At 45.5% G+C, this 123,192-nt stretch overlaps 1 protein-coding gene across 3 annotated transcripts; it reads right to left on the reverse strand.

Moving 5' to 3' along the window:
• Positions 1-30,095: 30,095 nt before the first annotated feature.
• LOC120919544 (zinc finger protein 37-like) lies at positions 30,096-99,346 on the reverse strand. 3 transcript variants are annotated; one of them, XM_040331747.1, is made up of 4 exons: positions 99,112-99,346; positions 67,586-67,701; positions 54,907-54,976; positions 30,096-30,796 (listed from the first exon to the last, which is right to left on the reverse strand). In XM_040331747.1, the coding sequence occupies exons 2-4, from the start codon at positions 67,688-67,690 to the stop codon at positions 30,129-30,131; spliced, it is 843 nt and encodes a 280-aa protein (XP_040187681.1). In that variant the 5' UTR covers positions 67,691-67,701; positions 99,112-99,346; the 3' UTR covers positions 30,096-30,128. The 3 variants fall into 3 exon arrangements, with proteins under 3 accessions (XP_040187681.1, XP_040187684.1, XP_040187683.1); XM_040331750.1 differs by lacking the exon at positions 99,112-99,346 and adding an exon at positions 83,899-84,201; XM_040331749.1 differs by lacking the exon at positions 99,112-99,346 and adding an exon at positions 77,837-77,937.
• Between the last annotated feature and the right edge of the window lie 23,846 nt (positions 99,347-123,192).

Consider the following 123,192-nt stretch of genomic DNA (forward strand, 5'->3'; position numbering starts at 1 on the left):
TCCCTTTAAGATGTTCCTCAGCAAACAACCATAGACACAACAGTCAGTCCCAAGTAGTATGTTAATAACTACAAGCCATAGTTAACAACAGCAATTGTTTTTAGGAGCAATATATGCAGCAGATCTTTCTATAGCACTACAAGTGAAACAATTGCTACTTATCCGTTTGCAGGGCTTGAGTGTAGCAGCAAGGGATTCCGTAGTGTAGGGTGTCAGCAAGGAAGATCTCTTAGGTTGTCCCCGGCAATGGCAGTCTGATGCAGTCAAGGTAACAGCAGACAACGCTGGAGTTGCAGCCTGGATTAGTTTGCAGCATGGGGAACAATGGCACCGGTATCTGTAGCGTGGCCGGGCTACGGCTGACAATAATAGAATGGCGTATATAATACACGCCACTCTGTTTATACTAAAGCAGCATGTGTGCCGAATGCAAGGCTAATTGCACTTGACACTTCCGCGTTCCAGCACGTTGCGCTGCGTTCCAGCATGGAATGCATTACGGTGCCAGGTGCCGATTACACACTGCCAAAATTTTTGTGGGCAATGTCTGGTGTTGGCGCTTCAATAATCATGGCACCATGGTTAATATGGTGTCAGGATGATTGAAGCACATTTTTTCTATTATTACAGGGTGGGAACAGCCAGGTGGAAGGAAGGACAGGGTGGATGCAGCCAGGTGGAGGGGAGGACAGGGTGGTTGTAGCCAGGAGGAGGGGAGGACAGGGTGGTTGTAGCCAGGTGGAGGGGAGGACATGGTGGTTGAAGCCAGGTGGAGGGGAGGACAGGGTGGTTGCAGCCAGGTGGAGGGGAGGACAGGGTGGTTGCAGCCAGGTGGAGGGAAGATAAGTTATTACCTTGGACGATAATAGAATCTCTGGCTCCCTTCACCCGACAGCCTCATGGTTCCTCTTCTTCTCTCTTCCTCTCCTCCTGCTAGGCATGTTGGGGGGCTGCAGTCCTCTCAGGGAATCATCCTGGGGCCTGCTGGTATCCGGGACTACATGCCCCATAATCCTCTAGCTTCTAGTTTACCAGCCATTGGCTCTGAATGTAGCTAATAGGAGCAGGCATTGCCAGGTGAATGCTCGGCTCAAGGAGGAGAAGAAGGGGTGGAAATCCCCCGCAGCTGCAGCTCTGCCTGTGTCCCTTCACAGAGAGCCTGTCAGCAACGATCGATGGGGGGTCGGCATCAGCACAGCCTGCTCACCATTTTCTGGGGGGGGGGATTGACCCGTTGCCCCTCCCCTGGATACGCCCTTGGTGGACAGGGGGAAGAAGAGGTGAGCTGTGGATGAGGGGAGGAAGAGGTGAATTGTGGCATAGCTAAGCTGTGGACAAGGGTTGCAGAGCGGAGGTGTGAATGGGGGGCACAGAGGTAAGCAATAGATGGTCACATTGGGGGGAGATATGTACGTACTGTCCCTTGTACTGATATGTACGTACTGTCCCTTGTACTGATTTTTCTTCTGTGCCCTGTGTGATACACACCCATTATCACTGTAGATTACACTTTGCTGAGACCTATTTGTTATGTGCTCCTAAGCAGGGCCGGATTTCCCAGAAGGCCACTGAGGCCAGGCCTCGGGGTGGCAGTGGGTGAAGGGGCGGCGCTCTTTTCTCTCTTTGCGTTCCCTGTCTGCTCGCCGATTTTTGCTTGCAGAGTGGGTGTTTCCTTTCACGAGAATCATTGCTGTTGTCTTGTAAACATACGGCCCCACCCCCGTCACTCTCGCAGGAAGGATCCCAGCAAAAGTCTGGCCGCTGGATGGGTGTGGGCGGGGTATCAGGAAGGGGCGGGACCGTGTGGCAGTGCGGGCTGCTCAATGCCGGCTGACTGGGATCAAGATGACAGCAGCTGGAGGGGGGCAGAAGACGAGCTGCCGGGTGAGTGTGTGTTCACCTGTTATCGGTGACAGCGAAGATCAGACCATGTGTGTGCTGCCTGCTAGAGATCCGCCTATATACAGCCCCACATATCATCCTACACATCACGCTGTATAGACTTTCTCATGTCCTCTATAGAGTACTGCATACACCGACCTGTAGAGTGTTCCCGATTATCCCCCATGGAGCTCTGTGACATCTATATATTCTATATGTAACAGAACTATATAATACCTCAGATCATCCCACTATCCCCCCTATATACATTCATGTGTCATCCTATACATTGTATGTTCTATACAGGACATCATACTTCCCACTATACTCTATATATATTTCTGTGTCATCCTATACATTCTATCTATCACCCCTCATAGAGTACTGTCACCCTATACATTACCCCATTATACTTCCCACTATCATATATATATATATATATATATAGAGAGAGAGCTCTGGGCGATCTATACACTGTCCTGAATAACTCTTCCTTTACTACCATTACTCTGTATAATACTTCCCTTTATCCTGTTTGATCCTATACATTACTACTATACTATAAAAATACTTTTTGATTTGACCTGTACAATGTTGTACAATACTGAACATTATTCTATAATAATAATCACCGAGGGCCATATTCTGAGTAAAGTTACGATGGAGTATCTCAGGATACTCCATCGTATCTCTCTTTTTTGGCCAGTGTATCTATGCGAGTGATTCTTAGAATCATTTTCGCATAGATACACTGAAGATCCGACATGCGCAAGTCACTTACACTGTCGGATCTTAAATGTAATTACTCCGCCGGCCGCTAGGTGGCGTTTACGTTCAGGTCTCATTTGTTTATGCAAATGAGCCTGATACGCAGATTCCCGAACGAATTTGCGTCGCGGAACCGTCGCTTACGTCGTTTGCGTAGGCGTAAGGTTACCCCATGCTATATGAGGGGTAACCTTACGCCAGTCCCACGTAGGCCATGTTAAGTATGGCGTTGGGTCCGCGTCGTGTTTTGCCGTCGGGTACGTCGTTTTACTAAGTCGTTCTTGAATACGACTTTACGTCAATGACGCACACGTCGGCGTCATTGACGTTTTACGCCGAGAACTGGAGCATGCAAACTGGGCTATTTTACGCCCGACGCATGCGCAGTTCGTTAGAATCGGAGGCGCGCTTAATTTAAATAGAAGCCGCCCCCTTGGAGATACGCGGGGATACGCCGGGCCAAATACACTCCGCCGCCCCAAACTACGGAGCAAGTGTTTGGGGAATATAGCACTTGCTCCTGTAGGTTGGGGCGGCGGAGTGTAAATGGCTTACGCGCCGCCCGCCGGAAATCTACGAGAATATGGCCCCATGATCTTTAGATTGTTCCATATGTGAAGGACCGGCCCTTGAGGGGGGGGTGAAGGACACGGCCTTGGGGCGGCAAAGGGAGTAAATCCGGGTCCTGCTCCTAAGTGCAGTACTCTGTGCCTCTTGGGCCTTGAGCAAAACTCAGATTTGGTGCTGCTTTACTTCTCTCCCCGTGGAAAGGCAGGGTTGGGGAAGGTGAGTTCCTGCACCTATTCTCTGAGAAAAAAAGCCCTGCCTAAAACAATTAAAAAATAGAAAACTCACATAAAAACGGTGCACCTTTATTATTTTAATACATCATCTCAGTTCTGCCAGTTACGGGAAATGCATGACATAGTTTAAAAAATTTGCTGACATTTAATAATCATGTAGATATAATCCAAGACTTTATAAATGAACAGCAGTGTCAATTCATAATCTTTGCTTAATGTGGTTTAGAACAATCCAAACCTGTAAATAAATGAGGGCTTGCAGGCTTTTGATCCAAGGACAGCTTTATATTTCCAATGCTGAACTAATCATTAGACAAAGACATGAAAACCAGCAGTCTGTAGTCAGTGAGGTGGTATCCAGGAACACTGATTTTGATATGAAGTCTGAAGAAAATAAATTAAATATTCAATTGCAAGAATGTTCAACCAATAGTAAAACAAAGTATAATCAAGGGATATTTTACTACTACACTATATAATATGGGTGCTTTGCTAATATCAAAGGAAGCAATTTGAGCAAACGCTTTGTAAGATAATATACCATTAACCTAAAAATACAAGTAAGGCAAGAATAAAAAAGTGTCTGTTATATCAGCATGTTCTGTTGTGTAAATCTACTACTTTTAATTTGTGCACAGGGCACTTTTCCCACCTAATTGGTCTCCCAAGCTACTATCCTTCTAAAGGAGCAATTTTATGACACCTTTTCTGTATATGAAAATAGCTCAAAACTGTAAGTCATGATGCATAAGAAATATTTTCAGTTTCTAATCAAACAGCCCCCCTCCCCCTACCTATATGGGCATATACTTTAATGATAAGAGAGATAAAACACACAGGAAAAACCACATCATGAAATTCTATACGAGGCTAAAATAGTTCAAACTAAAATAAGGGAGAGTATATAATTATTAGAAATAACAAGAATAATACAACTATAAATATTAGTGGTTTAGGATGTATGTATAAAAAAAAAATGATAAACAAATTCTGGCCTAATGGAAAGACTACTTTGCAAAAACGAAACAGTCATACTACTGCTTTAGTCCTGATTCTTATAAAAAAAAGTCTAAAAGCTTATTGTTTACAACTATTTCACAGCCTTTTCCTTTATTTTTTGTATTTTAGAGTACAAGTGTGTCAGCAATTTATATTTGTGTATATATATATACACACACACACACACAGTATCTCACAAACGTGAGAACGCCCCACACATGTTTTGTAGTGAGTGTGCAGCTTGTATAACAGTGTAAATTTGCTGTCCCCTCAAAATTACTCAACAAACAGCAATTAATGTCTAAACCGCTAGCAAAAAAAGTGAATAAACCTCTAAGTGAAAATGTCCAAATTGGGCCCAAATTATCAATATTTTGTGTGACCACCGTTATTTTCCAGCACTGCCTTAACCCGCTTGGGCATGGCGTTCACCAGTGCTTCACAGGTTGCCACTGGAGTCCTCTTCCACTCTTCCATGACGACATCACAGAGCTGGTGGATGTTAGAGACCTTGCGCTCTTGCACCTTCCGTTTGAGGATGCTCAATAGGGTTTAGGTCTGGAGATATGCTTGGCCAGTCCATTACCTTTACCCTCAGCTTCTTTAGCAAGGCAGTGGTCACCTTGAAGGTGTGTTTGGGGTGGTTATCATGTTAGAATACTGCCCTGCAGCCCAGTCTCCAAAGGGAGGGGATTATGCTCTGCTTCATTATGTCACAGTACATGTTGGCAGTCATGGTTCCCTCAATGAACTGTAGCTCCCCAGTACCGGCAGCACTCGTGCAGCCCCAGACCATGACACTCCCACCACCATGATTGACTGTAGGCAAGACACACTTGCAGAGCAGGACTTAGGGTGGTGGGGGCCCCTGGGCTTGAGTGTTGAAGGGGCCCCCTGGAGCCCCTTCAACACTCAAGGAGCATTAAAGTTGTTGAGCGGGGGGGGGGGGGGGGGTGCCTCTCTCACCTGTGCACGGAATGTGTCGGCTCTCTTCCCTTAAGCAGACATCCACACACCGCTCCGGTTCCTCCTGGGGGGGTTTTGCAGTTGTTGAGCGGGGGGGAGTGCCTCTCACCTGTGCCGACAGCCGGGCCACAGACTGTCATTAGCCCGGCTGTCGGCTTTCTTCCCTTTAGCAGCCACAGTCCTCCACACACCGCTCCGGTTCCTCCTGCTTCCGTGCTGCCTCCTCCTATTGAAAATTAACCCTTTTGCGGGACTGCGGGAAGAAACTGTCTGTGCGGGAAAGTCCCGCAGAATCCGTGCGTGTTGGGAGGTATGCGCAGGGCCGCCATCAGGAATTTTGGGGCCCCTTACTAGGGTTGCCACCTGTCCAGGAATCACCCGGACAGTTCGGGTTTGGGATCTTGTGTCCGGGTTTCAGTCTGCCTGAAACCCGGACACATTATTTAGACTGGGCTGTGGCTCCCCAAGTAACTGAGGTAGTCACACAAAAATCTGTTGCCATTCGGGAGATGCGGGCCGCTGTCTGGGGGCAGGTTTGGCATCACTGAGGGGGAGCCATGATGTCAGCAAGAGCAGTTTGGCCACACCCACTGTTTGCCGCAGCGCGCTGCATTACCACTCTCCTTGAGGCACCCAAAGGTGCCCCAGGTCTTTTATAATTCTATTGTGTATACTACGAAAAAAATGTGCCCTGTGCCGCTAAAGTGTTCGGGTTTGGCTTGAAGAAAAGGTGGCAACTCTACCCCTTACACAGCTTAAGGCATGGGCCCCCTGGAGCAGAGAACCGAGGAGGGGGGTGCTGCCGCCTGAAATTGAGAAGGGGGGGCTGCCGCAAATTGAGAAGCGGGGGGGGCCTTTACAAAAAAAATAAGAAATAATGAAAAATATATATACAGTACAGACCAAAAGTTTGGACACCCCTTCTCATTCAAAGAGGTTTTCTTTATTTTCATGACTATGAAAATTGTAGATTCACACTGAAGGCTTCAAAACTATGAATTAACACATGTGGAATTATACATAACAAAAAAGTGTGAAACAACTGAAAATATATTTCATATTCTTGGTTCTTCAAAGTAGCCACCTTTTGCAGCAGACACATCTCTAGGACTGGTAAGAGGAGACTGTGTGAATCAGGCCTTCATGGTAGAATATCTGCTAGGAAACCACTGCTAAAGAAAGGCAACAAGCAGAAGAGACTTGTTTGGGTAAAGAACACAAGGAATGGACATTAGACCAGTGGAAATCTGTGCTTTGGTCTGATGAGTTCAAACTTGAGATCTTTGGTTCCAACCCCCATGTCTTTGTGCGACGCAGAAAAGGTGAACGGATGGACTCTACATGCCTGGTTCCCACTGTGAAGCATGGAGGAGGAGGTGTGATGGTGTGGGGGTGCTTTGCTGGTGACACTCTTGGGGATTTAATCAAAATTGAAGGCATACTGAACCAGCATGGCTACCACAGCATCTTGCAGCGGCATGCTATTCCATCCGGTTTGCGTTTAGTTGGACCATCATATATTTTTCAACAGGACAATGACCCCAAACACACCTCCAGGCTGTGTAAGGGCTATTTGACCAAGAAGGAGAGTGATGGGGTGCTGCGCCAGGTGACTACCTCTTGAAGCTCATCAAGAGAATGCCAAGAGTGTGCCATGCAGTAATCAAAGCAAAAGGTGGCTACTTTGAAGAACCTAGAATATGAAATATATTTTCAGTTGTTTCACACTTTTTTGTTCTGTATAATTCCACATGTGTTCATTCATAGTTTTGATGCCTTCAGTGTGAATCTACAATTTTCATAGTCATGAAAATAAAGAAAACTCTTTGAATGAGAAGGTGTGTCCAAACTTTTGGTCTGTACTGTGTATATATATAAAAAAGGGGGGTAGCCATCCGGGGCCCTGGGTACCTCCTGGGCCCTTCAATAAAAAGAAAAAAGAAACCTCTGGGCCCTTTAATAAAAAAAAATAAACATTTATAAAAAATACATAAAAAAATGGAGGTTGCCATCTGGGGCCTCTGGGCCTCCTAATAAAAAATAAAAAAATATATATATAAAAAAAAAGGGGGGGTTGCCATCCAGGGGCCCTGGAGACCTCTGGGGCCTTTAATAATAATAATAATAATAAAAAAAGAAAAAAGAAAAAAAATAATATATATATATATATATATATATATATATATATATATATATATATATATATATATATATATATATATTAAAAAAAAACATCTTTTTTAAATAAAAAATAAATAAAAAAAGGGGGTTGCCATCCAGGGGCCCTGGAGACCTCTGGGCCCTTTAATAATAGTAATATTAATAATAATAATTATATATATATATATATATATATATATATATATATATATAAACATTTTTTTTAATAAAAAAGAAATAAAAAAAGGGGAGTTGCCGTCCGGGGCACGGGGGGCCTCCGGGCCCCTGGGGACCCCTAAAAAAAAAAAGGGGGGGTTGCCAGGAGACCTCTGGGCCCTTTAATAATAAAATATATATATATATTATTAATAATATATTAATAAAAAAAGAAGGGGGTTGCCGTCTGTGGCCCGGGGGGCCTCCGGGCCCCTGGGGACCTCCGGACCCCTTTAAAGGGGGCCCCCTATTGGGTAGGGCCCATGGGCTTAAGCCCAGTCAAGCCCAATGGTAAGTCCGGCCCTGCACACTTGTCTTTGTACTCCTCACCTGGTTGCCGCCACACACGCTTGACACCATCTGAACCAAATAAATCTGGTCGACCATGGTGAGGCCTGTTCTGATTGGAACCTGTGGCTGTGTGTTGAGTCATTTTGAGGGGACAGCAAATGTACACTGTTATACAAGCTGTATACTCACTACTTTACATTGTAGCAAAGTGTCATTTCTTTAGTGTTGTCACATAAAAAGATATAATAAAATATTTACAAAAATTTGAGGGGTACACAGCTTCAGGCATGGCCCCCTGGGGCAGAGAACCGGGGGGGGGTGGGGGTGCTGCCGCCTGAAAAATGGGGGGGCTGCCGCGAATTGAGAAGCGGGGGGGGGGGCCTTTACAAACAAAGAAGAAATAAAGAAAAATATATAAAAAAAAAAAGGGGGTAGCCATCCGGGGGCCTGGGGACCTCTGGGCCCTTTAATAAAAAGAAAAAAGAAATAAAAAATATATATATTTGTTTTTTAAAGGGGGGTTGCCATCTGGGCCCTTTAATATATATATATTTTTTTTATGAAAATAAATTACAAAAAAAGGGGGGGTTGCCATCTGGGACCGCTGGGCCCTTTAATAAAAATTAAAAAATAATCCTCTGGGTCCTTTAATAAAAAATAAATAAAAAATTTAACATTTATATATAAAAAAAGGGGGTTGCCATCCAGGGCCCTGGGCCCTTTAATAAAAAATAAAAAATAAATAAATAAATATATATATATATATATATATATATATATATATATATATATATATATATATATATATATATATATATATATATATATATATATATATATATATATATATATATATATATATATATATATATACACAGTATATAAACAAAAAAAAAAATAAACATTTATAAAAAAAAGGGGGTTTGCTACATGGGGCCCTGGGGACCTCTGAGCCCATATATATGTAAAAAAAAAAAATTTTTTTATAAAAAAAATATGAAAAAAAGGGGGGTTGTCATCTGGGGCCCTGGGGATCTCCGGTCCCCTGGGGACCTCCAGACCGCAAAAAAAAAAAAAAAAAAAAAAATGATGGCGGCCCTGGTACACTCACTTTTGTGAGATACTGCATATATAAAGAAACAAATAGTGACATGTTACAAAGGGAATCAAGAAAATTTTCTTCTGAAAAGGAAGTTGGCGAGTTAAGAGCTGCAGCTTCGGGTTATACCCCATTACAAGGAATGTTTTAAGTGGAGAAAATTTTCATAAAGAGATTATATTAAAACATATTTAAACCTTTTTTCAGAAAACCTGAAATTTTGAAATGAAAACCATGCCAAATTTAAAAGCTGTGAATAAGTGAAATAGAAAAAAGCTGAAGTACATAGAAGGTCAATACATTTGTTCTGTGCCAAAAACAAATACAAAAATCTGCAGCTACCCTACAGTTAAGAATAAATAAATAATTCCTTACACTAAAGACACCTCCCACACAAGATTTATTCAGCCCATACCTGAATGTTTAACCTTTAAGCAGGGAATATGCGCAAAGTTTTCTTTCCTTCAACCAGTAGGTTGAAGGAAAAAAAACAAACTAAAAGATTCCTGAATCCACATACTGTAAGACCCCCATTCACTTACCGGGAATGTGATTTTTTTTAAACTGTTAAATTGATGGGTTTAGTTCCATTGTAACACTTTCCCTGTGACTCGCCTTGCCATATGTCAAAGATTGTTCAATTAAGTTTGTGAAAAAATTATTTCAGACTTTATCTATTTCCCCTCCGGACTATAGCAGAATGATGGCCGGGAAGTGGTTCAGTTGTCCCGACTGGGTGTCATATGACGTCCAGCAGGATAACAAGCCAGTGCACACCTGCAGCATGGCGATTTATGGTGTGGTGTTTCTGTGTCACCTACTAGTGCCAATCAGTGCCGCTTATGAGTACCCATCAGTGCAACCTATCAGTGTCCATCAGTGCCACCTATGAGTGCCCATCAGTGCAACCTATCAGTGTCCATCAGTGCCACCTATGAGTGCCCATCAGTGCTGCCTATCAGCGCCCATTAGTGCTGCATATCAGTGCCACCTATCAGTGCCCATCAGTGCTGCATATCAATGCAGCCTATCAGTGCCCATCAGTGCTGCATATAACTGCCTCATCAGTGCCGCCTCATCAGTGCCAATCAGTACTACCTCATCAGTGCACATCAGAGAACGAGAAATCGTACTTATTTACACAGTTTTGTAACAGAAACAAAGAAAGAAAGTTCAAAATTGTCAGTCTTTTTTTTATTTGTAGTGCAAAAAATAAAAAACTCCAATGGTGATCAAAATATCACCAAAGGAAAGCTCTATTTGCATCAAACTTTTCTCTTGGTTCAGTAATAATCTGATAAAAAACAATAATTTCGCTGGTATATTTCAGCAAGATATTATTAAAAAAACATGATTGCTTTCCTGTAAATTAAACCACAGTACTTCCTCCTAGACAGTTGACGTAATTAGAGGGAGGAAATGTCCCAATATTCATCTCTTTATTTCTTTGCAATGAATCACACGGGTTCAACTGTAAACACAGAGACCTTTGCATGCAATTTTCTAAACATTATCCTGGATGGTATTAGAAAAGGCCAATGATACACAGAATATATCATCCAGCCACTATGTGGTGAAATGCGTAAGTAGGAGATGGTTTGCCTGGGTGGAAACAGTATGGCTGTGAATCAATTGTGGATGACCCAAGAAGCTTGGAGGAATGCAGACTGGAGTGCTGTTCTTTATAATGCATCTTTGTGTAATGACAAGCTTTCCCTTAGCCTGCATCTAGAGTCTGGAGAATAAATTAGGAGCTGGTCTAGAGCAGTCTCTTGGATCTAGGCCTGACATTCAAAATGAGCTATTCAAGAAATGGGTACACTGTGCTAGCATATAAAGAAAGTGCATCTAATGCCGCGTACACACGATCAGAATTTCCGACAACAAATGTTTGATGCAAGTATTTGGTCGGATATTCCGACCGTGTGTAGGCTCCATCGGACATTTGCTGTCAGAATTTCTGACAAAAAATGTTTGAGAGCTGGTCCTCAATTTTTCCGACAACAAAAGTTCTTGTCGGAAATTCCGATTGTCTGTATGCAATTCCGACTCGCAAAAATCCTACTCATGCTCGGAATCAATTTGACGCATGCTCCGATCCATTAAACTTAATTTTTCTCGGCTCGTTGTAGTGTACGTCACCGCGTTCTTGACGTTCGGAATTTCCAACAACATTTGTGTGACAGTGTGTGTGCAACAAAAGTTTAAGCCAACATTCCATCGGAAAAAAATCCACGGTTTTGTTGTCGGAAATTCCGCTCATGTGTACGCGGCATCACTCTAAAAGGGTTAGTTCTCAGCAACAGGGTACATAAAGAACATCTCACTCTAAAATGGTTAGTTCTCAGCAACTGTCAGTGTGTGTTGGAGTAGTTCAGGGAAATGTGGTATATTGTGCTATGTTGTCCTAAATTGTATACCCTTATGTAACCCCACCCGTGTACACAATTCAGGGACTATTAGTAGTAGTAGTTACAGGTTATAGTAGTTACTGTTTGCTGGGCCCCTTGCAGTCTTAACTTGTTTTTTTTTTAATCAGGTTTTATATATTACCATACCTGTCATTAACCACTTGCTGCCCAGGGCAATTACATTTTTTTTACATACTGTATTTTTTGCTCCATAAAACGCACCGTGGTTTTAGAGGAGGAGAAATAGGAAAAAAATATTCTGAACCAAATGGCTGTGGGTCCTGCTAGGAGCTGGCTGTGGATCTGTGAGTCCTGCTGGCCTGTAGGTCCTGCTGGGAGCTGGCCATGGCCTGTGGGTTATTGGGTGGACACAGGGGCAGAGTAAATGGGGTGTATGGGGGGGGGGGGGGTATATGGGATGTGGGGGTCAGCTGGCCCTGGGGGTGTCAGGGTCTCTCACCTCAGTGATAGCAGCTGCTAGTGCCAGGTTAGCAGGTTCTTGCACAGCCTCCTCCAGTCCTGGGGCAGGTGGTCCTAGGGTCAAACAAAGTTGCAGCCCGAGCCAGTCGCGTTGGTCCCAAGTCCAGACTCCCTGGCGTGCCCTGCCTCCAAGACCCTGGGAGTTGTAGTTCCCTGGTTGTGCTGCGTTGCTTCTCCACCCACCGAGAGCTTGAGTGGACTACAACTCCCAGAATGCAACAGTGTCAGCGTGCATCAGCTAGTTGGTGGCCGGCTGCTGCACCTGTGCCCCCAGCCCGACTATTCCAACATGGCGACGGGTGAATATTAGCTCCATAAGGCCCCTTTCACACTGGAGCGTTTTTCAACCGTTATTACTGGGGCTGCAACTAACGATTATTTTCATAATCGATTAGTTGCCCGATTATTGTTTCGATTAATTGGATAATAGCCTTAAAAAAAGAAAAATTTGCATTTAAAAAAAAATTTGGGCCAGTTTGTTGTTGGGCAGATTACAAAACACAAATTGCCGCAAAAACACATTGCATGTTTTCCTGCAGCTTCTCCATTGAAGTATATTGAACAAAAAAAAAAACATAATAGCACCGTTTTGCGTTAAAAAGTCCTTGCCCTTTCCAAATACGCAGCAGCTAAAAAAAAATCATGGATGTGAATGTGTCCCATAGGAAAACGAACTGTAGTGTGTTTCTGCAAAAAGCACCAAAAAACACAGAGGTGTGACCCAGGCCTGAGATGTTTAGTAACATAATGGGGTTGAAAAAACAAAAATAAGTACAAAAAGAGCAAATAATCGCTACTGTAAGGGGTTAATTTTTTTACTGTGGGACAGTGAAAGTAAAATTTACAGTAGCGATTTGCTTTTTTGTACTATAAAGGGCTAATTTTAGTTTTTTAACCCCATTACGTTTCTGGCCGATTAATCGATTATAAAAATTGTAATCGATTAATTTCATAATCGTTTAGTTGTCGATTAATCGATTAGTTGTTTCGGCCCTAGTTATTACAGCGTTATTCGAGTGTTTTTCGAGCGTTATTACAGCGTTATTCGAACATTATTCGAGTGAAGCCTCATCTGCAATCCCAATGTGCTGGTAAAGTACCACTAAGGCTGGCTTCACACTGAAGCGTCAGCCGCGGTGACGGTATAGCCGCGCTATTTTTAGCGAGGCTATACCATCGTTTTTACCGCGATATTCGGCCGCTAGCGGTGAGGTTTTAACCCCCGCTAGCGGCCGAAAAAGGGTTAATACCGCCCGCGTTGCGGCGGTATTACCGCGGTATTACCGCGCTTTCCCATTGATTTCAATGGGAAGGCGCGGTATAGGAGCGGTGAACACACCGCTCCTATACCGCGGTAAAGAAGCGGCTAGCAGGACTTTTGGAGCGTTCCTGCTAGCGCGCCGCTTCAGTGTGAAAGCCTTCGGGCTTTCACATTGAAGAGTACAGGGCATGATTTTTCATGCGGTATAGCAGCGCTATTTTTAGCGCTGTACCGCATGAAAAACGTCCCAATGTGAAAGGGGCCTTAGACTCTAACGTTTTAGGGCGTTTTTGCAGTGCCTTGGTGTGAAAGGGTAAGGCGTTTTTACAGCGCTTTTCAATTCATTTCAATGGAGAGGGGCATTTTTGGAGCGTTTTTTTTAAAGCTCAAAAGATGCTGCTTGCAGGACTTTTCTCATTCGCCCCGCCAGTTCAACGCCTCAGTGTGAAAGGGTAAGGCGTTTTTACAGTGCTTTCAATTCATTTCAATGGAGAGGGGCGTTTTTGGAGCGTTTTTTTCAGCGCTCAAAAGCTGCTCCAAAGATGCTGCTTGCAGAACTCCGTGTGAAAGGGTCAATTGAGATGCATGGAGTGCGTTTTATGAGCATTTTAAGAGCGCTATTTTTAACGCTAAAACGCTGTAAAAACACTTCAGTGTGAAAGGGGTCTAAGATGCACAGACATTTCCCCCCATATTATGGAATGAAAAATACAGTATATATTCTAAAATCTGCTTTCTTTTGCTAGAAAATTATTTAGAACCCTTAGGCCCCTCTCACACCATAAGGCCACTTGGATTCGCCTGTCAGTTTTTTCAGGCGGATCCAAGCGGGCCATCCACTGCATGCCCATCCTATGGGCATGCAGATGACAACATATGTGCCCGCTTATACCCGTCTGCCATCCGATCTGCTCAAGACAGATGTATGGCAATACGTCTGCATCCGTTGGCGGATTGGATCGGATGAGATCTGATGAAAATTGACATGCTGTCTGTTTTCGTTCGATCCCTATATAGATCAGCTGGGGTCTGACCAAGGGCGGATCCAGAGTCTAGTCTCGGGAGGGGCACTGCCAGAAAATAAGGTGTTGCTTACAGAACTCAATTAGGTGTCCGGTGTGTCCGCTGCAATGTTGCAGTACCACTAAAAAAATCAATGATCGCCGCCATTACTAGTAAAAAATATTTAAATATAAATGCCATAAATCTATCACATAGTTTGTAGATGATTGTCAGGGACTGCAGACATGGTACAAGAGATGGTCAGAGACTGCAGACGTGGTACAAGAGATGGTGAGAGACTGCAGACGTGGTACAAGAGATGGTCAGAGAATGCAGACATGATACAGGAGATGGTCAGAGACTGCAGACGTGGTACAAGGGATGGTCAGACACTGCAGACATGGTACAAGAGATCAATGCAGCCTCATCAGTGCCCATCATTGCAGCCTCACTGTATATATGAACGCAGTCCCACTTTTGTATATAAATGCAGTCCCACTTTTGTATATAAATGCAGCCCCACTTTTGTATATAAATGCAGCCCCACTTTTGTATATAAATTCAGTCCCACTTTTGTATATAAACGCAGTCCCACTTTTGTATATGAATGCAGCCCCACTTTGTATATGAATGCAGCCCCACTTTGTATATGAATGCAGCCCCAGTTTTGTATATGAATGAAGCCCCACTGCGCATGGCACTCACCATGGCATTGCCTCAATCACACACAGCAGGTATCTCCTCTCCCGACGTGTGTCATGGAACAAACAGAAGCTGTAGGTCTGTGTTCGGCAGGGCAGTGTGCTCTAGCAAGGTCCCCCCCCTAGATGGGCTTGTTTGATAGACAAAACACTGATTAAATCAGTGTTCCATCTCCATCTACTATCACACAAGCAGGTCTAGCACAGACAGCACAGCCGAACACAGACCCAGCTCTCACACACAGCGAGAGATGCCTGGTGTCATACACGCAGGAGAGAGGGGGAGCGCTGCAGTCAGCTACAGCTCAAAGCAGCCTCAAAGCAGCCTCAGGACAGGCAGCCTACCGGGCTGGGCCAGTCCAGCCCTGGTGATGAGAGAGAGAGTGAGAGACTCGGCAGCGGTAGCATTCTTTTTTTGTTTAATAAAAGCCAATGTGACATGATTGTCTTGGGGGGGGGGGGCAATTGCCCCCCTGGATCCGCCATTGGTTCTGACAGTTCCATCTCTGCACAGTGAGCAGCTCAGCGGAGATCAATGGAGAGATCCCCCGCTGAGCTGGTGGACTCCTCTAAATGGATCTGCCCTGTGTGAAAGGGGCTATAGACATTATATATGTTCCAAAAGCAGAATCCCTGGAGAATATGGTTTTATGTTGTACAATATTTGCACAGCCGTTTCTCAAATGCAACTTTTTAGGAAAAAATACACCTAAATGCAATGTTTTGGTAAAATATAAAAGATTATGTTGTGCCAAGTAAATATATACCAAATATATGAAGATTTAAAATTTTACATGCCTGTGAAAATGCAACAAACTACTGTACCTAAAAATCTCTATAGGCAACGCTTTAAAGAGGAAGTACAGCACCATTTTTTTTCTGACCTGCAAAAATAAGAGCATAATGTGCTAGTATGCATCAAATTGTATAAGCTAGGCTTCAGCAGCATGTGAACCGAGAGCTACCACAAGTACAAGCTGGATTTCGAAGTGGCAGAGCAACTGGAAATCAAATTGCCAACATTCGCTGGATCATGAAGAAAGCAAGGGATTTCCAGAAGAATGTCTACCTTTTCTTTATTGACTACAGTAAATCCTTCAATTGTGTGGATCACAACAAGATGTGGAAAATACTGAAAGTAATGGGAATACCAGACCATCTCACCTGTCTTCTGAGAAACCTGTATGCAAGTCAAGAAGCAACAGTTAGAACTGGACATGGAACAACTGATTGGTTCAAAGTTGAGAAAGGAGTGCAGAAAGAATGTATATTGTCACCCTACTTGTTTAACTTATATGCAGGGTACATAATGTGAAATGCCAGGATCAACAAATCACAATCCAAAATTAAGATCGCCGGGAGAAATATCAACAAGCTGAGATGTGCAGATGATACCACACTAATGGCAAAAAGTAAAGATCTATAGAGTCCCTTAATGAAGGTGAAAGAGGAGAGGTCAAAAGTGGGCCTGAAATTGAACATTAAGAAAACTAAGATCGTGGTAACTGGTTCCATCACTCCTTGGCAAATAGAAGGAGAAGAAATGGAAACAGTGACAGATTTTATATTCCTAGGCTGCAAGATCATTGCAGACAGTTACTGTAGTCATAAAATTAAGAAACGCTTGCTTCTTGAAAGAAAAGCAATGGCAAACCTAGACAACATTATAAAAAGCAGAGACAATACCCTACCGACAAAGTGCCATATAGTCAAAGCTATGGTATTCCCCGTAGTAACCTATGGCTGTGAAAGTTGGACCATAAGGAGGGCTGAACCCGGAAGAATTGATGCTTTGGAACTATGGTGTTGGAGAATTCTCTTGAAAGTCCCTTGGACAGCAAGAGGATCAAACCAGTCAATCTTGAAGGAAATAAACCCTGAATATTCACTGGAAGGCAGTGGCGTACTAAGTGGGGGTGCACCGGGGTGCCACACACCAGGCCGGCTCCCCCCTCCGTGATTGAAGCAGTGACAGCGGCAGTGCCGCAAAGTGACTTTAGGTAGCGGCAGTTGGCAATACCGCGATACAAAGAGGGGGGTGCAGGATGCACCATCTATCCCCTCCACTTATGGCCACGGGCTGTCTGAGCAGTCCCAGTTAGTGGTGTTTGGCACTTCTCATAGAACACCTAAAGTCACACAGGCACAGCCGAGTGAAGCCGTCTCCCCCTCCTCTCTGTTTATGTGTACAGAGGGGGAGGGGACCTTCTGTGCATGTGCCGATGCCGCGCTGATCTAAGGTACTGAATGGGGAGGGGGTTTGCACGGGGGGGGGTTTGCACTGAGGGGGTTCTGCACTGGGGGGGGGGGTTTGCACTGAGGGGGGTCTGCACTGGGAGGTTTGCACTGAGGTTGGTCTGCACTGAGGGGGGTTTGCACTGAGGGGGGGTTTGCACTGAGGGGGGTCTGCACTGGGAGGGTTTGGACTGAGGGATGTCTGCACTAAAGGGGGGTGTGAACTGAAAGGGGGTCTCCACTGAAGTGGGTCTGTGTAACATGCAGGGGGTCCAGAGCTGAGGGGGCTGTATATTGTAAAGGGGTCCAGAGGTGCAGGGGGCTGTGTAATGTAAAGGGGTGCAGTGATGCAGGGTGCTGTGTAATGTAAAAGGATCTAGAGGTGCAGGGGGCTGTGTAATGTAAAGGGGTCCAGAGGTGCAGGGGGCTGTGTAATGTAAAGGGGTCCATTGATGCAGGGTGCTGTGTAATGTAAAGGGGTCCAGTGATGCAGAGTGCTGTATAATGTAAAGGGGTCCAGAGGTGCAGGGTGCTGTGTAATGTAAAGGAGTGCAGGGGGCTGTGTAATGTAAAGGGGTCCAGAGGTGCAGGGGGCTGTGTGATGTAAAGGGGTCCAGAGGTGCATGGGGCTGTGTGATGTAAAGGGGTCCAGAGGTGCAGAGTGCAGTGTAATGTAAAGGGTTGCAGAGGTGCAGGGTGCTGTGTAATGTAAAGGGGTGCAGAGGTGCAGGGTGCTGTGTAATGTAAAGAGGTGCAGGGTGCTGTGTAATGTAAAGGGGTGCAGAGGGCTGTGTGATGTAAAGGGGTCCAGAGGTGCAGGGTGCTGTGTAATGTAAAGGGGTCCAGAGGTTCCAGAGGTGCAGGGTGCTGTGTAATGTAAAGGGGTCCAGTGATGCAGGGTGCTGTGTAATGTAAAGGGGTCCAGAGTTGCAGGGGGCTGTGTAATGTAAATGGGTGCAGGGGGCTGTGTAATGTAAAGGGGTGCAGGGGGCTGTGTAATGTAAAGGAGTCCAGAGGTGCAGGGGGCTGCTTGATGTAAAGGGGTGCAGAGGCTGCTATACAGGTGTACGTACGAAAGCAGGAATTGCCCGACAAAGTTCGCCAAAATTTGGTCCAGCTGGGTTGATGCCTCCAGTTAGGTCCCCCCCTGATGTTGCCCCCCCCCCCCCGGTGTGTGTTATCTCTCTTTCTTTGATTCCCCCCCCCCCCTCACTGTGTGGTCACTCTCCTGTCCAGCCCCCCCCCCCCGGGGGATGAGGGCTCATATGATTATAGGATGCTATTCGTGTTGACCTGACAACCTGATCCCCCTACTAGGTCTTATTGTCTCACTAGTTTAGGATCTGCTCACCTATCCATCTTATTTTGTGCCCTCTTACTGGTACTGCTTTAGTTCTCCTCACCGACTTGCGATTGCAACTTGTGATTAAGTGTAAACAATATGTCTTTTGACTGTCATTGTTTTGTAACTTGTCATTATGTCAATAAAAAGAAAAATGTTACTGTTAAAAAAAGAAGGGGTGCAGAGGTGCAGGGAGCTGTGTAATGTAAAGTGGTGCAGAGGTGCAAGGGGCTGTGTAATGTAAAGGGGTGCAGGGACTGTGTAATGTAAAGGGGTGTAGGGGGCTGGTTAATGTAAAGGGGTCCAGAGGTGCAGGGGGCTGTGTGATGTAAAGGGGTCCAGAGATGCAGAGTGCTGTGTAATGTAAAGGGGTGCAGAGGTGCAGGGAGCTGTGTGATGTAAAGGGGTCCAGATGTGCAGAGTGCTGTGTAATGTAAAGGGGTGCAGAGGTGCAGGGTGCTGTGTAATGTAAAGGGGTGCAGGGGGCTGTGTAATGTAAAGGGGTCCAGAGGTGCAGTTGTGGAGAGGGGGTACACAATAGTAACAAATAGATATTGAAGGATGCAGAGGTATGCAGGGGGCACAGCGGGGTGTTTTTACATATTAATGTGGGGGGTGCCAGATATAGGATCCGCCCCGGGTGCCAAATGCTCTAGGTACGCCCCTGCTGGAAGGACAGATACTGAAGCTGAAACTCAAATACTTTGGCCATCTAATGCGAAGAGAGGACTCATTGGAAGATACCCTGATGCTGGGAAACATGGAAGGAAAAAAGGAGTAAAGGATGACAGAAAACAAGATGGATAGATAGCATCATTGAAACAAAGAACATGAAGTTAAGCAAGCTCCGCGAGGCAGTGGAGGACAGAAAAGCCTGACGCTGATGGTCCATGAGGTAATGAAGAGTCGGACACGACTGATCACACACCATCATGTGATCTATTTTACATTTGAATATATAACAATTTAATAGGTTTTAATGTTTAGATTATTATGGTTCTTATACCCACCCTGCATCCATATTCCACCACATAAAGTGCTTTGCCAAAGTATTCACCCCCTTGGCATTTTTCGTGTTTTGTTGCCTCACAACCTGGAATTAACATGGATTGTTTGAGGATGTGCATCGTTTAATTTACAGAACAACTTTTTTTTTTTTTATTGTGAAGCAAACAACACATAGGACAACATAACAGAAAAAGTAATTGTGCATAACTATTCACCCCCCTAAAGTCAATACTTTGTAGTGCCACCTTTTGCAGCTATCACAGCTTCAAGTTGCTTTGGATAAGTCTCTATGAGCTTGCCACATCTTACCACTGGGGTTTTTGACCATCCCTCCTTACAAAACTGCTCCAGCTCCTTCAAGTTGGATGGTTTGCACTTGTGAACAGCAATCTTTAAGTCTGACCACAAATTTTCTATTGGATTGAGGTCTGGGCTTTGATTAGGCCATTCCAACACATTTACATGTTTCCCCTTAAACCACTCAAGTGTTGCTTTAGCAGTGTGTTTGAGGTCATTGTCCTGCTGGAAGGTGAACCTCCGTCCTAGCCTCAAATCACACAGAGTGGTACAGGTTTTGCTCAAGAATATCCCTGTATTTAGCACCATCCATCTTTCCTTCAACAGCATCCCCACCAGTGGCGGCTGGTGCTCCAATTTTTTTTTGGGGGGGGGGGGGGGGCGCAAACAAACAAAAAAAACAAAAAAACAATTGCAGCCTCACAGTGCTCATCATACACAGCTACTGTGCCCATCAATTGCAGTGACTGTGCCCATCAAAGGCAGCCACTGTGCCCATCATAAACAGCTACTGTGCCCATCAATTGCAGCCACTGTGCCATGCCATCAATTGTCACCACTGTGCCATCAATTGTCGCCACTGTGCCATGCCATCAAACGCAGCCACTGTGCCAATCAACTGTCACCACTGTGCCATGCCATTACACGCAGTCACTGTGCTATCAATTGTCACCACTGTGCCCATCAATTGTTGTCACCACTGTGCCATGCCAAACACAGCCACTGTGCCATGCCATCAAACGTTACCACTGTGCCCATCAATTGTAGTCACCACTGTGCCCATCAATTGTTGTCACCACTGTGCCCATCAATTGTTGTCACCACTGTGCCCATCAATTGTACTCGCCACTGTGCCCATCAATTGTACTCGCCACTGTGCCCATCAATTGTACTCACCACTGTGCCCTGTTAAATTCTGCCACTGTGCCCTGTAAAATGCCCCCTCCCCATTTCAGCCCGGCACTTACCTTTTTGGGGTCAGCCATCCTGCTTCCACTGTCCCTCAATGTCTTCTCCCGCCCTCGATGACGCTTCAGCCAATCAGGTTACCAGGTTACCAGAACCGGTGAACCTGATTGGCTGAGACACCTGTCAGTCTTATACAAGGAGCGCATCCCTAGTGCGTTCCTTGTATAAGCTTCCGGGACCCGAGGGCTGCTCGGAAAAGCCTATCAGAGCCGTTGGCTCTGATAGGCACTTCCGTACAGCCAACCAGCTGCCGTTATTCAGATGGCCGGACATGAGCGCCGACCATCTGAATAGAACAGCGGCAGCGGCGATAATAACATAGATTCGTGCAATGCATGAATCTATGTTATTAGACTCAGTGGCGGTGAGAGCCAGAGGGGGTGAACCGCCACTGATCCCCACAGCATGATTCTGCCGCCACCATGTTTCACTGTGGGGATGGTGTTCTTTGGGTGATGTGATGTGTTGGGTTTGCGCCAGACATAGAGTTTTCTTTGATGGCCAAAAAGTTCATTTTTAGTCTCATCAGACCAGAGCATCTTCCTCCATACATTTTGGGAGCCATGTTCTTTCCATTTAATTATGATAGATTTGATGGTGCTCCTAGGGATCATCAAAGATTTGGATATTTTATTTTATAACCTAACCCTGACTTGTTACTTCACAACAACATTGTCCCTTACATGTTTGGAGAGTTCCTTGGTCTTCATAGCCGTGATTGGTTAGTGGTGCCTCTTGCTTAGGTGTTGCAGCCTCTGGGGCCTTTCAATAAGGTGTGTATATGTAATGACAGATCATGTGACACTTAGATTGCACACAGGTGGACATCATTTCACTAATTAATTGGTACACCAGAGCTTTTTATGGGCTTCATAACAAAGGGGGTGAATACATACGCACATGCTAATTATCAGTTTTTTATTTCTGAAAAATTGTTTTATGTATATATTTTTCTAACTTTACTTTACCAACTTAGATTCATCACATATAATTCAGATTTAAAAAAAACTAAAGGCTGTAATATAACAAAATAGGTAAAAAGCCAAGGTGGGTGAATACTTTTGCAAGGCACTGTATCTGAGTTGTTTCAAGTTAGTGGCAAAATTTTTAGTAACAATTGAGTCATCTGCAGTCACTTAGGGCCAGATCCACGTACCTCTGCGCATTTTTACGGCCGGCGTAGCGTATCTCAGATACACTATGCCGCCGTAACTTACAGCGTATTTTCCGTATCCTGAAAGAATTTGCGCTGTAAGTTGCGGCGTAGTGTAACTGTGTCGGCGTAAGGGCGCGCAATTCAAATGGATGAGATGGGGGTGTGTTTTATGGTAATTCCTATTGACCCCACGTAATTGACGTTTTTTTTTAATGGCGCATGCGCTGTCCGTGGGGGTATTCCAGTGCGCATGCTCGAAATTAACCCACAACAAGCCAATGCTTTCGACGTGAACGTAATTCTACGCAAAGCCCTATTCGCGAACGTTTTACGCAAACAACGTAAACGACAGAAAATTCGACACTGGCCCGACGTCCATACATAACATTGGCTACGCTTCATATAGCAGCGGTAACTATGCGCCGAAAAAAGCCTTACGGAAATTACGTAAAAAAAATGCGCTGGCCAGACGTACGTTTGTGGATTGGCGTATCTAGCTAATTTGCATACTCAACGAGGAAATTGACGGAAGCACCACCTAGCGGCCAGCGTAAATATGCACCTTATATCCGACGGCGTACTAAGACAGTCGGATCTAGCCCAGCTTCAGGCGTATCTTGTTTTGTGGATACAAAACAAAGATACGCCGGAGCAACCTAGAAGTTACATGGCGTATCAATAGATATGCCAGCGTAACTGCTTCGTGGATCTGGCTCTTAGTATCTAGTTTACGAACACATGGATGTTTGCTCCACCTAGTGGTATTATAGCATTATACACTAAGAATTTCAAGATCAGTTATCAATTCATTACTTTTTGTGTTTATTTTTTTATGTAACAACCAGTTTTCATGAAATATATTTTTTTTATTCATAAGGTTTTTTTAATGTTAATTGTAGTGTTTTATTAAGCATTTTCTTACTGATTTAGGAATACATACTTCAATAGAATATACTGTATATATATATTTTTTTTAACTACAATCTTGTTTCACTTTAACCTATGGATTTTTAGCAATTTTATAATTTTTCTTATATACATACAGTTTGACATGTATATAGCTGATCATGCTTGCTTTTGTGATTCTTTGTGGTCAACACAAAATCTTGCATTTTATTGGTTTTAGTAATTATTACAAGAGCCTATTTTATGTTTTTATCTTCTGTACAGTCTATTACCATGTTTAAGCTTTCTAAACCATGTATTCCCTTCCTGTAAAACATTTTGTTCGAAAATATTGTATTTTTGAAGTCATTCATCATTTAGACCAGGGGTGTCCAAACTTTTTTCAAAGAGGGCTAGATTTGATGAAGTGAACATGGTTGAGGGCCAACCATTTTGCCTGGCATTCTTTTAACCATTAAAATGAGGTCTAAATGCGTTCGTTCGAGCACTAATACACTGCCCAACAAGAATTCTCTTGCCTTTGTTGCGCTCGTTCCTGACACACAGACGAATGCTCTGCTCTTTAGGGAGTACCCTTAATTCTTAATGGTACCCCACACATTGGAAAACGTGCCGATGTATAGTTCAGCAGGGGGTTGGGCTCATCTGACAGCTCTTCTCAACCCCTGTTCCTGTGGCACACTGGTTGAGAAAGGCTGGTTTCGATAACTAGGCCGGTTGGCCATTCAAAACCGTGGGCCAGACTTTGGACATGCCTTATTGAAATTAACAACAGGTGCACTAGATGGGCAACAATGAGAAGACCTCCAAAACAGGAATGTTTTTTCAGGTGGAGGTGTCTGACATTTTTTTCCCCCACTCATCTTTTCTGACCGTTTTTCACTAGTTTTGCATTTGGCTAGTGTCAGTGTCACTACTGGTAGCACGAGGCGATACTTGGACCCTATAAAGTTTGCACAGGCAGTCCAAGTCCTCCAGGATGGCACATCAATACGTGCCATTGCCAGAAGGTTTGCCGTGTCTCCCAGCACAGTCTCAAGAGCATGGAGGAGATTCTAGGAGACAGGCAGTTACTCTCGGAGAGCTGGACAGAGCCATAGAAGGTCCCTAACCCATCAGCAGGACCGGTATCTTCTCCTTTGTGCAAGGAGGAACAGGATGAGCACTGCCAGAGCCCTACAAAATGACCTCCAGCAGGCCACTGGTGTGAATGTCTTTGACCAATCAGAAACAGACTTCATGGGGGGTGGCCTGAGGGCCGACATCCTCTAGTGTGCTCTGTGATCACTGCCAGACACTGTGGAGCTCGATTAGCTTTTTCTATTGAACACCAGAATTGGCAGGTCTGCCACTGGTGCACCATGCTTTTCACAAATGAGAGAAGGTTCCTGAGCATATGTGACAGATGTGAAAGGGTCTGGAGAAGCCGCAGAGAACTTTATGCTGCCTTTAACATTGTTCAGCATGACCGGTTTGGTGGTGGGTCAGTGATGGTCTGGGGAGGCATATCCATAAAATGACGCACAGACCTCTACAGGCTACACAATGGCACCCTGACTGCCATTAGGTATTGGGATGAAATCCTTGGACCCATTGTCAGACCCTATGCTGGGTCCTGGGTTCCTCCTGGTGCACGACAATGCCCAGCCTCATGTGACGAGAGCATGCAGCCAGTTCCTGGAGGATGAAGAAATTTATACCATTGAATGACCCCCATGCTCACCTGACCTAAATCCAAAAGAACACCTTTGGGACATGTTTCGGTCCATCCGGTGCCGCCAGGTTGCACCTCAGTCTGTTCAGGAGCTCAGTGATGCTCTGGTCCAGATCTGGGAGGAAATACTCCAGGACACCATCCGTCGTCTCATTAGGAGCATGCCCCGATGTTGTCAGGCATGCATTCAAGCACTTGGGGGCCATACAAACTACTGAGCACCATTTTGAGTTGTTGCAATGAAATTTTAGCAAAATGGACTAGCTTGCTGCATAATTTTTTCACTTTGATTTTTGGGGTGTCTTTGAATTCAGCCCTCTGTAGGTGGATAATTTTCATTTCCATCAAATTATGTGCCATCCTTTCATTCCTAACACATTACCCAGTCCATATCAGTTGTGGCAGAGCGAGGCTCTGTCCCAGTAGAAATAGGGCTAGATAGGGCGCATTCACCGTCCGTGAAAGTATCCCAGTGCGCATGCTCGAAATCACGCCGCAAATAGTCAATGCTTTCGACTTGAACGTAACTTACACACAGCCCTATTCGCGTACGAGTTACGCAAACAACGTAAACAACGCAAAATTCGACGCTGTCCCGACATCCATACTTAACATTGGCTATGCCTCATATAGCATGGGTAACTTTACGCCGGAAAAAACCTTACGTAAACAACGTAAAACAATGCGCCAGGCGCGCGTACGTTTCAGAATCAGCGTATCTAGCTCATTTGCATATTCTACATGCAAATCAATGGAAGCGCCACCTAGCGACCAGCGTAAATATGCACCCTAAGATACGACGGCGTAGGAGACTTACGGCGCTCATATCTAGGCAACATTGAGGCGTATCTGATTCTATGAATCAGGCGCCGAGATGCGACGGCCCGCATTCGGAGTTACGACGGCGTATCTGGAGATACTCCGACGTAACTCCTTTATGAATCTAGCCCATAGTGTTAAAATGGACACATGGTATGCACATTTGCTGGGTGCAACTCTACAGAGCGTAGATGTGGACTGGAGAAGACTGCTTGTGCAGCTTTCTCCAGGTTTTGGTATTTTGAAATGGGGCTCTGTAGTTTGGAGATTTCACAGTGTCTGGGGTGGGACGGAATCTCCAACCCTGTTTCCAGACTTTGTTCATTACCAGCAGGGTGTGTGCTCAGGTGAGCACAGCCCTTTATAATGAGAGAGTAAGAAGATCTCAGGGCTCCCAGTTGGAGACAGCTTCTGTAAGAGACAGGAGGTCTCCAGAAAGCAGAGAGGCTGTAGGAGACAGACAGAAAATTGGTAACTGCAAGAGGCACAGCTATAGACGCTGAAGGGAAGCCGCCTATGTTGAGGAGTCTGCTGGTCTGGGTGACCAGGATAACGTACAAAAGTACTGCTACAGAGAGCCAGGTGGGCTATCATTTTCTGTTTGCATTTGATGGGGAAGAACCCCCTGCGTGGGAAACCTTTGATTGAACTTTTTATTTTTGCCTTTTTAATAAAAATAGGCTACCATGCCCTTAAAACGCATACCACGAGAGTCAACAACCCCCAACCTTACACAGTATAGATATCCAGCATGAGATTTTTGCCCGTTGAGATCTGATATGTTTTCAAAGTGTTCCTTTAATTTTTTTGAGCAGTGTATTTAAATTAGACTTGTCACTGATGACATTCTAAAGAAGGAAAAGGGGAAGGAAAATGACTCAGCCTATCTTGACAAGTTGTGTCACCATGTTTTTACCGCTGGTCTATTTTCTGGTCTTATTAATATTTGAATATGTTCTTTGCTAGTGTCCAAGATCTAAGGGGAAACCTGGTATAAAATCTAACAAGCTAAATCATTTTGTTTTCCTTTATTAAAAGCCGTAAAGATGTTGCTGCCGCAAGTGAAAATATATTATATCATTGTAGTGGGTGTGCTGCAATTAGGAAAACAAAAGGATCAAGGCACCATTTGGTGTCTGGTCCCTTAAAAGTATGCGTGATAAGTGAATTGCGCTCCCCTACTTATCCTTTAATTATCACCACCTATTGCTAGGTTCGGATTAGATTATTAATGATCAATATGTAACACCTCTATTTAAATACACAAAAGTGCTAATGTTCTTCCCATGGGTGATATAAGTGCACCCCACAAAAACATAGACCTATATGCAACTTGCATGAGTCTATCTATACCTTTATAACAAAGTGCTCATAAAGTGCTTAAGTGCCATTATTCAATATTTTAAAAGTGACTGCCCATCCTAGGCAAACAAGTTTACACGAAAACCAAAAAAAATAAAAATAAAAATAATATTATAGAACAATATATGAAAAAAATAGCATATATGTAAAACAATTCAGTTCATTAAAGTCCTGATGTGCTAGTTAAATGTTCCTTTAAAGTGCTTTTCCTGTGGATTTATATAATGCAGCAATGATAGCGACACTTTCTGTGATATGACAGCACTTTCTGTGATATTGACACTACGCTCTGTGATATTCCCGTCACCGCTAGAAATGGCCACTCACCAGATCTCAATCAATCAAAATGCCTTTGGTTCATTCCCAGGATAACCACTCCTTTTACACGTCTGTTCACCAATCGCCAGATGCCTTGAATGTGCCAATGGGGTCTATATCTCTCCTATAATGGCTCATAAAAAAGGAGTGCCCCTCATGGTGCAGTATGTAAAAAAATTTATTGACTATTTAAAAACAAATAGATATTGCACTCACATTTAAATGCAGCCTATACGCGTTTCGCAATCAAAGTTGCATCCTCAGTAAGCCTTACTGAGGATGCAACTTTGATTGCGAAACGTGTATAGGCTGCTGATACCCACAGAACTGCGCACTGATCGCGAGGTAGGCGCTGGGAGAACCTGAGAGGAACAATCTTTACCTTCCACCTTGGATTGGCTTTGCATAATCTATTTGTTTTTAAATAGTCAATACATTTTTTTACGTACTACACCATGAGGGGCACTCCTCTTTTTTATGAGCCATTATAGGAGAGATATAGACCCCATTGGCACATTCAAGGCATCTGGCGATTGGTGAACAGACGTGTAAAAGGAGTGGTTATCCTGCGAATGAACCAAAGGCATTTTGATTGATTGAGATCTGGTGAGTGGCCATGTCTAGCGGTGACGAGAATATCACAGAACGTAGTGTAAATATCACAGAAAGTGGTGTCATTATCACAGAAAGTGTCGCTATCATTGTTGCATTATATAAATCCACGGGAAAAGCACTTTAAAGGAACATTTAACTAGCACATCAGGACTTTAATGAACTGAATTGTTATACATATATGCTATTTTTTTCATATATTGTTCTATAATATTATTTTATTTTTTTGGTTTTCGTGTAAACTTGTTTGCCTAGGATGGGCAGTCACTTTTAAAATATTGAATAATGGCACTTAAGCACTTTATGAGCACTTTGTTATAAAGGTATAGATAGACTCACGCAAGTTGCATATAGGTCTATGTTTTTGTGGGGTGTACTTATATCACCCATGAGAAGAACATTAGCACTTTTGTGTATTTAGATATAGGTGTTACATATTGATCATTAATAATCTAATCCGAACCTAGCAATAGGTGGTGATAATTCAAGGATAAGTAGGGGAGCGCAATTCACTTATCACGCATGTTTTCCTTTATTAACTGGTGGAATGGATGAAGATATCAGAAAAATACAGACAACGTATTATAAGCTATTCATCTATGAACTTTTTGAACTTATAACCTTAGTTTGTCATCTGTATTTGTGTGTAAAGCCCGAATGATACAAGCAAAATGTTATTACTATACATAATTATTAAAGCAACATACCTCCACAGTGAGGTGCCAGTGATTTCTATAGAAAGGTTAATACCTATTCTGAAGGGCTATTACAGGTCATGAGAATTTTTTTTAACAGTGTCATTACCATACTAAAATTATTTTTTCTATTTATTAATTACAGTGATATATGGCTCTACCATGTATTACAGCAACTGAAGAATTATCTCAACCCCAATGTAACAGACTCAATCTCACATTTTCATTGTACCTTTTTCATCATACCTTGTATATACAAAACTGTCTGTTTGTTGGGGGGAGGAGTGCATGCCATGGCCCGAATCCTCACAGCAATCTCCTCTGAGGCTTTATAACATCATTGTAGGCTTTTTGTGGGTTCCTGTGCGGCCTGGATGGTGATATAGCCCTGTTTGATGTAATGCCCCTCTATATTTGTGCCTTCCTCTGTTGACGATTTTGCAGTTTGAACCTGGCTTACCTGACCCTTTCCTTTTTTTTGTTGACCACATGCCCATGCCCTTGTACACATATACCAGCTCACAATAAGCAGTCTCCTGATGAAGCTTTTTGAAGTGAAACGCGTAGAGATAACACATTGTAATCATTATAAAGTGTTCCATTATCACATGGATAATGTAATCAGAGCTGTTATTGGCATCCTATGCCACTGTTTGGACTAAAGGCATTTGCATCTTGTATAGTTGCCTTTAAATGGATGTTACATTCTGTAATATTCTTTAAGATCTTGTATGGAATTAAAATGCGATGTAAAGCAGTGATGGACAGCATTATGTGTAGGTGTAGATTGTGGAGGTTATGACAGACACAATATGCAGACTGGGTGTGTAGGACGTGCCAGAAGGTATGGTGGTGATTGTGCAGGGTATGACAGCACACATAACATGTCGAAGGGGTGACAGGAGAGGTTATTACAGCATACACAATACGTAGGCAAGATGTGTAAGATATACTGTGCATAAGTGCCAGAAAGTATGGCTGCTTCCGGTATGTATAGAACAGTGTAGAAAGATATGACAGTGGGTACTATGTGCAGAACAGGAGCGTAATGGTTAGTCAAACCCTTCATGATCAGAACAATTTTTTTGCATAGCAAAATGATGTTCATGCTGTTTATTAGAAGATCAGTCTTTGTACTGGAAACCCACAGGAAACACTGGCACAATATCAGCTTTTGTACTGAGCCCTGAGAACTGAGCGATCGGCAGTGTTTGATGTCTTGGTTCTCAATGTTAGAGTCGGCGGGGGACAGATGCTGTATCAACTAGGCCCCTAATCTACATGCAGAGCACCGTACGCATGGATTGCATTGTGTTTTTTTTTTAATGAAGCACACGATTAGAGCCTGAAGCTCTAATTGGCTTAAAAAAAGGTGGGTTTAGGGTGCAGAGCACTGCGCCCGAAGCCCACCCAGTTGTGACATTAGCTAATACAAATTTGCTAATGTCTTCCTGTTTCTCCTCCCAGGCAATCAGGAAGCGGGTCCTGAGACCCTATGAGTCCGAAGTCCTGATTGGCCAGGAGGAGAAGTGACTGCCGGGACTCAGGAGGAGAAGCAGGGGAAAGCCGCAACCTGGATGGGGTAAGTGCTAGGCTGGTGAGAGAAACACAAAAAAAACACTAATAATTGGCACACATGCTTTATTTCTGAACAATCTCAAGAGTATGGCACAGAAGCTCTTTCCATTTGTTGGTGCTTGACAAGAAAGTAGTAGTCAGTATAAGTCTTTCCACAATGAGAGCAAATATATAATTTCTCTTGGCTGTGGATTTTCAAATGTTGGTCAAGACCAAATTTGCGTGTAAACCTCTTCCCGCAATCGCTACACTCATAGGGCTTTAGCCCAGTGTGAATTCTGGAATGGACATTAAGATTTGAGGCACTGGTAAATGCTTTATTACACAGGATACATTTAAAAAGCTTAATTTCCATGTGGCTTTTTTGATGCCGGTAAAGACTTGAGCTATGGGCAAACCTACGAACGCAATACTTGCACCCATATGGTTTATCTTCCATGACTCTTCTCTCGGTACTGTCCAAGGTTGGTGGATAAGTTACATTTTCAAGTTCAGGGCTAGGGTTTGCCTCTGTATCACGCAGTGGTAGGTCTGACCTATTACAGATGAATGCATTGAGGTCAGTGCTTTCTGTACCAGTTGTAGCAGCACTGGCATAGACTACATTGCTGAGGTCCTGTGAACTATACACTGGTATTTTGATTGTTTCCTTGGCTGGATGAGATATCTTTCCTACAGATTCTTGTTCTGGTGGTAAAGGTTTGTTCACAATGGAGTGATCTGTGTTCTCTTTGCCAAGTATTTCTCCTGAAAATTAAAAGCGGGACAATCAGGACCGTTAAATATAATAAATTACAATAACCATATTACTTGCATATTTTTTTCAGACCTTAGTGTGCAATACATTGTACAGGTCACCACCTGCACACAGTCTCCATGGAAAAACAAAACACTATCAGATTTGTCACACTGCTTGGCACACTGAAACTGGACTACTGCAATACACTGGCTTTTGATCATTAATTATCGTTAGAAGGCTGTATTTTACAGTTAAACCAGATTTCACCAGCAGGTGACACAGCAAAATAACTATCAGGCCCCGTACACACGTCCGAGAAACTCGACGGGCAAAACACATCGTTTTGCTCGTCGAGTTCCTTGTGAAGCCGCTGAGGATCTCGGTGAGCCAAGTTTCCCCATTGACTAACGAGGAAATAGAGAACATGTTCTCTATTTGGCCCGACGAGATCCACACGACCGGGTTTCTCGGCAGAATACGGCTCAGATCGAGTTTCTGGCTGAAGTCGTGTGTACGGGGCATAACTGATTCCCAGAAAAAAAGGGTGAAGCAAGGGTAAGAGGACATAAACAAAAGGTTTTAAATGTACTAGCGTTTTTTATTTTTATAGCAGTTCTTGGTTTCTACCAATGAGGGGAATATACTTTTTTACTTACTGTAAGTCTATTGAGGGACAGACAAATTTAAGAGTTTCTTAAATAGTTGGGTTATACGGTTGCATATGGATGGTTGGCACATTGGCAAACATAAAAGTTGAAGCCAGCCCCTCTCCAACTGTCTTATTTACCTACAAATATGTGTGGAGGAAGTTACAGATCTTATCTTAAGGCACAAGCAACCTGATACTAAGGGTTCATCAACCCAAGAGACCAATAGGAAAAATATATGCAAAAGAAAAAAAAAGGGTGTTCAAGGATGGCCCATCAGTATACCAATGTACAAACCACATATCCTAAAAACATTATATTTTATTACAAAACATTATTGGAATTAAACATACAAAAAGTGGAGATAAGAATCTGTTATACTTCTGTACACAAGCACATAAAACCCCTCTCTAACCCTACCTCAATTTGTAATGCTTTAGTTTTCTGAGCAAGCAGTGTAAACAGTCAAATACACAGAGGCGGGACCTGCTGTGCCAATCAATGGACTTCAAGAAAAAGATTTTAATTTTCTTTATTGTTCATTGCGGGACAAATGAATTTTGGAAACTCTTAAACAGTTAAGGCATCCAAAAGCATTTTAACTGAGGGGTGGACAACAGCTACAAAAATAAATCATCACCTGAATCAAGGCTAGCTGAAGAAAGCGCCAAACCAATTATGGCAATTGCCGTGACAAAGGGAGGACACTATGGATAAACCTGGTGCTCCAGACCAGGACAGATAAACACAGCAAAAGGGGATATCTATAAAAAAAATAAAGAGACGTCTTTTGTTACACTTTACATAGTTTATCTGGGCCAAGCTGGCCCAAATGAACTATGCCCTTTACCAACATGTGAGGCCATTAGGTAGGTGTGCAGTATATGAGGCTACATACAGCATACAGGACTGTGTTCCAGGTTCAAGCTGAGACCTTCCCGTCTCATACTGGAACACAATAAAGTCTTTCTGAGTGGAGCTCAGCAATTTATTCTAACAATGACTACAAAGCTTTCTTGGTCCATCGGTCTGTTTTCATCAGACAAACTGATCGTGTGTACAGGGCTTATCACTGTTTGTTACGGACATGTTCAGGAGGACGAATAATTGCCCCTCCGTTGCCCTTTCCTCTCTGTTCCCAGGGTTTTGGACTTCCAGCGGACTTTTCCATGGATTTTGCTCCGAACAAAACTTAAATATGATTTTTTTTCTGCTCTTTAGCGCCACCATTTGGGCAACTTCTGCTAATGTTGTCTTAATGTTTAACATTGGTTCTGAGCATGCGTGTTTGTACTTTGGATTTTAGTTGGACGGATTTGTGTACACACGATTGGATAAACCAACGTAACATATTTATTGTCAGACAGTTGGTGAGCATGAACAGCCAACATTTGTTGTCGTTAATTCAGCTAATTATTGTCTGATGGAGCATACACACAGTCGGATTATCCGACACAACACGTCCATCAGACAATTATGGCCATAAAATAGGATCGTGTGTACGGGCCTTCAGTGTCAAGGGCCAAACCGATACAGTTGCAATACCTGAAAAAGATAAAGGTCACTACACTATCAAAGGCTTTACAAGTGTCTAGTGACACAATCACATGGGTAGGAGGTACAGTCATGGGGATAGGTCAAATTGTGAAATCATCTTTGAATATTTATCCTGGTAGAACAGCCTGGTATAAAGCCCTCTTGATCACTCCCAACCAATTTCGCAACAACCCCATTCAGATGATTGACCAGGATCTTGGCCAGAATTTTAACATCCACAGTAATTAGAGATATAGGTCTATAAGTCACATTTGAGCGTATCTTTCCGTGGTTTCAGTATAAAAATAATTAAAGCCTCTCTCATAGAAGGAGGGAGCACTCCATCTTTTAGGGCCTCATATGTACTGAGTAAGATGGGACTCAAGGTGTCAAAATTGTGCATACCATTCAGCTGGAAAGCCATCCAAGCCCGGTGTCTTATGAGTCGGGAGCTGCGAAATTGCTAGGGAGAGCTCCTCAACAGAGAGAGGTTCGTCCAATTCAGTCCGGTCTTGGTCAGAAAGTCGGGAAAGCACCGTCTGGATCAAGTAGTCGTCCAGTTGGGCATCGGAGTAGTCAGAAGAAAGTAGTGTATAAATCATGATAGAAGGCGAGGAAGGTGTCTGTTATCTCCTGAGGGACATCACTAACCCTATCCTGAGAAGTTCACCTTATTGCCGTGCTCGAACGACTTCTGAGTGACATACGTTTTTTAGTAAGATCAAAGAGGCAGAGCTCATCGCCAGATGCCGCATATGCAGAGGGATCGCCAGGGAGATGTTCTTTCAGCCACACCTGGTGCACAGGTGATCGGTTGGGCTCATCAGTATGATGGACTCTCCGATCACCTGACACCTACTGGTCCCATCCATAGGACACTTGTCCATATCGATGGGCGGTCACTTCTTTAAATGCTGGTCTACCTCTTTTGCTCGCACTATCCCTGGGGTACTCCTCTTTGCAATTTCTTAGAATGGGGGTGGGAGCAGATTTAAGCTTAGATAGGTTTTGATAAGACTTCCACTTCCACTAATAATCCTCACTCTCCTTCTCATAAGAATCACTTCCCTCCAGCTTTCAATATAGGCATCTAGTCTCAGATGGAGTTAAATAAAAAAGATAAAGAAGAATCTAAAAAAGAAGAAGGAGTTGGAGCCTTGTATTCACTCACAAAAAATACAAAGCTTCCTCTGAGTTGCTGAGCAGCACTCAGCCTGACTCAATTTTGTTATGGGAATGGGATAGGAAATCCCTGTACTGTGTACATGTAAACAATATATTCAAAGAATAACAGCTTGCGGACCACCTACCACATATTTACTGTGGCAGAACGGCTCCACTGTGCGAGTTCACCTACATTTAAGTGATCCAACACTTGTGGGTAAAGCGTGCATGTGTGGCCCCCCTGTCTGTGCTGTAATTCGCTACAGCAAAAGTCAATCAGTGGGTTTTGGTCAACGATTTATGGCCAGAACCCGCTGATGAGCTGAGTGCTGGTAAACAACACAGAGCTCTCTACAGACAGCAGCGACATGCTGTTTTTTTCCTTCTCTGCAAAGTAGGGAGTAAAAACCTGCACACCGCTCAGTAAAAATTCTAGATACACAGTAAATATTGTAGGCACACTGTAACCCCTTTATTGCCCCTAAATGTTAACCCCCTCCTAGCCAGGTGTCATTACAGTGTATACTATATAATTGGCACGGATCACTGAATTAGTGTCAGTGTCAGACGCACGATCGCAGCCCCACGAAGTTGCTGATCGTTTTTTTTTTTATTAAACTAATTAACTTTCACAAAAAAAAAAAAACCCACAATACACACGTTTCATTTTTTTATGTTTTACCGCAAAAACTAAAAAAAACACACACATTTTTTTTTTATAAACAACATTTTAAAAAAACAAACGTGGTGATCAAATACCACCAAAATACTGATTGTTTTTTGTGAAAAAAAAAAAAGATAGAAGTTTTGTTTGGTACGGTGTTGCATAACCACGCAACTGCCAGTTAAAGTAGGGCAGGGCTGAATAACAAAAAATGGCCTGGTCATGAAGGGGGTAATAATCGTCTGGAGCTGAAATGGTTAAACAGTTTAAAAAGCACTGATGCTCAATGGCTATACAACATTGTTAGAGATCACTCATATCTATACTGCTTATAGTCAATTCAGGTAAAATGCATAGAGTGGGAGGGAGCTTTTGCCATCATCAAGTTACCAAGAAGGTATCAGCTGCTGCTTATGCTGAGCAGAACCAGAACCAGTACCAGTAGGAGAATATGGGCTGAATCCACCTGATGCAGCAGGACTGTCCTCCTCAGTGTTTCTTTGAGAGGACCTGTTGCACTGGGTAGTGGAAAAAAAACTAGGCCCAAAGTGAGGTACTCAACGTGCATATGACCAGAGGCAACCAAGTCACTGTATAAGGGGCGGTGGAACAAGACAGGTGGTTGGTTGATACACAGGGTGCTGCAGGAGTGGCAGCCAGATGCTGTGTTTTCTAGACTGTAATGGCAAGAGAAAGATTGTGGAGCAATACTCCACTAAGTGCATGGTGTCGGCACTGAATTCTCTCAGTCACAACCCTTAACAAGAGAAAAAACTGTTGCAGGAAATTTAAAAAGACACCCAAACAGTACCAGTTGTGATGTAACTCCTAATGTTTTAGCCCAACTGTCTTTAAAACACACACAAGAGGCTGTGCAACGCCCCTAGACTAAGAAAACACTCTTTAGAAAACAGTAGACAGGTCTGGAAAGTGCCCCAATTCTGGAGGACCAGTGCCTGAAAGGCAAATTGCAGGCAAATTACCCAGTCCAATAGGGTCTGGGTACAGCCTTCAAAGAGGCAGGCGTTCTTCACGATCTGGGGACATTATATGGCGGCATTTTTGCAATAGGCTTCCAAGGACCTCCTTATTTTTGAAACCACTCTTAAGTGGTCTAAAAGCTTCAAGTCAGTGTTCTGTTACTCAGGGTACCTCCTTGTTTACTGCTGCTTGGTTTAATATTCTAGCCATTGCTTCTTGACCAACCTTCTGCCCCCTGATGACCGTTCCTTTTCAGCATCTGACCGCCCTGTCATTTGTTACTATAACTTTGTTTTTATGATAATATCTCCCTAACTGCATGGGGGGGGCGCATCATGTGGCGCTTCAGCCCGAGGCCGGCACCGGGGGGGGGCTTGGCGGCTTCAAGATTTTGGATCCAGGATGGTCATGGCGCGAGTTTTTTTGGCTGGGTGGTGGGGGGGGGGGGGGTAAGCTCACTTGCTGGTTGCTACCTGGCTTACCATTGCCCATCAATTTTGAACACTAAACTCACCTACCTGACACACTGACCATTACACTGACTACCTGACATACATATACACCACCTACCTGACATACATACGCCTACCTGACATACATACACCACCTACCTGACATACATACACCACCTACCATACATACACTGACATACATACATACACCTGACATACATACACCACCTACCTGACATACATACACCACCTACCTGACATACATACACCACCTACCTGACATACATACACCTACCTGACATACATACACCTGATATACATACACCTACCTGACATACATACATACACCTACCTGACATACATACACCTACCTCACCTACCTGACCTACATACACTCACCTACCTACCTGACATATATACACCTACCTGACTTTGCATTTTGCATTTACATTTACTTTACTGCCTGTTGGACCTAGAGGCCTTTTTACCTTGCTATCACACGATCGCTCCTCCGCTGGCCTGATCTCTCCTGATCGATCCGAGAGCCGACCGCCCAAGCTCTGAGTGGGGATCATCTCAGTGATGTGGCGCGGCGCCGCGGTATTGTAATTCCCACCATCTGGAGCTTTGGGCGCCTATGATGGACGTCACAGGTCCCGCATTGGATCACAGGTCCCGCATAGGCGTTGGGCTCCAGAAGGCAGGACCAGCCTGCTATCCCACTCGGCAGGACTCAGCCACAATCGGTTTGGCGGCACTCGGCAGGACTCGGTCTCTGCGTGGCGGCAATCGGGATCAGAATGGTCCCGGTGCTCGGGGCCAACAACGACCCATTCGGGGCTCCAGCACCCTAAGCCCGGGCCTTTCATATTTCTCACACTTAAATGATTCAGTTCAAATAAACTTTAATATATTACACAAAAGATAACCCGAGTAAATCCAAGATGCAGTTTTTAAATTATTATTTAATTTATTAACCCCTTCCCGACCAGCCGCCACAGTTATAATGTGTCAGGTTGGCTCCCCTGGGCGAACCATCGTAGCTGTACGTCGGTTCACCTTTTGACAACTAGGGGGCGCGCCGGAGCACCAGTGATCGCTCCACACAGAGACAGAGCGGGCATCTGTCAATGTAAACAGACAGATCTTCGTGCTGTCAGGGGTGAGGAGAGAGATCTGCTGTTCATACCAAGTATGAACGACAGATCGTTCTCTTCATTCCATGCCCAGTTATAATCACTCCCTAGGTAACAGTTAACCCCTTGACCGCCTCCTACTGTTAACCCCTTCCCTCCCGGTGACATTTACACAGAAGATAATAGTAATAGTAATTATGCACTGGGTTCAGACTTTTTATTCTAAATATAATCCAATAGGAGTTTTACTTAAGTTCATAACCTTTTAACGCATAAAAAAATAAAAAATAAAGTGGATATTTCAGTTGTAAGTGAATGCAGATGGGTCAATCACAGTTTTTTAAAACCTCTGGGAATTCAGCAGCAATATCTTTCTTTCTGCAGTTCCATTACAAAGATAAAGAGATTTTCTGCATTGGGGAAAAATGAAAATCAGCTGTTTTAAGTCCCTGCGAGATTTGAGAAGCCGTTTCAACCACCAGATTCCCTCTAAATGTGAAATGGCACTTAAAAAAGAACTAGAAAGCCTAAACATCTCAGAAGCTAGCGCAAGTTACTAGCACAGAAACAACCAGCACAGGAAGTGGCAATTCTCAGTGACTTACAAAATTCACTGTGTTGGGCTTAAAGAAGTAGAAGATCAGGGCCAGCTTTTGGGGTGCAAGACCTGTCAATGTGTAGAAGACATGACCAGTGCATCACCCCTACAATGTGAGGAGAGTGTTGTTATCATATCACCCCTGCTCCACGATTGGCCATCCCCCGACTCTGTGGACACATATCTTGCACATTACCACTATGCGGGCGGTCTTTGCAAAGCCAGAGTTGTGCTGCCCATTGCTCTGCAGAACCACCTGTATATAGGGTTGCCACCTGTCCAGGATTCACCTGGACACTTTGGGTTTGGAATCATGTGTCCGGGTTTCAGACTGTCTAAAACCCGGACACATAATTTAGATTGGACTATGGTTTCCCAACAGGGTTTCTGGCTGCAGTTGTCTACGCTGAGTGTGTCTGTTGCTCTTTCACACTGCTTAAAGCCAACATTAACAAATACCGCCCCCCCAAACACACCCCTTCTTACTCCTGCCTCTGAGTAAGTACAATAAGGCAAATTAGGGTTCTCAGAGCACCCCTTACATCAGAGTTCCCCTTTACACCAAAGGCCACAGTGTTTCCCTTTACATCAGAGTCCTCTCCTTACATCAGAGTTCTCAGTGTCCCCCCTTAAATCAGGGTTCCAAGAGCATCCCTATATCAGAGTCCCCAGAGTTCTCCCTTACATCCGAGTCTGCAGAGTGCCCCCCCCCCCCCTTACAATGAAAGGGAACTCTGCAAGGTCAGATGTAAAATGGGACTCTGTGGATCCAGATGTAAAATGGGACTCTGTGGCTTCAGATGTAAAGGGGGACTCTGTGGATCCAGATGTAAAGGGGGACTCTTGTTATTAACTTCATAAGATTAGAAATGTTATTTAATAGCAAAAGATATGTATAGTTTATACTATAAAAAAATTGCTGTGCGCCGCTAAAGTGTTTAGGTTTGACTTGAAGAAAAGGTGGCAACCCTACCTGTATAGCTGTAATGTGCTTGCAAGAACCCAGATGTAGAGCAGTGTGGAGGGAACAGAAGCTCTCCAGGATTTCTCCTTGGCTTTGATGTGTCTCATGACACAAAGCCAAGAAGGATGCCAGGGAGGACTTACCTTCAATCTAATTTGGATGGGGCTTTACATCTGAGGTCTAGTAATTATATATATATATATATACACATATACATACATACATACATACATACACATGTAAGCAGCTGTCAGTGATAGGGCAGTCTAGTGCTGCAAGAGCAAGTGGTAAAGTAATCATATGTGTTCATACTGCAGTCAAATTGTTATGTTTTTTTGTATGTATTTATGTTAACACTTCTGCCTCTATAGTGTCTCCAACACCATTTTGGAGGAGCCCTGTGTTCTGATAGGCCGCACGAGATCTCAAGAGATTTGGGCGACCATCTTTGTGTGGTTTCTTTTTATAGTAAAGCTCAGGCTGGTTTTAGGCAGAACAGGTGTGGATGTAGATAGGGACAGAGACCCTGCTTGTGAGGGAGAGACAGGAGAAGCCAGGGAGAGTGTTCCGGCCTGTGAGGGATAGTTTAGGGGTCCTACGGAGTCCTGCAGTGGTAACCTTGGTCGGATGAAAGACTCCCAGCTGCTACGGGTAACGTGTTTCCAGCCTCTTCCAATAAGCATTGTGAACTGGGGTATATAATATACCATTAAGTGGGAAGTGCCTGTGATACTCAGAAAGCCACATCGCTTAGAACTACAGTATCTGTACTGCATATCTGTGCCTCCATGCCTGGAGAGGAATCATTTGCCGTTTGATTGTAAAGACTGTTACTACTACCGCCTCTCGGTAATAAACGTTACCTTGTTCAAAGAACTTTACGTGTGTCTCCCTCAGTGAATCGCCGCACCCCTCACCCCGCTTACACACATACACATACACACACACACACATACATATATATATATATATCAGTGGCGGCTGGTGCTCAAAATTTTTGGGGGGGCGCAAAGGAAAAAAAAAAATTGCAGTCTCACTGTGCCCAAACGCAGCCACTGTTACATGCCATCAAATGCAGCAACTGTGCCATCAATTCGCACCACTGTGCCATGCCATTAAACGCAGTCACTGTGCCATGCCATCAAATGCAGTCACTGTGCCATCAATTCGCACCACTGTGCCATCAATTCGCACCACTGTGCCATGCCATTAAACGCAGTCACTGTGCCATGCCATCAAATGCAGTCACTGTGCCATCAATTCGCACCACTGTGCCATCAATTCGCACCACTGTGCCATGCCATTAAACGCAGTCACTGTGCCATCCATTGTCACCACTGTGCCATCCATTGTCACCACTGTGCCATGCCATTAAACGCAGCCACTGTGCCATACATTGTCACCACTGTGCCATGCCATTAAACGCAGCCCCTGTGCCATACATTGTCACCACTGTGCCATGCCATTAAACGCAGCCACTGTGCCATACATTGTCACCACTGTGCCATGCCATTAAACGCAGCCACTGTGCCATCCATTGTCACCACTGTGCCATCCATTGTCACCACTGTGCCATCCATTGTCACCACTGTGCCATGCCATTAAACGCAGCCCCTGTGCCATACATTGTCACCACTGTGCCATGCCATTAAACGCAGCCACTGTGCCATCCATTGTCACCACTATGCCATCCATTGTCGCCACTGTGCCATGCCATTAAACGCAGCCACTGTGCCCTTTAATGGTCGCCGCTGTGCCAATTGTCCCCACTGTGCCCTGTAAATTGCGTTCCCCCCCCGGCACTTACCTTTACTGGAGTCAGGCATCCACGTCCCACGATGTCTTCTCCCGCCCTCGATGACTGACAGGCGTCTCAGCCAATCAGGTTACAGGTAGCCAGAACCGGCCAACGTGATTGGCTGAGACGCCTGTCATCTTATTCAAGGGGCGTACAGTCTGTGCGCTCCGAGAATAAGCTTCAGGGACCATAGGGCTGTATTGGGAAAGCCTATCGGAGCCGTTGGCTTTGATAGACATTTCCCTACAGCCAACCAGCTGGCGTTATTCAGATGGCCGGACATTGAGCGCCGACCATCTGAATAACAGCGGCAGCGGCGAAAATAACATAGATTCGTGCAATGCATGAATCTATGTTATTTACTCAGTGGCGGTGAGAGCCAGAGGGGGCGGCGCTTCAGCGCCCTCTATGGACGAACCGCCACTGATATATATATATATATATATATATATATATATATATATATATATTATATATATATATATTACATACATACACACACACACACACACACACACACACACACACACACACACACACACACACACACACACACACGGCTCAAAATTTCAAGTCCTGAGCTACTAGCCAGGCCTTAAGAGTCACTCGCCACCAGTTTCCCCACCCTGCCCCGCCCCTAATTCCACCACTAAATACGCCCTCATAAATGATCTCATGAAATTATACTGTTAAATGTTATTTGCAGAATTAAGTTCCAAAAATACATTTTAACAATATTATCATATAGAATCAGACTACAGAGTTCCCTTTACATCACAGTCCAGTCCACAAAGTTGTCCCTTATATCAGAGTCTGCAGCTTTCCCCCCAACATATGGTCTGCGTTTCCCTTATTAGAGTTTCCACTTACATCAGAGTCTACTCTCTGCAGTATTGTCCTTTACATCCGAGTTCCCCTTTATGTCGGTGTCGGCAGAGTTCCCCCTTATGCCCGAATCTTTTCCAGTCCTTGTGTGTGGGCAGTTGTGCCAACTGGTTCTTTCATCGACACATCTACTTCGACACCAGGGGGCAGGGGCAGAAGACTGTCCAGAGCGGGACTGAAGATTCACTTTAAAAGAGATTTACAGTGTATGGCCATCTTACAGGAGATTATACAATCTCCTGTAAGATGGCTATACACTGTACAACCTGATTATACAATCTCCTGTAAGATGGCTATACACTGTACAACCTGATTATACAATCTCCTGTAAGATGGCTATACACTGTACAATCTGATTATACAATCTCCTGTAAGATGGCCATACACTGTACAATCTGATTATACAATCTCCTGTAAGATGGCCATACACTGTACAATCCGATTGTACAGTGCATGGCCAACTTACAGGAGATTGTACAATCTAATTGTACAGTTTATGGTCATCTGCAATCAGATTGGACAGTGTACGACAATCTGCAATCAGACTGGACAGTGTACGGCCATCTGGTCTCTCCTCCTGTCAGCATGCAGCTCTGCAGATGTGGAACTACAAGTCCCAGCACTTTATAGGCAGGTAGTGGGTAGAAGCACAGCTCCTGTACACTCTGGACATTATTAGTAGTGAGCTTCAATTCCCACCATACCTTAGCACGGCTCTGCACGCATTGCTGTCTGGGACTTGCATTCCTCCCTCTCCCCGGCTTGTCTTACCTTCTAGTGGGGAGGAAAACTACACCATCCCCGCCCGGTCTCTGCTCCCCGCCTCTGCTGTACTCGGCCTCCTCCGGACACACCATCCAGGGCTCTGAGGTGGCAGCCGGAACTAATGCGATACCTCCTAATGCGAGGCCGCCGCGTTCCCAGGCCGGTCCAGCTACCCTTGCGGCGGCCTGTAATTCATAAAAGGCGGAGCGGCTGTGATGTCACCAACTATACGCCTGGCTGTCTGCCCCCTGCCTGAGCCTGGGCCGGCCTCAGCACAGTGCTTGCACAGTTATAAAAACCTGCCTGCGTCCATATATTTTATGGGCAGCAGTTGTCCGTAACAGACAGTTGGCAACCCTGCTCTATGCTCGCCCTCAATTATATATATATATATATATATATATATATATATATAAATAAAATCTCTGTGTGTGTGTGTGTGTGTGTGTGTGTATGTATATGTAACGCCCCCTTACTTTCAGTATGGGCACTACGCTAAAGTTAGTGGGGAATGGGAGAGTTATTTTGCTCCCATTCACAATTTGTCAAATTTGGGCTGCTGTCATTCCTGAACTGTCCTGTGGGTCAGTCTGCGCTCCAGGGGTGTTTTCCCACCCCTGGGTGACAGGTGGCACTAGAGGGGTTCTGGCAGAACCACTTTTCCCCAGCAGCCAATTAGAGGAGTTTTTCCCTCGCTGGGCATGCTGAGGAGGGTATATCTGTGGCAGACGCCATTCTTTTGAGGGTCCGCCTTCTTCTTCCCGCGGGGTCCATGTTCCAGGTGCGGCATCCACCTTCAGGGTGCGCGCATCCACCGGACCCCAGGGATGGCCCTTTGGACCGAGGGCGCATTCTACACGGAGTTCCATGTTCCTGAGAGGGGCCCCAGTGACTTACTGGGTCCCCAGTTCCATTGAAAGGATCCCAGGCTGGGTGCCGTTCGATTGGGAGGTCGGCTTGAGGAGAATCCGGAGGCAGGTTATCCAACAGGGCTTGAACGAACCAATCAGGGATCTGGTGACTGGAATGCTGACAGGTATGCTTTGCTCTAATCCGGTGACCTATGCTTCAATCTACAGGGAGGATTTGCTCAATTCATTCATCTAGCTTATCCAAAGTAATAGGCCTGTGGCAGAGGCCCTAGAGCCAGGTCTGTGAGAGAGATCTGTTCCTCCCAGCAATCTAAGTGACACTTCGGCTACCAGGCTTGTGACAGGAGTCTGTCCGGGGGCACCTCACCCACTCTGGCTAGAGTGGCGACGAACTGCAATTGATAATATTGAGAGCATGGGGATTGCTCGGTTCCTATCCAGGCCTAATACTGCAAAGTTCCTTCTCTTGCTTCATCAACCTTTTTTTTCCTACTTGATGTTGGTCTGGAAATAAAGCATTGGAAAACCTTTATTCATTGTCTGGACATTCGCTCACTACTCTGTTCTTCACCTGCACCCTCGACAACACTAAGGTAACTTAATACGCCGATCCCAACAACAAATCAGTGGCTCCTGCGGGGGTAGCGCTACACGTGGGGGCTCGTCCGGGATTATCGGCTGTTGCCATCGACAAAGGAGATTGTGAGTATGAATTTATCAAAGAGCAAAGAGTGTTCAGTGTCGTGATTTTGAACTGTCCGGCTACGAGGAGTTAACCTCGCATCCCTAAGCCTGGGCGTACGTGCGGCCTAGCACGCACCTGCAGCGTGCCTGGACAAGTTCTTCAAGTGGGACGTATAATAGAATTTCGCGCCAAGCCAGTAGAGCACCGCCCATCAGCAAGGAAGAACCGCATGGTGATGTCTACCTTCCTACAACCGGGTGTTGCCGCTCCGCGACTGAGGCCCCCAACTACTTCACCGAGGGTCCTCAGCATGTTTGCACCACCGGGAGTGTCTGCCGCTGACACCGGCGTCCGTTTGGCCGCAGAAGGATGGTTCATGTTGTTGTCCAGCGGAGGAACGGAGATGCTTGGACTGACCTGTCCTCAGTGCGAGGAACTATCCGTCAAGATTCAACCTTTCGCCCGATGCCAGAGATGTCGGGCCTATTTGTTCATCGCCACATCCCCCGTAAAGATTCCAAGGGAGTACAGGGTGAATTTTGTCACAGCTGCTGTCCCCGCGGAGGAAGAACCCACAAGACCGGAGCCATCCCCATCGGTGGAGCTCGTAGAGCAAGAGGCTTCCAACATAGAGGTCATCTCGGTCTCATCAACCCTGACCTTGCCATTGGCTACCTCGTCATCCTGCTCACCGGAGGTAAGCCCCATGACCGAAGATGACCCAACCAGTGTGACCAGCTTATCAGACGTGACCAGTTTACCGGACGTGACAAGACTACAGGCCGATACCACTTCGGAGATTGTCCCCTCCACGGCGATCTTTGTGTGGCGTACCTCCATCGAAGTGGGGTCTGTTCCAGCCTCCTGCGGCTGCGGTCGAGGCCTACCCTCATGCCATTACACACTGGATCGGGTTAAAGATCCTACCGCCAAACCCAACGGCTATGTGCTTGCGGAGAAGCTGCACTCCTCCAAGCTTGATTTTGTGTTTGAAGACAGGGACACTTTGGGAAGTTTATTCGAACCAGGGTTCCCAGAATCGCAAGGTCCGAGCATATCCAGTGGGTCCCAGCCGCCGTCTGCGAATGTCCCGCAGCTGACCTGAGGAGTCGGTGAGTCCATTTCTGTTTCCCCCTACCTTGCTCACCACCCCTGTGCCCCTTGTTGCTCCCGTATTGAGAAGGGCCCCAGATGCTGTAGTGCTGCCGGGACGAGGAGACCCGCGGAACCTGCCCACTTTGGCTCATTTGCAGTATGTGGTAATCCGAAGGGTTGCCACAGAATTTGGATATGAATACCCATATGTGCCACCTTCCATTCTGTCACGGATTGACCAGGAGCAGGAAGCCTGGTGGCAGGAGGCCATTTGGTCATATTTGAGAGTACCTCGTATCCTTGTGGGAGCAGATCCAAGGCTGCCCCATCTGAGAAACAGGTTTGAGAGATGCCACCGTGATTGGAGCTGGGGCCGGCATATTTACGGAGATCGGGTTGTGCTGAGGTTTCCTGGGAGAGAGGATCAGGTGTTTTCGGTCACCAAGTCCACGGAAAGTGGTGACGTTGTCATTTTGCCTGACCCCCGGTTCTATAAGTAAAGCACATGTGGGCTTTGCCTGACCCACTTACCTTGACAGAAGTTACGGACAAGGATTTTTGCCCCGTTCAGTTTTCTCCAAGTTTTCCCTTTCCCCCCTGCTCCTCCAGATCCACATGACATTTTTGTGAAGAACTCTTGGGAGGGGTTTGGATTCAGTCAGTTAGAGGGGGTCCTTGCCGGCTTCTCCACAGCAGTCCAGGAAGAAACGGCAAGAAAAGTACTGTTCTACTTTTTTTTTTTTTTACTTCCCTTTCACTGCTACTTCTTAAAAAAAATAAAAGAACTGCCGCAGTACCAGCGCACTGACCGCTAGGGGCAGTGTTCTGCAACGTTACGATGCAGGACAGATATGTATATACAGTTTTATATTCTTGCAAACAGAGTAATATGCTCAAGCACTTACATTAGGATTTTCTTTGGGAGGACTGGAAATTTTGCGCTAGGGCCCGAGTGTACAGTTTCAATTCCGACCTTGGAGGTTGTATATAGAAAATTATATTGGTGACATCAGGATGTATATTGTGTATTTTGTAGGCTTCTTTATCTTTCCTATACAGGTTTTTCTGGACCCACCTACTATCAACACTGCGGAGAATGGGAAGCTAGATAGATAGGGTTGTGTATGTTTGGGTGTCTCCTGTTAAGTGATGTCAATATTGTAATGCAATGTGTGAATTCTGTCCTTCCTTCTTTTTTTTTTTCCTGTCTGGTTTAGCAGGTATCAGGCTAGCATTCAGGCTTGAATGCTTTGGACACTGGGGACAGTGTCATTTCAAGTGGGGGGAGTATGTAGCGCCCCCTTACTTTCAGTATGGGCACTACGCTAAAGTTAGTGGGGAATGGGAGAGTTATTTTGCTCCCATTCACAATTTATCAAATTTGGGCTGCTGTCATTCCTGAACTGTCCTGTGGGTCAGTCTGCGCTCCAGGGGTGTTTTCCCACCCCTGGGTGACAGGTGGCGCTAGAGGGGTTCTGGCAGAACCACTTTTCCCCAGCCGCCAATTAGAGGAGTTTTTCCCTCGCTGGGCATGCTGGGGGAGGGTATATCTGTGGCAGACGCCATTCTTTCGGGGGTCCTCCTTCTTCTTCCCGCGGGGTCCATGTTCCAGGTGCGGCATCCACCTTCAGGGTGCGCGCATCCACCGGACCCCAGCGATGGCCCTTTGGACCGAGGGCGCATTCTACACGGAGTTCCATGTTCCTGAGAGGGGCCCCAGTGACTTACTGGGTCCCCAGTTCCATTGAAAGGATCCCAGGCTGGGTACTGTTTGATTGGGGGTCGGCTTGAGGAGAACCGGAGGCAGGTTATCCAACAGGGCTTGAATGAACCAATCTGGGATCTGGTGAACGGAATGCTGACAGGTATGCTTTGCTGTCATCTGGTGACCTATGCTTAAATCTACTGGGAGGATTTGCTCAATTCATTCATCTAGCTTATCCAAAGTAATAGGCCTGTGGCAGAGGCCCTAGAGCCAGGTCTGTGAGAGATCTGTTCCTCCCAGCAACCTAAGTGACATTTCGGCTGCCAGGCTTGTGACAGGAGTCTGTCCGGGGGCACTTCACCCACTCTGGCTAGAGTGACGACGAACTGCAATTGATAATACTGAGAGCAGGATTGCTCGGTTCATATCCAGGCCTGATACTGCAAAGTTCCCTCTCTTGCTTCATCAACCTTTTTCTTCCTACTTGATGTTGATGTTGGCCTTGTTGGTCTGGAAATAAAGCATTGGAAAACCTTTATTCATTGTCTGGACATTCGCTCACTACTCTGTTCTCTTCTCCACCTGCACCCTAGACAACACTAAGGTAACTTAATACGCCGAACCCAACAACAAATCAGCGGCTCCTGCAGGGGTAGCGCTATATATATATATATATATATATATATATATATATATATATATATATATATATATATATATATAGTGACTTTCATTTTTTTGTTTATTGAGGGGTATAACTTGGATTGGGACGACTATGGGATGCCCAGCATAGATCAGTATAAACAGCGATTGGTTTTGGGACAACTATGTACCCCGTTGGGGTCAGGGATGCACCACAGGGTAGTGAACCCTATAGCCGACTGCTGCAATCAGAGCCTCTAGTGGTGAGGATGGCCTTCGCTGCAGCTGGATCCAGGTCGCGACCCCTGGGATCCCCTAGGTCACGCTCCGCAGGGAGAGAAGAGAAGCAGCAACCAGGACAAGCGATAGTGATGGGTAAGCCGAGGTCAGGGCAACAGGCAGACGAGGGTAACCGAGGGACAGGCAAAAGGTCAGGGTCACAGGCAAACAGGAGAAGTCAGGGACAAGCCAAATCGGTACACAGGAAGGTAAACGTAGCACACTGCAGACAGGAACTTAAGCTAACAACAAGGTTGAACAGCAAAGCAGACCTGCAGTGCAACAGTTAATATAGACTTCCTGGGATGGCCTGGGGTGGGGCCATACAGGAAGGAGAGATGATAAAAAGGCAGCCAGAAGAGGGTCAGGCCTCTAATGGACACATGAGGAGAAGGTAAGCTGCCAAACATTATTGCATGTCCACACACTCCCTGTACATACTCCTTCAGCTTCCTCCTGCTCAAACTTGCTTGAAGCTCATCACTCCTCACTCCACCAGCACATCACTTCATTCCCCAGGAACAGCTAGCACTATTTGTTAGTTAGGCCTGACACTGGCTCAGCCAGGCCTCAGCAAATACCCTTTGCAGGCTGGAACCCTGGGCCCCAATGGTGTAGCAGAATAGCCTTTGTGCTAGCTGCCCTATCTATGGCTTTTGATCCCAGTTAGCCCTCTTCAAGCCCTGCTAGACTTCCTGGCTGCAGCTGCCCTTACCACTGCCCCCACTTTTGATTCTCTACCCATCTCAGACTGCAAGGTCCCAGTCCTCTCAGGCGTGCCTCCCCAGTCCTCCTGAATGTGCCTCACTCACCAGCTCTCTTGGCTGCGACCAGTTGTCCTCCCTAGAGTCTCTTAGCAGTGCTCATGCTTGTGTTTCTGGTCCAGGACCTCTTCATGTGTTCCTAAAAGTGGTCCCAACTGCACCTGGCCCAAGGTCTGGGGAGCTACCTCAAAAGGCCCAGACATCCTTTGCATCCTCTCATTCCAGCTTTTTCACCCGTCAACTACACCCCAGCTGGGCTGACCCCGGCTATTTAAGGAGACCTGCTCCTTGCAAATCCAGAAGGGGATTGGTCAGGGCTCCTTAAAAAAAAAAAAATAGGTGGCTCCACCTCCCCTCCCACCACTCTTTCCAGAAAGCACTAGAAACCTCTGGAAAGATATGGGAGGTCCTGATGACACCACCTGTGAATCACCCAGCCGAGAGAGAGAGAGATGCATAATGTCACATTTGTTGCCAATATATTGCCACAATTGCCTTATTACCATTCCATCAGTATTCCTGTTTGTTGCCTCTCTATTACAGTGGCTACCCATCTGTCTTGTTGTCCATCTATTGTCTATTAACAGTGACTGTTTGTTACCTGAGTATTGTACACAATTGTCCATTTGTAGTCTATGTATTGTCTCAGTATGATCACTTTTTCCTACATATTGTCAAATCACTGCTGCTGAGACAATATTTCAATAATTTAAAGTGGAGGTTCCACCTAAAAAAAAATGCGACTGGGGCGCGCTGCATTCTGGGAACTGTGTGTGTCCCAGAAAGCAGCCGGCCCATTCACAAAGCGCCGCGCTGCTCGCGCATGCGCAGTAGGAAACAGGCAGTGAAGCCGTACGGCTTCACTGCCTGTTTCCCTTACTGTGGATGGCGGCGCTTGGAGCTGCCAGGATAGAGGATCGGGCCCGGGCGGGGGCCGACATAGCTGGTGGCTAGGACAGGTAAGTGTCCTTATTAAAAGTCAGCAGCTCCAGTGTTAGTAGCTGCTGACTTTTAATTTTTTTTTTTTTTGTAATGGAACCTCCACTTTAAGCCCCTAAGCCTATCACTATGAAAAAACAAAATGGCATAACATTTTCAAGTTCCATTTATTGATTTTAACAGGCAAGATTCAAAGATTGGGTCATAAAAAAACAGTCACGTCTTCGATTCTTTATTTGCCAATTAGTGAAAATAATTTTGACACATGGGTAAAATGTATTAAAAATATTTGCCCTGGTCGTCAAATACATTAGGTTTGCCACGGCCTACAGGTTATATGTTGATCATACTAGGTCATTGGTTATACTGTTTGATGTATCAGATATCGCAGTATGTGAAATTAGTGCTGCACATTTTTTTTTACTATAGGTGTTTTAACCACTTGCTTACTGGGCACATATACCCCCTTCCTGACCAGAAGACTTTTTGTGATTCGGCACTGCGTCTCTTTAACTGACAATTGCGCGGTCCTGCGATGTGGCTCCCAAACAAAATTGACGTCCTTTTTTTCCCACAAATAGAGCTTTCTTTTGGTGGTATTTGATCACCTCTGCGGTTTTTATTTTTTGCGCTATAAACAAAAATAGAGCGACAATTTTTGAAAAAAAAAATTATATTTTACTATAATAAATAGTTCAAATTTTTAAAAAAAAAAAATTTTCTCAGTCTAGGCCGATACGTATTCTACATATTTTTGGTAAAAGAAAAAAAAAATCGCAATAAGCGACTGGTTTGCGCAAAAGTTATAGCGCCTACAAAATAGGGGACAGAATTATTATTTTTTATTATTATTTTTTTTTTACTAGTAATGGCGGCGATCTGCGATTTTTATTGGGACTGCGACATTATGGCGGACACATCGGACACTTTTGACATATTTTTGGCACCATTCACATTTATACTGCTATCAGTGCTATAAATATGCACTAATTACTGCATAAATTTGACTGGCATTGAAGGGGTTAACACTAGGGGGTGAGGGAGGGGTTAAATGTGTACGCTGCCTAGTGTTACTAACTGTGGGGGAAGGGGACTGACTGGGGGAGGTGACCGATCTGTGTCCCTATGTACAAGAGACACAGATCGGTCTCCTCTCTCCCTGACAGGACGTGGATCTGTGTGTTTACACACACAGATCCACGTCCTTGTCTCTGTAACCGACGATCGCGGGAGCCTGGCGGACATCGCGGCCGCTAGGCACGCGCATCGGCATCTCAGTGATGCAGCGGGCACGCGCCCCCCAGTGGCCAGGAGGAGCGGAGGCCGTAAAAACACGGTGAGTCAGAGAATTACAACCACCCTGCGGCCGTATAAAGTCGTACGGCCGTCGGGAAGTGGTTAATAGTGCGGTCAAGCTATGCAGTGCTTTACATATATACCATAAATCCACATCAGTCCCTGCTCTCAAGGACCTTACAAGCTAACGTCCCTAACTCAAATTCATACATTGTAAGGCCAATTTATCCAGGAGCCAATTAACCTACCAGTATGTCTTTGGAGTGTGGGAGAAAACCAGAGTACCTGGAGGAAACCCACACAGGCACAGGGAGAACATGTAAAGTCTGTGCAGCTAGTGCCGTGGTTGGGATTCGAACCAATGGCCCTAGTGCTGCTAGGCAGAAGTTCTGGGTATTGCTATATGGATTATGTTGGCTGTTCCTGAATATAAAATAATGGGTGTAGTGTACCAGTGGTTGTTCATTATATTACAGCCTCAGGAAATATTTGATAACTAGTTTCAAGATTCAACACACTGGCAACTATTCTAACTTTAAATGGATAAATACGCTCTAAGTTGCTATAGCCTTTAAACCCAAAAATCTATTTTTTAACATACTTGGCAGGATTCCTCATTATATACAGATTTCTTAAGCAAATATTTTTTTGCAAACCTGTTGCTATTTTCTTACCTGAAGATTCTGCCAATAACACTTCCTGTTATAGGCTGACAACATTAATAAGCTATATCACCATGAGCAGCAGCATTGTCAGCTTGTCATGTGTGTTCCATTATTTGGCTTTGCTTTGTGCTTCTTTAGTTGGGTTGGCTGCCTATCAGGTCTGAAGGAGGTATGTGTAGATCTGATAGGCAGTCCAAAGGCCTATTGTATGCTTATTTCCCTTTGTGCTGCATCATTTTCTGCATGAATATTTAATTTAATCGATTTTTTTTGTATATTATCACATATGATTTTATGTAATAACTATACACCGAATGATTTTTAAAGCTTTGTTGTCTGAATAAAAGATTACACGTTAATATGTTTTACTGTGCTGAGCCTATTTATCACACAACATGGGATTTTTTGGGGGAGTATGTGTTTGTGGGAAGATTTTGAAATGTATCTAAGATTATCTTGCACCAGTCTGTGGTGTCTTCTTTTGAGAAAATGTCCTTAGAATAATATGTGTAGAACTAGTCTTAACTACTTTATGAAAAGGTATACATATACCTTACATATACCTATTCAAATGTATGTAGGCAACTATTCTTCCACCACAAGACAAATTGTTACAAATTTCCACAATAACAGAAAACACAAAATATTAAGACAGACTGGGTTCAGACAGTGGTGTTGGAATGTTGGTCTCCTTACCAAATGTGTTATGTAACTTAATATTATCCTTATAAACCCAAGGCTGGGGCAAAAAGAACACACACAACAGTTCTAGATGCTGTGACAGGAAGTCAGGTAAATCTGTGGCTGTTGTCACAAACGGGACATACATTTCTGCCTTGCTTAGACAATACACTAATCATTATTAGGCGTCGGCTGCGAGAAATAGCCAGACAAGGTCTAAGGGCGTTGAAAGACTCCAGCTGTTCAGAATGAGGCAATTAAGGCCTCTATAAGTAGCCCAGAGGATTACCACTAATTGGCTGCATCACTCCTAAGGATGTGTGAGTAGGAGAGCAGTGCCAGAAGGTCTTCTGTGGAGGTGAGGAGAGGATTGTTTTTTTCTGTGTGAAACAAAATCAAGACTATTGTTTTGTGCTGTATGACCAGCACTGTCTACCCAGCAGTAGGCTGTGTTAGACTTCATAGATAGATTCCTGTGTGGAAGGTGGACGCCCAGAGTGGCTAGGATTTATTTTATGTTTGATTTTGTTTATGCTGTTTGGATGCTTGCAATTGTTTTCCAGCAAGATGGAAAAATAAACCAGAAACTTTGTTTTCAACCGTCTTTGACTGCCAGTCTGTAGAAATTCAGTGTGTGGTGAACCCATCCAAGGGGTCACACACCCCGCTACCGAGCTAAACCCTCACAATGCTCTATGTTATCTATGGCAATTAAAATACGGCAGTTCCAGGATATGGTTTACTCATCTGGGCAGATTTTGACCTCCCTCCCCCCAACTCTCATTTAAAAAAAGATAGAACAAAGTTGTCTTGTGACCACCTACAACATCCACTGCATGAGTTTTGTTGCTGCCTCCTTGACATGATGTAATACCACTGCCACAGAGGTCTTCAAGATCATGACATTGACCCTATAAGAAGTGGCCACTTCAGTAGGCAGTGAAAAGGTACCCTCCCACTTTGCAGTCTAAAATAAAAGATTTGGCATGACACAACTTCTGCTAAGAATGTTTTATGAGTTTGTGTTGGCCAGTGTTCTCTTCTATGCAGTGGTATGCTGGGGAAGTAGGTTGAGGGTGGCAGACACAAACAGACTCAATAGGCTGGAATGGAGATTGATTCAGTGGCAGAGAGGAGAATGCTATCCAATGCATGTTCCATCTTTGACAACTCCTCCTATCTGCTCCACAATACACTGGTCAGTCTTTCAGTAGTAGATTGTTACAACCTTGATGCACCAATGAGTGCCACAGGAGATAATTTCTGCCTATGGCTATTAAACTATATAAATTCTTCCCTTGAGTGAAGACACTAGGAGTAATAAACTGGTCTTTGGATTTCATTTGGATTGTTATATTTATATTATGTTAAGAATGGGTAACGTGGGTGTAATCATTTCAGCAATAAAAAGTGTTCTGATCCATCTACACTCTGTCTGAAACTGAAAAAATAAAGGTTTTGCCATTAGTTATACTTTCATTTGTTTTTGTACTGAGAACAACTGTAACTTCATAATTTCTCTAGGGGAGCGTTAGGCTGCATTCACACCTAGTCGATTTGCGGCGTTTTTTGCCGCGACAAATTGCTGCGTTTTTTGCCGCGACAAAACGCGTGTTTTTTTACCGCGATTTTCGCTGGAGGGGTGATTACACATTGTGTAATATGGCCGAACGCCGAAGACGCCTGAAAAAAAGGGTCAGGGACTTGTTTTGAGCTTCAGGCGTTTCGGCGTTCAGCGTGGAGATGTGAACCATCTCCATAGCCGACAATGTTAAATCACCCCTCCAGCGTATTGCAGGCTGCAATAGCGGCGGGCGTGAAAACGCCTAGGTGTGAATGGAGCCTTAGCCCCCGTTCACACCTAGGCGTATATACGCCTGTAGTGCGACGCCGCTGCAGCCCCGAGACGCCAGAGGGATGATTTAACATGCACCTCTATGGAGATGGTTCACATCTCCACGCCGAACGCCGTACGCCTGCCGCCTGAAAAAAAGTCCCGGACCTTTTTTTCAGGCGGCTTTCGGCGTTCGGCATAGGAGATGTGAACCATCTCCATAGAGGGGGTGAAGGCTGCATTCACAATCGCGGCGTTTTGTCGCCGCAAATCGCGGTACAAAACGCCACTATTTTTCGCCGCGATTTTGTACGCTGAGGTGTGAATGCAGCCTTAAAGTATTCTGATTGATTCAGGTAAGAATTTGAGCCATATTTACAGATTAAAGGGTCACTAAAGGAATTTTTTTTTTTTAGCTAAATAGCTTCCTTTACCTTATTGCAGTACTGGTTTCATGTCCTCATTGTTCGTTTTTGCTTTGACGTAGCTGTAATTCTGCTGTGATCTCCACACTTCCTGGTTGCCTGTTTCCTTATAACCATCATACTGGGAGATTTTCACTGTGGTCTAAGCTGTCATTACTGTGTGTCTAAAACTCCTCAGAACCAATCAGATTCATTTTAAAAACAAAACACTGCCCTGGATTTGTTTGTTTTTGTTCTGTGAGTCTTCCCGACTCACCTCTCACCCGGAACTTCATGTATGTCCTTTAAAATCAAAAGTGAAACTAGAGGCACATTATATGATAGATTAAATTCAATTTTTAATCATTTTTAAAAGCAATCAGTTAACTTTTATGTCTCTATACCCAATAAACAGTCATTTCAGCAACAAAAAAAAAAATTCCTTTAGTGACCCTTTAATGTCTTTATGAAATGATCATCTTTGAGAAGGATTACACACAGAATTTTGGATCGCAGAACTACAAGCATCTGAAAAAAGTGTCATTAGAAAAAGGTTTATACCAAGAGCTTCTTTTACAGCATTGCTTCTGAGATTTTTAAATATGTTTTTTTTTTTAAATATAATCTTAAAACTGGCAGCGTTGACTATATTGATAAAACTACACACCTTTCTCCTGCTTCTTTTCAATCCACAAAGCATTTTCTTCCTCATTCTTGAAATTACAGGATACCAAATGCTGTTTCAAAAGAAAAGGAGATTCAGGAGACAGACATATATGAGAGTTTACACACTCTAATAGGCCATAAAAAACGTTGTTACATTGAATGCATGACTTGTAAGTCTAGACCAGTAGTACATAAACTCTGGGTAACAAATTAGAAAAGTAGTAAGAATCCACTTAGCCCTACTTTATAGATCTCCTTAACACCTCACAGCGCAGAAAGTGTTTGACAGGTAGAAGGACCATCGGCAGTTGAAGGTCCCTACTCTCAGAGCCCTTTCACACAGCCAGCGCGGGGGCGTCGGCGGTAAAGCGCCGCTAGTTTTTGCAACGCTTTACTGTTGTTTTTGCAGCACTTTTAACCCCTGCTAGTGGCCGTATAAAGTGTTAAAAGCGCCCGCCAAACACCACTGACCATTGATTTCAATAGGCATGGGCACTCTAGGAGTCGCCCCTAAAGAGCCTCAAAGAAGCTGCTTGCAGGACTTTTTTGACACACTCTAACTTTCACACTGGGATTGCAGATGAGGCTTTTTTCAAGCGCTAAAGCGCCCAAAAAATGACTCCAGTGTGAAAGGGGTCTCAAGATCAAGCCACATCATCATAAGAAGCAGGATCAGATTATACACCTCATACAGAAAAAAAAAGTCTAATAAAAATATTCAACTTGGGTGAAGATTGTGGAAAGGATACCCAATGAGGGTACTTTTTTTATCTGTACAAGCAAAACTCTTGGTTGTCAGGCTTATAGCTATCCTTTTTCATGTACATTTTGAAGACTGTGGTAATGAGATAGACCTAAAAATAATAATAATAAATAATAACTAATGTGACATGGGCCTTAGGGTTGTTTTGGTAGTGCAATAAATAATTTTTCTTTCCTCCAGCTGGCTGCTAAAACAAATACTATTTGCTTTTAGAAGTTTCAGCAGAATTTAGTAATGTACCAGATTTGGAGATGGATCCTCTGTTTAGAACGTTGTACAGGTCGCATGTACAAAGAACTGGAAGTAGGCATAGTACACAAAACATAAATAAATACCAGAGCTAAGGAATTCTAAGCACTTTATTTTTCTCAGGAATCTGACTGGTTCTTTTTTATATTAGGGTGACCAGACATCCCCGGTTTCTAGGGACAGTCCCCGGATTGAGGACGCTGTCCCGGGACCAACTCTGTCCCCAGATTGGATTTGAACAGAGGCCTGGGTAATTTCAAAGACAGTCAGTGCAGAATTAAAGAAAAAAATTCTGAATTATACCCCCGCTCTGCCGCTCCTACTAGCTTAGGGGGGGTCTATTTCTTTCCATTATCTGTACCCCTTTCTGATGATCATGTGCTGGTCGGAGTGGAGGGAATATTTCTTCAGTTTCCGGTGCATACCCATTCAGCTCCGCTTGCATGTTCTTCTGCCTTGGCTCAAATCCTGGCCAGCCACCTGCCTGCTTATCTCCTTGCCTTCCCTGGTGGAGTGATCTTCCTCCGCTCCCCACCCAGTAGTAGCTGGGGCCCGAAGAGTAAGACCTGACAGGCTGTGAGGCGGGTAGCGGTGGCGATGGGCACAGAGTCCCTGATTGCCGCCATTACTAGTAAAAAAAAAATAAATAAATATGTCCCCGGATTTCATTTAAAAAATCTGGTCACTTTACCTTATATGCCATTTCAACAGAGAAAATTTGAGTACTGTCCTTGACACTTTTTTTATTTGCACGAACATACAATTTTTCAGGACAAGCTTTCAGGGTGTTACCCCTTCTTCAAGGTCATCACGGACAGTACTCAAATTTTCTCTGTCACAATTGCACTAATACGGCTACAATCATGTCAAGTATGCCATTTCGAGAAATTTTTCACAGGTGCACGAGAGGTTCTTGGCATTGTTCTACTAATATAGACCACAATACATCACAAGCTCACATCTTTGAAACACTTGAGGTGTGAATCAGTAAGAATAGGCAGCACAGGAAGAGGAAGTTCTCGATGAGGTCACTGACACAGCTGTAGACACAAAAAAGATGTTTCATGCACGCTGCTAGAGTAAAGAGCAAAATTGAATACAAAAGGAGCCCGGAAAGCCCCAGTGACTGTGGGTCAGACCAATTGGGACTGACCTATCACAATAGACCCTCTTAGGACCCCTTGGTTTTTTGATAAATCTGAGCCATCCAGCAGCGTGTAAGCCCATCTTGAAGACCCAAAAATAATGCTGCTCAGATTAATATCCTTTTCAGGACAAACAATTTTAGAAATCTGAAGTCAAGAATTTGCTGCACTATGTACTCATCCACCACATCCATGAAAAAGAACAAATGAGGGGGAAATGTGTGGCAATACTGATTCCGGCCGGGTTCACACTGGTACGACAAATGCTCCCACATTGGGAGCTCATGTCGCATGACGTGTAAAAATCAATGTTTCCCTATGGAAGCCATCTTAACTGGTCCAACACAAGTCTCCTTTGATCCTTCTTCAACACATCAAATATCACTGAAGTCAGACCGACGTCTTGACTGATTCAACTTTGGCATGTGTCTTGTGCTCTGATGATCTTGAAGGGGAACTCCACGCAAATTATTTTTTTTAAAACGGCATGGGTTCCCCCTCCAAGAGCATACCAGGCCCTTTGGTCTGGTATGGATTTTAAGGGGAACCCTTATGCCAAAAAAATGAGCACGCAGCCCAATAGGTCAGGAAAGGGGGTGGGGATGAGTGAGGGCCCCCCTCCTGAATCGTACCAGGCAGCATGCCCTCAACACAGGCGGGGTTGGTGCCATGTTGATGAGGACAAGGGCCTCTTCCCGACAACCCTGGCAGTTGGTTGTCAGGGTCTGCGGAGGGGGGGCTTATCAGAATCTGGAAGTCTCCTTTAACAAGTGGGCCCCCAGATTCTGGCCCCCCACCCTATGTGAATGAGTATGGGGTACATTGTACCCCTACCCATTCACCTAAAAAAAAAAGTGTAAAAAATGAAACACAGTACAAAGGTTTTTAAAGTAATTTATTAAGCAGCTCCAGCATCTCTCCCGACTTCTCCCCTCTCCGGCTTTTCTCCACTCTCTCTCAGGTTCTTCGCCCTCTGTCCACTGTCTTCTGCTGGGTCTCCTCTGCTGTCGTCTTGTTATTTTACTTGCTCTTTTGCCTGGTCTTCTCCCTCTGTTCTTCTTCCGATGTTGAGTCAACGCTCTCTCCTGCTCTAATGCCGGGTGCGTGGTGTGCCTCTACATATATTGGCAGGGGGCATGGTCACCATATGACATCATCCAGAGGCCCCGCCCCTTACGATGTCACTGTCCAGGGCATGCACTGATGATGTTGGCAGTGGCGTATATAGTAAATTTTTCCTAAACAGTGCACAAGATATTTAAAGTTGCTACAGGTAAAGGTGACAAACATATGTCCATTAACAATTCTATGAAAGTGGGTTTGTTGTTAATGATGACAAGAAATGGGTGGACATTTATTTATTGGTTTAATGTTGTAAACATTACCCGGTTATATTCTGGTAATATACTGCATTTAAGATACTGAACCTGGAAATAAATTGTGTGATGCATTATTCAATCTGTCATTGTTCCAACAGGGCTCTGTGTGTGTGTGTGTGTGTGTGTGTGTGTCTAAGTGTGTGCAATAGAGAGTGCCGGCAGAGGTTAGTATTGGTTGAGGTATTAATGCCCTGTACACACGAGCGGAAATCCCGTCGGAAAAAAGTTGGATGTTTTTTCCGACGGAATTCCACCCGGCTTGCATACACACAGTCACACAAAAGTTTGGTGAACTTTTGAGTGCCAAGAACACAGTGACGTAAAAGACTACAATGAGCCGAGAAAATTAAGTTCTATGCTTCTGAGCATACATCGATTTGTTTCCGAGCATGCGTTGGAATTTTGCGCGTCGCAATTTGTACACACAATAGGAAATTCCTATTGTATTTTTTCCTGACGGAAAAATAGAGAACCTGACCAAAAGCTCTCATCAGACTTTTTCCAGCAGGAAAACCGATCGTGTATAGAGGCCATTATTCCTCCCATATTACCAGATAGATGGGTATTGTTAACTTGTTACAAATCCGGAATAACCTTTCAGTTAGTATAGAAATAATATATAGGGGGTACACCCTTGAGATGGATAGGTTCTATTAACTTGTTGTTTGATTGTAGTTTTCTTTCAAGTAGATTTCCTCTCAACTCCTGTTGTCTCCCTCAGTTTGAAAATATGAGTCGTACGCAAGTTGGATGTTTGTAACTTGGCGAGTGCCTGTGCTGTTTAAATAATTTAATAGAACACCAAAGTAATAAAGAAACAAAGAAGATACAACCTCTAGAGCAGGGGTGCCCAACCAGTGGCCCATGGGCTACATGTGGCCTGCGGAGCCTTCCTGCTTTGGGATAGCAGGTTCTCAAGCCCAGATCGTGGGTTGCCACCCCGCCATCCCAGAGCATCAGTGTTTTGAATGAAGCCAGCAGTAGAGGAAACAAGCGACTGCAGAGGGAGCAGAGCCGCATATGACGATGCTTTCTGTATAGTGCCAGCTCCTGTCACAAGCAGAGTGATACCAAATGCATTTTGCCTGGGACAGCAACAGCCAGCAATAATTGAATGTATAACTGTTATTAAAATTCAAGTTTATTACTAAAAGCAGTGCATATATGGACAAATCTGTTCTGCAATGGTTATTGGGCTACTTTCAAACCGATCCGCAGGTGCATCGCAGTTCACCTTCAGGTTACCTGCACTGAGCCATAGACTTCTGTTATTATCTGTGGGTTTGGTGTGCTTTCAGAAAGTGTGCCACACCTGCAGGATATAATAGACATCGATGGCAAAGTAAAGTTAACCTGCAGGAAGGCCACAGGTGCACTGTGCTGCACTCGGAGTGCAGGTAAACTGCCGCACATCAGTGTGAAAGCAGCCTTAGGCCCCTTTCATATGATTGGTTCAACCCACGCAGACCCTTCATTCACCTCTATGAAGCGGCAGATCTAAAACGGACTTGTGTCCATTTGCACCCACCTACCTCCAATCCGATCCACAAAAAAAAAAAAACAAACATAAGGGGGATCCGTCCCCTTCCATCTGGTTGGATCGGAGGGGGGGGGCCCACAGGGTAGAGTGGGCTGTGTCCATGTCCGCTCTGCATATACAGAGCGGATAATGGATCTGTCTTCCGTCCGCTCCACTTATTGTGGCCCATGACCAGCTACCAAGTCACTTAAGTGGACCTCGCTCTTTAAAAGGTTGCGCTAGAGTCTTATTAGCCATAGTGTCTGCTTAGTGATGAATAGGAGCTTTGAAAATACTCATGATTATTATTATTTAAAATAAATACATATTTCTTTATATAGTGTTGACATGCAGTATTTCACAGAGTACACAGGCCATTTTCATCAGTCTCTCTGCTCTGAAGGATCTCACAATTGAATGCCCTTAAACTCACATACATTAGAAACAATTTGGGTGGAAAACAATTAAACTAGCACGATGGTTTTGGATCCTGGGCGGAAACTAAAGCACCCATCTAAAGCCAATGCAAATATATAGAGAACCTCCATGCTGATTATGTCCCAAGTCAGATTTAAAATGGTTGTAAACCCTTTACAACCACTTTTCCCTACAGGTAAGCCTAGATTAAGGCTTACCTCTAGGTGCTTTAAATATCTCTTGAACCTCCACAGTTTAGGAAATATTTACAAAAATGACGGGAGCCGATGTCTACTTTAGCAACGCCTATCGTGCTGTTCCTAAAGGAGGCAGTGCCGTGACTGGCAGCTCATTGCGACTCTGGCTAATCACAGCGCAGAACCCAGAAGTAACTCCCGGGAGAGATGTCGGCCGCCCAAGCGGTGTACAAGGACAGCTGCGGGGGCTTCGATCTGAGGTGCTATGCATACGGGCTCATTATGCCTTTGTCTTGCAGGTGGTGTTTTTTTTTTTGTTGTAAAAGTGGGTTTACTTCCTTTTTAAGAGTTATTCTGACCAAACACACCCTGGGAGCAAAAAGATTTAAGGTTTTCATTTTAACTCTTCTCAATTCTTACCATTTTATAAAATTATAAGCTTAAAGCGGTGGTTCCCCCTAAAACAAATTTCTAACAATAGATTCGTAAGACCCGTTACACTGCGGGTAGGCTGGCTTTTTTTTTTTTTTTTCGTACATACCGAGATCTCCCCGTCTCGTCCCTTGGCGGTGGGCGTTCCTAGTTGATTGACGTTCCTCGGACGGGCGCGTACGTGACGTCACGACTTTCCGACAGAAGCCGAACGTCATTGCGCAGGCGCCGTATAGAGTCGGATCTATACGGCGCATGCGCAGCGACGTTCGGCTTCTTTCGGAAAGTCGTGACGTCACGTACGCGCCCGTCCGAGGAACGTCAATCAACTAGGAACGCCCACCGACAAGGGACGAGACGGGGAGATCTCGGTATGTACTAAAAAAAAAGCCAGCCTACCCGCAGTGTAACGGGTCTTACGAATCTATTGTTAGCAATGTGTTTTAGGGGGAACCACCCCTTTAAGGAAAATGTAACCTCTCACAGTAATGTGCTAGACCAGCTTTTTTCAACCAGGGTGCCTTGAGGTTTCTTCAGGGGTGCCTTGGCAAAATGCCTATAAATTGCCCAAAAATTGTATACAAGCCGGCGTCTGGTGGACTGTTTTCATCGGTCCAAACCGATCGTGTGTGGGCTCCATCGGTTATTTATCCATAGGTTAAAAAAAAAAAAGCAATCTTGTTTTAAATTTAACCGATGGATACCTAACCGATAGAAAAAAAAACGATTGTTTGTAGGCACGTCCATCGGTTAAAAATCCACGCATGCTCAGAATCAAGTCGACGCATGCTTAGAAGCATTGAACTTCGTTTTTTTCAGCACGTCGCTGAGTTTTACTTTACCGCGTTCTGACACGATCGTTTTTTTAACCGATGGTGTGTAGGCACGACTGACCATCAGTCAGCTTCATCGGTTAACCGATGAAAACGGTCCATCAGACCGTTTTCATCGGATGGAATGATCGTGTGTACAGGGCTTTAGACTCGTTTTTACATTTTAGAATAGGATGCCTCAAGACTGTCTATAGTTTTTTAAAGGGTGCCTTTAAAGAGAAAACCCCTAACCCAATGTGCACTTTCTAAACAGTATATAATGATTAAGACAGCAGATATACATGTAAAACTTATGTAAGGGAGATTTGTTTCATGTCTGTATCATCTGAGGCTGTTCACTTCACTGGATATATGTGAGGGTTTACATCTACTTTAAATTGACCAGAGCTGGTCCCTGCCCCTCAGGTTCAGAGCAGAGAATGAAATACTTGATATAGCAGGTTGCGGCATTTATATATGTCAGGACTAAGGTAGAAACTAGCAGAAGAGATCATTCACACAGAATGCAGATGGCTAAAACTCTAGAATCTGTGGCAAAAAAAAATGGTAAACTCTATGTAGGTGGATTCCTGGATTTTTCTATGTCCCCTGGTACTAATAGCAGGAACACCAACCCAGAAAACAGAACATGCTATATGCATATGCTGAGAAAAAGTTTGGGAGCAACTGCACTAATAAACTAAAAATGGACAAATGAATGCTCCTAAATAGTGCTCATGTGTGAACAAATAAAGCTGCACCTTACTGTGAATAATAGAACATGTCAGGGCATGTCAGTTTGGAGCTCCGGCCGGAAGCAACCCAAAACGCCCCGTCCAATAGGTATGGAAGTAGTGCAAATAAACTGGGGGTGATCCGCGGAACGTGTGCTGCATCGGATCACCCCCGTTTATTTGCACTACTTCCATACCTATTGGACGGGTCGTTTTGGGTTGCTTCCGGCCGGAGCTCCAAACTGACATGCCTTTTAACACTGCTATCATGTAAGTGTGTTTTTGACTTTTTAAATACATTTTATCTATGGTTTTACACTATTGCGGCCCTTTATGTGTTTTCCATGGTACTCGGTAATCAAGCTTTTCATACACTGGAACAGTGGCGGCCCGTCCATAGGGGGCGCCCGGGCGCCGCCCCCCCTCCCCCAGCCAGTAAAAAAAAAAAAAAAAAAACTTTTTTTTTTTTTAAACATGTCCCTTTAAAAAAACGAAAAATTAAAAAAAAAAAAAAATCCTTATGTGCACTGTGTCCCGGCACCGGGCGCCGGGCATAGTGTGGTTTGGGTAGAGCTACGTCTGTGCAATCATAAGATTGCAGACGCGGCGCTACATTGGCAGCTAAAATATGCCTTTGTGGCGCAAACCGACGCGCCACTATTTCCGGCGCAATGGCCTGTATTATGGCCGGGCGGGTGCAGTGAGTGCACACAGTGCATAGAACTATTTCACTGCCCCAGTGGGCGGTGCTTTCTTTCACAGTCTCCAAGCACAGGAAGTGACCTCAGCGCTGCAGCTCAATAGAACACGCACGGCCTGAGTGAGAGGATCTGCTGCAAAGAGGTAGGGAACTAACTGAAGCCATGCCTTTCCCCCCAGTCCCCCATGTGAGAAATATATTTTTGGGCAAAATCGCGGCACCCTCTAGCACTAACCCCCTCACTTATTAAAACTTTTTTAATGTACCATCTGGATGAATAGGCGGCCGTCAGGACCCCTAGCCCCCCCCCCCGCTTATTGAAAGTTTCCGGGCGGCCGTCACTGATAATGATTTTTAATGTTCAATGCAATGCATATTATGGGTGAAATGCCAGCCGTCAGCAGCCTGAGCCCAGGAGAAGATGGGGAACTACAAGTCCCAGCAGGTTATAATATAAGGCTCCTAGGTGGATGGGTGTCTTATATTATAACCTGCTGGGACTTGTAGTTCCCCATCTTCTCCTGGGCTCAGGTGCATGCAATCCACCATCTATGGGACTACAAGTCCCAGCAGTGAGAAAAACTGGACAAAGATGGTGGATTGCATGCACCTGAGCCCCAGGAGACTATGGAGAACTACAAGTCCCAGCAGGTTATAATATAAATCTCCGAGGTGGATGGATGACTGGACAGTGACACAGTGGGGACAATTGGCACAGCGACAATTAAAGGGCACAGTGGTGACAATTGGCACAGTGGCTGTGTTTGATGGCATGGCACAGTGGCTGCGTTTGGTAGCATGGCACAGTGGCTGTATTTGATGGCATGGTACAGTGGCTGCATTTGATGGCATGGTACAGTGGCTGCATTTGATGGCATGGCACAGTGGTGACAATTGATGGCACAGTGACAACTTTTGATGACATGGCACAGTGGTGACAATTGATGGCACAGTGGCTGCGTTTGATGGCATGGCACAGTGGTGACAATTGATGGCACAGTGACTGCGTTTGATGGCATGGCACAGTGGCTGCGTTTGATGGCATGGCACAGTGGTGCGAATTGATGGAACAGTGACTGCGTTTGATGGCATGGCACAGTGGCTGCATTTGATGGCATGGCACAGTGGCTGCGTTTGATGGCATGGTACAGTGGTGACAATTGATGGCACAGTGACTGCGTTTGATGGCATGGCACAGTGGCTGCATTTGATGGCATAGCACAGTGGCTGCATTTGATGGCATGGTACAGTGGCTGCATTTGATGGCATGGCACAGTGGCTGCATTTGATGGCATGGCACAGTGGTGACAATTGATGGCACAGTGACCACTTTTGATGGCATGGCACAGTGGCTGCATTTGATGGCATGGCACAGTGGCTGCATTTGATGGCATGGCACAGTGGTGACAATTGATGGCACAGTGACTGCGTTTGATGGCATGGCACAGTGGCTGCGTTTGATGGCATGGTACAGTGGTGACAATTGATGGCACAGTGACTGCGTTTGATGGCATGGCACAGTGGCTGCGTTTGATGGCATGACACAGTGACTGCGTTTGATGGCATGGCACAGTGGTGACAATTGATGGCACAGTGACCACAATTGATGGCATGGCACAGTGGCTGCATTTGATGGCATGGCACAGTGGTGACAATTGATGGCACAGTGACCACAATTGATGGCATGGCACAGTGACGACAATTGATGGCACAGTGACTGCGTTTGATGGCATGGCACAGTGGCTGCGTTTGATGGCATGGCACAGTGGCTGCGTTTGATGGCATGGTACAGTGGTGACAATTGATGGCACAGTGACTGCGTTTGATGGCATGGCACAGTGGCTGCGTTTGATGGCATGGCACAGTGGCTGCGTTTGATGGCATGGCACAGTGGTGCGAATTGATGGAACAGTGACTGCGTTTGATGGCATGGCACAGTGGTGACAATTGATGGCACAGTGACCACAATTGATGGCATGGCACAGTGGCTGCATTTGATGGCATGTCACAGTGGTGACAATTGATGGCACAGTGACCACAATTGATGGCATGGCACAGTGGCTGCATTTGATGGCATGGCACAGTGGCTGCGTTTGATGGCATGGCACAGTGGCTGCGTTTGATGGCATGGCACAGTGGTGACAATTGATGGCACAGTGACTGCGTTTGATGGCATGGCACAGTGGCTGCGGTTGATGGCATGGCACAGTGGCTGCGTTTGATGGCATGGTACAGTGGTGACAATTGATGGCACAGTGGCTGCGTTTGATGGCATGGCACAGTGGCTGCGTTTGATGGCATGGCACAGTGGCTGCGTTTGATGGCATGGCACAGTGGCTGCGTTTGATGGCATGGCACAGTGGTGACAATTGATGGCACAGTGACTGCGTTTGATGGCATGGCACAGTGGCTGCATTTGATGGCATGGCACAGTGGTGACAATTGATGGCACAGTGACCACAATTGATGGCATGGCACAGTGGTTGCATTTGATGGCATGGCACAGTGGCTGCGTTTGATGGCATGGTACAGTGGTGACAATTGATGGCACAGTGACTGCGTTTGATGGCATGGCACAGTGGTGCGAATTGATGGAACAGTGGCTGCATTTGATGGGCACAGTGAGGCTGCGATTTTTTTTTTTCCTTTGTTTGCGCCCCCCCAAAAATTTGGAGCACCAGCCGCCACTGCACTGGAATGAGACGGGGATTGGCATCCAGCTCAGCCCATCTGTACTCAAACTTCCACAGTGTTAACCTACATGCTTTCTGGGGTCCTCTTTTAATTAAGGGACCGCTGGTAATCTGGTAAGCGGATTCAATACTCTTAGGCCCCGTACACACGAGAGGATATCCGCTGTAAACGGTCCGCCGGACCGTTTCCAGCGGATAAATCCTCTGGCGGATTTGGATCTGATGGCTGTACACACCATCAGATCGAAATCCGCGCGGAATACATCCGCGGTGACGTGTCGCGCCGATGACGTGGCGATGTGCGCGACGCTAGAAGGTAAATACTTCTACGCATGCGTCGAATCATTACGACGCATGCAAGGGAGGGGAGCGGATGGACTGATCCGGTGAGTCTGTACAGACGACCGGATCAGTCCGCTGGACTGGATTCCAGCGGATAGATTTCTTAGCATGCTAAGAAATTTTTATCCGCTGGGAATCCGTCGGCTAGATTTTTATCCGCCAGGAAATGTCCGCTCGGACGTACACACGACCGGATCTATCTGCTGGAACTGATCTGCGGATCAATCCCAGCGGATAGATCCGGTCGTCTGTACGAGGCCTTATGGTTTGAGGATCACTGTCTATTGGATTGTCACCACATGTTTATGATCAACATCTGTGGACTTTTGGTTTTCTTTTTTCTACTGCACTGGTGAATAGGAGCTACGTTGTCCCTCTAAGGACTTTGATTTCCCTATTTTCCTGTTTTTTCCTTATCATTCATGGACAATCAGTTGTGACATGATCTTTGGGTGCATTTATTTGTTATATTATTTGTTTAGCGCATCTTGTTTTTTTCCTATATGCATATGCTACCTCCTCTTCCGGCCCATTTACCAGATGGAGTCATTACACTTTAGTGTCCACCACCTGAAAGAAAGGACTGACTAGCAGAGGGAAAATCCTCTTCAGTGCCATGGTATTCCTGTAGTCTCACAAATGACCACCTTCAGGTTGGTGAATCTCTGTCAGCAATAGGAAAGACTTTGTAGCTGCTAAGCAAAAACAATCCTCTCTGGAGTATTCAGATCCTATCCCTGAGGACAGGAAAAAAAAATGGTAGTTAGAGGGAAGAGTTGGACCATTAGGTACCTCTTTTAATTTCCTGTCATAACCCATAAAAAAAAAAAAAATAGCAGGGGCTGCTATTGTTAATTACTTTCTTAACCCCTTCCCGTCCACGCTATAGCCAAATCACGGCTACAGTGTGGACCTATTTTGCCGGGAGGGCGTCAATAGATGACCTCACCTATGTGTTTCTGGAAGAATGGTCATACTTTCCCATAGACACACTCCTAAACCTTGTGGACAGCCTTTCCCAAAAGAGTTGAACCTGTTATAGCTGCAAAGGGTGGGCCAACTCAAAATTGAACCCTACGGACTAAGACCGGGATGCCATTCAAATTCATGTGCGTGTAAAGAGGCAGGTGTCGTCCCAAGACTTTTGGCAATACTGTATATTATATATAAATAATTTTACACACACAAACACACATACTTTTTTTTCCAAAGAAGGTTGGCAAACAAAAGTATGCCCGTCAGTGGCCAAGTATGAGCGGTACCTCATTTTTTCCCCCAGTTAAAGTATTCTACATTACCTTTACAGATGTGTCATTTTCTGCTATGGGAATGTTGCTGCATTCATTTGAAATGGAATCCGACGTGGACAGTGACGTTTCATTCATCATACTTTGATCTGTCATCTTCACAGTAACTGAAAAATGACACATTTGTGTAAATGACTATATACAGTTGAATAGAGACAATGATTTACAACCAACTTACAGTAAACTGATACAGCCAAATTATATACATTATGCATGTTTTTTATGGTAGGGGAACACAAAACACAGTGTTAGTACACGTAATGGCACCAAAATAAACAAATGTGCAGCCTGAATATTGAGTATACAATCCTTCAATAGGTGCATATACACATGCGATTACTTACAGTAGGCATTCTCAGTTGGTTCTCCATGATGATGTTTGGGCATCTGCAAACTTTCAACAATAACAGATATCCACTCGGATATTATATAATAGGAGTGGAAGAGTTAGATTTTCAAAAGCTGTATTTGTAAGTTTTTTTTTTTTATGTGGCCCTTATAGAAGATATCTGTCCTGAGGCTACTTACTTTCATTTGCTCCTCTACCTTTGGAAGCATTATTATTATTATTGCTATTTCAGGTACTTATATAGCGCCGTCAATTTACGCAGCGCTTTACATATACATTCACATCAGTCCCTACCCTCAAGGAACTTACAATCTAAGGTCCCTAACTCACATTCATATACTATAGACAATTTTAGACATAAGCCAATTAACCTTGCATGTCCTTGGAGTGTAGGATAAAATCGGAGTACCCGGAGGAAACCCTCACAGGCACAGGGAGAACAAGCAAACTCCAGGCAGGTAGTGGGATTCGAACCAGTGACCCTTCTTACTGCTAGGCGAAAGTGATACCCACTACACCACTATGCTGCCCTGTGTGAGCCGCAAGTAAATCCTTGTGGGAGCTTACACACGGGCTAAGGACTATGTCCACACCCCATGACAGAGTACCGGTTTCTAAATGGTCAACTGCCAAGTACCAGTGTTGTCACATGGGAAGTATGAGACTAAAGCTGGATACACACTATACAATTTTCTGTAAATTTTTTCCTTTAGGATTTACCAAAAACATATAATATGAGGTCAAACCTTAAAAAGCTCTATGGTGAACTTACAGGTCCCCCTCCTCCTAGGAATAAGCTCATTTACTTGAGGGCACTACTGAGGGGAATTTTTGGCACACAATGGGTCCATTGTATTTGAAAGGAGTTGTAATGGGTAGGAGCCAATTAAAGCTTATGGAACCCTTAAAATGTTTATCTGGCCTTCTCCATTGATTCAATGGCCCCAAAATGATAAAATATCACTGAACTCTCCCAGGTTTCAACCAAATAATAGGGTGTTGGGGAATTCTTAGTTTTCAAACTTCAAACACTGACAGATATCCCCTCATATATTGTGGTGATGGACGTGCAAAAGGTATAGTTTATGTGAGAACAAGCATGAAAGAGTGAGATGGCTTGCTCCAAGTGAGCTTGTTATTGCTAAAAAATAAGAGTCTTCTAGAATTTCACAGTCTTGGAAGTATAGAGGGTTACACAAGTGGAATTGGTTGGTATTAGGGAGGGGTATACTGCTATAAATACATGGTGAATCAAATAATTTAGCACTTTGGATTATTATACCGTGTTTCCCCGAAAATAAGCCCGGGTCTTAAATTAATTTTGGCAACAAAAGACACAGTAGGGCTTATTTTTGGGGTAGGTCTTATCATGTAATGTGCTGTCTTCTCTTCCCCTCTCTCGACCTGCCTGTTAGGAATCCCCAGTGTGAACTTAGTTAAAATGCTTGTAAAATCTTGTAATCCACTCTATTACTGTAGTATATAATGTACAATGTGTGTATTTCTGTAATATAATTGTGCCAAATACCTTCATTATAGCACCACTCTGCGCTTTTGTGACCTGCCGGAGCTCTCTTCCCTGCATTTATGTTAAAATCCTATAACCCACTCTATTACATTGTGTACTACTGTAATAGAGTGGGTTATAGGATTTTAAACTAGGGCTTATTTTCGGGGTAGGGCTTATATTGCAGCCCTCCTGGAAAATTACGCTAGGTCTTATTTTAGGGGTAGGTTTTTTTTTCAGGGAAACAGGGTATTTTTCATTGCATAAGACAATGGTCTGGATTCCTCCACAACAAGGGAAATAAACTTTTCAATTTTACCCATCCTCAAGTGCTGCACGAATTCATTTCTGGAGGGTAGGGATGGGCTGAACCCCCTCCCACCCCCCCCCCGGTTCAGTTCGCACCAGAAAAGGCAAAAAGTTCTAGTAAACATGTGAAACTTATTAAAGTCTATGGGACACAAACATGAAAAATCAAAGTCCTTGTTTTAAAGACTTCTATGCAAGTCATTGCCATAAAAAAAAGAAGTGTATGGGGACCCGGGTACTGCCCTAGGGAACATGTATAATGCAAAAAAAAAGTTTTTAACAAGATAGTTTTTTTTAGGAGCAGGACCACGCTGCTGCACTTATATTCTGTGTTTTGGGCCCCTTTGGGCCACACTCTGCTGCTTTCCTACACTGTATCCTGGGGCACACAGGGGCCACATTCTGCTGCTCTACTGTATTGTGTTTTGGAGCCCAACACTATGCTGCTCCTCTCTGCATTGTTTGGGGGCTACACTGGCTGCTATCAATATATGGGGTGACACTAGGGTTGCCACCTTCCATGATTCACCCAGACAGTCTGGGTTTCGAATAATGTCCGCCTGAAACCCAGACACATTATTCAGACTGGACTGTGGGCATAGCCTCAAGGAGCCTGAGCAGCCTCCCGGTCACACCTGGATAGGAGGGGTGGTATTTACTGCAACCGATCACCTGTATTTTCCTGGGATGGAGGAAATGGCACTGGAGAAGGAGGAGGAGGACATGGGATGGAGGAGGACATGGGGCTGGAGGAGGAGGAGGATGACATGGGATGAAGGAGGATATGGTATGGAGGAGGACGACGACATGTGACGGAGGATGACATGGTGGGATGGGCAGTGGATAGATTTAGTGGGCGGACCCTGGGGAATGTTGGTAGTCATGCCCAGGGGGTCCAGGCCTAAAACTGTGTAAAGGGCCTCAAAATTGCTGATGGCTGGCCTGGGTATCGGGTACATTGTACCCCTACCCATTCACCCCAAAAAATTGTCAAAAAGTAAAAACCACAATAGGCAGTTTTTCGACAATTAATTTATAAAAAAAAAAAAAAAAGTGTCCCGCAATGTAAATCCATCATTAATCACGCCGCCCGACAGACCCGAAATAAATAAAAATGAAAAAACTGCCTCCATGAGAGGTTTCCCGGCGACTGCTGTCTTTTCACTTTGACAGCTCCTATATAATCAATGGAAGGGCCACCCGCTGATGTAACCGGTTAACCCCGCCTCCCTCTGAAATCATATGAGGTCAGAAGGGGCAGGGTCACGCGTTACATCACCGGGTGGCCCGGTCGGTCCTCATCTATAGAACAGCTGTTAAAGGGGTTGTAAAGGTAAAAATGTTTTCCCCTAAATAGCTACCTTTACCTTAGTGCAGTCCTCCTTCACTTACCTTATCCTTCAATTTTGCTTTTAAATGTCCTTATTTCTTTTGAGAAATCCTCACTTCCTGTTCTTTTGTCTGTAACTCCACACAGTAATGCAAGGCTTTCTCCCTGGTGTAGAGTGTCGTGTTCGCCCCCTCCCTTGAGGGGGGAGGGGGCGAGCAGGAGAGTCAGGACACCCACTAACACACAGCTTGTTTCTCTATCTGCAACGTAGAGAGCGTCCTGACTCTCCTGCTCGCCCCCTCAAGGGAGGGGGCGAGCACGACACGCCACACCAAGAAGAAAGACTTGCATTAGGCCCCGTACACACCATAGAATCCATCCGCAGATAAATCCCAGCAAATGGGTTTCAGCGGATAGATCCTATGGTGTGTACACGCCAGCGGATCTGTTTCCGCGGATATATCTCCCCTGGGATGGATTCCAGCAGATCGAATATTTGCTGACATGCACAACATATCCATCTGCTGGAGTCCATCCCAACGGATGGATCCGCTGGTCTGTACAGACTCACCGGATCCATCCGTCCGAAGGGATCCCCCGCATGCGTCGTAATGATTCCTTGTCCTTATATGACAGCGTCCTTATATTCCTTGTCCTTATATGACAGCGTCGCGCACGTCATAATCGCGGCGACGGCGCGACACGTCATCGCCAGAGGATTTCGGCGCGGATTTCAATGCGATGGTGAGTACACTCCATCGCATTAAAATCTGCTGAAATCCTCGAGAGGATTTATCCGCGGAAACGGTCCGCTGGACCGTATCCGCGGATAAATTCTATCGTGTGTATGGGGCCTTACTGTGTGGAGTTACAGACAGAAGAACAGGAAGTGAGGATTTCTCAGAAGAAATAAGGACATTTAAAAGCAAAATCGAAGGATGAGGTAAATGAAGGAGGACTGCACTACGGTAAAGGAAGCTATTTAGGGGAAAACATTTTTACCCTTACAACCCCTATAAAGCCAAAAGACGAAGCAGTTGAAAGGCCTCCCATGGAGGTGGAGCTTTATTAGTTTCTATTTTTCGGGTCTGTCGGGCGGCGTGATTGGAGATGGATGGACATCGCGGGACACTTTTCTTTCTTAATAAAGGAATTGTCAAAAACCTGTCTCTTGTGGTTTTTACTTTTTGAAACTTTTTTTTAGCTGAATTGGTAATACAATGTACCAGATACCCATTCACATGGGGGGGGGATGGATCTAAGGGCCCCCTTTATTAAAGGGGGCTTCCAGATTCTGATAAGCCCCCCCTGCAGACCCCGACAAACACCAGCCAGGGTTGTCGGGAAGAGACCCTTGACCCCATCAACATGGGGACAATGTGCTTTGGGGACACCCCAAAAGCACCCCCCCCATGTTGAGGGCAAGCAGGCTGTTATGGTTCAGGAGGGGGGGGGTTGCCTTTCCTGGCCTGCCAGGCTGCATTCTCGGATAAGGGTCTGTTATGGATTTTAGGGGGGACCCCAATCCAATGTTTTTTTTACATATTTGCGTGGAGTTCACCTTAAAATCTATGCCAGACCCAAAGGGCCTGGTATGGTATGGATTTTTGGGGGGACCCCATGTCATCATAATTCTGTCATAGGGCCCCCTTAACCACTTCAGTACACTATATTATATACTCTGCACTATATTATATATAAACTACACTGACTGCACTATATATTTTCCACACACACTCTAATATAATTATATACAGTACAGACCAAAAGTTTGGACACACCTTCTCATTCAAAGAGTTTTCTTTATTTTCATTACTATGAAAATTGTAGATTCACACTGAAGGCATCAAAACTATGAATTAACACATGTGGAAATTATACATAACAAAAAAGTGTGAAACAACTGAAAATATATTTCATATTCTAGGTTCTTCAAAGTAGCCACCTTTTGCAGCAGACACATCTCTAGAACTGGTAAGAGGAGACTGTGTGAATCAGGCCTTCATGGTAGAATATCTGCTAGGAAACCACTGCTAAAGAAAGGCAACAAGCAGAAGAGACTTGTTTGGGCTAAAGAACACAAGGAATGGACATTAGACCAGTGGAAATCTGTGCTTTGGTCTGGTGAGTCCAAACTTGAGATCTTTGGGCCAGATTCACAGAAGAGATACGACGGCGTATCGGCTGATTCATAGAATCAGTTCCGCATAGATAGCCCTAAGATCCGACAGGTGTAATTGACTTACACTGTCGGATCTTAGGATGCAATACTTCGGCCGCCGCTGGGGGGAGTTTGCGTCATATTCCAGCGTCGGGTATTCAAATGAGGGTTTACGGCGATCCACGAAGGTTTTCGCGGTCGTTACATCGGCGCAAGTATTTTTTTCCCGTTGCAAAGTTAAGCAATGTTTTTCATTGCTTAACTTTACACCAGCCATTTTAAAGTATGGCCGTCGTTCCCGCGTCGCTTTTGAATTATTTTTTTCGGCGTAAGTACGTTACGCACGTCGCGATTCACAAACACGTCGGGCCGCCGTAAATTCGCGCAAAGCATGTTGGGAAAATTGCGAACGGAGCATAAACGCAGAACGTCCGGCGCGGGAGTGCGCCTAATTTAAATGGTACACGCCCCATTTGAATTGGGCGGGCTTGTGCCGGACGGGTTTACGTTACACCGCCGCAAGTTTACAGGTAAGTGCTTTGAGAAGCAGGCACTTACGCTGAAAACTTGCGGCGGTGTAACGTAAACGGGTTACGTTACACTGCGCCGCAGGTACGTGAATCTGACCCATTGATTCCAACCCCCGTGTCTTTGTGCGACGCAGAAAAGGTGAACGGATGGACTCCCACCCTGGTTCCCACCGTGAAGCATGGAGGAGGAGGTGTGATGGTGTGGGGGTGCTTTGCTGGTGACACTGTTGGGGATTTATTCAAAATTGAAGGCATACTGAACCAGCATGGCTACCACAGCATCTTGCAGCGGCATGCTATTCCATCTGGTTTGCGTTTAGTTGGACCATCATTTATTTTTCAACAGGACAATAAACCCAAACACACCTCCAGGCTGTGTAAGGGCTATTTGAGCAAGAAGGAGAGTGATGGGGTGATGCGCCAGGTGACTACCTCTTGAAGCTCATCAAGAGAATGCCAAGAGAGTGCCAAGCAGTAATCAAAGCAAAAAGGTGGCTACTTTGAAGAACCTAGAATATGAAATATATTTTCAGTTGTTTCACACTTTTTTGTTATGTATAATTCCACATGTGTTAATTCATAGTTTTGATGCCTTCAGCCAAACAGCATAAACAAAACAAAACATAAAATAAACCCTGGCCACTTGGGCCGTCTACCTTCACAACACAGGAACCTACCTATGGAGTCTGGCACAGCCTACTGTTGGGCAGACACTGCTGATCTTCCAGCAGAAAACAATAGTCTTTTTTGATTTTCTTATGACACAGCAAAAATATCAACAACCACTTCACCTTCAGAAGTCTTCCTCTGCTCACTGCTCTCCTTAGCTCAACAAGCATCAGGATGCAGCATTCAGTAGTAATCCACTGGACAATTTAAAGAGGCCTTAATTTTCTCATTCTGAACAGCTGACGCTATCCAACGTCCTTAACCGCTTTAGCCCCGAGCCTGTTTTTCAGATTCTGTGTTTACGAGACTAAAACATTTTTTTTTGCTAGAAAATTACTTAACCACTTGACCACTGGGCACGAAAACCCCCTTAATCACCAGACCAATTTTCAGCTTTCGGTGCTCTCACAATTTGAATGACAATTACTCAGTCATACAACATTGTACCCATCTGAAATTTTTGTCCTTTTTTTCACACAAATAGAGCTTTCTTTTGGTGGTATTTGATCACCTCTGCGGTTTTTATTTTTTGCGCTATAAAAGAAAAAAGACTGAAAATTCTGTAAAAATAAAAAAAAAATTCTAGTTTCTGTCATATTAGCAGGTTATTTCTCACACACATCATATGCATACTACAAATTACACCCCAAAACACATTCTGCTATTCCTCCCGAGTATGGCGATACCACATGTGTGAGACTTTTACACAGCGTGGCCACATACGGAGGCCCAACGTGCAGGGAGCACCATCAGGCGTTCTGGAGCACCCAGGCCAATTTTGACATTTCTCTCCTACATGTAAAAATCATCATTTATTTGCTAAAAAAATTACATAGAACCCCAAAACATTATATATGTTTTTTTTTTTCAAATACCCTAGAGAATACAATGGCGGTTGTTGCAACTTTTTATCTTGCACGGTATTTTCGCAGCAATTTTTTGAACGCGTGTTTTTAAAAAAAAAAAACTGTTTTGTGCTTAAAAAAAAAAAAACAGTAAAGTTAGCCCAATGTTTTTGCATAATATGAAAGATACGCCGAGTAAATAGATACCCAACATGTCACCCTTCAAAATTGCACACGCTCGTGAAATTGCGCCAAACGTTGCTACTTAAAAATCCCCATAGGCGACGTATTGCAAGGTATTGGAGTATTGAGGGTATTGCGGAGTATTGGGGGGGTATTGCAGAGTATGGGGGGGTATTGCAGAGTATGGGGTGGTATTGCAGAGTATGGGGTGGTATTGCAGAGTATGGGGTGGTGGTATTGCAGAGTATAGGGGGGGGTATTGCAGAGTATGGGGGGGGTATTGCAGAGTATGGGGGGGTGGTATTGCAGAGTATGGGGGGGGTGGTATTGCAGAGTATGGGGGGGTATTGCAGAGTATGGGGGGGGGTATTGCAGAGTATGGGGGGGGGTATTGCAGAGTATGGGGGTGGTATTGCAGAGTATGGGGGGGTATTGCAGAGTATGGGGGGGGGGGGTATTGCAGAGTATGGGGGGGGGGTATTGCAGAGTATGGGGTGGGGTATTGCAGAGTATTGCACTTTACTTTAGCACTTATCATTTTTTTTTTACTGCAGAGTATTGCGCAGGGATGGCTGGATCTGTGACTGCAATTGTCACAGATCCAGCCCACAGTGCGGCGGCTGCTGCTGCCGCCCGATCCCCCCCCCCCTCTCCTCTCACACTGTACCGAACGGTACAGAGAGGAGAGGGAGGAACCGGCGTCATTACATGACGCCGGTTTGTTTACAAGTGATCGCGCCGTCATTGGACGGCGCGATCACGTGGTAAGGAGCCGCTTCCATTGGCTCCTTACCGCGATCCGTGTTGCTGCGGGTCCCGTGGACCCAGCGAGCGCCGGTGATCGCGTGTGCGCGCCCGCTCGGGCGCGCAATTCTGACTCTCTGGGAGGACGTATATTGACGCCCTCCTAGAGTTAGGGAACCACCTTGTAGCCGTATTTCGGCTATAGGGCGGTTACCAAGTAGTTAAAACCCCTAAACATTATATATTTTTTTTTATAACACCCTAGAGAATAAAATGGCAGTCATTGCAATACTTTTTGTCACACCGTATTTGCGCAGTGGTCTTACAAGCGCACTTTTTTTGGAAAAAATTCACTTTTTTAAATTAAAAAATAAGACAACAATAAATTTGGCCCAATTTTTTAATATACTGTGAAAGATAATGTTACGCCGAGTAAAATGATACCCAACATGTCACGCTTAAAAATTGCGCTCGCTCGTGGCATGGCGTAAAACATTTACCCATAAAAATCTCGATAGGCGACGTTTAAAAAATTCTACAGGTTGCATTTTTTGAGTTACAGAGTAGGCCTAAGGCTAAAATTATTGCTCTCGCTCTAACGATCGCGGCGATACCTCACTTGTGTGGTTTGAACACCGTTTTCATATGCGGGCGCCTTAAAAAATTATTTTTGGGGTTTTCGCATTTATTTTTATTTATTTTACAATTTTTAACACTGAAATAAAAATAAAAAAATAAAATCACTTTTATTCCTATTACAAGGAATGTAAACATCCCTTGTAATAGAAAAAAGCATGACAGGTCCTCTTAAATATGAGATCTGGGGTCAAAAAGACCTCAGATCTCATATTTAGGCTTAAATGCAAAAAAAAAAAAAAAAATTTGGAAATGTCATTTTTTCAAATGACAAAAAAAAAAAAATGTTGCTTTAAGACGCTGGGCGGGACTGACGTTTTGACGTCACTTCCGCCCAGCAGAGCTATGGGGACGGGTGAAGGAGATTTTTCCTTCAGTCTCATCCCCAGTCACCAGCCGAACGGTCCCGATCGCCTCCGCCGCTACCGACGGCTACGGTAAGTGGCGGAGGGCGCGGGAGAGCGGCGGGAGGGGGGCCCCTCTCCCGCCACCGATAACGGCGATCTCGCGGCGAATCCGCCGCGGAGACCGCCGTTATCGTGTACCAGACCGCCCACTGAAGAGATGAATATCTTGATTGTGGCAGCAGCTGCTGCCGTTACCGAGATATTCATCTTTAAAGTGATGACGTATAACGACGGTGGGCGGTCGGTAACTAGTTAAACCTTTCTGGCTACCTCTGCAGCCGACACCTGATAGTAATTGGTGAATTTTCTAAAAAAGGCAGAAATGTATCTCCCGTGTGTGACAACATCCCCAGATTTACCTGACTTCCTGTCACAATATATATATATATATATATATATATATATATATATATACACACATACACACACACACACACACTGCACTATATGCTCTGCTATGTATTATATATATACACTACACTATATACACTACACTTATTTTCCATTTTGTTAATTGACAAAAATAAATTATTAACACAAAAAGTGCAGCTGCTGACTTAACAGACACTTACCTGTCCCACGGTACGGCCATGCGGGCGTCCTGGGCCTTGCTCCGCTATCCCTTCTCTCCGTGGCGCCGCCTAGGCCCAGAGGAGTCGCCGCCTAGATGTTCAAGAAAAGGAAGTGGGAAGGAAGTCCCACTAAAGAGAAGGTACCCACTCCCCCCCCCCATAAAAATGCCATGCCAAATGTGGAATGTAAGGGGGCAAGGAGTGCTTAAAGCGGAAGGTCCACTTTTGGGTGGAAATCCACTTTAAACACTGGTCTCCATGGCTAGCTCACCCCAGAAGCATTATGCTACTATAACTGAACATTGCATCCCTACGCGCTGGACCCACTTACCCATCCTCTATATACAGGACCATATAGATCCAAGTGTGAATCTATTGTGTTTTCTTGGTCAAAATGTACCTTTACCATCTCCCCCCCCACATATTAATGCTGGGATCTATTATCCTCTCTTTCTCTCTATCCCCCCCCTTTTTAACACCTCTCCCTTCAATGCACTAATTTTACTTTGTATTTTCCTTTTATTACCTCAATAAAACATAAAAAAAAAAACACACACGCACGTTCCAAGGGGCAACTTTAAAATATACATGAGCCTATTGTGACAGACTAGGACCCTCTTATGTCTAAAATCATCCTATGTCCACTAGGGGCATAGGATGACTGAGAAATTATATCTTGGACTACCTAAGATGGGATTATTCTGATATTATTATCGACAATATATTCCAGGATATCTGTAAAGAACTATTTACTGGTTGTTGATTCTGAACTCAACGGGTTAATTGTAAGAGTGACTCATTCATAATGTTAGATGCTAATGTCCTCGCCTCCAGCCATCTCTCTGTTCTCTGTGCTAATTGACCATGCTATTGTGTGAAGATGTCCTGTGTTTACACTGATGATAATGTGTATTGTATAGCAGGTGAGCGGAGACGGGACGTCTACCTTGAAAGGTCATATGTTGGAGTCACCTCGTCTGGGTAAAAGATTTGTTAATTAGCTCATGTTAATTTATGTTCTGGTTACCTCCTTTTTAAACTGTATATAAGGTTACATTCTTGGTTCTATTAAACACTCCATGTTTAGCACACAAACAAGTCTCGTCTCATTATGTGTTGAGGGCAGCTGGAATATCTGATATCTATATCCAGACTGATAGGAAGCGGTATATGACGGAAGCACTCAAACGTTCCGTTACATTGATGGCTAGCAGCGGGACGCTTCCTGCAGTCGGGGACATCCAACCTCCACCTGGATCCAAGGTTCGGATAGCAGGAGAGGAGAGGTACAGATACCAGCCGCCATGGAAGAGGAATTCGGAAGGAGGTTGCAAGAGAAGCAGATACAGCACAGAGGACCAGTATCAGAGCAGGTTCTGCTGGGATGGTTTGATTCTATTCGCTGCAAACTCTGGAAGGAAGTGTTAGCCCGTGAGCAGCGACACCAGGGAAAAGTTCTCCCCTCCAACCAGGAAAGGTACTGGTCGCAGTATGGATTGCGGGTGCTGTTGTTGGGAGAAAAAACGCACAAGGAACAGACAGCTGAATTAAGCAGGCTGGTCTGGGCAGAGATGCGGCTGGATGAGAGCTACAGAGCACCTCGGTGGCATGTATCCCAAGCATGTCCCTGGATAGTGTAAGACAGCACAATGGAAGGCTTAAGCTACGGTGGCCTGGGACTGTTGTATGTGAAGCTGACAGGGGACCCTAACTTTTGGAGTGATTTGGAGTGGCGGTTGGACGAAATCATGGATTTCAGAGAAGGGCTACTGAACATCTCGGAAGTGCACTGGGCATTGGAAGATTTGGAGTGTCTGGCCGTTCAGGAATGGGAGCTGGAGATCGCCTACAGACTGCTGACTGACCTTGATGATCCTGTTTCTGCATGGGATGATCTTGGATGGAGGAATGTGCCTGTCCAGCAGTATGCCAGAGAATCGGCAGTGGAAAATCTGGATATTGCCATCCCCAAAGATGAAGTGCTGACAGCAGGGCAGAGTACTGCTAACCTCTGCCCAGCACCGATAGCATCTTCTGGGTTCCACGGACAGGAGATGGTGAACCTCTATCCCCAGACACCAGTTGCAGAGACAGGGGATTTGATAGACTTTTCTGCTGAGGAAGAACAACCTGAGGAGCCTCCAGCAGAAGAGCTGGTATCAGGGCCACACTTCACTATGCTCTGCCCATCACCAACAGCAGTATCTGTGGAGTTGCAAGGAACTTCCCCAGCTAAAGCGCTGGTCACCGGACAGAGGGTTCAAGACCTCTGCCCCACCCCTGTGACAGTTTTGGAGGCTCAGGGTGAGAAGGTGGCGATCACTTCCCAGCAGCAGATACCGGGGGAGAAGGGAGAGGAGGTGTGCATCGTCCCTCCCCAACAGTTGGCCAGGGTGGAGAATGTGGTCTTTCCTCCCCAGCAAAAATCTGTGCATCTGGGAGACGGTACCACAGACATGTTGTCCCAGCAGCCAGATGAGGGAATGGAAAAGGAAGCAGCCAGCTCACCTCCCAAATGGCAGCTGCACAGTTTGGGTATGGAGGAATCCAGCCTCCTTCCCCAACGATTAGCTGCAGCGGATGATGTGGAGTCCCCAGCAGATTTGCTGGAAACAGGGCAGAGCGCCACTGGCCCCTGCCTAGCACAGTGTCTCTACAGCTTCAGGAAGCTGGGGCGGTCGGCCCCTCTGCCCAGCAGCAGACCAAGCCCCGGAATGTTAAAAACCACCCAGCTGAAGCGCTGGCAGCCGGACAGAGAGCCAATGACCTCTGCCCCACACCTACTGGTGTCAACTACTCCTTGCAGCCAAGATTGGAGGTCATGCGGACAGACTATTTGAGTTCACTTTGTCCGACTAATGCATGTCCAGACCAGGTGGAGACAGAGACAGAGTGCACACCAAAGCCACAGAGCGGCTTGCCATAACCACTGACTTTTGTCACTCTCCACTACACCTTTTACCTGGAACCCATATTCTTATCAGATGGATTTTTCCTGATAGACTAAGATATGCCCAAACCTGAATCACTGAAGAAAACCACGCTGTGCTCAGCCATCCCACTCTATCCTGCACGGACCCGATGTGGTGCCAGCTTTAAAGGACTTGCTGTGACTTGCAGTCCCACTTTCATCTCTTCGGCCCAGCAACCGGATTTGAATGCAACTTACCTGTTCTCCATGTGAGTGGATGTTGTTGTTTATTAAATTATTCTTATGATACATACTCAGAGGCGCCCCTCTTTTGTTTTTTTCCTAGTATACCAGAACCGGCTTTTGGTTTTCTTGGTGGCTGCCCTGACTGATACCCTGCCATATAGTTCTATGTGTGCATATATATGTATATACACACACCTTCTTACCTTTGCCCTTGGACTATTGGGTACCACTACCTGAGGTACCTGTGCTTTGCGCCTTTTTTACTTGTTTAGATGGAGGTCTGGGACCTTGTTAGTCGACTTCTGATGGGGGAGAAATGTGACAGACTCGGACCCTCTTATGTCTAAAATCATCCTATGTCCACTAGGGGCATAGGATGACTGATAAATTATATCTTGGACTACCTGAGATTGGATTATTCTGTAATTATTATCGACAATATATTCCAGGATATCTGGAAAGAACTATTTACTGGTTGTTGATTCTGAACTCAACGGGTTAATTGTAAGAGTGACTCATTCATAATGTTAGATGCTAATGTCCTCGCCTCCAGCCATCTCTCTGTTCTCTGTGCTAATTGACCCTGCTATTGTGTGAAGATGTCCTGTGTCTGGGTAAATGATTAGTTAATTAGCTCATGTTAATTTATGTTCTGGTTACCTCCTCTTTAAACTGTATATAAGGTTCCATTCTTGGTTCTATTAAACACTCCATGTTTAGCACACAAACAAGTCTCCTCTCGTGTGTGTTGAGGGCAGCTGGAATATCTGATATCTATATCCAGACTGATAGGAAGCGGTATATGACAGAAGCACTCAAACGGAGTGTGGGACGTTCCGTTACACCTATCACCACCATAATACGTATGAGACACGCTACAGGTCTACATGTTTCTCAGAACAGGTCAGCTTCTTCAGAACCAAGATTCATGTTGATTTTCATAGGTCTGTCTTAAACCAGTTCTGCATGTGTATGCCAGCAGGATTCTCAACTCCTTCCTTCTGCACCTCCCCCCACCCTTCAAGCATCATTGCCACTGCCGCTGGATTTGTCATTTCTGGTACCTTGGTGACATCACAGATGACACAATACTCAACTGGGTACAAAGAAACACCCATCAGGGTGAAACAACACACCCAGCAAAAAGTTCACAGTTGACAAGCTGCAGAAAGAGGAGAACACAACAAAACACATAGCACAAAAACGCCTCCCCTTCAGGCTTTCACACTGAGGTGATGTGCTTGCAGGACGTTAAAAAAAAACTCCTGCAAAGCAGCATCTTTGAAACGGTGAAGTTACAGTGAATACACCGCTCCTCCCCATTGAAATGAATGGGCAGCGTGGCCTTATCTGCCGGCAAATCGCTGTTGCAGCAGCGCTTTGCGAGTGTTTGTAACCCTTTTTCGGCCGCTAGCAGGGTTTAAAAGTGCCCCGCTAGCAGCCGAATACCTCTGCAAAAACAACGGTAAAGCGCCGCTAAAAATAGCGGCGCTTTACCGCCGACGCCGCCTGTGCCCCAGTATGAAAGTAGCCTAATGCAGATGAAGCCCGCAATGAAATTGAGTTTGACACTCCTGCTCTAAAACAATGAGGTCTAAATAAAATTGTAAAAATACTTTTATTTGTTGGGTGGCATATTACTTCTACTGTAATCTGAAAAATATACATTTCATTTTTCTAACCTCAAGCTAAAGAAGTGTGATTTAAGCCAACAAAGTCTGAAATAACATGTACAAATATTATGTGTGCTGTATATAGCATATTACTTATATTGTAATCTGACAAATATAATTTATAATGTATTTTGCTACTCCAAAGCAAAAAACTGGGGATGTGGTTTAGAATGGAGGTCTACAGGATGTGGTAAAAAAACAATACCTATGCTGTCTTTAGCATATTACCTCCATTTTAATTACAAAAATAGTCAAAAAAATAAATAAAATAACTTTGTTTTGTTGTCCTCCAAAGCTAAATGGGGGATGTGTTTTAGCCTATAAGGTTTACCTGAAATTGTAGATGTTCTGCCCCCCTTATAAGTATTTTTCTTATATTGCATTAAACTATTGTATATATTGTTATTATTCTTATACATGCTGACATCTAGTGGTAGATAGGGCCACTACATCTTGTTTGTTTGTGATTTGGTACATCTCTCGGTTTCTACCTTCTTGTTGGTGCTAGTTGGTACATTCCCAGCTGGAGTCTCCCTGTTTCTTTCATGCACCTCAGTTAGTCAGTGTTAGTCCTTGCAGAAGATTGGAAAGATCATCTGTACTGCACTGAAATTATGTTGGATTCAACTTCTTAGCTGCCTGTTGACAATTCGGTTTGGACAGACTGGGTCCATAATGGTATGGCAGTATGTACAATATTCCTTCACTCTGTTGTGTATATGTGGCCTGAACAGTTAGTTGCACATGTTGTGTCTTTTTAAAAGCAGCATGCTCAAACTCTTAAAATTCTATTTGTGTAGTCTGTACAATATTCTTCTCCTATTTTCTATGATGTAGATACACATACCTAGAGATGTTGTTTTGGAATGAAAAGCTGCATGCTGTGCATCCCTTTTTAAATGCGTCCTACTCAAACTGCTCATACAATAACGCTGTCTTTTGTCTAATACACTCGAAATGATGTTTCACAATAAAACCTGCCTCTTTTCTCCCTCTAACATTGCGGCCTTGTAAAACCACTAAGTTAAAGAAGATTTGCAGTCTGCTCACATGGGTGTCCGTTTAATAAACGGTGACGTTTTTTCTCAGTTCAGTTCTCAGAGGAAAATGATCTCCTCTGCAGCCGGTTTAAAGCGGAGGTTGACCCTAATTTGCAAGTCTGCTTTAAACACAAGGGCTCAGACTATCTATAAACAGTTTGTTTTCCAAAAAAAATAAAATTGTTTCCATACCTTGATTTAGTGGTCTGAGGCAGGCACTTCCTGGTCTGAGTCCTGCGGGACTGGGCGTGTCGCTTCGTTTGCGATCGCCGCAATGATTCCTGGGTTCACAGTGTGACGCTGCCCAGGATAGGATTCTATACAGCGCAGCAGAAGTAGTCTCGTGTTAGTTCTGTGCGTCACATGACTCTTGCAGCCAGTCATGTGACGAGGGCGGATACAAATCCGCCATTTTAACTGCTGGCACACACCTTTACATCAGCTGCTCAGTGCGTTCTGAGCTATCGCTGATACCAAAGATCTGTCGTCACAACGGGGCGGGTCCTTTTCAGGACGCCGTTGTGATGGTAACTGTGCAGTGTTGATGGCGCGGCTCGCCGTCAACACTGCGCATGCGCGGGATAACAAGGTGAATGCTGGGACATCAGCATTCACTGCATTCCGTAAGAAAACACAGGAGGGCTTCAGACTGCCCACAATTAAGATGGCAATGTCCATCGTACATTTTTCTAAAATGTCGTTTTTGGGGAAATGAATATGCTGGCGGCTACATGGATGGGACTGGTGAGTCAACGAATTGCTAGATGAAAAGCAGCAGATTAATCTTCAAAAAAAAAAAAACGTTTTCCCGCGGAACCTCCGCTTTAATAAACTGCACCTCCAGGTCTGGGGAACGCACGTGCGCAGGCAGGGTCCCATTCCTGCTATAATTGGACACAGCGGGAGCCAATCAGTGGGTCCGGCGATTTAAACAAGGCAGATGGCCGTTCTGTTAGTAGGGGTGGTAGAGATCTTGTGTTTCTGCTAAGCAAGAACTTGGATCTCTGCCTTCTCATAGTAAAAGCACCCCCCCCCTCCCACAGTCAGTGATTGATCCCTAGGAACACATTTCCCTGATGTTAACCCCTTCCCTGCCAGTGTCATTAGTACAAGGACAGTGTATATTTTTTAGCACTGGTCTCCAAAAATGTGTCACCTTGTGTCCAATTTGTCAGCTGCAATGTTGCAGTCCAGCTATAAGTCACTGTTCGACGCCATTACTAGTAAAAAAATAAAATAAAGAATTTTATAAATCCCATAGATTTTGTACTTGTCAAATATGCTGCAGAAATCTCCCTCCACTGAGTCTGGCTGCATCCATTTTAACTGTGGGCATCTGAAGCTGCTGCCTGTTCACTTCCTGGATTTACACAGAGGCACACCTCCAGCTCTGCAGCTCATTGACCCTCTTATGACTCATCCCTTCCTCCCTTCCTGAGAGTGAGAGAGATAGAGATGTCATAAGCCTAGGCAAATGACCAGACAAGAAAACAGGAAGTGGGCTGTATAAGGTATTTACTGGCAGAAAAAAAAAAAATTACTATCCAAAGTTAAAACAACAAGGGCAGAAGACTTAATAGATGGAAAGTTGAAAAAAAAATGACTGAAGGTCTGCCTTAACCACTTAAGACCCGGACCAAAATGCAGCTAAAGGACCTTGCCCCTTTTTGTGATTCGGCACTGCGTCGCTTTAACTGACAATTGCGCGGTCGTGCAACGTGGCCCCCCCCCACAAATAGAGCTTTCTTTTGGTGGTATTTGATCACCTCTGCGGTTTTTATTTTTTGCGCTATAAACAAAAATAGAGCGATAATTTTGAATAAAAAACAATATTTTTTACTTTTTGCTATAATAAATATCCCCCCCAAAAATATATAAATGTTTTTTTCCTCAGTTTAGGCCGATACGTATTCTTCTACATATTTTTGGTAAAAAAAAAAAATCGCAATAAGCATTTATCGGTTGGTTTGTGCCAAATTTATAGCGTTTACAAAATAGGGGATAGTTTTATTGCATTTTTATTAATTATTTTATTTACTACTAATTTATTTACTACTAATGGCGGCGATCAGTGTTTTTTTTTTTTTTTTTTTGTGACTGCGACATTATGGCGGACAATTTTGACACATTTTTGGGACCATTGTCTATTTCACAGCAAAAAAAATGCATTTAAAATGCATTGTTTACTGTGGAAATGACAGTTGCAGTTTGGGAGTTAACCACAGGGGGCGCTGAAAGAGTTATGTTTCACCTAATGTGTGTTTACAACTGTAGGGGGGTGTGGCTGTAGGAGTGACGTCATCAATTGTGTCCCCCTATAAAAGGGATGACACGATCGATGCAGCCGCCACAGTGAAGAACGGGGAAGCCGTGTTTACACGCGGCTCTCCCCGTTCTTCAGCTCCGGGGACCGATCGCGGGACCCCAGCGACGATCGGGTCCCGGAGCTTCGGACCGGGTCGCGGGAGCGCGCCCGCGACTCGGTACATGTACAGGACGTACCTGTACGTACATGTGCCCAGCCGTGCCATTCTGCTGACGTATATGTGCAGGAGGCGGTCCTTAAGTGGTTAAGCTACAGGTTTACATGGCTGCATCCTTCAACATGACACAGAAGGACAAGCTAGTGCCTAAAGTGCATATACAGCCACCTCCTGCCAGGTGTTCCAGCATAAACACCCAGTAATTGATTGGTAAAAATATTTTCACCCAATAAAAAAAAAAAAAAGTTATTTCTCAAGCACAAAGTTACCCTACTGTGTTGACAGTGATATGAAATATGCAGCAGGTTGGGCTAGTTAGTACTTCAAGTGTATTTTGGGCCAGCCTATACTTTAAATCTGTTAACCGCATGCCAACTGTGTACTGTACATATACGGTGGCAAGGCAGCTTCCCTGTGCAGAATCATGTACCTGCACCTCCAGGTCTGGGGAACGCACGTGCGCAGGCAGGGTCCCATTCCTGCTATAATTGGACACAGCGGGAGCCAATCAGTGGGTCCGGCGATTTAAACAAGGCAGATGGCCGTTCTGTTAGTAGGGGTGGTAGAGATCTTGTGTTTCTGCTAAGCAAGAACTTGGATCTCTGCCTTCTCATAGTAAAAGCACCCCCCCCCCCCTCCCACAGTCAGTGATTGATCCCTAGGAACACATTTCCCTGATGTTAACCCCTTCCCTGCCAGTGTCATTAGTACAAGGACAGTGTATATTTTTTAGCACTGGTCTCCAAAAATGTGTCACCTTGTGTCCAATTTGTCAGCTGCAATGTTGCAGTCCAGCTATAAGTCACTGTTCGACGCCATTACTAGTAAAAAAATAAAATAAAGAATTTTATAAATCCCATAGTTTGTGCCTTAGAAATAAGCGAAAATTGATTGGTTTGTGCATTTTTTTTTTAACCAAATATATAGCAGAATGCATATTGGCCTAAATTTATGAAGAAATTCGATTTTTTTTTTTTATTGGATATGTGTAAAAAAACATTTTTAGTTTTCAAAAATGTTGGGTCTTTTTTTTTTCTTTTTCTTTAGAGTGCAATGAATAAAAACCGCAGAGGTGATCAAATACCACCAAAAGAAAGCTCTATTTGGGGGGGGGGGGGGGGCATTATATTATTTTTCCGGTACATCGTCGCACGACTACGCAAGTGTCATTTAAAGGAATGCAGTGCTGTATCACAAAAAAAATGTACCTGGTCGTGAAGGGGGGGTAAACTTTCTAGAGCTCAAGTGGTTAGTGGTTGTTAAGGTATGCAGGCCATACACGGGTTGAATTTTAAAATAATTTTCTTTTGAAAATCAGAAAATTTGTGCGTTATGCGATGGCGCCACCATTGATTTCGAAATTCGACCAACCAAGCCTTCAATTTCACCTCATGATGCTACAGGCATCCAATCACAGTGCCTGTCGCTTTAGCCAATCAGGTGACCCCTAACCAGACCCGGTGCACCTGATTGACTGAGAGGCGGGTCAGTGTTAGGGAAGCGATTCCCTAACACAGCATTGTTTAAACAGGGAACGCACAGCCTGTGCACCCTCTGTTTAACCATTTGGTAGCCCACAGGCTCTAAATCAGGAAGCCTATTAGAGCCTCTGGCTCTAATCAGGCACTTCCAAAACACACCCACCGCTGTAATTCAGATGGCCGGTGCTCAACAGGGGGCCGGACACCTGAATAGTGGGCAGCGGTGACAATAGATAAATTCATGAATCTATTGTTGAGTGACGGTTGCAGGAGAGAGGGGGCGGCGCTCCTGCGCCCACTATGGATTCACCGCCACTGCTCTGTTCTGTGTATTTTACCGATGAGCAGCAGGTGCCAGAGGACATCCAGTGCCCAGCACCCTCAGATTGGCTTCTACTGTGATTAAATCACAGCAGAAGCGGCCCGTCTATAGCGAATGTGTGCCCCCTATAGGAGGAAGTGCAGAATCGTGTGTGTGTACGTATAGATATATCCCCATCTATCTATATCCACAGAGACACATGAATGCTGTAAGGACGCAGAAAAGGGACATTATCGCAGAATTTGTCGAAATGGATAGAGCTGAAAGGCCCAGCGTAACAGACAGGACACCCGAGGAGGAAAGTTGTGATCGGGCTGTTAAACAAGGACTGGCACAGTATGGTCCTAATCCTCGAAGGGAGATCATAGAAGTGGTTATAGCGGCTGTGGATGCAACTTGGCTACATCAAAGAGGTGCTGCAGCAGCAGAAGTCACAGCAGCACCAACTGAAGAGAGAGGAGAGGTACAGATACCAGCCACCATAGAAGAGGAATTCAGAAGGAGATTACAAGTGATGCAGATACAGCACAGAGGACCGGTATCGGAGGAGGCCCTGCTGGGATGGTCGGATTTGATCCGTTGCCAACTCTAGAAGGAAGCGATGGCTCTTGAGCAGCAATAACAGGGAAAGGTCCTCCCCTCCATCCATGTAAGGTACTGGCTGCAGTATGACGTACGAATGCCGTTGTTGGGGGGGGGGGGGGGGGGGGGCGGGGAACAACCGAAGCAGGAGTGGGCAGCCAAATTAAGCAGGCTGATCCGGGCAGAGATGCGTTTGGACGAGAGCTACAGAGCCCTCCGGTGGTATGTAGCCCAAGAGTGCCCGTGGTCAGTGGATGACAGCCCCACGGAAGGCTATGACTATGATGGGCTGGGATTGTGGAGTTCCAGGAAGACAGGGCGGTTGGCCCCTCTCTCCAGCAACAAGCTGAGGTGATAAAGCTTTTACTCCTAGCTGAATCACTGGCAGCAGGGCAGGATGCTGCTGACCGCTGCACACAACTGCAGCTTGAGCTGATATCGGGGGATGGGACTGTGGTCTCACCTGACAGCAACCCAGCAGAAGAGCTAGCAACAGAGCAGTTCCACAGGCCTCTGCTCTCAACTAACAGAAGAGGGAGTTCCTGTGGAAGTGGATAGGACTTCAGTCTCCACTTGTATACCCCAGGGATGGGGGGCAGTTGGCTCAGATCCCCAACAGCAGGATGAACTGAGCCCAGCCACCCTGTCTTCTCTCCAGTGGCTGAAAGGACTCCAGGGAGAAGGGCCAGTCCAGGCCTCTCCCCGGCAGCAGGCATGTTCTCTGAGAGAGGCAGAGGTTGGCCGGGTGAGTAATGCTCTGTTTGGAGCAATTTATTTGGGGTACTGTATGGATACCAGCATTGGAGGAATGGAACTATGGACTAACTTCGGAGTCAACCCATCTGAGGTCCCCTCCTGTGTTAGTCTCCCACCGAAAGGGGAGAGATGTAACGGTATGGCCCGTGGGACCTAGAGGCTCTTGAAGGATGTGGGGTACTCCTGTGTCAGCTTCACCAATGACTCTTGTGTCTAGGGTCATCCTATGTCCACCAGGGGCATAGGATGACTAAGAACTGATATCATGGATTACATGAGATGGGACAGTAATTATAATTCATGTATTGCAGGATATCTTGAAATATTACAAGTTGTTCCTTCTGAACACAACAGGTCAATAGGAGAGTGTCTCCTTCAATGTGGAACATAGACTGTTGAGATGCTAATTGATGTTAATCACCTCCAGCTACCTGGCTGTAAGCTTGCTGTGATTGCATTCTATTGTCTATTGTGTTAATTAAGCCTGGCTCCTAAGATATTTCATGGTGCTATGCTAACTAACCCTGTATTGTGTGAAAGTTCTATTGATGCTAATATGTGTTGTGAGTTAACACACTCTAAAAGTCATGATGTCTGCCATGTCAGCTATAGTAATTGACTCATGTAGATTCGGTGCCAGAAAGTCTGACTTATGTTCACTAAAAGAATGTGGATTGTGTATCAGGTGAGAATAGCTTATCACGGAGTCAGAACATCTGGGTAATGATTAGTAATTAGTTCATGTAGATTATCTGAATGTCATTATCTAAAGGAATGTGTATTGAAGTTCCTTGTGTCATGTTGTGGGTGGAGTTGGGTCATTGTCCATATTTGGTTGCCAACTGTATAGGAAGAGATGAGTTTACCATTAAAGTATTCGTTCTGTTTGGAACCAGAGAACAGAGCTGTGTCTCGTTATTCTGGGGGAAATCCAATGGGTCCTGTCTGCTGGATTGTGGAGTGTCGGAAGCTGTCTTGGGTTGGTGGAATGGAATATCGTAACAGGGTTAACCCCTGACCGTTACAAAACTATTTTCTAAATCAATGATGGGAGAATCGTGTGAGAAATGTAATCGAAAAGAAATGTGCAAGAAAAGAAAATTCCCAGAAAGAAAAGAAGAAGATTCCCAGACACGAAAATTATTTTCTGTAGCAACAGGAAGTGAAATTAAAGGCTGGGTCGGTTGAATTTCAAAATCGATGGTGGCACCATCGGATCACAAAACACACAAAATTCTTTCGAAATTCGACCATGTATGGCCAGCCAACCGGATGTCCGTTTTTTGTCTTGGGCATGCGGCTGGACCTTGTCTTGCATACTAATGGTAACCAAATGTCGGGCCACAAACACAAACGTAGTGACGTACTACGAGGAATTTCAGCTCTTGAGCGACACCCCTTGGGCCTCTTCTGTCTATGTCATGTTTGGTGAGCTCTGATTCCGAGCATGCGCATTTGTACTTTCGTGTGACGGACTTGTGTACTGACTATACGAAAATCAGACAACAGACCGTTGTCCATTGAAAATTTACTAGTATGTCATCCAACATTTGTTGGCCGAAAGTTGGACAATTGTCAGAAGGAGCGTACTAACAGTAAGATTTTAGAACAACAGTCTGTCAACCAGGCCCGGACTGGGACAAAAAATAGGCCCGGGCATTTTGGATTAAGCAGCCCATGACATGCTAACCGACACCTCCGGCAGAGAACATGGGGGAGGTGGAGAGCATGCAGGGAGGTGGAGAGCACAGGGAGGGTGGTGGAGAGCACTGGGGGGTGGCAGAGACCATGGGGATAGGTGGAGAGCACTGGGGGGTGTCAGAGAGCCCTGGGGGTGGCAGAGAGCACTGGGGGGGGGGGGTGACGTGGCAGAGAGCACTGGGGGGAAGGTTGAGAGCACTGGGGGGGTGGCGTGGCAGAGAGCACTGGGGGAGGTGGAGAGCACTAAGGGAGGTGGAGAGCACTGTGGGAAGGTTGAGAGCACTGGGGTGGTGGCAGAGAGCACTGGGGTGGTGGCAGAGAGCCCTGGGGGTGGCAGAGAGCACTGGGGGTGGCAGAGAGCACTGCGGGGATTGGCAGAGAGCACTGCAGGGGTGGAGGAGAGCACTGCGGGGGTGGAGGAGAGCACTGCGGGGGTGGAGGAGAGCCCTGGTTGGAGGTTGAGAGCACTGAGGGGTGGCATAGAGCATGGAGGGAGGTGGAGAGCACTGGGGGGTGACAGAGAACCCTGAGGGGAGGTTGAGAGCACTGGGGGGTGGTAAAGAGCACTGGGGGGTGGCAGAGAGTACTGGGAGGTGGCAGAGAGCACTGGGAGGTGGCAGAGCGCACTGGAGGGGGTGGCAGAGCGCACTGGAGGGGGTGGCAGAGCGCACTGGAGGGGGTGGCAGAGCGCACTGGAGGGGGTGGCAGAGCGCACTGGAGGGGGTGGCAGAGCGCACTGGAGGGGGTGGCAGAGAGCACTTGGGGGGGGGTGGCAGAGGACACTGGGGGGTGGCAGAGGACACTGGGGGGAGGTGGCAGAAATCACTGGGGGGGGGTGGCAGAGAGCACTGGGAGGGGGTGGCAGAAATCACTGGGGGGGGGTGGCAGAGAGCACTGGGAGGGGGTGGCAGAAATCACTGGGGGGGTGGCAGAGAGCACTGGGAGGGGGGTGGCAGAAATCACTGGGGGGGGGGGGGGGTGGCAGAGAGCACTGGGGGGGGGGTGGCAGAGAGCACTGGGAGGGGGTGGCAGAAATCACTGGGGGGGGTGGCAGAGAGCACTGGGGAGATCACGAGGAGGCAAAGAGTATAAGTGGTGTAGGAGGAGCAGTGGGGGCGGCTGCATATAAAAAAATAATTTTCTCAATCTCCCTTCTGCAGTATTGGAATGCCTGCTTCTCCTCTACCTCTCGCAGCCTCAGGCATTCCAATATTGCAGAAGGGAGACAGAGAAAAAGATTTTTTATATGCAGCCGCCCCCACTGCTCCTCCTATCCAGGTTACAGGAGGGGGGGCTGCACTCACGTTTTCTGCTATCCGGGCCGGTGTAAGGAGCAACAGGTGTCCGCTCTGGCTCCTCCCCCTCGCAGTCACGCCTCCCGGCCGGGGAGAGGCCGAAGGCTTCTCATCTAGCTCCTCCCCCCTGTGTTTACGTCCACCCGGGAGGCCGCGGAGAGGCTAAATGAGCGGCGCGGGTTTAAAGAGACTTGTGCCCCGCGACTTGCAGCCTGGCGGCCTCTTGGTGGCCGCGGCCCACCGGGCGAATGCCCGGTTTGCCCGATGGCCAGTCCGGGCCTGCTGTCAACAGACAATCCCCTGCCAACAATCACATTGTGTGTACGAGGCTTTAGTCCCAATTTACACTATAATGCATGAAGCCAGTCGTCACGTGTATGTGGGTGTGCCTCTGTGTGGATATACACAGAGGCGCAACTCTCATTGGACCTCTTATGACTCATCCCCTCCCTTCCTGGCAAACTCTCAGGAGAGTGAGCGAGAGCTGTGTTGGCTGGCGTATTCAAGTTACGTCGGCGGAGGAAGCCTATTTTTTCAACGTATCTGCCTTTGAGAATTGGCGTAAAGATACAACGGCGCAGATTTGAAATTACGGCGGCGTATCTGGAGATATGCCACCGTATCTTGTTTCTGAATCTAGCCCAATATATTTAACTTTTTACTAGTCCCAATTTTTGGGAATTTTTTTTTTCTTTCTCAGTTTAGGCCAATACGTATTCTTTTAAAAAGGAAAAAAAAAAAATCGCAATAAGCGGATATTGATTTTGTTTGAGCAAAAGTTATAGCGCCTACAAAATATGGGATAGATTTATGATTTTTTTTTGTTCTACTAGCAATGGTGGTTACTTGCGATTTTTGTCAGGACTCCGATATTGCGGCGGACACATCTGACACTATTTTGGGACCATTCACATTTATACAGCGAACAGTGCTATAAATATGCACTGATTACTGTATAAATGTGACTGGCAGGGAAGGGGTTAACACTAGGGGGCGATCAAGGGGTTAAATGTTTTCCCTGGGAGTGATTCTTACTGTGGGGGGAGGTGATCGATCTGTGTCCCTATGTACAAGGGACACAGCATCGGTCTCCTCTCCCTGACAGGACGTATATCTCTGTGTTTACACACAGAGATCCACGTCCCTGGCTCTGTGACTGCCGATCGCGAGTACTTGGCGGACATCGAGGCCGCCAGGCACACGCATCGGCACCCACGGGGCACAGCTTTTCTGCAATGCACGCCCTCGGCGGCGCACAACACGGAAGAAAACAGCAGGACCTCCACCCGGCAGTTCAGGTCCGCGCTGCGGATCTATCAGACATTTTAGACATTGTAATGATTAGGCACAAGATGTTCGTGTGAAACGCGTGACCTCGTGTTGGTGTCATCACTTTGAACAATAAAAGGCAATCGGAATTCCTGGATGTGCAGCCATTTCTTTTCTTACAAGTTGGGTGAGGTAGCACTTTACTATAGTTTTGTCCTTTTGGTTATTCATGTGGGAACACATTTTGTATTGAGCAGCACCTCTTATTTATAACGTGGTTCCATTTTCACACATAGCAGCACAAAAAGGTACTTTTTAATTTATTCTCAACTAGCTGAATACCCGGCGTTGCCCGGTCTTCCTATCTTAACCTTTTGGGGAGGAAAATCATAGTAATATAAATATACCCATCTTTTATATAAGGGTGTAGGTAAGGGTTAATTTAACTGTCATATTTTTATTTGGCATATAAGTAATATGTGTACCAGGTATTATTGAAATATCTCCAGGCGTACAGAAGTTATGTGGGAAGATACATTTCCCATTGATTTGCATGGGACTTTAAACAAAAACCCAGACCCTCACAAATGGGGGTAGTTAAGGGATAAATTAACTATCCTATAGTTTAAGTGGACATATAAGTAACATGTGACCAAGTGTTATCGAAATATCTACAGCCGTTTGGAAGTTATGAAGTAACATGTATTTCCCATAGAGTTGAATGGGACTTTAAAGGAAAACCCCGACCATGGCAAATGGGGGTGGGTAAGGGTTAAACCACCTATCCTATGTTTGTTGCTGACATATAAGTAACATGTGTGCCAAGTTTCATGTTAATATCTTTAGCCGTTTGGACGTGATGCTGGAACATACATAAATACACACACTGGCCCAGATTCAAGAAGCACTTGCGCGGGAGCAAGTGTGATTTGCGCCGCGCAAGTACTGATTTGCTCCCATGCAAATTTGTGGCTGATTCAGTAAACCAGTTAAGCCTGAAATGCGGCCATTTTCCCGCGCACGCAGCCTAGCTGCTCCTGCGCAATTTTGGCGCAATTTTGCGCGGGGTGTAAGTTGCGCCTTCATGGAATTCCCTCAGCGAATATGCAAATTAGGTACTGCCGATGATTCAGAAACATGCGCGTGTGATGCGCATCTTGCGCTGGAAGCGCGCAAGCTTTTTTCCCCGGGCAAACTTGCTCCTGCTAAAAGCAGGGGCAAGTTAGCAAAAGATGGCCAAATGTCATCTGAAGGAGCGCGCAACTTCAGCAGCACCTAGACAGACGAGCTGAACAAGCAGAGCACCCACATTTTCGGGACCTCACATCTGTGCACCAACATGCCAGGGGCAGCTATGGTTCTTGATATTCTATTGACTGAGCTGACTCGTAGGAGGGCACGGGAGAGGATTTACAGAGGGCGCTACAACCTTTTTCATATGAGTGATAATGAGGTGTATCGCATGTTTCGCTTCAGCCCTGAAGTCATCCTTGAGTTGGTAACAATCCTGCAGGATGACATCAGCAGCCCGACCCATCGGGGACAGGCAGTGCAGCCACTGGTGAAGGTAATGGCAACCCTTCATTTTTTGTCAAGTGGCTCATTTCAGCGCACAGGTGGAATGGTGGCGGGGATGTCCCAATCCAGCATGAGCAGGTGTGTGCACCAAGTGATCCCTGCAATACTCAGACGAATGGGCACACAATTTATCAAACCAACCACGGCTGACCTGCGGCAGAAGGCAATCAGTGATTTTTATGCACTTGCCAGATTTCCACGCACTGTGGGTGCAATAGATTGTACCCATGTGGCACTACGCCCCCCCCCTGGCTCCTCGAGCATATCTACTGCAACAGGAAACATTGGCATTCGATAAATGTGCAGATGATTGTGGATGCACATGGCCTCATATGGCATGTCCGTGCCAAACACCCAGGGTCAAGCCATGACAGTTTTATTTACCGACACAGCCCCATCCCAACCGAGTTTGACCAGAACATGTATGGAGACAGCTGGCTGATTGGTGAGTGACATGGGTGTCAGGTATGACTGCCCCCCCCCCCCATGATGCACACATCACAAGGGGCACATGCACGACTAACATCCTCCTGTCTTTTTCCTTCCAGGTGACTCTGCATATGCCCTGGGACCTCACATGATGACCCCATTTCGTAACCCTCAAACACCAGGAGAGGAAAGATATAACGAAGCCCATGCACGTACCCGTGCAGTGGTGGAGCGCACATTTGGCATCCTTAAATCTCGATTCAGATGTCTGGATAAATCAGGGGGGACCCTGTTGTATTCACCCAACTTTGTGTGCCAAATCGTCGGGGCATGTAGTATTCTCCACAATTTTGCTCAAAGAAGGGGCATGCACATTGAGCTACGCACTGACCTTACCCCCGAACCACGCAACCCCCCCCCCCCCAAGAAACACTACCGGATCTTCTGAGGGAAGAGCAATCCCGAATGGTCTTGTGGAACGTCTCTTTGCACATTAAACACACCCTGATCTTGTCACAAGTATAATGCATGTATGCACACCACTGTAGTCCCTAGCACACACCCGACACATGCACCCCAAATTGGATTAGACCCAACAATACCCCATGGTATTAGGGAGCAGCAACGCCGCGTCAAGGCTCCAATTATGTTGCTGTCCATTCATATACCTTTCACATGGCAGAGGGTGACACCCCTTTTCCAGCAGGAGTGCCACCCCCCCCCCCATTCACACACCAGTCACACTGTAGTATACACTCCTCACCGTGTGTAGGGACTACAAATAAATATAAAAGCTCATATCCTGAGCATATAAAAAAAAAATAAACTCATATCCTGAGCATATATAAAAAAAAAATCATATTCTGTGCATAAAATAAATGGAGAAATTATATTATTTTTTTGTTTTTTTCTTTGGGCCAAGGGTGCCCCGGCTCTGGCTCCTCAATCTCCGTGGTGCGGAGGAGGCATGGGGTGGGGATTGAGGGGGGGGAGGAGCATCAACCCCTACTTCCACACTCCGCGCAGGTGGTGGCTGCGGGCGAGGATGGTGTTGGTCTGGGCCAACATCCTCATTTGGCGGGTGGTGGTATCCCGCTGATGACGGCGGGTAACTCTCGCCTCCTCCCGCACTGCAGCGGTGTTGGCCTGCACAGCAGCGGTATTGGCCTCCACCGCAGCTGTCATCCTGCTTAATAAAGCGGGTGTGGTCTCCTGAGCCACCAAGCAGGTGACTATGGCCTTGGAGTTGCCACTAATTTCCCCCAGGCTCTGTGAGACATGTTTGTCCCGGTCCGCATGCAGGGTGAGGGCATGCTGCACAGAGGTGGAGGTGGATGCCATGCTGTCCGCCAGACGACGCACCTCTCCCACCATGGCCCCTATATGGCGGGTCTGCAGGGCCTGCTCCTCCAGCAGACCGTCACGGAGGCTGGAGGATATATGCCTCGTTTTGGACTGAGCCCTCCTGGGAGGAGAGGCTCGGGCACGGACAGAGGGAGAAGGGGAGGGGTCCACAATGGAGGGGCTTGCCCTGGAGGGGGATGACGTGCTGGGCGGGGGGGGTGGTGGGTTGCCCAGGGATGGTGGTATCCTCCTGGAGGGAGCCAGAGTCCTCCTGGATGAGGAAAAAGGAATCCTCCTCGCAAACAAGTTCCTCCACCATACTTGGCCCTGGTAGGATCTCCTCCTGGACCAGCATAGACAGAATGTCCATGGGGCCTGACTGGACCCCTGGCTCTGGTATGGATGGGCTGGGTCGACCCGCAGCCGAAGACGGCCCAGCTTCATCTTCCTCATCACCACCTGTGGATGACACCAAAACGAAATATTTTGCTGGTGCAACACACTTCTCACATGTTCACTTCTACCCCCTCCCATGATGCACAGCAGATATGAAAAAAAAATAATACTTCCATCTTTACTTCTACCCACAAATATGTTCACTTCTACCCCTCCCATGATGCACAGCAGATATGAAAAAAAAAATAATACTTCCATCTTCACTTCTACCCACAAATATGTTCACTTCTACCCCCTCCCATGATGCACAGCAGATATAAAAAAAAAATAACTTACCAGTCCCCAAGTTCCCAACAGTGGAGTCGTACCCTGCAAGTCCCTCCACCTGCTCCTGCACAAACGTTTGGGCAATAAGCTCCTCCTCCTGATTGAGGCGGATCTTACATTGTGGGCCACCTCCCGTGCCACCGGTATATTTTCTGATAAGAGCCAGTTTATCCCGGACCCTGCGCCTCATATCATTGAGCTTTTTCTGGATGTCATCCCAGGAACGCTCTTCATTACCCAGTGCATTGATGTCCAGGGCTATGGCTTCATAGATAGCCCTCCTTTGGGCAACGGTGGTGTTTGCCCGCTGGGCACCATATAGAAGCTCTTTATTTTGCTGGAGTGCAGCAATTAAGATGTCCATCTCCGCAGCCACAAAGTTTGCCTTCCTTTTTTTGGTTCCTTTAGGAGGTGCCATCTCTTGAAAATGGGCTGAATTTCCTTGCTCAGGGGGGGTAGGAAAAAGCAGGATGAAATTCAGCAAAGAACCTGCGCAAGTCTGCTCCTATTTATTTGCTCAGTGCAAGCAGCTGAGCAGGATTTGCCCTGAAAGTATGCTAGGCGCAGTTTGACGCATGCGCAGACGGCAGCGCTCTAACTGCGCATGACCGGCGCAAACCTCTGCTGAGCCGAAAATTCCTCATTTACATAGGGGCACACCCACTTTGACTTGCACGGCCTTGCGCCCTCAGCTTTGCCTTAAACAGGAGCAAATTAACTGAACAAACGATTCCTGAATCAGGTGGCAATTTGGCAAAATTGCTCCAGCGCAGAGAAATTCAGCTGAGCAGCTCAGGTGTAAGTAATGGGCAAATCTACCTGAATCTGGGCCACTGAGTTTTATATATATAGATGGAGATGGTTCACACAGGTCCACGGTGGCCGCGGCCCGGATTGGAGATCAGTCCTGTGCATGTTTGGGTCCGGTTCTGGTGCGAATTCAGGCAAGAATTTGGATCTGAACCAGTGAACAGCGTCCCCCCCATACTGGGAAACGTTGGACGCACATATGTGAACTCGGCCTTACATCCTGCTATATGGACCACTGGGCCACAATACATAAATATTTGCATTCTAGGGGATAATAATTAAAGTAATATAAAACCACGGTTGATTACAGATGAAAACCAGGAATGGTGCAATAAAATCTCCGAAATATGGGAGTATCTGGAGTCAGCCCACAACTATACATAGTCGTGCCTCCGAAAGGCGTATACGTTGTGCAAAAAGCTTGCCATCCATGAGGCTCGTTGTTTTTATTTTGGAAGAGTCAACTAGTCGGGACTTTAAGAGGTCTTGTAGCATTTCTATTATCAGCATTGTAAGTAAACAATATAATAGTTTTAGTATACAGAATGTACGCGGGTTAGAATGCAGCATCTGTAGTGATAGCAGAGCGTGTTATCGGATAACACTCCTTAGTAAATGAAGTACAATCCTACCTGTATCCTCCTGTCTGTAATCTTAGGAAGCAGACAGCACAGCTTCACCTTTGATTGGCCACAGTCAGCCCATGTGATCGCCACTTCTGCACGCAGTGCCTGCTGGGAGGTGTAGTTTTCTTTGTCTCCATGTCAGGGATGGTGTTCTATGAGGAATGATGTCTAGATCACCCTATGATGGTGTCTGTGCTGTTGTCTTCCAGCCCTGGGATCCTGTATAGAAGGAGGGCGTGCAGTGTTAGAAATCAGCTGCGGAGACACAGGAGGGTGGGGGGGGGACCCAGCTTCCACATACTCACACTTCACAGCGGATGCTGGCTCTTAACACTTTCATCCCTGGTGCCTGTGTCTAGTAACTCAAAATGTAGAGCAGAACGGGTGTACACTAGAGCTGCAACTAACAATTATTTTCATAATCCATTAGTTGGCCGATTGTTTCGATAACGATAACCTTAAAAAAAAGCGTGGTGTATAATTTAGATAATATGTAAAGTTTAAAGAAGGCAATTTATTCTTAAAGGGGTTGTAAAGGAAAAAAAATGTTTTCATAAGCATCCTTTACCTGCAGACATTCCTCTTTTCACTTCCTCATTGTTCGTTTTTGCTCAGAAGTTGCTCTATTTCTTCTCTGTTCTGTTCACTTCCTGCTTGTCTGATTGTTACTCACCACCATGAAGGGAGGCTTTACTGCGGTGGTCAGTAACATGCTCACCCCCTCCTGGGAACTACATCTGAGCGGCAGGACGCTCTCTACGTGTTAGAGACTTCAAGGAGGTGTGAATTACTGGGCGTGCCACAATGCATACTGGGAAATGTAGTTCTTACATGAACGAGCGCCGCAAACCAGGAAGTGAATGAGAGAACAGAACTAGAATGCCGGAGATGATATAGATGAAGGAATTTAATAGGTATTTACTCCTTTTTTAACAGAATCATTACACTATTCTGTCTGTCTACCTTGCAGACATTAATTTTAGCCCAATTTTTTTTTTTCCTTTACAACTCCTTTAAATATGTATATGCAATGGTAAATATAAAAAACTAACTATATGGTTAAGGAGCAAAATCTCTAATCCACTCTGAGAATAACAGACAGAAGAGAGATACTGTATATACTATTAGAGGTTGAATCTGGTAAATATCATAAGATTTTTTTTTTATTTAACCACTTCCCACCTGGCCTATAGCAAAATGACGGCCGGGAAGTGGTTCAGTTATCCTGACTGGGTGTCATATAACGTCCAGCAGGATAATTGCGATCGCACTCCCGTGGGGGCGTGCGGCGCAGCGATCAGTGGTGTGGTGTGTCAGTCTGACACACACCGCATCACCAATCACGGTAAAGAACCTCTGACGGGGGCACTTTTCCCACGTGATAAGCTGTGTCCATTCACGGCTGATCACGATGTAAACAGGAAAAAACGTTTATATAATTATATAATGTACCTGCAGTTTCTAGTTTCTTTTTTCATGTTTCCTGCTTCTGTGATGTACAGAGCCAATACAGGGCAGTGATGGTTTGGAAAACGAAACTGATTGGTGCTGTGGGGTTTTAGACACAGTAATCACACCTCCTTGATTAGTGACCACAGAGAGAAAGCTCCCAATACTGTGGTTATCAGGAAACAGACAACCAGGAAGTGTGGAGATCAGAGAAGAATTACAGCAACTTGAGAGCAAAAACGAACAATGAGGACAATGAAAACAGCACTGCATTAATGTAAAGGCTGCTATTAAGATAAAAAAAAATTCCTTTACAAACCCTTTAAACCCAGGGACCAAGCTTCTGTTAATCTTTTTTCCTTAATTAGGCTTCCCTTTAGTCTTTGCTGAGGCAACAATAAAAATGAACACAACAGGTTGTCTGTCAGGGGCCCCCTTTTTTGCAGTTTTAATTCCCTGAACAGGGTAGTAAGACAGGCCCTCTTATTGATCAATCTAGTGTCTTTGTCTTACAACACAGGTCTCTGAATAATCTTTTTAGTGGCTCTAAGTAACACCTACAGGCTCAACAGGCCGTGGTGGTTAGATGTGTGAGGCAGGTAACATTGCTAACCTACAAGCTTATCATGTTTTCTGATTCCATCTTTAACCACTTAAAGCGGAGTTCCGGCCACAATTTCACTTTTAAAATATAAATACCCCTGTAATACACAAGCTTAATGTATTCTAGTAAAGTTAGTCTGTAAACTAAGGTCCGTTTTGTTAGGTTGTTACAGCATTTAGACACTTTATAAAATAGAAATTGACTGTGGCCATCTTAAGTGTGGGCATCATGAAGCCAGACTGTATGACTTCCTGGATTTCAGCCTTGCAGATCTCGCACATGCTCAGTGCTGCACAAGCAATGTAATGGTTTCAGATCAGGTTTCAATAGCAACGGGAGTGTCAGAGGAAGTTACCGCCACTTATCTATGCAAACCTATCCTCCCATCCTCCTTCCAGGAACCAGTAAATATACGAAATAATTTGTTCCTGTGCAGATATATCTACATAACAAGATGATATATATCTCTTGTTATATATGTGGTGTGTATACATATACCAGACATGTGCACTGTTAATAAATTCATTTTGTTTAGTTCCGTTTCACATTAGCCGTTATTTCGTATTTTGTGCCCGAAACTCACTTCGGATTCGTACGCTCATAATGAGCACAGCAGGAGTACAGGCACAGAAAGTCAGCACAGAACAGGGATGGTGGGAACCCTTCATGAGGGGTTCCCACCATCCCTGCACTGAGTTCCCGGGTCTGTACACCAGCTGTGCCCATTATGAGGGGTTCCCACCATCCCTGTGCTGTGTTCCTCCTGCTTCCTTCTTCCCCCAGCACAGCACATTTCCACCATAACATTGCCCACCGCATCGTCCCCGGCACAGCACCCCGCATCGGCCCCAGCCCATCGCATCAACCCTGGCACAGCTCCCCGCATCGGCCCCGGCACAGCTCCCCGCATCGGCCCCGGCACAGCTCCCCGCATCGGCCCCGGCACAGCACACTGCAGCGGCACAGCTCCCCGCATCGGCCCCGGAACCACAACCAGACCCAAATGTCAGGGTACACCAGTGCAGATTATCAGTGCCCACCAGTGCATTATCAGTGCCCATTAGTGCGGTGACACCAGTTTATTATCTGTGCAGTGGCACCAGTGCCTTATATCAGTGCGGTGACAACATTATTAGTGCCCATCAGTGCGGTGACATTATTAGTGCCCATTAGTGCGGTGACAACATTATTAGTGCCCATCAGTGCGGTGACATTATTAGTGCCCATCAGTGCGGTGAAAACATTATTAGTGCCCATCAGTGCGGTGACAACATTATTAGTGCCCATCAGTGCGGTGACAACATTATTAGTGCCCATCAGTGCGGTGACAACATTATTAGTGCCCATCAGTGCGGTGACAACATTAGTGCCCATCAGTGCGGTGACAACATTATTAGTGCCCAGTGCAGAGTGGGGAGAGTTACAGATGATCAGGATGACAGTTGGCATCTCTGTCTGGGTATGTCTGTATGTGAGTACACTGATCGTAGTACTGCTCCACCTCCCTGCACCAGAATTGTGATAGACAGTGCAGAGCGCTGTTTCAATGTACAGGGAGGCGGGCCTGTACTACGATCGGTGTTCTCAGATACAGACCTATCAGACAGAGATGCGCTCTGTCTGTCTGATGATCTGTATCTCCGCTCACCGGAGACAGATGGCGGGCGGGTGGTGGAGGGGGGAGGACGGGGGCGGTGCTAGCAGGAGTTGGAGAGGAGGAAGAGGACACCACCTCTATGGGCGGCACTGCCCTCCCCCCCCCCCCCCGAGATTTTCAACTACGGCGATGTTTAGCCCAGCCTCCTGGGATTGATGACACACATCTCCCAGGAGGCATAGCAGCGCCAAATGCGGCGGAGAAGCCATTCCGCCACAACGGGGGAAAGACTCACAGGAATAAAACCGTGAGTTTTTAAAAGAAAAAAAAAACATCCCAAATGTATTTAAGGGGCAGTGTTAAAAAGAATGCTGATAAGTTGAAAAATAGGGTGGAACTCCGCTTTAAGCCCTGGACCAATATGCTGCTAAATGCCCAAAGGCATTTTTACAATTCGGCACTGCGTCGCTTTAACAGACAATTGCGCGGCCGTGCGACGTGGCTCCCAAACAAAATTGACGTCCCTTTTTCCCCACAAATAGAGCTTTCTTTTGGTGGTATTTGATCACCTCTGCGGTTTTTATTTTTTGCGCTATAAACAAAAATAGAGCGACAATTTTGAAAAAAATGCAATATTTTTGACTTTTTGCTATAATAAATATCCCCCAAAAACATATATAAAAAATTTTTTTTCCTCAGTTTAGGCCGATACGTATTCTTCTACCTATTTTTGGTAAAAAAAATAATAAGCGTTTATCGATTGGTTTGCGCAAAATTTATAGCGTTTACAAAATAGGGGATAGTTTTATTTTTTTATTTTTTTTACTACCAGTGGCGGCGAGCAGCGTTTTTTTTTTTTTCGTGACTGCGACATTATGGCGGACACTTCGGACAATTTTGACACATTTTTGGGACCATTGTCATTTTCACAGCAAAAAATGCATTTAAATTGCATTGTTTATTGTGAAAATTACAGTTGCAGTTTGGGAGTTAACCACAGGGGGCGCTGTAGGAGTTAGGGTTCACCTAGTGTGTGTTTTTCAACTGTAGGGGGGTGTGGCTGTAGGACTGACGTCATCGATTGAGTCTCCCTATAAAAGGATCACTCGATCGATGCAGCCGCCACAGTGAAGCACGGGGAAGCCGTGTTTACATACGGCTCTCCCCGTTCTTCGTCCCGGATCGCTCCCTGCGGGAATCAGACCGCCGCATGTAGCGGGGGGGGGGTTTCCCGTTCGGACCCCCGACCCGCGGAAAGGCAAGGACGTACCTGTACGCCCATTTGCCTGTACGTGCCATTCTGTGGACGTACATATACATGCGGCGGTCGGCAAGTGGTTAATGGCCCACTAGTTCCTGCATCTGAAGCGGAGAATGCAGGGACATTGGTGGAGTAGACCTGCAGATCAGCTGCAGGATCCAGCTAAGATACCTTCATCAAGCATATGGAGTGGAGGTAAAGGCTCACTGCAGAACCGAGGTTCGCCAAAAGGCTCTTGAAGTGGTCCTGCCCTAAGGTAGGCCTGAAGTTACTTGCTTCTCTCTCATTGTGCTGTCCTGGAAGACGACTTGAGAAAGTAACCAGTTACACTTACCGGTAACTGTGTTTCTGGGAAGTCTTCCAGGACGGCAGGCCTACTTCCCACGGCTCTTGTTTAATAATAGAGTTGTTGTGGTATGTTTTCATTCCCGTGCACTGGTGTGGGTCTATACTTTGTCACAAACTGAGGAGCATGGGGAGGGGTTGGGTTTTTAACCTCTTGATTGATTGTGTTTCCTGTCAGGTGGGACCAGACATCTCTCATTGTGCCGTCCTGGAAGACTTCCCAGAAACACTGTTACCGGTGTAACTGGTTACTTTCCTTCAATGATAGCATCCGTCCAGGCCCTGACGCAGAAAAGCAGCGCCAAACCATGATGCCCCCACCACCATACTTTACACTTGGGATGAGGTTTTGATGTTGGTGTGCTGTGCCTCTTTTTCTCCACACATAGTGTTGTGTGTTTCTTCCAAACAACTCAACTTTGATTTCATCTGTCCACAGAATATTTTACCAGTACTGCTGTGGAATATCCAGGTGCTCTTGTGCAAACTGTAAACATGCAGCAATGTTTTTTTTTTTTGGATAGCAGTGGCTTCCTCTGTGGTATCCTCCCATGAAATCCATTCTTGTTTAGTGTTTTACGTATTGTAGATTCGCTAACAGGGATGTTGGCATGTGCCAGAGACTTTTGTAAGTCTTTAGCTGACACTCTAGGATCCTTCTTCACCTCGTTAAGCAGTCTGCGCTGTGCTCTTGCAGTCATCTTTACAGGATGGCCACTCCTAGGGAGAGCAGCAGCAGTGCTGAACTTTCTCCATTTATAGACAATTTGTCTTACCATGGACTGATGAACAGCAAGGCATTTGGAGATACTTGTATAACCCTTTCCAGCTTTATGCAAGTCAACAATTCTTAATAGTAGGTCTTCTGAGAGCTCTTTTGTGCAAGGTATCATTCACATCAGGAAATGCTTCTTGTGAAAAGCAAACCCAGAACTGGTGTGTGTTTTTTATAGGACAGGGCAGCTGTAGCCAACACCTCTAATCTCATCTCATTGATTGGACTCCAGTTGGCTGACGCCTCACTCCAATTAGCTCTTGGAGATGTTATTAACTCCAAGGGTTCACATACTTTTTCCACCTGCACTGTGAATGTTTACATGGTGTGTTTAATAAAAACATGATAACATTTAATTCTGTGTGTGTTATTAGTTTAAGCAGACTGTGATTGTCTATTGTTGTGACTTAGATGAAGATCAGAATTTGTGCAGAAATCCATATCATTCCAGAAGCATTCACATACTTTTTCTTGCAACTGTATGTGGTGCAGGTTCCTGATTTCCCTCTGTCTTGTGTAGAGCAGATTGCTTAATGTGTCATTTGCCCCTGTGTGTTTTCTCTACCACAGAGGTAATGGTGGGCATGCACGTCAGAGCGCATGTGTACATAGAAAAGGCAGAATGCATCACAGAGGCAGAGCTGGCAACCATCCTTGTAAAGGAAAGGAAGCCAGAGTTTCTCCTGACACTCTGTTGGCAGCAGTAGCTGGAGCCTACTAGCAGTGCAGCAAAGGGGATACAGGGCAGGCTCCCCCTGGGCTTGTGAGTAAACCACTGGTTAAAGCAGAATGGGAAATCCCCCTATTAGTACACCCCCCTACCTACACAAATTTGTGAAATTCCTTGCCATTGAAGAGAAAAGTCGTATTGAAGTCCACTTCAACATAAATCGCGCCCCTCACTCTGCAGCCAGCCATACTACTCAGTAACACACAGCAGGATTGGTAGGTTACAGCCTTATGCCGCGTCAAATTGTTTCCGAGCATGCATCAGAATTTTGCGCGTCGGAAATTGCTACAGACGAACTGAATTTCCGATAGGAATTTTTTTCGTTGGAAAATTTGAGAACTTGCTCTCAATCTTTTGTTGGGGGAAATTCCGACAGCAAAAGTCTGATGGAGCATACACATGGTCCGAATTTCTGACCAAAAGCTCACATCGGACTTTTCTTGTTGGAATTTCCGATCGTGTGTACGCGGCATTATGAATGCAAAACATATTTGTGCTCCTCCCCCCAGCCACAACAGTAGATAAACATATTGCGCTTACATGCTTTATGTAATCATTATTGAACTGTAGACACATGCCCATAATTATATATTATACACACTGTACTCTGCTGTAATTTAGTATTAGAAATATTCCTCCTCATGCAGCTTTGAGATCTTTCTAACAGCAAACATTGCTTGTATAGTGTATGTAAGATCATCCCTATCCACACCACAGAAAAAGCCAGGACATGATGCTTTACATCAGCATGTGACACAAGTAAATCTCTGCATGAGAAAAAAAAAGTGCAGCGCTAACTTGCTAATCAATACCACAATAAAAGTGGAACCCTCTAATGCAGGCATGTCCAAAGTCCGGCCCGCGGGCCAATCACGGCCCGTGTTCTGGTTTTTAACGGCCCGCCTGGTTGCTTGGACATATATATCTTTTGTGGCCCCCGACGATCTCCCAGCGCCGGGGCCACAAAGAAGTATATGTCTTGGAGGACAGTGAAGAGGCGGGACGAGCGCCGTACACACAGGAGAATTTTCTGTTTACTGTTAGCCTCTGTAATAGAAAGTCCCGATTCCAGTGCTGCAATTGGACGCCTGTTCTGTCCATCAAAGGAGGCAGGACTTTCTATTAAAGAGGCCACCGTGTAAACAGGAGATTTTCCTGTATGTAAACTTTGGCTGGTGGGTGCATTCCTGGCAATGGTGGGTGCTGCATTCATGGCAATGGTGGGACTGCAGATTAGCACCTGTGAGGATGCAGATGGGCACTGACCCTTATTTTGCTTCACAGTTCTTTATTTAAAATTAAAAATAAAAATCCTGAACTTTGCTCTTAAAGTGAAGGTGCGTGTTATACGCCAATAAATACGGTATATCCAAATAATACGCCGGAGCTCATCTCTTTACTCACACACAGCCAGAAAGGCAAGAGAATTCTTGTTGGGCAGTGTATTAGTGCTCTGACTAACACACTTAGACTGAATTATTATGGTTCAAAGAATGTCAGGCAAAATGGTCGGCCCTCACGCATGTTCACTTCATCAAATCTGACCCTCTTTGAAAAAAGTTTGGACACCCCTGCTCTAATGTATGGAAATCTCAAACTTCAATAACAGTGCGGTCTCATCCAGAGGTGCAACTAGAACCTTTAGGAAACAATGATGGGCCCCCTTCCATCACAGCCCCGGGCTTCCAAATTTGCTTTAACCACTTGCCGACCAGTCGCCATCATTATACTGCGGCATTTTGGCAAGATCCCACAAACTATCGTAGCTGTACGTCGGTCCCTTTAAGTGGGATAGCGTGGTTTTATATTACTTTATTATCTCCTAGGATACAAATAGTTGTGTATTGTGCCCCAGTGGTCCATATAGCAGGATTTAAGGCCGAGTTCACATATGTGCGTCCAACGGTTCCCAGTATGGGGGTCCCTGTTCACCGGTTTAGGTCCAAATTATTGTCTAAATTCGCACCAGAACCGGATCCAAACACACACAGGACCGATCTGCAATCCGGGCCGCGGCCACCCCGGACCTGTATGAACCGGCTCCATTGAGAATATATTAAAAAGTACCTTTTTGTGCTGCTATGTGTGTGAAAATGGAACCACGTGTATAAATAAGAGGTGCTGCTCAACACAAAATGTGTTCCCATATGAATAACCAAAATGACAAAACTATAGTAAAGTGCTACCTCACCCAACAGCTGCTTGCTGGGTTCAACTGGATGAATAAGTGTAAAATAATAATGAATATCTCATAAAAAAATTTGTTACAATGAACTGCAAAGAAAATGATTTAACCACTTGCCAACCAGCCACTGTCATTATACTGTGGCAGGTACGATCCCCTGAACCGTCGTAGCTGTACGTCGGTCCCTTTAAGCAGGATAGCAGGTGCGCGCCCCTGCTGAATTGCGGGGGTGCCGATGCTCGTGACCGAGCGAGCAATCGCGGGCATGAGAGGCAGAACAGGGACGTGTGTGTAACCACACAAATTCCTGTTCTGTGAGGAGAGACAGATCGTGAGTTCCTAATAGCTAGGAGCCACGATCTGTCATTTCCTCTAGTCAGTCACCCCCCCCCCCACAGTTAAAACACACAGTCAGGGAACACATTTAACCCCTTCCCTGCCAGTGACATTTTTATAGCACTAATCGCTGTATAAATGCCAATGGTTCCAAAAAAATGTGTCAAAAGTGTCCGATATGTCCACCATAATGTCACAGTTCCGATAAAAATCACAGATCGCCACCATTACAAGTAAAAAAAAATATAATAAAAAATGCCATAAATCTATCCCCTATATTGTAGATGCTAAAACTTTTGCGCAAACCAACCAATATGCGCTTATTGCGTTTTTTGTTTTTTTTATTGTCAAAAATATGTAGAAAAATACATATTGTCCTAAACTGAGAAATTGTGTTTTTTTTTTTGTTTTTTTTAATGGGGATATGTATGATAGCAAAAAGTACAAAATATTGTGGTTTTTAACTTTTTATTTTCATAATTTTTTTTTTTTTGTTTATAGCGCAAAAAATAAAAATCGCAGAGATGATTAAATACTACCAAAATAAATCTCTATTTGTGGGGGAAAAAATTACGTCAATTTTGTTTGGGTGCAACGTCGCTCGACCGTGCAATTGTCAGTTAAAGCGGCACAGTGCCGAATCACAAAAAATGGCATGGTCATTGAGCAGCCAAACCTTCCAGGGCTGGTGGTTATTAGGAAGGCGAGTTAAGCTATCTGGCCTTATACATACCCTTACATATGACACTGGGGTTGAAGAATAAACTGAGTCTATATGCAGTGCTTGCTGTGGATCATTGTGTGAACGGGCTGATATGTGCTGTCATGAAACCCTAATTTACTGTCACAGGATAAAGGCAAAGATCCTTGAGATTGTCAACAACAGACAAGAAAAATGAGTCTCAAGGTATATTATACTGATATAGGTCAAATATTCAATAATGAATATATATTATTTGGTGCTTACACTTGGTGTGCTTATATTGAGGTCTCTATAATGCCAATATTATCATTTAATGGTACCTTGCTATCACAATAAAAATAAATGAAATGAAGAATATATTTATTGATTTAAACACTGACCCTGTTTAAATTGGGTATCCTGCTTTTTTTCTGTAATTGCATCTTTAATGGAACCATTTTTCTAATGCCAGCTGAGCTCTGGTTGAATAGCATTCAGCTTATACGTGGCACATACAGAAGGGGAGCACCGCTGTGTATACAAATAAAGATGGTATTGCTTTTCAGTTTAATCCAACAGTGTCAAATTTTAGATGCAAATGAAGAAAGTAAAAATTGCAAATGTTGTACATAAGCAACCACTTACCACCTCTTCTTTATTAGGGCAGATACAAAAAGAAAGCATTTGTGACATTTCAAGAAAGGATAGTCAGATAAAGTCTATCTATGCTCAAAATGTAACGTTGGATATTTATTTCCATATTGTATTTTAGTTATTTCTAGTCTAATCCTAATAATCTGAATGATCAAGAAGTTTGTAAACTTACTTTGTGAAGATCCTCACACATTTACTTCCTTGAATTCTGTGACATGTATTCACCATACCCTGTGTGTAGGCACTACTGTGACGCACATTTCACAGAGCCTGTGTCATGATCAGAGGTCATGCTCAAAGACCAGTTGCTATAGCAGTAGCGGAACTGCCACCAACCAGCAAGATAGGTACATAGGCAGTCATCTGGGTAAATGAAGGTAGTTGCAGATTGGGATCAAGCAAAAGCATAGTCTGAAGTAGTCGGGTCACAAGTAAGGTCGGCAGCGGGCGGGCAGGCGAGGCACAGAGGGGTAGGCAGATGCAAGGTCAGAACAAGCCATGGGTCAGATGCAGGCGGAAGACAAGGGGAATCCAAATAAGCAGGCCAAGGGTCAGAAGGTCACGGTTCAAGCAGATAGCAGGTATAGGGCAACAGGACACTAAAGATCAGACAGCACCGGCCTGAAGTCTTCCAGGGGTTTAAGTGGACTGTTTGGTGCCAAGTCACGCGCACCACCGTGCACAAGCGCACACCTGCAGCCCGGGGCGCGAACCAGCAGGGACAGGGCCGCGTGCATCGGCACGCACCAAGGCGACCAACACTACGTCCGGTAAGGTGCGTTCTCTGACACGAGTATACCGAGCGTGTGTATGAGGCTTTCAGGTTTCTCGTCAAGAAAACTGCCTAAAATCTCGACGAGAAAAATAGAGAACCTGCTCTCTATTTTCTCGTCGTGATTCTCAGCAGTGTTTTCCTGCCAAGAAACCCAAGAGTGTGTATACTTGCCTGTTGCCTTGAAAACCCACGCATGCTCGAAATGACTTTGACACATGTGCGGTAGCTTCCTAGACATAGGAAGGGTGCAGCAAGATGGCGATGACGGCATCGAATGTGACAAATGCATGCTCGTCGTACGCGATGACGTCAATGTGTTTTTGCCTTTCAAAAGAAACGCAGTTCTTTTGAAAGGAGTGTCTGTACACTTGGGTGGCAAGAGATTCTTGCCAAGAATCTCGTCAGGAAAAACAATGGCCCAGATTCAGGTAGATTTGCCCTTTAGTTGCACATGTGAAGAGCAGCTGATTTGCTCTGCGCTGGGGCAAATTGGAAAGATTGCCACCTGATTCAGGATTCCTTTTGTCTGCTAACTTGCTCCTTTGTAAGGCAAAAATCGGGGCCTAAGGCAGCGCAAGTGAAAGTGGGTGTGCCCTATGCAAATGATCTTTTTTCCACTCAGCAGTGGTTTGCGCCTATTTTCAGGGCAAATTTTGCCCACCTGCTTGCACTGAGCAAATAAATAGGGGCAGACCGGCGCAGGTCCTGTGCAAAATTACATCCTGCTTGTTCCACCCCCCCTGAGCAAGGTAATTTTGCCCTTTTTTCTGAGATGGCACCTCCTGATAAGGAAAAAAAAAAGAAAAGCAAATTGTGTCTCCCCTGAGATGGATATACTGCTTGCGGCACTGACGCGCCATACTGCCGTTCTTTTTGGTTCAGAACGGAAGAATACCACCGTAGCCCAAAGGAGGGCAATATATGAGGCTATTACATTGGACATAAATGCCCTGGGCATTGAGGAGAGGTCCTGGGAGGACATCCAAAAAAAATTTACTGACATGCGTCGTCGAGTCAGGGACAAAATTTTCCTAATCAGAAAGCATAGCAGGGGCACCGGAGGAGGACCAGCCTGTTCTGTGCGACTCAATCCGGAGGAGGAGGTCATCTCTCAGAGTCTAGCGCTGGAGCAGGTGGAGGGAGTCCCAGGCTATGACTCCACTGTTGGGGACTGGTAAGTTTTTTTTCTCATATTTGCTGTGTATCATGGGAGGGGGTAGAAGGGCACATATGAGGGGGTAGAAGGGAAGATGTAAAAAGTTTTTATTTCTCATATTTGCTGTGTATCATGGGAGGGGGTAGAAGTGAACATATGAGGGGGTAGAAGGGAACATGTAACAAGTTTTTGTTTCTCATATTTGCTGTGTATCATGGGAGGGGGTAGAAGGGAACATATGAGGGGGTAGAAGGGAAGATGTAAAAAGTTTTTATTTCTCATATTTGCTGTGTATCATGGGAGGGGGTAGAAGGGAACATGTGATAAGTGTGTTGCTCCAGCAACATATTTTTTTTGTGTCATCCACAGATGTTGATGATGAGGCTGGGCCATCGTCGGCTGTAGGGCGACCCACGCCATCCCCAGAACATCATGGGGTCCAGTCAGGCCCCCTGCAGATCCTGGGCATGTTGGTGGAGGAGGATATCGCCCATAGTCCATCTAGGGAGGAGGAAGTGGTGGAGGAGTCCATTATCCTCAACCTGGATGAATCTGTGTACCTCCAGGAGGATCCCACCATCCCTGACCTCCCCACCACCCCCCCGACCATCACGTCATCCCCCTCCAGTGTCCCCCCCTCCAGTGTCCCCCCCTCCAGTGTCCCTCCCTCCAGTGTGGCCCACTCCCCTTCTTCTCCCTCAGTTCGTGCCCCAGCCTCTCCTCCAAGAAAGGCTCTATGTAAAACGAGGGGTGTACCCTCCAGCCTCCGTGAAGGTCTGCAGGAGGAGCAGGCCCGGCAGACCCGCCATATAGGGGACATGGTGGGAGACTTGAGGCGGGTGGCGGACAGCCTGGCATCCACCTCCTCCTCTCTGCAGCAGGCCCTCACCCTGCATGCTGACCGGGGGATACGAGATACTGAGAGCTTGGAGGAAGTCAGTGCCAACTGTGGAGCCATGGTCACCTGCATGGTTGAGCAGCAGGGCGCCATCGCTTTGCTAACAGCGGAGGTGAGCAGGTTGGCAGGTGCGGTGGAGGCCAACACTGCTGCTGTGCGGGAGGAGGGGAGATTAACCCGGCAGCAGCAGAGGACCAATACCACCCGGCAGCTGCGGATGTTGGCCCAAACCAACAGCGTGCTCACCCGCCTGGCCAACGCCATGGAGGGCATGCAGGCACCACCTGCCAGGAGTGAGGAAGTAGGGGTTGATGCTCCTCCCCCCCTCCATCCCCACCCCATGCTCGATCCCCACCACAGGCTCCATCCTCAGCCCAGGCTCCATCCCCACCACAGGCTTAACCACGCAGACTGAGGAGCCAGAGCCGGGGCACCCTTGGCACAAGGATGTCCAAAAAAAAAAAAATGATTTTCCTTTTATTTTTGTATTTTTTACCTATCCCTTGCTGCTCATATAATGAGCCTTTTCTATTTATTTTGATTATGCTTATATTTTTTTTTTTTTTGCTCAGATTAGGAGCTTTTCTATATTTAGTTTATGCTCAAAGTTTTTTTTTGTTTTTGTTTGTAGTCCCTACACACGGTGAGGAGTGCTGTAGTTTCTCTCCAGCTGACCTGTAGCCATCTGTTGCTAACTTGCCCCTGCTTTTATAAAGTGCAAATTTGCCCCGGCTAAACAGCTTGCGCGCTTTGGGAGCAAAATGCTCCTCAAGTTTATGAATCAGTGGCAGTTCCTCATTTGCATATTTGCTGAGGGAAAACCATGAGAGCGCAAGTTGCTCCCTGAGCAAAATTGCCCCTTAATTGCGCCGGGGCAGAGAAACTGCCTCCGTGCAAAAATGGCACATTTCAGGCTTAGCTTGCTTTCTGGGTCACCCGCAAATTTGCCTGGGAGCAAATCCTTACTTGCGCGGCGCAAATCACACTTGCTCCCGCGCAAGTCGTACCTGAATCTGGGCCAATGTTTTTTTTCCTGACGAGATTCTGGCCCGTGTGTACAGGGCTTAAGAAACAAGCAAAGTGTCGATAAGTGATAGCAAAATATGGATGGCAGCAGGAAAGATAGGATCATTCAAGGAATTGTCCAGGGAACTGTTTAGTATTCCGGCTGCAAATCCAGGCCCTGAGAATCTGCCTTCTGAACTACACAGGTGCTGAGAGGAGGAGTTTCAGGGGGCGGAGTCAGTACAGCAATCACTGCTTGCAGGCAGCAAGATACTCCTTTAAGACACATTTTATAACAACTCTGTGCCATGCTAATACAATGTTATCACATGCACCTCATAAAAGATGTTTAAAGATGGGGAGGAAAGTCATAGATAATTCTGAATGTCCTCCAGCCAGGAAATGACATGTGCTTTATCTAATTTGCTGCAACTTCTAATGAACCCTGTCTGAGATGCACAGTGCCCAATAAAATCAGAAAATTGTATTTCAGTACAGGAGAGGAGCATGTACAACTGTGCAAGACTGAAGGTAAGATTGGAGTTCAGCTTTAAGAGAAACAGGATTATACTCATAAAAAAATAGCTGGAGGCAAGGAAGACCCTTTGCTCATCACCTGTAGCACAGGGAATGAACTGTTTTTTTTTATGTGACTCACCAAATGGTCTGAAATGTTTAAAGCTGTAGTTTGGTTAAAAAAAAAAAAGAATCTACAGCTTTAGTTGCATTTTATACCTGTAATGGCCCATGATGTGCTAACTGCTGTATTCTGTAAACATTTTCACTGCATGCCCTGTCCTCTTCCTGTTGCTGAACTTCCAACACCATGGTGGAGTAAAATTCCATGCTAAACCTAACTAGTTTCCCCCCTCCTAACACCTACGATGACTAACCTGGGTAAGAAGGATGTACTAGATATACTTATTTTCATCCTACTCCCAGTCATGTGATCTAGCTCCCTGTGTCAGTCAATAGTGGCTGAGACGGGAGGAGGGAGCACTGACAAAAGGATGGGACATGGTAGCCTATAGGCGACGTCGCCGATGTTGAGTGCTCTCTCCTCTCCCTTGCATCAATTGCTTGAAACCTTCAGGGCTCAGGTAATCTAATGGGGACATGCCCCTTCCTGTCCTTTCCTCCATTCAGAAAAGTTATTTTATATGTTGCCTGTAACATGATCTGTGAATGGAAGAGTCTGATCAATCAGGCTGTTAACCACCACAGTGTTGAAAGTTCAGATGCAAGGACAGGACAGCAGTAAAGATTTTCACAGACGTAATGTAGGAAAGTAGGCTTCCTTCATCAATGTATGAAGTCTCTATAGTGGTCATACCCAAAAAGACACCCTATATCAGCTTGTTTTGAAATTACATATTCCATGATCCTCAACTACACTGCAGGGTGCATCATGGGAAATGTAGTACCAAAACATCTGGGGTGCCAAGGTTCGCCATCACTGCCCTATATCCAGAATCCTACAGACCCATTTCCTTACTTTCTACAGATGTTAAAATTCTAGCTAAAGTACTTACGAATAGACTTAAAGTTATTTATACAGATCAGGTGGGCGTTTTTTTCCAAATTTTTCTACTGCGTTGAACATCAGACGTGCTTACCTGAATAGTTCCGATAACATATAATACTAACAGAGCCTTTTTTGTCATGAGATGCAATAAAAGCACTTGAACGCGTCAAGTGGCGCTATCTTTGGGCGGTTTTGGATCAGATCTAATTTCTGTAATTGGGTGAAGCTCCTGTATACCGCCCCAAAGACCTCTGTTAGAGTAAATAATTTACAGTTCCCCTCCTTTGACCTCTTTCAAGGTATAAGAGAGGTGTCTGTTCTACCACCTTCTTTTTGCTATTACAATTGAACCCTTGGCTTGATTATTGTGTAATTCCACAGATGTTATGGGGTTTACTAGAGGCACTTTTCCCATCAGATGCCCGCAAGGCACCAATAGATGGCGACGCCTGCTGAGCACGGGAGATTTTTGCCAGGAGGCGACCAGTATGTTCCCCTTCCTCATAGAAGGCAAGTTTGCTGAAGAAGCGTTTCCGCTCAGCCATGGAAGAGGTGAGCTGATTCAGCGCTTCCTGTGCTGACACCCATGCATCTCTACATTCCTCGCTAGGGTCCACTACAAATTTGGCCTCCAAGTCATGAACCAAGTGCTCAACCCCCTCACTCAGTGCTTTTTTAAAAGTGTTTTATTTCTCTTATGAGCAACCCCCTAAGAAAGGCCTTTAATGTGTCCCATATCACCCCTACATCCGGATAATCTGCCTGCACCCCCCAGAAGCCAACTATATCTTGTAACATTTGGGATGATGATGGTAGTAGATTAAGCCAAAAGGCATTAAGCTTCCAGGGAGCCCTAAGCAGCATTGAAGGGGGGCATACCTCCAGGTCCATAATCACGGGTGAATGCGTGACAGCGACATATGTGGTTTCGAAAAGCAAGAAAACTGAAATTTCCCAGCGTTCCTAACCCTCCAAAAATCTATCTATCCCACCTCCTCAATCAGCTTCCTCCAGGGGTATGCGGCAAGAGCCTCTCCCCGGCGAAACCGGAGGAGGTTTGTCAACCAGTGGATCTAAGTAACATTTAAAGTCACCCATAATAAACAACGGCACCTCCGGACGACCCACCTGATAGTCCAAGACTGCACTCAGAACCCGAAGGCCGCAAGAAGGCAGGACATACACAAAAACAAGTATGCATTTCAACTAAAACAAACGGCAGTACAAAATGATATATCTCCCCTCGCAGTCCAACTCCTGATAGTCCAGTGAGCTATGTATGAGCACGCTCACCCCTCTGGAAAAGGAGGTGTGAGTGGAGCGGTAGGCTTTACCCACCCTAAAGTTGAGGCATGCCAAAGTATCGGAAGTAAGATGAGTCTCCTGTAAAGCACATATGGCTGGTAGATATTTTCTCAGAGAGGTAGAAACTATTGTGCATTTAAGAGGATCACTTAGGCCCCTAACAATCCATGACACCACTTTAAGCACATTCAACCCTCCCGCAATGGGATACTCTCATCTTGGTAATGGCAACAAATCGCATCCCAATATGATCCATAACTTGATCCACCTCCCCATCCCAGCACAAAAAAAACTAACCGATGCATCAATTTTATCATCCAAGTCTGTAAGTGTTGTACTGTACCATACTGCATGAACTGTTCAAAACTTTCTAAACCTCCGAGTGCAACTGCACTCTAGCACTGCCCTGTGCAATCCCATGGCTTGAGGCCTTAGGTGTGACCACAAGCTGACGTATGGCCCCGGTCGCCTCTGCGATCCCACTGGCCCTCAGGGGAAGGTTAGATATAAGGGATTACACAACAGGCATGATTGTAGGACAACAGGTCCTAATCTCCGCTGGCCTCACAACCACCAGTCGGGGAACCTCATCAGGCATGCTATTTAGAAGGGGATCATAGTGTAGTTAGACTCTGATCCAAATTGTTATGTTCAAAACGGGGTCTCGGTCTCAGCTTGGCCGTGCTGTGGACTCATTCTGTTGTACTGGGGTGTTCTTCCCACCCCAGTGCAGTAGATGCCAGCAGTGGAGTCAAGGTTTGGGTGCTCTTCCCCAGCAGCCAATCAGGAGGGTTCAGGGGATCAAGGTAGCCGGACACTAAAGGATTGCCTCCTGCAATCAGAGAGGGCCTGTGGCAGAGGTGTCTCCCTGACGTTCATTCTAAGGAGGGTCTGTGGCAGAAACTTTTCCTCAAAGGTTCGAGCGATACTCTGGCTGCCAGGTCAGTGAGAGAGGCCTGTCCAGGTACGCTATATCCACTCAAGCAGGAGTGGTGCAGAGAAGTGTTACACTTGGGATCAGGACTGTTTCCCTATTGCTACGCCTGAATTTGCTATTCTCCTTCCTTCTTTCAACTCTACTTTCCTCACCACAAGTTATTTGTTTTTACCCGGCTGGGTAATAAAGAGCACAGCAAAAGACACCTGTTGCGGACATTCCTTTACTTCTGCTATATGCACCATTCACTCCTAGGAATTCGGAAGAGCCACAAGGTAAATGTGCCACCCAAAACAAACCAGCAGTTCCTCTGGGGGTAGTGCTACACTCCCATTTGTCATAATGGCCTGTTTCCAGATATATGTAAGCTGCAGGGCTTTCAAAGATGGCAGATAGCTGTAATTCACACTCTATTCTAACTATACCACAATGGATCATTGAATTATTTTGCACAGCTGACTGATGAATTTCCACTTAAAGGAGTTGTAAAGGCATTAAGATAAAAAAAAAAACTTCTGTGTAGCAGCCTCCCCAAATTACTTACCCGAGCCCCATCTCTGTCCAGCGATGTCCATGAGTCCCTCGGCCATCCGGGACTGTCCCCCATATTGGCTGAGACACAGCAGCACCATTGGCTCCTGCGGATATCAATCAAAGTCTGTTAGCCAATCAGCAGAAGGGGGGGGGGGGCGAATGACAGCTCTGTGTCTGAATGGATACACGGAGCTGCCCCCATAGCAAGTTGCTGGCTGTAGGGGCACTCGACAGGAGAGGGGGGCTAGGAGCTGCAAAGACGGACCCGAGAAGAGGAGGATGCGGGCTGCCATGTGCAAAACCAACTGCATAGAGAAGGTAAGTATAACATGCTTTATTATTTTTTGGGAAAAAAACAAGACTTTACAATCAATTTAATTAAAATTGTTTTACCAGTTTCTTCAATTGAGGCATGCCATACATGCACAATCTAACTTGGCTTCTATCTCCTATCTCGCGGTGTGCAGCTGCCTATTCCAAGTTTCCTTGTTTGTCACAGGGGCGAGCCGGGTTAGCACCTGTGGGGTTACCTGCTTTGTGATTTTCCTTGGCTCACCTGAAGTGGTGATTTCTCCTTCTCTGCCTTCCTGCCTGAAGAGGTATTGGGCTTAGGTGGTAGTTACCTTAAATGGCTTATTGGGGACTAATATCTTAGTGGAACCCCTTGTGTGCCTATTAGTGCCATAGTCATTCTTCCCTTTTATGGACTTTGACTTGGTCTTTACCATTTCTAGAGCTTTATTTATAGCTCCTAGGCAGATTGTACTTCAGTAGACTTCCCCTCAGTGGCGTCACTAGGGTTGGTGTCACCCGGTGCGGTAAAATATGGTGTCCCCCCCCCCCCCCCCCCCAATAACATTTTTCAAATATTTTTTACCCTACTGTTTGCTCTCTGTTCTCCTTTCTTCCCCTTTTCTCGCTCTCCCTATCCATCTTTCTTGTTCGTTCTATTCCTTCTTCTTTCTCTCCATTTTTCTTTGTCCCCTCCCCCCACCTCTCTTTCTCCAGAACCGGAATTCACATCTCAGGAGCCTATAGGCCAGGGGCGTACCTAGAGCATTTGGCACCTGGGGCGGATCCAATATCTGGCACCCCCCACGTTAAATTGTAAAAACACCCCACTGTGCCCCCTGCATACCTCTGCATCCTTCAATATCTTTTTGTTACTACTGTGTACCCCTCTCCACAACTGCACCTCTGGACCCCTTTACATTACACAGCCCCCTGCATCACTGGACCCCTTTACATTACACAGTACCCTGCATCACTGGACCCCTTTTAAATTACACAGTACCCTGTATCACTGGACCCCTTTACATCTCACAGCCCCCTTCACCTCTGGACCCTTTTACATTACACAGCACCCTGCACCTCTGGACCTCTTTACATTACACAGCCCCCTGCACCACTGGACCCCTTTACATCACATAGCCCCCTGCACCTCTGGACCCCTTTACATTACACAGAACTCTGGACCTCTTTACATTACACAGCCCCCTGCATCACTGGACCCCTTTAAAATTACACAGTACCCTGCATCAATGCACCCCTTTACATTACACAGCACCCTGCATCACTGGACCCCTTTACATCTCATAGCCCCCTGCACCACTGGACCCCTTTACATCACATGGCCCCCTGCACCTCGGGACCCCTTTACATTACACAGCACCCTGCACCTCTGGACCTCTTTACATTACAAAGCCCCCTGCATCACTGGACCCCTTTAAAATTACACAGCACCCTGCATCACTGAACCCCTTTACATCTCACAGCCCCCTTCACCTCTGGACCCTTTTACATTACACAGCACCCTGCACCTATGGGCCCCTTTACATTACACAGCACCCTGCACCACTTTACATCACATAGCCCCCTGCACCTCTGGACCCCTTTACATTACACAGCACCCTGCATCACTGGACCCCTTTACATTACACAGCACCCTGCACCTCTGGACCCCTTTACATTACACAGCACCTCTGGACCCCTTTACATTACACAGCACCCTGCACCTCTGGACCCCTTTACATTACACAGCACCCTGCACCTCTGGACCCCTTTACATTACACAGCACCCTGCACCTCTGGACCCCTTTACATTACACAGCACCCTGCACCTCTGGACCCCTTTACATTACACAGCACCCTGCACCCCTTTACATTACACAGCACCCTGCACCTCTGGACCCCTTTACATTACACAGCACCCTGCATCACTGGACCCCTTTTACATTACACAGCCGCCTGCACCTCTGCACCCCTTCACATCACATAGCCCCCTGCACCTCTGGACCCTTTTACACTACACAGCCCTCTGCACCCCTTTACATTACACAGCACCCTGCATCACTGGACCCCTTTACATCTCATAGCCCCCTGCATCTCTGGACCATTTTACATTACACAGCACCCTGCATCACTGCACCCCTTTTACATTACACAGCCGCCTGCACCTCTGCACACCTTTACATCACATAGCCCCCTGCACCTCTGGACCCTTTTACACTACACAGCCCTCTGCACCCCTTTACATTACACAGCACCCTGCATCACTGGCCCCCTTTACATCTCATAGCCCCCTGCACCTCTGGACCCTTTTACATCACATAGCCCCCTGCACCTCTGGACCCCTTTACATTACACAGCCACCTGCACCTCTGGACCCCTGCATGTTACACAGACCCCCTTTAGTGCAACCCCCCCTCAGTGCAAATCCCCCCTCAGTGCAAACCCCCCTTAGTGAAAACCCCCTCAGTGCAAACACCCCCTTAGTACAACCCCCCCCCCCCTCAGTGCAAACACCCCCCCTTCAGTGAAATCCCCCCAAGTGCAAACACCCCCCCTCCCCATTCAGTACCTCAGATCATCACAGGCAGCTCCACGGCACATGGACAGAAGGTCCCCTCGGCCCCTCCCCCTCTGTACACACAAACAGAGAGGAGGGGGCTGTGCCTGTGTACCAACTGCCGAGCACCGATAACAGCCCGTGGCTGTGAGAGGAGGGGATGGATGGTGCTGCGGTGCAACCCCCCCTCCTCTTGTACTGCGGCGCTCCGATTCCGCGGCGCTCATCGCTGCAGTCGCGGGGGGGGAGCCGCCCCCCCCCCCCCACATGTCAGCTAAAAAAAAAACTTTTTTTTTTTTAAATCGGGATGGTGTCACCCCTCTAGCGGGTGTCACCCGATGCGGGCCGCACCCCCCTAGCAACGCCTCTGCTTCCCCTTGCCCACCAACTCTTTCTGAGTGGATATTGGATTCAAATAGATACGTTTCTTATGAAAAACATACTTAGAAATTCTATGCAGAAATGTAATGCTATATGGTCCCAATGGATGGAACATGCACTATATTACCGAAAGTATTGGGACATCTGCCTTTACACACACATGAACATTGTGGTGTCCCAGTCCCAGTCTTAGTCAGTACGGTTTAATACTGAGTTGGCCCACCCTTTACAGCTATAACGGCTTCAACTCTTCTGGGAAGGCTGTTCACAAGGTTTAGGAGTGTGTCTATGAGAATGTATGACCATTCTTCGAGAAGCGCATTTGTGAGGTCAGGCACTGACCTCCAAAGGTGTTCTATCGGGTTGAGGTCAGGACTCTGCGCAGGTCAGTCAAGTTCCTCCACCTAAAACTTGCTCATCCATGTCTTGGGACACAGATGGTACAAAAACTTTCCAACGTGAAAAGAAAAGTTGTCTTTGGTTCTACTTTAATTTGTTCACATATTTATATATAAATTAAAAATACTTTTGTCAGTTGCTTAGAAAAAATGAACAAAGCTTCCTTGCCCAACTTCTTCCAGCCTGCCTTTGATCAGGTAATTATTTATATGGTATAACTGTCATTGAGTTACACTGCTGCTTTCCTTAAAAGGGTAAGCTCACCTTTACAGAAAAATCTGTAAGGTAAACTTACACAGGACCCCCCCTGTCCCGCTGAGCTGAGCCCTGCTATAGCCACGTCACGGGTCTGGGGCTTAGAAATCCCTGCAGCTTAGTCTCCAGAATGTACCCCACTGTCACATGGTTGACGCCGACCAATCAGAACCCACGTAGCCCTCCTGTCAGCGGGGAAGAAAAAGAGTGAAAGCCGAGGGGATTTCTAAGCACTGGACCGTGATGCAGCTATAGCAGGGCCCAGAACAGGCCATACCTAAAAGCTTTAGGCCAGGGGTCTCCAAACTTTTCAAACAAAGGGCCACTTTATTGCCCTTCAGACTTTAGGAGGGCCGGATTTGGGCCAGCAAGGGAAGAAAATGTCACGGGCCCGGCATCAGTGAGTACAAATATGGCCTCAGGGTTGGTGGTCAATAAGAAGAGAAGTATTCCCCCTATTAGTAGGAGAAATAGTATCCCATCATTGGTATCAGTGGATAATATATTGCCCCATTGTTGGTGTCAATGGGAGGAATAGTGCCTCATGTCAGTGGGAGGAATAGTGCCCCAAGGGCCAGATAAAGGCTAGCAAAGGGCCACATCTGGCCCTCGGGCCGCAGTTTGGAGACCCCTGCTTTAGGCTATTGTTATTTATCTGGTTTTGTCTAGCGACATACCTCAACTATGAGGTAGTCTAAACATGACCCTTACTTTCTCCCAGTACATGAAATATGGTGTTTATGTTGCATAAAGGTGGGAACACAGATTTTATGTTATGTCAATCATCTTTGCTGTAACCTGTCTTTATCAGTATTGGCAGCAGGCACAAGCTCTGCTATTGTCATTCTGCAACTGATGAAAAGAAATTTAGGAGACTGCAACATATAGAACAATTATACATCACATCTATGTGAACCAAATAGAAGATATTCAGTTTTCTTGAAGCTTTTTGAAACTGCCAGCAGACCATTTATTTTTGAAGAGAAATGCCAAACTAAAACCACTAGGTGTCCCAGTTGCTTCATGACCTGAATTGTTGATCTGCTGGGCTGCTAGTAAGTGCTTGTGCTATTACTGCTAGTATTTTCATTTGCAGCATTTAAACATTAACTCCAGGCACTATGCAAACACACTAACAACCACTACATTAAATGCTTCTCAACTGTCATGAAACATCTCTTATATACAGTATACTGTATTTGTGGTTGTATGTATACAGTGTGTATATATTATTATTATTATACAGGATTTATATAGTGCCAACATTTTACGCAGCGCTTTACAAAATAAAAGGGAGACAATACATTTATAAAACAATAAAATACAAGAGAATTAAGAGGGCCCTGCTCAGAAGCGGTGTTGCCAACCGTCCATATTTTTACGGACAGTTCGTAAAAATGGAAACTTTTTTCCCCGTTCGTAAATGTCAGTGGTTGCAGGAATGTGCCAGT

Source organism: Rana temporaria, chromosome 12 (genome assembly GCF_905171775.1).
Source record: "Rana temporaria chromosome 12, aRanTem1.1, whole genome shotgun sequence".
In the NCBI taxonomy this organism is placed as follows: Eukaryota; Metazoa; Chordata; class Amphibia; order Anura; family Ranidae; genus Rana; species Rana temporaria.

Excerpts from the sequence above, each read along its gene's own strand:
- LOC120919544 (XM_040331747.1), bottom strand. The coding sequence starts at position 67,690 with ATGACAGATCAAAGTATGATGAATGAAACGTCACTGTCCACGTCGGAT. Across the intron at positions 54,977-67,585 it reads AAAATGACACATCTGTAAAG|CATTTGGTATCCTGTAATTT; the intron begins GTAATGTAGAAT and ends CTTTTGAAACAG. Across the intron at positions 30,797-54,906 it reads TGAAAAGAAGCAGGAGAAAG|GAGAAATACTTGGCAAAGAG; the intron begins GTGTGTAGTTTT and ends TTTAATTTTCAG.